Source organism: Heterodontus francisci, chromosome 1 (genome assembly GCF_036365525.1).
Source record: "Heterodontus francisci isolate sHetFra1 chromosome 1, sHetFra1.hap1, whole genome shotgun sequence".
Lineage (NCBI taxonomy): Eukaryota > Metazoa > Chordata > Chondrichthyes > Heterodontiformes > Heterodontidae > Heterodontus > Heterodontus francisci.
The window spans coordinates 198795517-198939695 of record NC_090371.1 but is presented as its reverse complement, the minus strand read 5'-3'; positions in this window follow the sequence as shown (position 1 = coordinate 198939695).

Sequence of the window (144179 nt, the reverse complement as noted above, 5' to 3'; positions counted from 1 at the left end):
GCACAACAGACAGATCAATGGGCTCAAAATTAAATTGAGATGATAGATTTTAAATTCAAACTAAGTCCACAAAGAGGTAAATTTCTCTCTGATAACAAAGTAGAAAAATGGATGTTGTTTCCATGTCAGGCTCCAATGACAGTATTCAAGGTCGGCTGCCACTTGGCAAGAACTCTTCGGATATTGTTAGAAGAACTTTGAGAGGCTCAGGAAACTGAATGAAACTATCATGTTTTATTCTTTCTCCCTCAGCAATTAGCCCTATGCTTTTGTTTTTCTTTAGCTTCTATTGGCTTTATAATCATTTAGATTTATGGTTTGCAATATGTGGCTTTTTTTTCCCAAAATGTGATTTTAGACAGGATCTCACTCGCCATCGACAGAACATAGAGCTGGATTGTCCTCTTTGAAGCAGAGAATTAGTAATGGCAAGACTTATGTCCACGCCTCATATTCTGCTCCAACCACAACCCATTTCTCTTGTTTGGGTTATTAGATGCACAGAGGGGCTCCCAGCGGGATTTCTGCCACCAAGAAGGAATCCATCAATGCCCAGTCACAAAACCTCAATAATGCTGCTCTGGGGCTGTTACTGCTCCACCATATTCCACATGGCAGTTATAGGAAGCAGCAGTAACTGGGACAGAGAGGAGAAAAATGGGAAGGGGAGGAGGGGTGGTCCTGAGTACCCCTCCCAACCTATCACTTGCATACAGCAGGCTGGGAAGGGCAGTAAGCGTGATTCCTAGTGAAAGCAGGGGGAGGGAAATTGAGTTTGGGCAGATAGGCAGCAGTAGGTCTTGTTCTCCATTGGTATTCTGCCCCATTTCAGGCAGCATTATGGGAAAGAATTCAGCCTGTAATCTCCCTTCGTTTTTCATGTAAATCCCAACAAGTGAATATCTGGGCACTGAGGAGCTTGGGTACCAATGAATAAAAATGACAATACTGCCACACTATCTGCTAACCACATTAGCAACTCTTGGTTAGCCTGAGTGAAAGATAGGGTTACAGATATGAGCAATCAGACAAAGTGGTGTAAAGAAGCTTGTAAGTGGCCCAGCGATGGCCCCATCTTTCCCTAGAACATAAAAGTCCACTACAAGAAATACTCCTTTGAACTCTGTCCTGGGACCTACTTCTTTGAGTGTAGTGATGGTGAAGAAAATATTCAATAATTGTTGAAGCACCATTACTTGGAAGTAAAACAGAAAGTGCTGGAAATACTCAATAGGTCAGGCAGCATCTGTGGAGAGAGAAGCAGAGTTAACGTTTCAGGTCTATGACTTTTTATCAGAACTGACAATGATTAGAAAAGAATTAGGTTTTAAGCAAGTGAAGGGGTCGGGCAGCAGGGTGTGGGGGGATAGTGGGGAAGAGATCAAAAGAGCAGGTGTGTGATAGGACAGACAGCAGGAGAAATTAAGTGACACAGATGTCCTGGGACAAAGGCAAAGAGCGTGGTGGTGAAAGACAACGCATTAGTTCAGAGAGAATGTTAATAGTGATATAATGAGCATTATTCTGTCTTAAACTTGTTTTTCATGTTTGTGCTTTTGGACAGAGCTGTTCATTATTCTGCCATTAACACTCTCTCTTGACTAATGCTTTGTCTTTTACTACAGCTGTTAGCACTCTCTTTGCCTTTGCTCCATGACATCTCTGTCATTTAATCTCTCCTGCCCTCTGCCCTATCATACACCTTCCCTTTTGTTCTTCTTCCCCCGGCCCTTTCATGCTCAAAGCCTAGTATATTTCTAACCTTTGCCAGTTCTGATGAAGGGTCACAGACCTGAAATGTTAACTCTGCTTCTCTCTCCACAGATGCTGCCTGACCTACTGAGTATTTCCAGCACTTTCTGTTTTTAATTCAGATTTCCAGCATCTGCAGTATTTTGCTTTTCGTACTACTTGCAAGTGTTAGTTAAACTGCTGAAAATCCCCAAAGTATGTTTAATAAATCTGCATGCACTTGCACTTTCTTCTGTTCTTCATTGGCACATTGGTATCATGAGTTATGGCTGTTTAGGGTAATCATAAAATCATAGACTCTTACAGCAGAATGAGACCACCCGACCTGGCGTGCCTGTGCTAGCTCTTTGAAAGAGTTATCTAATTAGTCACATTCTACTGCTCTTTCCCCACAGCCCTGCAAATATTTCCTTTTCAAGCGTATATCTCCAATCTAATGGCCGGGCAACTACCTTTGGTCGGGAAGAGAGTGGAATGCTAATGAGACCCGGTTGTTGAACACAGCTAAGCTTGTATGTAGCCACTGCCAGACAGGCACACCACTCACTTTGCCATGTTCCCAAACAAGCATTAATATTGACCCCCATATTTCAAACATTTAGCTTCCTCCTATGTAGCACTTTAAAGAAATTTGACTTCCATTTGCTCTCTGAGATTGGACAATTCGTTCAGGGGCTCTATACACAAAATACGTAAGAAATGTCCAAACTGAATAAATATAAATGGAAACTGGATGTGTTTGAATAGCTCCATAGGAGGGAGCTAAAAATTAGAAACAAGTTCTCAGGGTGTGGGCGTAGTTTGAGCTTCTGCAGGTATTTCTGCAGTCAAAAGGGTAATGTCAATGAATGCAGATGGGAGGCAGACAGTCTGACAGAAACATGCAAGTGCACGCCTCCCAGTCAGTATGACTGAAAGGATTGTGGTTTATTTTTGCTCTGAAATCCCAAGTAATTTATATATCAAGTCACATTTTCTGAGATCATCTAAATTGCTTTTGGCCAAGTTTTTTTTAAAGAGTAAGTTTATAGCTCTGAAAATTAAGTCTGAGCCTAACATAACTTGAGTTGAATTGAGTATTGTAAGAAAAGGAATGCATAGATGATATGAAGGCAAAGATGACATATTCTCATTCTTACACTTTGATTCATGATCATTTTGCTATTCCTGTCAGATTTGTTTGTGGTGCAATGTGAAACTGAGGAATATTAAAAATTAAATAGTGGTTGAACAGCAAATAACCAAGTTGCAAAATTCAAACAGCTGGTAATTAACCCACAGCATTAAGAAACAGTTCACAAGAATCTTCATTTGGAATTATGCCACTGATGCAATAATGCAATGTCATGCATTGATAAGACTGTCAGCAAAGACAAATTGTGTGAGGTCAAGAGGGCAAAGCAACTGGAAAGAGGCCACATACCTCACAGCACAGATTTTGGGTAGAATTTATAGACTTCAGAGTCGATAATTGAGGATATGGAACAGTGGCTGGACCCTTCTAGAGTGAAGCATGAACTTAGGGACAGTGGCGCAGTGGTTAGCACCACAGCCTCACAGCTCCAGGGACCCAGGTTCAATTCTGGGTACTCCCTGTGCGGAGTTTGCAAGTTCTCCCTGTGACCGCGTGGGTTTTCGCTGGGTGCTCCGGTTTCCTTCTGCCGCCAAAAACTTGCAGGTGATAGGTAAATTGGCCATTGTAAATTGCCCCTAGTGTAGGTAGGTGGTAGTGAATATGGGATTCCTATAGGGTTAGCATAAATGGGTGGTTGTTGGTCGGCACAGACTCGGTGGGCCGAAGGCCTGTTTCAGTGCTGTATCTCTAAATAATAAAATAAATAAATTAAATAAATACACTGGTCCACATGAATAATGGCCGATTGCACCAAATAGCTGTCGGTGCCTGTGAAACTATACTTCTGCATTAGCCCAAGTTTTCAGGACAGGAAGGTAGAAAACCGGGAAAAATAGAGAGGAGCTTTGGCTTCAGTAGGTTGTGCAGTATGAAGTTGGGTGGTCTGATATGTTGTATTAAAGACGACAGCAAGAACTTTAGAGTTTGGGAAAGAACTTGCATTTATATAATGTTGTATTACATCTTTTGTATGTCCCAAAAAGGTCCATATCTAATGAATTAATATTGACCTGCAGGTAATATGGAAACTAATTTATGCACAGCAAGGTCCCATTAACACAAATTGTGGAAACAATTTTTGGTGTTGTTGTTTGAGGGAGAAATGTTGGCTAGAACATTAAAAACACTCCTGATGCCCCTCAAATAACAGGCAGAAAGGGCCTCAAGCTGAAGTCTCATCCAAAAGACTACATCTCCCAAAAAGGAACACTGTCTCAGTCCTGCACCTAAATCTGGCCTGGATTATGTGATCAAGTCCCTGAGTGGGGCTTGAACAATGTTACAAAGGTAGTGGGAGTTGCAGTTATGAAGAGAAACTTGAGAATTTAGAGTTGAAAAGATTAAGGGGTGACCTGAAGGAGTGCGATCCGACAAAAGGGACCTTCACTGAAGATTCCTTGTAAACCTACAAATAGACAAAAACTGTATGCAAAGCTAGTGTGGGATGACTTTCACAATGCAATCATTCACCTGTCTCACTGTTCTTGTAAAACATTGAAAATGACTTCCATATTTTGAACATTGATGTAGCATTGACTTGTACATTAACAGGTAGAATTTCAGCAATGGTTCTCTAACATCCATCATAACCTTGATGGAAGATCAGCAGAAAACACAGGGTCCCAACTGTTTATGCTATTTCGCCAGGGTTTCCACTGAACATACATCAGGAAACACCCATGGAATCACTGGCAGATAACTTTAGCACTTTCACAAAAATGTGACGAAGCATAAATATTTCTTGTGGATATTCTTACTGTTTACAGGATACCGATGCTTCAGGCGGGATAGAGAGGGAGGTAAAAGGGGTGGAGGAGTTGCATTACTGGTCAAAGAGGATATCACAGCTGTGCTGAAGGAGGGCACTATGGAGGACTCGAGCTGTGAGGCAATATGGGCAGAAATCAGAAATAGGAAGGGTGCGGTAACAATGTTGGGGCTGTACTACAGGCCTCCCAACAGCGAGCGTGAGATAGAGGTACAAATATGTAAACAGATTATGGAAAGCTGTAGGAGCAACAGGGTGGCAGTGATAGGAGATTTTAATTTTCCCAACATTGACTGGGATTCACTTAATGTTAGAGGTCTAGATGGAGCAGAATTTGTAAGGTGCATCCAGGAGGGTTTTCTAGAGCAGTATGTAAATAGTCCAACTCGGGAAGGGGCCATACTGTACCTGGTGTTGGGAAATGAGCCGGGCCAGGTGGTTGACGTTTCAGTAGGGGACTACTTTGGGAATAGTGATCACAATTCCGTAAGTTTTAGAATACTCATGGACAAAGACGAGAGTGGTCCTAAAGGAAGGGTGCTAAATTGGGGGAAGGCCAACGATACCAAAATTCGGCAGGAGCTGGGGAATGTAGATTGGGAGCAGCTGTTTGAAGGTAAATCCACATTTGATATGTGGGAGGCTTTTAAAGAGAGGTTGATTAGCGTGCAGGAGAGACATGTTCCTGTGAAAATGAGGGGTAGAAATGGCAAGATTAGGGAACCATGGATGACAAGTGAAATTGTGAGACTAGCTAAGAGGAAAAAGGAAGCACACATAAGGTCTAGGCGGCTGAAGAAAGACGAAGCTTTGAAAGAATATTGGGATTGTAGGTGCAATCTGAAACGAGGAATTAAGAGGGCTAAAAGGGGTCATGAAATATCTTTAGCAAACAGGGTTAAGGAAAATCCCAAAGCCTTTTATTCATATATAAGGAGCAAGAGGGCAACTAGAGAAAGGATTGGCCCACTCAAGGACAAAGGAGGAAAGTTATGCGTGGAGTCAGAGAAAATGGGTGAGATTCTTAGCGAGTACTTTGCATCGGTATTCACCGAGGAGAGGGACATGACGGACGTTAAGGTTAGGGACAGATGTTTGATTACTCTAGGTCAAGTCGGCATAAGGAGGGAGGAAGTGTTGGGTGTTCTAAAAGGCATTAAGGTGGACAAGTCGCCAGGTCTGGATGGGATCTATCCCAGGTTACTGTGGGAAGCGAGAGAGGAAATAGTTGGGGCCTTAACAGATATCTTTGCAACATCCTTAAACACGGGTGAGATCCCGGAGGACTGGAGAATTGCTAATGTTGTCCCCTTGCTTAAGAAGGGTAGCGGGGAAAATCCAGGTAATTATAGACCGGTGAGCCTGACGTCAGTGGTAGGGAAGCTGCTGGAGAAGATACTGAGGGATAGGATCTATTCCCATCTGGAAGAAAATGGGCTTATCAGTGATAGGCAACATGGTTTTGTGCAGGGAAGGTCATGTCTTACCAACTTAATAGAATTCTTTGAGGAAGTGACAAAGTTGATTGATGAGGGAAGGGCTGTAGATGTCATATACATGGACTTCAGTAAGGCGTTTGATAAGGTTCCCCATGGTAGGCTGATGGAGAAAGTGAAGGCGCATGGGGTCCAAGGTGTACTAGCTAGATGGATAAAGAACTGGCTGGGCAACAGGAGACAGAGAGTAGCAGTAGAAGGGAGTTTCTCAAAATGGAGACGTGTGACCAGTGGTGTTCCACAGGGATCCGTGCTGGGACCACTGTTGTTTGTGATATACATAAATGATTTGGAGGAAAGTATAGGTGGTCTGATTATCAAGTTTGCAGACGACACTAAGATTGGTGGAGTAGCAGATACTGAAGGGGACTGTCAGAGAATACAGCAGAATATAGATAGACTGGAGAGTTGGGCAGAGAAATGGCAGATGGAGTTCAATCAGGGCAAATGCGAGGTGATGCATTTTGGAAGATCCAATTCAAGAGTGAACTATACAGTAAATGGAAAAGTCCTGGGGAAAATTGATGTACAGAGAGATTTGGGTGTTCAGGTCCATTGTTCCCTGAAGGTGGCAACGCAGGTCAATAGAGTGGTCAAGAAGGCATACGGCATGCTTTCCTTCATCGGACGGGGTATTGAGTACAAGAGTTGGCAGGTCATGTTACTGTTGTATAGGACTTTGGTTTGGCCACATTTGGAATACTGCGTGCAGTTCTGGTCGCCACATTACCAAAAGGATGTGGATGCTTTGGAGAGGGTGCAGAGGAGGTTCACCAGGATGTTGCCTGGTATGGAGGGCGCTAGCTATGAAGAGAGGTTGAGTAGATTAGGATTATTTTCATTAGAAAGACGGAGGTTGAGGGGGGACCTGATTGAGGTGTACAAAATCATGAGAGGTATAGACAGGGTGGATAGCAAGAAGCTTTTTCCCAGAGTGGGGGATTCAATTACAAGGGGACACGAGTTCAAAGTGAAAGGGGAAAAGTTTCGGGGGGATATGCATGGAAAGTTCTTTACACAGAGGGTGGTGGGTGCATGGAATGCATTACCAGCGGAGGTGGTAGACGCGGGCACGATAGCGTCTTTTAAGATGTATCTAGACAGATACATGAATGGGCAGGAAGTAAAGAGATACAGACCCTTAGAAAATAGGCGACAGGTTTAGATAGAGGATTTGGATCGGCGTAGGCTTGGACGGCCGAAGGGCCTGTTCCTGTGCTGTAATTTTCTTTGTTCTTTGTTCTTTTTAATGTAACATAGAACCAAAAATTTCTTTCCCACTGAGCAGAAAATGTTTTCTGTTTTAAAATACATTATTTGTAACAACCATTTCTTTCATCTCCCTCTTTTGTCCGATGAATTATGGCTTAATTTACATACTGAAGATGGATAGGAATTTAATTGTAACAATATTAATATATTATGAGTGAGATGACACCGTAGAAAAATTAAGGCACAGAAGGAGGCCATTCAGGCTATCGTGTCTGCGCCAGCCGAATATAAACTAGCCGCCCAATCTAATCCCACCTTCCAGCACCTGGTCTGTAGCCTTGCAGGTTACAGCACTTCAGGTGCATGTTCAGGTACCTTTTAAAAGAGTTGAGGGTTTCTGCCTCCACCATCATTCCTGACAGCGAATTCCAGACACCCTACACTCTGGATGAAAAAGTCCTCTCGAATCCTTCTACCAATGACCTTAAATTTGTGCCCCTGATAATTTGACCTCTCCGCTAGTGGAAACAGGTCCTTCGTCTCTACACTATGCTTCAGAATATGGAAGTTTAGGATGCATAAATGCATTCCAGAATCATTGGTTTATCCCAGATTTGATATGGTATGTTTTATTATAACATTCGAAAGTCAAATATTTTTCCACAATGATTTGCAGACTGTGTAGGTTTTCGAATCGACACTGAGTAGGTCAAATCGTCACATTACAGAAGGCTAAACAAGATCTTTACAAATACTGCTTAGATTAGATTTGCTTCCTGCTATTTGGCTAAATTCACAGACTTTATGATAGTACAGGAAAATAATTCTGCTTAGAAAACACAAGATATTGGGCTGAATTTTATGCCACCCCAGCGGGTCAGATGGTGGCGTGAGGGCAGATGGGGGTGGTGTAAAACTGAGCGGGAGGCTCCGGGAGGCCTTCCCGCCCCGCTCCCGCCTCCGGCCAACTTTACGGCGGTCGGTGGGCACGGGGTGGTGAGAATGGCCTGCCCGTTCGCCTTAGGCCAATCGAGGCCCTGAAGTGGTCACTTAACGGCCACTTCAGGGCATTTGCCCACCTCCACGAGTATTTTACCTATGGCAAGCGGGCATGCTGGGGACATGAAAGGCCGCCCGGCGATAGCTGCCAACCTTTCCACATGCCAAAGGGGTGCCATGGCAGTCAGGCACAGGGTGCCCGATTGAGGGCCGCCCCCACCTCCCAACCCACCCCCGGGACCCAAGACGCCTCTCCCTCCATCAAAAGACTACCCTTGCCTTGCCGCCATGACCAACCACTCCCCCGGCGAGGCCAGCCAACTTACCTGAGGTCCTGGCTCCGTGTCATCGGTTGGGTTGCAGTCCCAGCAGGGGCCACCGCTCCTGGTGGCCGGCAGCTCACTGAGGCGGGACCTCCTCCCTCAAGCGGGTAGAAGTCCTACCTCGGGACAAATAAAGCCCTGGGACCCATAAAATGTGGGTCGGATCCCCGGGCTAGGTGGAAGCAGGTTCACCACTGACTTTTATGTCAGTGGCAAAGTCCCATCTGCCTCTGGTAGAATCCAGCCCAAAGATTAGATCCAATGGAAAACCAGTCAAAACCAATTTTCCACCCAACTTGTCACTTGACAGAAGACAAATAGACAATAGCACCTGAAAAATTTAGTGGAATATAAAGGGAAAAAATGCATTCCTGACCTTCATTTCAGAGAATCATACAGCGTAGTAGGAGACTGTCGTGGAAACTGTCGTAAAATAAACAGACTTGGCATGGTGAGTACTCGCAACCTACTTTATTAACTTGTGCACAAGGAGACCAAACACAGTAGAGCTCACATTGAGACTCAGTGCGATGTTCTGAAGGATTTCAGTAAAACAATGGCAATTATACTATTCTGCAACCAATAATCTTACAACAATAGTTCAATCCTTAATTTGCATTCTAAAGCACCAATAATATTACAATTCAGTTTTTGCTCTCAACGAATAAGATACAGTAATTTTCAATCCTTCGTTTACATATCTATCTCACAATTGGCCTTGCAGCTGGTACAGCGCAATAACAGAAAGAGACATTATGCTTCAACAACACTCTTCTTATCTCATCACCCAGACATGACACATTCCTAAGGAACAGTTAGTGTGAGAAACATACTGACCAGGCAAACCCACACCCCTTGTCCAAGGATGGCTCACCTCAGGTTCCACAAGACCATTCAGTTATTTAATTAGTCCTGCTCCTCTGCTGTTTCCCCATAGTCATGAAAATTTTTCCGTTGATAAAGATACATTAGTTTGGTAAGTGCAAATTGCAAAGTAGTATTTGAATCTTTCTATCTCCTTATAAATAGTCACTAAAGGTCATACATAGGAAACCAGAATACCGACAAAATCTAACCAACAGTTTCAAAAAAGTTGACAGAGCCCTAAGAAAAGCTGATAGATCAAAAACAGCACTAAATGTAGACCTCATGACATGTGAAGATGCGGAGTTAGACTGAAAGTGCAGTGGGACATGGACTTGTCATATTTATAACTGCAGCATATCCAAAATGCCATCATATTTACTAGAGGACTATTGCATTCAGAACTTACCAAAAGGGAGACATGAGCTCTAAAGTTACAAGATTTATTTTGTAGGGGCATCTGGGGGCATCACAGAAAATTTTGAAAGTTGACATTTTATTTGGTGCATTTTCTGATGTTTTGGCATCAATGGTAATTCTGCCTTTCAAAGCAAAAATAATTCCTGCTGGAAGGTTTACAGATATTGATTTTCTGTTCTTTCTGTTTTCAGTATGAAATTCTATATTCACATAAAGGACATCTGATTTGGTATCAATGAAATGTTTACAACAATTTTTGAAAATTATCTGACACATTCCCATTCTGGTTCTTTTATATGAGATCTTAATTAGTGCATTTACTATTCATGTAATTTTAATGGTGATGTGCAAAAGATTCTTATTTTAATTAAACCTTGTATCTTCACAAAAAAAATTAAGTATTCTCTCTGTTTAAGCATTAAACATTTAGAATTTTGATAAATCAAATTGCGTTGGTGATGTTGAATGTTTTGAGAATTGGCAAGAAATGCAGCAATCATTACAAATTCTGACATGGTACAAATGATATCACAAGTTTACACTTGCTACTATATGGAATGCTTATCCAACTTTATAGATGTTATTGGGATTCCACTAACTAGCTCCCTGTTTGTGGCAGAGCCCATCGAAAGAAAATGTGCATGTGTTCTAAATATAAGGGGGTGGTTTCCACTTGTAGGATCCTGGAGTACATAAAAACATCTATGAGGATATTTTATGCCTCCACCCTTTGATTTTCTATTCATTAGATTGAATAGGTAGAAAATAAAGGGCTGGGTGGGTGCAATTTCCCATATGTGTTGCTGGCATGTGCTGAGAGCACTGAAATGGAAAACATTGGAAGAATGCCAATCTCAGCCCAAACTCTTATTATCTTCACTACTTTTTTCTTCCAGGTTCTTCCATCCTTCCCTCCTACCTCCCTCAATTTTAATTCCATTTCACAAAATTTGACACCAAGTCATATAAAGAGATGTTAAGACAAATGACCAAAAGCTTGGTCAAATGAGGTGGAAGATCCGCCATGCTCGTATTGAATGTCAGAGCAGGCTCGAAGTGTTAAATGGCCTCCTCTTCTATTCTTATGAGAGAGAGGCTGAAAGATTCAGGGAGATAATTCCAGAGTTTAGGGCATAGGCAGCTGAAAATACAGCCGCCAATGGACAAGCAATTAAAAAAGGGGATGAGCAAGAGACCAGAACAGGAGGATCGCAGAGCTCTCGCAGGTTTGTAGGACTGAAGGGGGTTAGAGTGATAGGGAGGGGTGAGGCAATGGAGAGATTTGGAAACAAGGATGAGAAGTTTAAAATGAGGCATTGCCAGACCAGGAGCCAATTTAGGTCAGCGAGCACAGGGTGAATGGCACGTGATGCGAGTTAGGATATGGGCGGCAGAGATTTTTAATTAATTCACGGGATGTGTGCATTGCTGGCAATGCTAGCATTTATTACTCATCCGTAACTGGCTTTTGAGAAGGCAGTGTAGAGTCGCCTTCTTGAATCACAGAAGTCCCTGTGGTAAAGATACTCCAACAGTGTTGCTTGGGAGGGAGTTCCAAGATTTTGACACAGCGACAATGAAGGAACAGAGATATATTTCCAAGTCAGGATGGTGTGTGACTTGGAGGGGAACTTGGAATTGGTGGTGTTCCCTTGCATATGCTGCACTTGTCCTCCTAGGTGGTAGAGGTTGTGGGGCTGGAAGGTGATGTTACAGAGGCCTGGGTGAGTTGCTGCAGTGCATCTTGTGGATGGTACACATTGCAGACATGGTGTGTTGGTAGTGGAGGGAATGAATGTTTCAGGTGGTGGATGGGCTGCTAATCAAATGGGCTGTTTCCCCGGATGGTGTTGAGCTTTTTTAAGTATTGTTGGAACTTCACCCATCCAGGCAAGTGGGGAGTATTCCATCACACTCCTGAATTGTACCTTGTAGATAGTAGACAGGCTTGTGGAATCAGGAGGTGAGTTACTTGCCACAGAATTCCCACCCTCTGACCTGTTGTTCTAGCCACTGTATTTATATAGCTGGTCCAGTTAAGTTTCTTGTCAATGGTTACCCCGCTGGGATGCTGATGGTGGGGGATTGAGTATTAGTTCTTTAAATGTAAGCCATTGCCTGTCTGCTGTCATACCTTTTAATGCAGTTTCCCAATCCAGCATAGCCAACTTGCCCTTCATACTTTCATAGTTTAAGATTTAAGACCCTAGTTTCTGATTGAACTACATCACTTTAAAACTTAATGTAAAATTCTATCATATTATGGTCACTCTTTCCTAAAGGCTCCTTTATAGCAACATTATTAATTAGCCCTTTTTCATTGCACAATACTATATCTAAAATAACCCATTCCCTAGTTGGTTCCTCAATGTGCTGCTCCAGAAAACCATCTTGTATACGTTCCAAATATTCATCCTTCACAACATTAGTACTAATTTGCTTTACCCGGTCTATATGTAGATTGAAATCCCCCCATGACTACTCTATTACCCTTGTTTACATGCACCTCTGATTTCCTAATTTATACTGTGATTTACATTACCACAGTTGTTTGGTGGCCTATAAATAACTCCCACCAATATTTTCTGCCCCTTGTTGTTTCTTAGCTCCACCCAAACTGATTCTACATCTTGATCTTTAGAACTAAGGTCATCTCTCACGGCAGCATTAATGCCCTCTTTAATTAACTGAGCTACTCCACCACCTTTTAAAAACTTTCTGTCCTTCCTTTATATTCAGGTGCCAGCTTTGGTTTCCTTGTAGCGATGTCTCTGTAATGGCTATCGGGCCATACATATGAATTTCTATTTGAGCTGACAATTCATCTGTTTTATAGCGAATGCTGTCAGCATTCAGATATAGAGCATTTAATTGAGTTTTTTTACTTTTTTTTTTAAACTCTGGCCTTATCTGCTGGCACACTCTTAAGTCTGCAATCACTGTCCTTTCCTGTCATGGTCGGTTTTTCATTACATTTATTGCTACCAAAATGCCTTGCTATTTCCCATTAATTTACTCAATCTTATCTTACATGATCCCTTCCCCCTTCTATTTAGTTTAAAGCCCTCTCTACATCCCGAGTTATACTCCTCCCTAGAACACTGGTCCCAGTATGGTTCGGGTGAAGTCCGTCCCAAAGGTACAGCCCCCCCCCCCCCCACTTTCCCCACTCCTGGCATCAGTGCCCCACGAATTGGATTCCACTTCTGCCACATCAGTCTTTGAGCCACACATTCATCTCTGTAATCTTATTTACCCTATGCCAATTTTCACATGGCTCAGTTAATAATCCAGAGATTTGGCTTTTTAATTCAGTGCCTAGCTCCTCATACTTCCTATGCAGAACCTCTTTCCTACTCTTCTTTGTCATTAGTACCTACATGGACCATGACAATTGGATCATACTCTGAGCAGATATCCCGAACCCTAGCACTGGGCAGGCAACACAAAATTCTGGATTCTTGCCCCATGACTATACTATCCCCTAATGCCACTCTGTTCCTTTTAACTCTCCCCACTTGAATGGCTTCCTATACCATGGTGCCATGGTCAGTTTGCTCATCTACACTACCGCCCTCACTCTTGTCCATACAAACTGCAAAAACCTTGAACTTGTTGCTCAATTGCAAGGGCTGAGGCTCCTCCACTCCCACCTTCTCGATTCCCTTACCTGCCTGACTCACAGTCACATCCTCCTGTCCCTGAACACTGATCAAATCAGATGATCCTATCCTAAGGGGTGTGACTGCCTTCTGTAACAAGGTGTCCAGTTAACTTTCTCTCTCCCTGATGTCTTCAGCTTGGCCTCCAGCTCATTAACTCTGAGGTGAAGCTCCTCAAGTTGCAGACACTTATTACAGATGTGGTTGCCATGAATTGCAATGGCCTCCAGGAGCTCCCAAATGCTGCAGCCACAACACATCACCTGTCCTGCCTTCTTTATTGTTGTTAATTAAATGTATTTTTCTTAATTAATTTATAGTTCACCTCTTCACCTAACACCCTTACTCGCCAAACTCCCGGCTTTGCACTCTGTGCACTCAAGCAGCACTCAGTGCAGACAAGCAGCATTCAGAGACCCCTGCATTTATACTCTCTGAAAAACATTGATGAGTCAGCTCTGCTAGAGCTCAGAAAGCAGTTTAGGCCAACCACCTAATTAACTAGTGACAGCAGTTCTCAGCTTGTATATCCCCGTTTAAGGCTGGAAGAAACTTGTCTCTTAACTTAAACAGTAATTTTTAGTTAATTTCTAAATGTAAATAAAAACTAGACTTTAGAGATAGATTAACCCTTAAGATCTTCTCACTCACAAAACTCCCAGCTTCACACTCTGCACTCAAACAGCACTCAGGGCACATCTGAGCTGTGATTTATTTTAGAGTTTAAATTTCTTTGCTGACAGTAATTCACAAAGGGGATCTATCCGCATGCAACAAGCATGCTCTTTCAGCCACTTCATGGCCACCGTGTCTCTGCTAATGCTTGTTCTGCTTTAATGGTAGCTGCTTCCCTTCCAGTGAAGGTGCCTCCATGGCACGCTGCTAGTCCTGCTGATGGTCAGGTGTTGTCACACTGTGAAGGTGGCCAGTGACCATCCCAATGTTGGAACCTGGCTGCCATCCCTAATTGGACGAGGCTCCTGGAGGTGGCTTCTTAATTGGCTGACTCCGGAAAGATTGCGTCCGACATCCTGCCACTGCCACTTTCACATTGCCGATCTGGAATTCATCCCGATGCCAGGATCAGCAAGTTAACGGCAAAGATCCGTCCCATAACTTGCTGTCAGATTCAGAGGAGTGATAATGAAGAATGCTGACAGTTTCACCATCATTACATTTGCAAAATTCTGGCCAGTATCTGTGCTCTCTCCTGTCAAACCAGGTAAATAAAAAATGTTTCCTATATTTGACTCACTTCAGTGCCAGCATAGGAGATTGTGGAACAATATCAATGCAAAAATATTATGCTGGATTATGATCATTAATTTGTTTTTTTACACAGTTTAACTGCATTCCTCATTTTGCATACGCCATTGAAATATCAGCCCTTGCCAATATCATTGTGCCCCAAAGCCAGCATGACATTGCAGCCATCAAAAACAACAGTTAAAAAATGTACTCCATACCTACAATGTGGTTTCGACCAGACTTGAGTCTGCTGTTGCCTGCAGTTCCAGGTGGCACAGCTGACACTATCACTTCACCTTCTGATTACTCACCACTGCACTAAATGTGATATTTATGTCTCTGCATATTTGTTCATGAATTAATGATAATTATCTCTTGATTAATTGTACTCCCTTTATAATTTACCTTGCAGATTCAAAGAAATACTATTGAAAGCCAGATGGTTTCCAACAGATCATCTAATTACCTCTATTATTATTGATGTTCTGGAGGATTACTCCCTAGTGCCAAGAATATATACCTGTTACAACTTAATCAATTTTCAGTAGAATGATGAAGAAAGAATTTGTATCTATATAGTGCCTTTCACGACGTCAGGATTTCCCAAAGTGCTTTATAACCAATGAAATACTTTTAAAGTGTAGTCACTGTTGTAATGTAGGAAATGTGGCAGCTAATCTGTGACAGAAAAGTCCTACAAACAGCAATTAGACAATGATCAGATAATCTGTTTTTAGTAACAGGGACAGGGGGCATTCTGAAGGGGGAGGGTGAACAGCCAGAGGTTGTGGTACCCATCGGTACCAATGACATAGGCAGGAAGAGTGATGAGGTCCTTCAGGGGGAGTTTAGGGAGTTAGGTGGTAAGTTAAAAAACAGGACCTCTAGGGTTGTAATCTCGGGATTACTCCCTGTGCCACGTGCCAGTGAGGCTAGAAATAGGAAGATAGTGCAGCTAAACACGTGGCTGAGCAGCTGGTGTAGAAGGGAGGGTTACAGATATCAGGACCATTGGGATCTCTTCAGGGACAGATGGGACCTGTACAAGAAGGATGGGTTGCATCTAAACTGGAAGGGCACTAATATCCTGGCTGCAAGGTTTGCTAGCATCACTCAGGAGGGTTTAAACTAGTGTGGCGGGGGGTGGGAACCAGAGCAGTAGGACAGCTAGTGAAATAAATGAGGAGGACATAGTAAATAAGGCCAGTAGGACTAAGAGGAAGAGCAGGCAGGGAGATGTTGCTGAGCACAGCGGGACTGGTGGTCTGAAGTGCATTTGTTTCAATGCGAGAAGTATAACAGGTAAGGCAGATGAACTTAGAGCTTGGATTAGTACTTGGAAATATGATGTTGTTGCTATGACAGAGACTTGGTTGAGGGAAGGGCAGGATTGGCAGCTAAATGTTCCAGGCTTTAGAAGCTTCAGGCGGGATAGAGGGGGATGTAAAAGGGGTGGGGGAGTTGCATTACTGGTTAAGGAGAATATCACAGCTGTACTGCGGGAGGACACCTCAGAGGAGTCATGCAGCGAGGCAATGTGGGTGGAGCTCAGGAATAGGAAGGGTGCAGTCACGATGTTGGGGGTTTACTACAGGCCTCCCAACAGCCAGCGGGAGGTGGAGGAGCAGATATGTAGACAGATTTTGGAAAGATGTAAAGGTAACAGGGTTGTGGTGGTGGGTGATTTTAACTTCCCCAATATTGACTGGGACTCACTTAATGCTAGGGGCTTGGATGGGGCAGAATTTGTGAGGAGCATCCAGGAGGGCTTCTTGAAACAGTATGTAGATAGTCCAACTAGGGATGGGGCCATTCTGGACCAGGTATTGGGGAATGAGCCCAGCCAGGTGGTCGAAGTTTCAGTGGGGGAGCATTTCGGGAGCAGTGACCATAATTCCATAAGTGTTAAGGTACTTGTGGATGAGGATAAGAGTAGTCCTCGGGTGAACGTGCTAAATTGGGGGAAGGCTAATTATAACAATATTAGGCAGGAACTGAAGAATTTAGATTGGGGGCGGCTGTTTGAGGGTAAATCAACATCTAACATGTGGGAGTCTTTCAAATGTCAGCTGATTAGAATCCAGGACCAGCATGTTCCTGTGAGGAAGAAAGACAAGTTTGGCAAGTTTCGGGAAGCTTGGATAACACGGGATATTGTGAGCCTAGTCAAAAAGAAAAAGGAAGCATTTGTAAGGGCTGGAAGGCTAGGAACAGATGAAGCACTTGAGGAATATAAAGACAGTAGGAAGGAACTTAAGCAAGGAGTGAGGAGGGCTAAAAGGGGTCATGAAAAACCATTGGCAAACAGGATTAAGGAAAATCCCAAGGCTTTTTATACATATATAAAGAGCGAGAGGGTAACCAGGGAAAGGGTTGGCCCACTCAAGGACAGAGGAGGGAATCTAAGTGTGAAGCCAGAGGAATTGGGCGAGGTGCTAAATGAGTACTTTGCATCAGTATTCACCAAGGTGAAGGACTTGGTGGATGATGAGCCGAGGGAAGGGAGTGCAGATAGTCTCAGTCATCTCTATCAAAAACGAGAAGATGTTGGGCGTCTTGCAAAGCATTAAGGTAGGTAAGTCCCCAGGGCCTGATAGGATCTACCCCAGAATACTGAGGGAGGCAAGGGAAGAAATTGTTGAGGCCTTGACAGAAATCTTTGCATCCTCATTGGCTGCAGGTGAGGTCCCAGAGGACTGGAGAATAGCCAATGTTGTGCCTTTGTTTAAGAAGGGTGGCGAGGATAATCCAGGAAATTATAGGCCGGTGAGCCTTATGTCAGTGGTAGGGAAACTATTGGAGAGGATTATTCGGGATAGGATTTACTCCCATTTGGAAAGAAACAAACTTATTAGCGAGAGACAGCATGGTTTTGTGAAGGGGAGGTCGTGTCTTACTAATTTGATTGAGTTTTTTGAGGAAGTGACGAAGATGATTGATGAAGGAAGGGCAGTGGATGTTATCTATATGGACTTTAGTAAAGCCTTTGACAAGGTCCCGCATGGCAGACTGGTACAAAAGGTGAAGTCACGCGGGATCAGAGGTGAGCTGGCAAGATGGATACAGAACTGGCTCGGTCATAGAAGACAGAGGGTATCAGTGGATGGGTGTTTTTCTGAATGGAGGGATGTGACTAGTGGTGTTCCGCAGGGATCAGTGCTGGGACCTTTCCTCTTTGTAGTATATATAAATGATTTGGAGGAAAATGTAGCTGGTCTGATTAGTAAGTTTGCAGACGACACAAAGGTTGGTGGAGTTGCGGACAGTGATGTGGATTGTCAGAGGATACAGCAGGATATAGATCGGTTGGAGACTTGGGCAGAGAAATGTCAGATGGAGTTTAATCCGGACAAATGTGAGGTAATGCATTTTGGAAGGTCTAATGCAGGTGGGAGGTATATAGTAAATGGCAGAACCCTGAGGAGTATTGACAGGCAGAGAGATCTGGGCGTACAGGTCCACAGGTCACTGAAAGTGGCAACGCAGGTGGGTAAGGTAGTCAAGAAGGCATACGGCATGCTTGCCTTCATCGGTCGGGGCATAGAGTATAAAAATTGGCAAGTCATGTTGCAGCTGTACAGAACCTTAGTTAGGCCACACTTAGAATATTGCGTGCAATGCTGGTCGCCACACTACCAGAAGGACATGGAGGCTTTGGAGAGGGTACAGGGGAGGTTTACCAGGATGTTGCCTGGTCTGGAGGGCATAAGCTATGAGGAGAGGTTGGAAAAACTCGGATTGTTTTCACTGGAACGACGGAGGTGGTGGGGTGACATGATAGAGGTTTACAAAGTTATGAGCGGCATGGACAGAGTGGATAGTCAGAAGCTTTTTCCCAGGGTGGAAGAGTCAGTTACTAGGGGACATAGGTTTAAGGTGAGAGGGACAAAGTTTAGAGGGGATGTGCGAGGCAAGTTTTTTTTACAGAGGGTGGTGAGTGCCTGGAACTTGCTGCCAGGGGAGGTGGTGGAAGCAGATACGATAGCGACGTTTAAGAGACATCTTGACAAATATATGAATAGGAAGGGAATAGAGGGATATAGGCCCCGGAAGTTCAGAAGGCGTTAGTTTAGGCAGGCATCAAGATCGGCGCAGGCTTGGAGGGCTGAATGGCCTGTTCCTGTGCTGTACTGTTCTTTGTTCTTTGAGGGATGTATATTGGCCAGCACACCAGCTGGAACTCCTCTGCTCTTCTTTGAAATTGTGCCATGGGATCTTTACTATCTTGATATCGTATATTAATGCAATACTAGCAGCGACCCATTGTCTCTCTAGATAAGGAGGCCAAAGACTAGCAGTGACCACAAATCATTTGCAGTCAAATTAGTATACTTAACCAATTCCATCATCTTATCCACCCTTCCCATGCCACCCAACCCATGCCATCCCTTCCCTCCCAGGCCATCCCCATCCCATGCCATTCCATCCTGCCTATGCCACCCTTCAGATGCCATCCCCTCCCTTCCTTGCCAGCTCCATTCATGCCATTTCATCCTTCCCATGCCATCCCATTATAATACTTATCTATTAGTAGTAGCTGATCAATCTGTTCAAGACAATATGTACATTAATCTATTAGAACTTTTCTGTATAACTGTGGCTAAAACTATTAATTAAATTTCAATTGTGCATCTCACTGGAGTTTGAACATAATTAATCACTATAAGAGATTCCTCTCATCGAAATCATGTCTTGTGTGGATCATTATTTGTAGGGGAGATTTGTATGGAGATCAATTGTACCACTATATGGTATATTACCCATTAGAATCAGCAACATTGGGGGCAATTTTCCCAGTGATTCAGAGGCATGTTTGGAGGCGGGGGGGCAGGTCAGGAAAATCATGGAGAAAGAGGTCATGCTGGTTCCCAAATTGTTCCTGCCTCCTCACGTTTTTCCTGGAGGTGGCTTCAGGATGATGATGGCAACCTGCCCAGCATAGGATCATAGGAAATAGGAGCAGGTGTAGGCCATTTGGCCCATCGAGTCTGCTCTACCATTCAAACAGATCATAGCTGATCATCTACCTTAACATCATTTTTCCCCACTATCCCCATATCCCTTGATGTTATTAGTATCCAGAAATCTATCAATTTCTTTCTTGAACATGCTCAATGATTGAGCTTCCACAGCCCTCAGGGGTAGAGAATTCCACAGATTCACCATCCTCTGAGTGAAGAAATTCCTCCTCATCTCAGTCTTTAAATGGCCTGCCCCTTATTCTGAGACTGTGTCCCCTGGTTAGCGTCATGCTGCACCCTCACTGTGTCTGCAGCTCGTCAGGTAACAGGAGATACATGCAGAGCAGGAGGTCATGACAAATAAATGAAATCTACCCCCTTAAAATGTAAATCAGCAAACCTGAGGTTCTCCACAGGCAGATGTTTTCTGTACATATGTTTGGATGTAGCTTTCCATTTGAATATATTCCTTACAGAATGCCAGCCTTCTTTCAGTTGTAGCACTGAATTAGAAGGTTGCATGTTTAAGTTGAATTTCAAGACCTGAGGACATATTCTAATCTAACATTTCAGTGTAGTACTTAGGGAAGTTCTCCCACTGTCCTGCCCAACATATATTCTTCGATTAACACCACCAAAAGCAGAATAGTCATTCATTTCATTGCTGTCTGTGGAACATTGTTATGCAAAAAATTGGCTGCTGTGTTTGCCTATAAAACAAAACTTCAAAAAAAATTAATTGGTGTAAATTGCTTTGAACATCCTGAGTACATGAAAGGCACTATATAATTTTTTTTTAAATTTATTGTACTGTATTCCTGTGTGCTGTCCTGTCAGGCATCCTGAAAGTCTTCCCAATCCAAGCATTCTCCAGTTGTTAGCAGGGAATCCTTCATGTTTGTGTTCTGCTGTTTAAGCCATTCATTAGTAAACGTGTTTTGCAGCCTTTGCTGTTACTTTAGGGAGGTGGTCATATATATTAGAGCCCTTTAGGAAACTATTATCCCATCCCCTTGGCTTTGTCAACACACGTAGCCTCACTCCTCCTATTGTGTCAATCACAGCTAAATGCATCTCTGATCACTTCCTTTTATTGCTCTCCAGCCACACCCCCCTTCCACCTCCCAATCCTACGTCCTTCTGTTTCCACCCCTGAAAAAACACTTTCCCAATTCATTTACAACTGTACTTTCAAAACCCCAAAGTCTAGCCTTTGGTTGTCTATTCACCACAATTTTGGGCAGCTACTGATCTGCTCAGCCACACCCTCATCTCTAGGGCCCTAGTCACTATTAAAACCATTATTCGCTCTGACTCTAGTTGTTCCCCTGGTATTGCCCTGCCCTCCCCTCCCCTCCCTTAAATCTAAAGGATCCAGACTGAGTGACAGTCAGTTAGTTAACCATTCATCACCAGATCTGCCTGGACCACATAAAGCACTCTTGGGCTATGCTCTTCTCTGCCAAACTGCTCACTATGCCAAGATCATCCTGGAATGCAAACAAAACCCCACCACGCTGCTTCCCAATCTGATTTTCTTTCCCAAATGCAAACCATTTTCTTAAACTTCTCTCCCCTGCCTTATCCACCCTCAACTCTCACAACGTGCGAGGAGCTCATGGGCTTCTTTGTCAGTAAGACTGAGACCATTAGATCAGCTGCCTCTGCCATTTCCTTCCCTTCCCCTAGCCCACCAGATCAAACTTCTCTAAGGCTCATGCCATAGCCCTGAATTTGCATTTTTATCTACATTCTCTCCTATCTCCCCGCATGCCCTCTCTGAGCTCAACTTGTCCATGAGACCGACTTCCTGTTCCATCAACCCTATTCCCAGTAAACTGCTGATCGCCCAACTCCTTTTCCTCGGCCCATATTAGTTGATATTGTTAGTAGCTCTTTCTTCTCTGATACTGCCCCCTCTCCTTCACCCCTCTCCTCGCTCTTGACCCCTCTATCCTTGCAAACTACTGCCTCCTCTCCAACCTCCCTCTACTCTCCAAATCCTTGAACATGCTGTCCCAAATCCATGCCATTCTTTCCAGAAACTCCATGTTTGAATCCCCCAAATCAGGTATTCCCCCACCACAGTATTGAAACAGCCCTTATCAAAGTCACAAATGATATCCTATGTGACTGTGACCATGGTAAACAATCTCTTCTTGTTTATTAACCTGTCTGCAACTTTTGACATAGTTGACCACACCATCCTCCTCCAATGCCTCGCCACTATCAACCAACTGGGTGGGACTGCACTCACCCAATTCCATTCTTATCTATTCACTCGTAGCCAGAGAATCAGCTGCAATGTTATCTCATCCTGCTCTTGCACCATTGCCTCTGGAGGCCCCCAAAGACCTATCTTTCCACCCCCACCCCCACCCCACCCCCCACCTTATTTCTAATCTACAGGCTGCCCCTCAGTGACATCATCTGAAAACACAACATCGGTTCCACAAGTTTGCTGACGATAAACAGCTCTAACTCACCACCACCTCTCACAACTCCTCCACTGTCTCTAAATTGTCAGACTGTTTGGCTGACATCCAGTATTGGAAAGCAGAAATTTCCTCCAACTAAATACTGGGAATATCAAATCTATGTCTTCAGTCTCTACCACAAACAACGTTCCCTAGCCACCGACTCCATTCCTCTCCCTGGTAATTGTTTGAGGCTGAGCCTAACTGTTGGCAACCTTTGTGTCATATTTGACCCCAAGGTAAGCGTTTGACCACGTATCCATATCATCACGAAGACCACCGAGTTCCACCTCTAACATTGCCTGACTCCGTCCCCATTAGCTATCTCTTGTTAAAACCCTTATCTAAGCCTTTGTCATCTCTAGACTTGACTACTCCATTGCATCCCATCTTCCACCCTCCATGAATTTAAAACCAAACAAAATTCTGATGCCCATATCCTAACTTGCACCAAGTCCTGTTCACCCATCACTCCGGTGTTCTCTGACCTACATAGGTTCCCAGTTAAACAATGCCTGGATTTTAACATTCTCATCATTGTTTTCAAATCCCTTCATCGTCTCGCCCCTCCCTATCTCTGCAATCTCCTCCAGTCCTGCAACCTCCAAGATATTTGCACATATCCAATTCTGGTCTTTTGTGCATCCCCGAGTTTAATCACTCCATCACTGGTGGCTGTTACTTCACCTCCAGATACCCTAACTCTGGAATTCCCTCCCTCTTTTACCAAACTTCTGGTCAACTGCCATAATACATATCTCTGTCAGATGTTACTTTTGCTTGTTGTTCCAGTCATCTTATTGTTATAATATGCATTCTGTTATGCATATTTTCATGCATTGTTTACTTAATATATCCATTGTCCATTTTGAAAAACTTAAGTTTTTTTATTATGCATAAGTTCATTCAGAGGAACTTTGCAACACTGATTAAATCAGCTCTGCGAAGTGCATTTACCCTTTGATGCCAAAATTAAACGGTAATGCTTGGAGCAGGTGTAAGGATTACATCATGTGGCCACCTTACAAATGTTCTCTCATGTATAAAGCTTTAATGCAACTTCTGCAATGTGAATAATCATGTGGAATAGCATTTAATATTTACAGGAAACTATTCCTGCCAGCTGGTAGCAATCAAGCAAGATACAGTTAACTAAAGTAAGATACAGTTTACTAACCAATCCAACAAGAGTCTACTAAAATAGGATACAATCTAACCAATTGTCCACCTCTTAGTAATAAATTTACCCTACATAATTTCCAACTTTGTTCTGTAATGCTAAGCAATCCTGAGGGTGAAGGTGATGTTTAAACTGAGATCATCAAAAGAATAAGAGAGAGTAACCAGTGCCAAGATTTTGACTGCAATGGGAAGGCAGATATACTGCATAGCAATACTACAGAGAATTAGTTGTCGGCTATGAAAGCAACAAGTAGAGAGCAGTAACGACACTTTCTCTGGAAGGAATATACCTGGCACCAGTACAGTTCATTGCGGTAATTTAAAAGATTTTCTGTGTGGCTTGTTCTGAAATCTTGTTAATGGTTAGGATGACGGTTTGCAGGCCTCACTTACGAAAAGAACAGTTCCTTGACATACATTTGTTACTTACATAAATATTGATTAGATTTTGCTTCAATTCCAACCCTTATCTTACATCTAAACACTTGCCATACTAATGTTAATCTTCATGTTGCACACCCTTGTGTTTAATTATATTTCCTTAGACCTTAAGTTTGTAAAATTTGACAGTGTCATTATGCTTCTATATGATATCCACACAAACACAAAAATGGCATTCTTACGTGAGGTGGATAAGCAACCATTGGTCAGGTTCCTCATATTTTATCAGATGTCACAAAGCTAGTACGGATGTGTTTAACGATAATGTGATCAGAACTCCACCTGATAGTCACTGGGTTCAAAAAGATGTTCTGTCCTGAATAGATTACTGTTCTCATAGGAATGGTTACACAGTTTCCTGAAACTATTGTCTCTATTTTGCCGTGTGTTCTCCCTAATTATTTATAGCATTAACCCCAGTTCCACCCATCCTAACAAGCTCTAAAGAAGCTCTTGCTCGCTAGAAGAATGATTGCCCCACAGCATGGGTCACTTGACCTGGAAGGCTGTTTTCCACGACAGTTTCCAACTTTATCTGGTTCTTTCTGTAATGTTCGTGTGTGCATCTTTAAGAGAGGTATGCTAATAAAGAAATAAAACCAAGGCTGCAATTTGTTGATCTTTTACTTTTTGCTTTCTTGATCAGAACTGGTTTAGTCCTAGTCACTCTGATTATCTGTTAGAGAAGACTTTAGTTCCCCAAAATAATATTCTGACAGGTTGCAAAAATCTCAGAAGAGTTTTAAAGTGGCTTTACCAATATGTTGAACATTGCACTTTCAATTAGAATCTTTCCTCTGTGGATATAATTCCCAAAGGAAATTCTGTCTGTACACTAGGTGGTACATTTATGCAGTGAACCAAAGACGAAGCAGCCATTTTAGTTTTTCATTCTGAATGACTCAATGGAGGCAATTTTGAGTTTAGTGATGGTGTAAAATGAGCAACTGAATTGATATCGGCCATTTTGCACTATTGGCTAGTCAAAATTACCCCAATCTCTCTCATCAAATGCTTTTGGATATAAAGTTACACTAGATTTATTTTTAAATTGTCCTATTCTCCTATGTAATCTGTGTTGATTATATTTTGAATTAATTACTCCACTTTTTCTATTGTTTACTTCTTGTTGAGAAATAGCACAGTGTAACATTTCACATGTAAATTAATTCGTACAAGAGCAAAGTATGCTGGAAATCTGAGCTAAAAACAGAAAATGCTGAAAATACTATGCAGGTCAAGCAGCATCTCTGGTGAGAGAAACAGAGTTAATGGGCAGAATTTTTGTTCCAGGGTCAGGACCCTGACTTTGGGTGAATTTCCCGATCCTGACCCCGTCAGACAGCCAAAGTGATTTTGGTAGGGATGGCCAATTAGTGGCCAGGGAGCATGCTCGCTGTCCAATTAAGGATGGTGGGTGGGCTCCCAAGACAGGAAGGCCAATAGGAGACCTTCCAGCAATGACATAGAGGCAGCCCCACCATCCAAGGGTTGAAACTGCCAAAGCATTTAACAGGGAGAGGGGGTGCCTCACAATGAGGGGCCCTCTGAAGATGGTAAAAAATTATCAATTTAAAAAGGCCACAGCTGCCCTCCACTGGACAGCCCGTAATTGCAGCTGTGACCCGATGGCTATGGTGGTGCAAGGATGGTCTCGAGGGGGATGGAGCAGCTCCCTACCCAGGTCTGCCACCGGGAGGCCGCCATCATCACCTAGCTGTGTTTTGGCCTCAGTGTGGGGGGGGGCTCACAAGCCGACTGGAAAATTCCAGTTGACATCTTATGAGTGTCACTAATAGGCCATTTAATTGACAAACAGCAGGTAGCCATCAACCCACACTACCCGTCCCCACCCCACTCCTCTTGCTACAAAAATGGCCCAGAGGTTGGAACATGCCAGCAACCCAGCATGGCACTCTCCGAGGCCAATTTTCCAGCCCTCTTGCCTGTAGTCCCACCTCTGACGTGAATCAAAAATTCTGCCTCACATTTCAAGTCAATGACCCTTTGTCAGAACTGTTCAGAAACTGTATCAGAAATGTTAACTCCGTTTTTCACTCTCCACAGATGCTGACCAACCTGCTGAGTATTTCCAGTATTTTCTACATTACTATGTATATGTCCAATTCGGGAGAAAATTCAGGAGAGAATCTTTTGCTTAGATTGGATCTCTCTATATGGAGCAAGGAGTTAAATCCCATGCTCCCCTTATAACTTTAAAATATATTAAGAAAGGCCCACCTTTACCTAAGGACATCCCAATGCACTTCACAACCAATGAAGTTCTTTTGAAATGTAGTCACTGTTTTAATATAGGAAATGCAGCAGCTAATTTGCGCGGAGCAAGGCCCCACAAACTGCAGTGAGATAAACAACCCGTTAATCTGTTTTATTGATGTTGTTTGGGGGATAATTATTGTCCAGGACACCAGACAAACTCTCTTGCTCTTCAAATAGTGCCGCATGATGTTTTATGTCCACTTCAGATAACTTTAGTTTGATCTCTTATCCAAAAGGCAGCACCTCTGGCAGTGTTGCATTCCCTCACTATTACATTAAAACATTACCCTTAATTATGTACTGTGAGTCTCCAGAATATGGCTTGAAGCCACAACCATCTGACTCTAAGGCAAGAGTGCTACCTTACACAAAGCCATTTAGATCCTGTTAGCAGCAAAATCCTACATCGTCACAAAAAAAACCTTAAATATCTGTAATGCTAGTTATACCACTGCCCAAGAGAACATATTGGAACTAATAGGACAAAGCTGGCAATGTGGGTAAAATTTGATTGACACCCCTTAGGTGTTACATTTGAGGTATTTCCCTGATCCCCTCGCTAGGGAAAGTAAATTGCACACTGCCATTGATTGGGAGAAGGGATAAATATGCTGACTTTAGTGCTTCTGTAAATTTAATAAGTTTTCGTGTAGCCCAGTTAATTGGCTTCCTACCAATTTTAATCAGATCACTCCAAAGGGAAGCAGCATTTGGAAGACTAATAGGACTTTCAACTAAAAAGCAATGTCTCACCGCAGCCACATTGCCAAACAAAACACTGGATTTGTTTGTATGGAAGGAGGAAGGCGCATATAGAAGTACAATTTAATATCAGATACTTTAGTTAGTTCTAACTCTTTCTGAAATCACCAAAATTATTCTGTCAAATAGCTATAGGTTGAAATGGAACAAAATATTTAAGGGCAAACCTAGAGAGAGAGAACAAACATTTAAAGATGTTGAATGCCAATTCAAAGTTGTGATTTCTGTTTCTTCCTTGCCCCACAGAAAAAAAGCAAGCAGAGATAATTACAATTCTACTTTATAATTACAAAACATAGCTGGATGGGGAGGACATAATTGACATAATCTAATTTAATTTAATCAAATAATGATCCAATTCAAAAAAAATTCCACTTCCAATTTGGCAGGTATTTAATTTTTTTTCCAATTATCATTAAGATGAATAAGAATTATTATTCTTATTATTCTCAGATACTTCAAGTGTCCCAGAAGGGACAATGGAATGAATTACTTGACAAAGGTAGCATTTCAGAGTTTTGCTAATTAACCTTATAACCTGAGAGTTTGCCAAATATATCAATCATTTGCAATAAACAAGATGAAGCTTGCCCAGGGTCTGTGTACAGACAATCCTTTATTATCTTGTGGAATTCATCAGCATTTCCTGTACCGTTGATGTTACTGTTTCCTTGACTACTCTCAGCCAGTACAAACATAAAGGACAATCTCTTCATCCCTCTTTTGTAAGTAAACTGGTAAAGAAATCATGGGGGTGAAATTGGGCTCTTTAGTGCTCGTTGATTAAGAGATACATGGCCTTCTAATTGGGGGGAAATGGCAGCCGAGATGCCTGTGCACACTTTCAATGGGAAGTGCAGTTGATGCCATCTTGGTGAAGGAGCCTGTGTGCCTAATGACTGCCAGCAACATGCAGAGCAGGCAGATTTTGATGTCAATCAGTATGCAAAGCTGATTTGAAGCCTACTCCGGCCTATGCCATCTTAACCTTGCACCGCCAAACACAATGTTAAATAGCTTGGAGAAACCCTCCCACCAGTGCTACATAAAAGGATAATGAAGTTGTTACAGCTACGTGGTGCCATGTGGGTGGTTCCCATTGTTTAACTCCCCACCTGACCACAGCGCGTGTTTTGTTGTTTGGGTTTAACCCCTTTGATGTTTTACTTTTCAAATAAACAGACAGACAGGTTTTCTTGCAGGTTTAAAAAAAATTTAATTGTTTATTGATTAATAGGCCTTATCCCGAAATTGTCGCAATTGCATCCACTCACGCATTTGCGCTCACACACACATACATTCACACATGAGACAGATAGAGAGGGAAAAAAACTAAAGTTATTTATAGTGGGGTGGGGGGGAAGTCGCAATAAACCTGATGAAGTCTCTTGGAAATCAAGTTCTCGATGGGTGCAGGCCTGAGATGATTATACATTTACCTCTTGATTGAAGGTTCAGTTAAAGACAGTGGGACACTACTGTCTAATGTAGATGTAGGATTGTACAGCAGGGCATATGCCTTCAGGTTTGCTGGAATACAAGCTACTAGATGTTGCTGCTCTCTCTCTGGCTTTCGTTCTTTTTTTTTTTTTGGAACAGATGTGTTACTTTTCACCTCCTGGTAGGAGATGTTCTCATCTCTTCCCCATAGTGATCGTACAATCGCCCAGGACGTGGCTGCTACACATTTATTTGTTTCAGAAGACGACATTCTATTCTGGAATGTTTTTAGGATGGGGTGCAATTGATACCTCTTAGCTTTGAAAATTTGTCCTTTGTCTTTGCCAGACCGTTTGCCATTTTGGACCATTGATCATTTTTTAAAAATAAATTTATTTTTTAAAAAGATGGTCAGTTTTTCATAACTCTTCAGGGTTTGTATTGTTGCACTTCCGGTGTACATGACAAAATTCTTACAGGTTAGTTGCTGTACTATTTCTTCTGGCTGTTGGTGCAATTTTGGAGTTTTCCTAGAATTGCCTAAAGTTTGACTGGTGCTGAAGTACTTTTTTGTTGATTTAAAAGTTTGTGCCTGGAAAGGCTTCCTCTTGAAATTGAGGATGACTGGGAGAATGAAGAAGGGCCATTCAGAGCAGAGCAAGCTGCTAGAAAATGGAGGAAGAGGAAAGGGAAAAGTGCTCTCAGCAGGGGGTCATATCCGCCCAGGGTCTTTAGGGAGCAATTAGCTCACCTCAACTTCATCAAGGACCAATGCATGAGATGTCTTTGCTTCACTAAAGAGGTTGTGACTTTAATCTGCCAACTGTTGCAGCCACCACTGCAGCCTCAAAGCAGGATAAGGACTGCGTTGCCTGTGGCTGATGAGGTGACCATGGTTCTCCGTGGATCGCCATCTTCATATGGTGGAGAGGCTTGTGCGTCCTGATGATCCCTTTAGCAACGCTGTCAGGAGCTCCCTGCTCCTGTTAGGACCTCCCATGGTGGCAAGGATGGGGGTCGGTGCCGGACAAAGTGCGTACGAACATACAAATAAGGAGCAGGAGTAGGCCACTCAGCCCCTCGAGCCTGCTCCACCATACAATAAGATCATGGCTGATCTGATTGTAACCTTGACTCCACATTCTCGCCTATCCCTGATAACCTTTCACCCCCTTGCTTATCAAAAATCTATCTACCTCTGCCTTAAAAATATTTAAAGATGCTGCTTCCACTGCCTTTTGAGGAAGAGAGTTCCAAAGACTCATGACCCTCTGAGAAAAAAAATGTCTTCCCATCTCTGTCTTAAATGGGTGACCCCTTATTTTTAAATAGTGACACCTCGTTCTAGATTGTCTCAGAAAGGGAAACATCCTTTCCACATCCAACTTGTCAAGACCCCTCAGGATCTTTTATGTTTCAATCAAGTCGCCTCTTACTCTTCTAAAGTTCAGCGGATACAAGCCTAGCCTGTCCAACCTTTCCTCATAAGACAACCCACCCATTCCAGGTAGTAGTCTAGTAAACCTTCTCTGAACAGCCTCCAACGTATTTACATCCTTCCTTAAATAAGGAGGCCAATACTGTACACAGTACTCCAGATTTGGTCTCACCAATGCCCTGTATAACTGAAGCATAATCTCTCTACTTTTGTATTCAATTCCCCTCGCAATAAATGATAACATTCTATTAGCTTTCCTATTACTTGCTGAACCTGCATAATAACCTTTTGCGATTCATGCACTAGGACACCCAGATCCCTCTGCATCTCAGAGCCCTGCAATCTCTCACCATTTAGATAATATGCTTCTTTTTTATTCTTCCTGCCAAAATGGACAATTTTGCATTTTCCCACATTGTAGTCTATTTGCCAGATCTTTGTCCACTCATTTAACCTATCTATATCACTTTGTAGCCTCCTTATGTCCCCTTCACAACATACTTTCCTACCTATCTTTGTGTCATCAGCAAATTTAGCAACCATACCTTTGGTCCCTTCATCCAAGTCATTTATATAAATTGCAAAAAATTGAGGCCCCAGCACTGATCCCTGTGGCATACCACTCGTTACATCTTGCCAACCATTTATGCATACTTTGTTTCCTGTTAGCTAATCTTCTATCCATGCTAATATGTTACCCCCTACACCATGAGCTTTTATTTTCTGCAATAACCTTTGATGTGGCACCTTATCAAATGTCTTCTGGAAATCTAAGTACAGTACATCCACCGGTTCCCCTTTATCCACAGCACATGTTACTTCTTCAAAGAACTCCAATCAATTAGTTAAACATGATTTCCCTTTCACAAAACCATGTTGACCCTGCCTGATCACCTTGAATTTTTCTAAGTGCCCTGCTATAACGTCTTTAATAATAGCTTCCAACATTTTTCTAAGACAGAGGTTAAGCTAACTGGCCTGTAGTTTCCTGCTTTCTGTCTCCTTCCCTTTTTTGAATAGAAGAGTTACATTTGCTTTTTTCCAATCTAATGGAGCCTTCCCTGAATCTAGGGAATTTTGGAAAATTAAAACTATCAACTATCTCACTAGCCACTTCTTTTAAGACCGCAGCCCCAACAATTTGCTCAGTAACAATTCCCTGCTGATTGTAATTTTCTTGAGTTCCTCCCTCCCTTCCATTTCCTGATTTACAACTAATACTGGGATGTTACTAGTATCCTCTGTAGTGAAGACTGATGCAAAATACCTATTCAATTCATCTGCCATCTCATTGTTTTCTATTGTTAATTCCCAGACTCACTTTCTATAGGACCAATGCTCATTTTGTTAACTCTTTTATTTTTAAATATCTATCTCTTACTATCTGTTTTTATATTTCAAGCTAGCTTTCTCTTGTACTCTAATTTATCCCTCCTTATCAATCTTTTAGTTATTCTTTATGTTTTTTATATTCTGTCCAAACTTCTGACATGCCAACCCATGCAGTCCAAAAAGTCATCAACGGCAGAACAGATGATAAAAGACTGTGCGTGTAACTGCCTGTAAAGGCGGAAGGCAGCTGCAGCGTGCAGGAGCTCCTGGTCATCATGGTTTGACACATCACCGAAATCTGACCACCAACCCATCAAGATCATTTGGACAATGACGGCACCACAAGGTCCCCACGTTAAACAAAGTCACGTGCATGCTTCTATCAGGATCCTTCTGCCAAGTCCTGTGGCGATGCGGAGTTGGTGACAGGGACAGCACTGTGAATCTGGGAGTCTCCAGTCAAGAATCTGCACACAGGTGACAGATGCATGAAGGTCATTGGGCACCTGTGTCCGAGCAGTCCTCTTCAGGATACCCTCTGCTCACTACAATGGGGAGGGGGCTAGAAATGGTACCCTAAAAATAGGATGTCCCACTTTCTCCTGGCTGGGGAACTGCACCCCGATCCCACGGGATCAAAGAAAGAAAATTCCTAATTTTGCAACTTGGAATGGTAGACACTCATGGACAACCTCAAGAGCAACCATCCAGAAAGAACAACTGCAAGCTTATCACGTGAGCTATCAAGACTCCAAATTGACATCCGATGAAGGGTCACTGACCCGAAACGTTAACTCTGCTTGTCTTTCCACAGATGCTGCCAGACCTGCTGAGTGATTCCAGCATTTCTTGTTTTTATTTCAGATTTCCAGCATCCGCAGTATTTTGCTTTTATCCAAATTGACATCGCTGCCCTCAGTGAGGCCTACCTTCCTGGGGAGCGGCAGCTGAAGGAATAAGCAAGGGAATACACCTTCTGCTCGAAAGGAAAGGCTGACAGCAACCTTTGTATCCACAGAGTTGGCTTTGCCATCCAGAAGAGGATTTTGGATGCACTGCCAGAACTCCCCAACTGCATAAATGGAAGACTCATGGCACTTCACTTACAGCTTAGCCAAAACCAATATGCCACTGTCATCTGCACTTATGTCTCGACCCTTAACTCTGATGACAGGTTAAGGAAAAGTTCTATTCTGACCTTGATGAAGTCCTCACTACCATCCCCAAAGAAAAGAAAAATCATCCTTCTGAGGGACTTTAATGCCAGGCTTGGCTGTGACTCTGAAGTCTAGAATGAAACCATTGGGGAAAAAAAAAAAAATCGGGTGACAAAAGCCAATGCAAATGGTGTCCTCCTGCTCACAAAGTGTACTCAGCATGGCCTCATTATAGCAAACACCCTCGTCCGTCAGAAGAATATAAAAGCACATGGAGGCATCCTAGATCAAAACACTGGCACCTCCTGGATTATGTCATTGTTTGGGTCAAAGATGTAAGTGATATTTGTATCACTTGATCCTTGCAGGGGACTGATGTCCATTGGACAGACCATTGACTTGTTTGATGTCCTAAGACGCAAAAGTCCAAGAGGAAGCAGATCAATGTCTCAGCCCTAAGTCGGACCAAAGAGAGGAATGCCAAGTGCAACTCACGGCCAATCTGGAAAATCTTCATGTATCCAACACAATCCCAGAACAGTGGGATCAAATAAAGTCAGCTGTACTATACTTATGTGCCCAGACCATTGGGTTTGGACATCGCCGTCACCAAGACTGATTCGACGAAAATGATGCTCAAATATGTGACCCCCTGGAACAAAAACAAGCAGTCTTCATTGCCTGGCAGAACAACTCAAGAAGGCAGCATTCCAACAGCTCAAGGCTGATGCCCAGAGACAAATCTGGAAGAGAAAGGACGTGTGGTGGGAAGAGAAAGTTCAAGAGATCTGACAGTATGCTGATCACAACATGCAAAGCTTTTTTGAAGGCAGCAGGGCCATCTAAACACGAGGTCAAGTGGACAAAACTCCCTTCGTTCATAGGATGGTGATTCTCTCCTTAAAAAGATAACAGTGCCATCCATAAACACTGAGAAGAACATTTTGAACTCCTCAACCTTGATTTTCCACAGTGGCAGCTGATAACCTCCAGGTTATCCCCCAGTGCCCTGTGGTACAATCCATTGGTGAACCACCATCGATGGGAGAACTGCAACAAGCAAACAATGAAAAGCAAAGTCTGTGGACCCAATGGTATTCCAGCTGAGGTCTTCAAAGCCAACGGATCTTTGCTCACATTAAGACTCCATGCACTCATCCTACGATTTGGGAGGAAAAAGAACGTCCCCCCCACCAACTTCAGGAATGTGACAATTGTACCTATCTTCAAAAAGGGAGATAAATCATGTTGTGGAAACTATTGAGGTATTTCCCTCTTGTCCATAGCAGGGAAAATCCTGACAGGCATTCTCCTGAATCACCTACTTCCTGTAGCTCAGGAAATCCTTCCAGAGACACAATGTGACTTTAGACCTTCCAGAGGAACCTCCAATGTGGTCTTTGTTGCCAGACAAATCCAAGAAAAATGTCAAGGACAATATCAGGAACTCTCCATTCCATTCATCAACCTGACCAAAGCATTTGACTCAGTAAATTGCGAGGCTCTATGGATTATGCTCCAAGTATTTGGATGTGCAAGAAACTTCATCATAATCCTGAAATTTCTTCATGATGACATGACTGCAACTATCTTGAGTGGGAGATCTGAAACAGACGCCTTCAAGCAAGGCTGTGTGATAGCCCACATACCATTTACAATCTACCTGGCAGTGGTTATTCACATCGTGAAAGATCAGTTGCCCTCTGGTGTATTAAATACCATCTAGATAGAAAACTCTTTAACCTTGGTTACCTCCATGCCAAAACTAAACTGACCACCATAGATACATATGAACTACAGTTTCCAGATAACTGCAGTGTCATTGCCCACTCTGCACGAGGTTTGCAAGCCACTCTTGATCTCTTTAATTCTGCATGCAAGAAACTTGGCCTGTTCTTGAATGTTGCTAAAACAAAACTCAAATATTAACCCACACCTGGTCAGCCAATATTCCACCTTCCATATATGTCAAAGGAGACACTCTGGAATATGTTGAGCACTTCTCATACCTTGGCAGCAACCTCTCTCAAAAGGCCACCATTGAATAGGAGATCCTCAGCTGCACTAGTTCCACCTTCTACAATCTACAGCAACAAGCGTTTGACAACAAAGACCTCCGAAGTCAACAAAACTCTGAGGGTGGAATCTTATGAGTGCCATGACGTTACTGATGGCAGGACCAGAAGTTGTCGTAACTTCTGCCGCAAATCCCGTTTCCCATGCGATTTTGTATTTAAATTAGCCATGTGGCGACGGGCATGGGGGACACATTTGATCATGCAGCAGGGGCGGCCTTTCATTGGTGAACCCACCATCACTGCCCAAGCACAATGATCACCACAGATATAAAGCATTCTGTGCTTATAGCCTCAAGGACCAGCAGCCTTCCTTTCATGCAAGTATCTTCTAACTTAAATTGAAGATTTTACTTAAATCAAAATGTTTTGCCTCCCTTATTTTGTGAAAGTCACCAACAACTTCACATCATTTATTTTACCTGCAGCAAAAGTGAATCAAATGACAGCCAGCAGGCAGCGTCCCGCCCCAAAATTCAGTGATGCCTCTCTGCAGGTTCTCCTCCAGGCCGTCAGGGAAAGATGGGAGTCAGAAGACCCTCCCGCCTCACCAAGGCAGCCTGGATGGAAGTAGCAGAAGAGGTCTCGAACCGTGGGGTAACTTGTAAACATGGGTGCAGTGCCGCAAGTGAATCAATGACTTGCTCAGATCAGTAAGGGTAAGTGATCCTAGCACAGAAACGCCATTGTTTTCTCCCATGACTTTGTCTTTAAGGCAGAGGGTACGCAAGGAATGCATGAGCAGCCTCGGTGCCATTTACTAAATGATGTGCCAAGATGAAGATTGACAGTGTTTATGTGATTGGATGTGTCATGCGAAAGCCAATGTAGAATGAGTGATATTGATGCATGTCTGCAATGGTTGTGATGCATCATTTACCATGTTATTAAATCTACACTGCTGCAGGATAAACAAAGCCACAACCAGCGTGAAATTCTATAACAGGAGGCGTCTGAGATCACGAGAGAGGAGGGAGGCAGGGTGAGCGGAGATGGCGAGGCAGGAGCCACAAGCCGTAAGGATGAAGTATCATCTCTACTCTTGCAGCCGTAAGTGGAAACTGAAGGAAACTGTGTGAACCCATGTGAAGCACATACTTAAAGTGCCTCTGTTTGTGTCTCTACCGCAAGTGCCCACACTCGAGTCACAGAACGCCACGTGGCCCGAGAATCCTCCTCTGAGGAGGAAGAAGATGTCAATGCCCCAGAGGATGCACCATCACTTGCTTCTTCTTCCACCTCCGCTAGCACAGATACATCCACATGGTCCGCATGGGCATTTAACATTAGCATCTGGGTCACAAGCTGGTGGTCATGACACAGACACATCCCAGCAGCTGAGGAAGCATGTGCCAGCCGGGTCACCTGACAATCAGGACTGCTGGGGCCAGGCCCCTGCTCAGCCCCACACTCATGATGATCCTCTTCTTGTTGCTACGAAAGGTCTGCTGGATGTGCAACAAAGCCATGTGGAAAATATGTGGGAGATGCCGGAGGTCATACATGGCTTTGCATGTGCCATAGCAGAGTCCATGCAAGCCATGATGTCTGTCATGTCCCAGGCACTTGAGGTTCCTAAGTTGAGAGTTTGGCAAGTTCCATGGCGAGTCTAGTTGACCACTTGAGCCATATGCGATCTGACCTGCACTCCATCGTTTTTGCCGTGGGCTCCATACAGCAGAGTCTAAGCGAGAGGGAGACGAGGAACCTGGACCTCCCTCCAGGTACTCCTTCCCCTCAGGGACACAGGTAGGTGCCATCATGCTCACAGATGGAAAAGCCACATGCCAGCTGCACCGGAGCCTTCCTCTCAGGACATGTTCAGGGTAAGCGGCATCTCGTCCTCCACCCCCAAGACATTGACCCCATTACCTCCAGCAGGCGAGCACACAGGGGTTACTCGAGCACCATTGCTGCAGACCCCAAGTAGGATGGAACCATTAAGGGCCAATTCCTCCAGAGTTCTGCAGACTGGCTCCACCTCAGCTGCTAATGTCAGGGTAGCACCTAGATGTAGTGGAAGGAAAAGGACATTGAAACAGTTTTGAGCATGACGGTGGCACGGGAAATGTACAAATTGTCGTGATTGAAAAGATTTATTAATACATTTTTGTTTCATGTAAAATTTGATCCACTCGTTAATGTTTTGCTTGGTTACAGATGGATACAAAGAAGCTTTTTGAAGCCTATGACAGGAATAGAATGATGTTTGCAAAGCATTTCAGGAAATGTCCAGTGTCCATATCTCAATGGAATTTGTGCCTTCAACCGCCAATGATGGCTATTTTCATTTTGATGATTATTAACTTTTTCCAATACTGTCATGCTTTACTTTTGTTTTCTACAGCCATCACTTAACGCTGCTTGCAGTTGGATGTAGTCGCATTCATCGTAGCCATAGATGATTTCAAATGCCAAACACATGAAAGTGCAGCAAAGCTTCATTACGAATGCAGCGATGAATAAGACCTCATGCAAAAGGGAATTTCTGTGGGGAATTGTTATGTTTCTACACCCAAAGTTCCTTGATGATGTGGCTTATTGTTGGCTGAAATGTGCATAAATTAAGTTTTCCCTGTTGTCTCTCCATGCCCCTCATATTGATGACAGCATCATTGTCATTGTTGTCCTCCTCCTCACCCTCTTCATAGTCATCCTCATCTGAGGAGGACTGGTGTTCCTCCTGTTCCTCCGTCTGCAGAACATTGCCGCGTCTAATTGCAAGGTTGTGCAAGGCACAGCAGACAATGATTATTCATGATACCCTCTGTGGTGTGTACTGAAGAGCCCCTCCAGACCAGCGGAATCGCATTTTCTGCATGCCAATGGTGTGTTCAATGATGGCTCTGATGGATGTGTGAGCAACATTGTACCTCTTCAGCAGCACTTTCAGGAAGATGCACTCGTATCATCAACCATGTAGAAAGGGGGTAACCCTCGTCACCCAGGATCCATATGTCCACTCGGCTGGTTCTTCGTAAACTGCTGGCAGCTGGGAGTTCCTTAAAATATAGGAGTTATGACAGCCCCCGGGAAACATGCATGATTTTCCTGTGTTCGCAAACCAGTTGCAGGATTAAAGAGTGGAAGCCTTTGTGATTGACAAAGACAGCTGGCTGGTCCCAGGGAACTCTAATGGCCACATGAGTACAGTCAATCACCCCTTGCACTCCAGGGAACCCAGCGATGGTGTCGAAGGCTGCGGACCTTGCTGCCTGGCTGTCCTCGTCTACAGGTTTGATTTGATTTAGAGATACAGCACTGAAACAGGCTCTTCGGCCCACCGAGTCCGTGCCGACCATTAACCACCCATTTATACTAATCCTACACTAATCCCATATTCCTACCACATCCTCACCTATCCTTATATTCCCCTACCACCTACCTATACTAGGGGCAATTTATAATGGCCAATTTACCTATCAACCTGCAAGTCTTTTTGGCTGTGGGAGGAAACCGGAGCACCCAGAGGAAACCCACGCAGACACAAGGAGAACTTGCAAACTCCACACAGGCAGTACCCAGAATTGAACCCGGATCGCTGGAGCTGTGAGGCTGCGGTGCTAACCACTGCGCCACTGTAAGTAGATGAAATCAGTGGCATGTTGATAAAGGGCACTGGTCACCTCTTTGATGCACTTGTGGGTCACAGGCTGCAAGGTGCCACATATGTCGCCCATGGATCCCTGGAAGGAGCTGCTGGAAAAAAATTGAGGGCAGCAGTAAACTAGAGGGCAACTGACATGGGCTTCCCACCAAAGCTGAGTGGCTGCAGATCTTGCTGCAGGAGCCTACAGATTTCTGTGACCAATTCACGTGACATCCTTAAGTGACTCTGGCATTGCCTCTAACATTTGTTGGTAATTTGTCCTTGTCCTGAGGATGCAATGATGTGCCAGTGCCTGCCTTTGATAAGGACATTCATGGATGTTATCATCGGAGCATCCTCACTTTCCAGTTCTGCCTGTTGCTGCTGTTCAGGCATCATGAGTTGAGGGAAAAGAGCCCCCTTTAGTCTCTCCCTTTGCACTTCTTCCCGTGGTACTCCACGAATTGGGTGTATGAGACCCATGTTGCTGCTGCTTTTCTGAACAGTAAATAAGAAGAGTGTGGCAATTCAGTCCTCTGTTGACACTGAGCTGAAACATCAAGGCAATGACCAGTTCTCTTACATCTGCCTTGAAATTGCAGCCACTGTCGTTTGCCTCCTCCCACTGTCCTCGAGTGTCCACTTGGTTTCCATTATCATTAGAGAAGGTGGTGCGCATGGAATTCAGGGCAAGTCTCCCCACCTTCCAACCTCCTCCTGCAACCTTCCAGCTTGAGCCCATTACCCTTGACCCACCCAATGTTACTGTTACCTTCCTTCCGTTACCATTGAATCTCTCCCCATTACCGTGCACAGTGTAATCATCGATGTATGCACATCATCCCTCCCCTGTTCCTACTCCCGTTATTATCGACGTGCCAACCCTTATCCTTGACCCTCCTCACACTGAACTGACCATTGTTGCTGAATCCCATTCCCCTCCATATGAAGCTGTCAAATACCCACCCATTAGTCTTGACCTTCTCCCTACAGAATTCATTTGCCCCAATTTACTGTGACCATTCCCCCTGCTAGCTAATACCCTCAATTTGCCCCACAGCTACCCAACATTGAAAGCATTCATCCTTCCTTTTAGCCCCTTGCCAAATATCTTCACACTGTACTGATCTAATCCACCCATCACCCCCACAGCCAACAAAATGCATCTTCACCATCAACAATTCAACAATCTGGACACTCCATTCCACCCTCCCCTGCTCCTCCATGCACCTAATTGGCCCACCCTTCCATCCCTGACTACACTCCCCTGCTTTTCCATGTAGCCCCCACCCATGCCTTCGCCACCATCCCCTTAGCTAATTCACCCTTGCTGATGCCGAGCCTGTAGGCAAACATCCATTCCACCACTGGATGAGTTAAAGAGAGAAGAGCACAGACCTGAGACTCAACTGCAAAAATCCGATTGTTGCACACGACCTTGAAACATTCGTGAACTGGGTGGCACGGGTTGCTCGCCGTTCACTTAATCTAGCACTTAGGACTAAATTGTAACTATGCGTAGGGTAATGAATAGTCATGTCATTTAAATGAATGCAAAGCTGCAATCCACCACTGCGCTGTGGGAATCCTGGAGCGCCACAAACACGCCGCCAACTTAATTCCTCTAAAATGTCCCACTGTCGGAAATCTAAAAAATACCTCCCGCCTAATTATATCACCCAGCATGCCAGCAAATACGCTGCAGTGGACAGCATTAAATTCCTCCCTTAGTGTACAGAGCAGTGATACCTGGACTGAGCATCAGTGACACATAAGAGCGCTAGAGAAATTACATTGGCAATGCCTCCACCGCATCCTCCAGATTCAATGGGGGGACTGCTGAACAAACACTAGTGTCCTTCTTGAAGCCAGATTTATAAGCATTCACGCAAAATTCTTGCAACATCAACTCCAATGTGTCCACATGGCTGAAAATCCTATCCCCCACCTGTTCTCATAACTTTCAAATGGCCAAAGTTCCAGGGGAGGACAAAGAAAACATTTCAAAGACTCTGAAATCTCTTTAAAGCACAGTTGCATTGACAGTAATGACTGGGAGAAGCTTGCTACTAATTGCTCAGAATGGTGACAACTTGTCCGCCAAGCTGCATCATGCTTAAAGTCCCAACGTCTTAATGATCAGGCAGAGCGGAGGCAGACAGGAAAGAAAAGGAAGCAAATCCCACTACCTCGTGGGGCATCTTGCCCCATGTGCCCAAAGATCTGCGGGTGGAAAATTGGCCTGCTCAGTCACATGAAGACCCGTGGCAGAAACTCGCGACCCTGAGTAGACGCTGTCCTCGAATTGAGGGACAGCCAATAATGATGATGGTTCTTAACTTGTGTGCATCTGGCTCCTTCCAGTCTGATGCTGGTGATATGAGCAACATCTCACAGTTTGCAGCATAAAGGTGGTCACTGAGGCTGTTTATACAGAGAGAGACAGCTTCATACCATTCCTTCTTGCTGGAGACAAGCAGGTAGAGTGAGCACAAGGGTTGGCAAAGATTGCAAGCTTCTCCATATTGTAGGTTGCCACTGATTGGACGCAAATTGGCTTGCACGTGCCACATGTTAACTCAACCATTTTTCATGACCTGAAAGGGATTCCACATTGACAACGAACAGCTGGTGTGCAACCACAGGCAGCTCATTGTGCAGGTGAATGCCCATTATCCTGGCAGCAGACATGATTCCTTCATTCTGCAGCAGTCCAATGTGCCAGCTGTATTTGATCCACTATGGCAACTGGGCAACAAGGGTTATCTGTTCATGACATGGCTCATGACTCATAGGACATAGGAACAGGAGTAGGCCATTCAGCCCATCAAGCCTGCTCCACCATTCAATTAGATCATGGCTGATCTATTACCCCAATACCATGGCAGCTGGTAGAATTTCAATTCAATTAATTAATAAAACAAATTTGGAATTGAAAGCTAGTCTCAGTAATGGTGCCGTGAAACTATAATTGATTGTCGTAAAAACCCATCTGGTTCACTAACGTCCTTTAGGGAAGGAAATTTGCTGTCCTTTCCTGCTCTGACCTACACATGCCTCCAGACCCACAGCAATATGTTTGACTCTTAACTGCCCTCTTAAAAGTGGCCTAGCAAGCCACTCAGTTGTCAAGGGCAATTAGGGATGGGCAACAAATGCTGGTCTTGCCAGCGACACCCACATCCCAATAAAAATTTTTAAAAATACTCTTAAATATTGCCTGTCTACTGTCAGATTTGTAAGTGTATTTTCCCAATCCACCACAGCCAACTTGCCTCTCAGTTTCCTTTGTTCAGATTCAAGACCCTAGTTTCAGAATAAACTATACCATTTTTCAAACATAATGTAAAATTCTATCATATTATGGTCATTATTTCCCAAAGGCTCCTTTACAGCAAGGCTGTTAATTAGCCCTTTCTCAGTACATAATACTAAATCAAAAATAGCTCGATCCCCAGTTGAATCTTCAACGTACAGCTCCAAAACCAATCTCATACACATTCCAGGAATTCATCTTCAACAGCATTAGTGCAGATTAGGCTTACCCAGTCTATATGTAAATTGTAGTTGCCTATTATTACTGTATTGCCCATGTTACATGCACCACTAATTTCCCGATTTATACTGTGCCCAACATTACCACTACAGTTTGGTGGCCTATAAACAACTCCCACCAATGTTTGCTGCCCCTTGATGTTTCTTAGCTCCACTCAAATTGATTCTACTTCTTGATCCTTTGATCTAAGATCCTCTCTCACTAATGTACTGATCTCATCCCTTATTAAGAGCCTACCCCACCTCCGTTTCCTTTTTGTCTATCCTTCCTAAATGACTAATATCCTTGAACATTCAGTTCCCAGTCTTGTTCACCCACGTCTCTGTAATGGCAATTAAATCATACCCATTTACCTCTATTTGTGCCTTCAAATCATCTACCTTATTGCAAATGCTGTGTGCATTGAGTTAGAGTGCCCTTATCTTTGTCTTTTTAATATTATTCCGCATTCTGATCCTTTTTGATGCTTGCCTTTGCTTGTCTGTCTTCTAATTTCGCTTACTACTTTTGTATTTCCTGTTACCAGTTTTGCTTCCCTCCAATCGACCCTTCCTGCTGCATTCAGATTATCAATTCCCTTATTGTACCTTGCTCTCTTGTCTTTTCCTCTCTCTCTGAATTATCACATCTTCCCTCACTTGATCCCTCACCCCAATATTTAGTTTAAAGTCCTCTCTACCATCCTAGTTATATAACTCACCAGAACACTGATCCCAGTACGTTTCAGGTGAAGACCACCCCAACAGTACAGCTCCCACTTTACCCTGTACTGGTACTAGTGTCCCATGAATCGAAACCCATTTCTCCTACAACAATGTTTGAGCCACACATTTAACTCTTTAATCTTATTTACCCTACTCCAATTTGCTCGTGGCTCAGGTAATAATCCAGAGATTATTACCTTTGAGAATCTGCTTTTTAATTTAGCCCCTAACTGCTCATACTCTCTAGGCTGAACCTCTCATTGGTACCCACATGGACCACAATAACAGGATCCTCCTCCTCCCACTGCAAGTTTCTCTCCAACCCTGAGCAGTTGTCCCAAATTCTGATACTGGGTGGGCAACACAGCCTTCTGGACTCTTGCTCTTGGCTGCAGAGAACTGTGTCTATCCCCCTGACTATATTGTCCCCTAAACCACTACATTCCTATTAACTCTCCCCCCACAACACCACCCCCCCCCCCCCCCCCCGCCCGCTTGAATGGCTTCCTGTACCATGGTGCCATGGTCAGTTTGTTCATCCAGCCTGTAGCTGTCACCCTCATCCATACAAGCTGAAAGAACCTCAAACCTGTTGGACAATTGCAAGGGCTGAGGCTCCTTTACTTCTTCCTTCTGGATCCCCTTACCTGCCTCACACACAGTCACACCCTTCTGTTCCTGACCACTGAGCAAATCAGAAGACGCTATCCTGTGGGATGTGGTAGCCTTCTGGAACAAAGTGTCCAGTAACTTTCCCCCTCCCTGATGCATCACGGAGTCTGTAACTCAGCCTTCAGCTCATCCACTCTGATGTGATGCTGCTCAAGCCGCAGACACTTACTTAAGAGGTTGCAATGGATCACTCTAATGTCCACCAGCTCCCATGTACTGCAGCTGCAACACATCACCTGCCCTGCTATCTTTATTTGTATTTTAATTAACTATTTGATCAATTATTTAATTAATTAGTTAATTATTTTAAAATAATTTTAAATATTTTTTTAATTAATGCATCTAGTCACCAATCACTCATGCTACTAATTTAAACCTTAGTAATACAAATAAATCTTACGCTTATAAGGGTTATTGAAGGTTATTTTTAAAAGAAAGTTTGACATTTTTCTATTTTCCCAACTATTTACACACAAACTCTAACAGCAGCTACTCACCAACCAATCAGCTTACGGCTTTCCTGTGATGACACTTAGATTTTTTTTCACTCTTCAAACCCAGCACGTGCAGATTTCCAGCCATAGCCACAGCCTGTGTTTTTGCTCTCCCAGTAAGTGTAGGCCCCAAGCCTTGGGCTGGATTTATATTCGCCCTCTTCGGTGTGTTTCCTTCCAGGTCCACTGCCTCTCCGCTCTCCCAAGTAAATATAGGCCCAGAGCCTTGGTCTCGATTTATAATCTCCCTCTCCGGTGCATTTCTCCGCAGGCCGCTGCATCTACCCTCTCCCAGGTAAGTGTAGGCCTCGAGCCTCGGTCCCGATTTATCCCTCGTGCGTTTCCTCGCAGGTCTGCTGCCTCTCTGCTCTCCCAGGTTTCAGTCCAGATCCCAAGCACATGTGCACAGCCGACAAGAACAGTCATGATGTCACAAGGAAGATTATAGAGCCCATTAGGGCGGCACAGTGGCCTCACAGCTCCAGCGACCCAGGTTTGGTTCTGGGTACTGCCTGTGTGGAGTTTGCAAGTTCTCCCTGTGACCACGTGGGTTTCCTCCCATATGCCAAAGACTTGCAGGTTGATAGGTAAATTGGCCATTGTAAAAAATTGCCCCTAGTGTAGGTAGGTGGTAGGAGAATTGAAGAAAGGTGGGGATGAGCGGGAAAAATGGGGTTAATATAGGATTAGTATAAATGGGTGGCTGATGGTCAGCATGGACTCAGTGGGCTGAAGGGCCTGTTTCAGTGCTGTATCTCTCTATGTCTCTATGACTATTTGAGTGATCAAGCAATGCTTCTGTTGCCTGGACCACTCTGGAGGAACCCGACAGTGCTCAGCTGAGCGGGTATCAAGATTTCCAGTTACATGCTGCACAACTTGGCCATTAGGAGGGAACTGCCCTTGCCACCATCTATCAGGCAAGAAGCTGAACAGCAAGAGCATTGGGGAAGTGGAAGGAGAGGCTAAAATGTGGACACCCCCTTTCTGCCCAGGCTCTGTGTGATCAAATAATTAATGATTAATAACAACAACTTCAGCCTTAAGCAGCAATCTCAATTCACCACACTCCTTACCTTTCCTCCATCACACACCATCACATTGTCCTGTTTCCGACAACAAAAATAAAAGCCATAGAAAATGCACATTGTATTCCAAATTTATAAATTAAATCATAACATAATGCATACAAAATTAAACTAATCATCCCTGTGTCCCTAAGTGCCTGTTTTCAAGTGCCTTTGTCTCTTTGTAATCCGACAAGGTGTTTGGCAGCAGCATGGCTGGTGGTAGGCTGCTGACCTCAAACTAACTTGGAGGACGATCTCAAGGATTTCTGGGCCTAAAAGGCCCAGATTCAGACTGTACCATCTCAGCCTGGGATGTAGCAGGCAGGGCTGGTTGGCTGACATGCATCAGTGAAGGCACGAGTGGAGTGACAGGGTGGGAACAGGAATGCTGTCATCCTGAGAAAGGATGGCAGGTTCGTGCTCCATGGAGCTACTGCCACTCTCCCAAGGCAGTGCCTCAGCAACCTTAATAATTTGTTGGAGAACAAATCAATGGATAAGTATGAGATCCTGGAAGCCCTTTTGAATAGTAGTATCCAGACCCATTATGACAGCAGTCTGAGCTTGCAAGGCAGCATTCAAAGCTTTTATGGAAGGTGTTTGCACTGCATAGCTGTACAGTGGCCATCAAATGTGTATCATGGTGGGTTCCATGAGTGTGTTGATGGAGGTGACCACCTATTCCATGTTGGAAAGGATGGGCACCAAGATCTGCACAAAGCCCTGTGCCAAGATGATGCTGGACTCCTCCATGATCGCTGACATTGAGTGAAGGTTTTCTGTCAGGCTATCCAGTGCACCAAGCATTTGCTTATGTACATCCATCGGGCTTCTTCTGGAAATTGGCCCATTGACGTCCTCAACTGAGTACTTTGCAGCAAAACTTGTGCGTCACCTTGCATTCAGGTGAGCTGGTACTTATGCTATCCTTTCCCCTCACCCTGGTTCCTGCACACTTGTGCCTGGTGTCTCACTATGTGCAGATCCCTCCTCTACATTGGTCTTTAATCTAAGCACACTATCAGTGTCTGAGCTGGTGGCCACGGGTGTAATATCAAGTGACAGCGTCTTTTTATCATCACTATCTTTTTATCTCTTCCTCCACTGACTGGGAAGACTCCTTGAAAATGTGCAAGGGAGAAGAGAAAGCAAGAGTGACAGGGTGGATGTGGAAAGGATGTTTCCTCTTGTGGGTGAGTCCAGAACTAGGGGGCACTGTTTTAAAATTAGGGCTCACCCTTTTAGGACAGAGATGAGAAGAAATGTTTTCTCTCAGAGGGTTGTGCGATTTTGGAACTCTCTGCTTCAGAAGGTGGTGGACGCGGGGTCATTGAGTATTTTAAAGGCAGAGGTAGATAGATTATTGGGGGTAGATGGGAGTGTAGAATTCAAAACACAAACAGATCAGATTTGGGAAGATGTGGTAAATCAAAGTACAGAGACAAAGCAAGAGAGTAAGATATTAATACAGGAAATGATAAACACACTGACAAGGGACAGAGTACAAATCTGAGAGTAAATCAGCAGATAAGGAGAGAGGTTATAAAAATAATAAAAAGGACAAAACTAAAGGTTCTGTATCTGAATGCACATAGCATTTGAAACAAAACAGACGAACTGATAGCACAAATAGAAAGAAGTATGATCTGATAGCCATTACAGAGACATGGCTGCAGGATGACATGGATTGGGACCTGAATATTGAAGGGTACATGACATTTAGGAAGGACAAGAAGGTGGAGGGATGGCTCTATTAATTAATTAATTAATGATGATATTACCATAATAAAGTGGGATGACCTAAGTTCAGGAAACCAGGATGTCGAAGTCGTTTGGGTAGAGATGAGAAATGATAACGGCAAGAAGTCACTTGTAGGAGTGGTGTACAGGCCCCCTAACAGTAACCACATGGTAGGACGGGGTATAAAAGAAAGAAATAATGGGAGCTTGTCAGAAAGGTAGAGTGATAATCTTGGGGGATTTTAATCGACATATAGACTGGAAAAATCAGATGGGCAAAGGTAGCCTAGATGAGGAGTTCTAGAATGTTTTCAGGATAGTTTCTTATTACAGCACATTCTGCACTGAACCAGAGAGCAGGCTATACTAGACCTGGTATTGTGCAGCAAGATAGGATTAGTTAATGATCTCATAGTGAAAGTGCCCCTCGGCAGCAGCAATCATAAAAATGATTGAATTTTACATTCAATTTGAGGGAGAGAAGAGTGGGTCCAAGACAAGTATTTTAAACTTAAATAAGGGTAATTATGAGGGCATGAAAGCTAGCTACAGTGAACTGGCAAAGTAGGTTAAGGGATAGGTCAATAGAGATGCAGTGGCAGACATTTAAGAGGATATCTCAGAATACACAGAATAGATACACTCCAACAAGAAAGAAAAATTCCAAGGGGAGGACCCACCATCCATGGTTAATTTAAAAAGTTAAAGATAGTATGAAAAGTAACAAAAAAGCATATAATTGCGCAAATTATTTTGACGTATCAAACATGTCCCTTCCGCTGTTCACAACAGGCAAGGTACAGGCCATACCCAACCAACCTGTGCTTGCAAAACTCAAAGCACAGTGTCCAACATTAGATGTGATTCTGCAATTGGCCAACATTTGCTAAATAATCCGCAGTGTGCGAAGAATTACGCTGACAACCAATTTAAGATTGTCTGTAGGAATCGCAGTGTGGCACATTTGTGCGTACTGGAAGCTGCATATATTATTACACAGGGCTTTTCAGACAGAAAGAACATGTACACACATTGTGCCGGTTTCAGCTGAAGAAAATAAGTGACAGCCATTCCCTGGTTCATTACTCAGGGTAATGCCTTGACCAATCAGAGTCAAGCTGCCTGGTTTAAATTTCAAACAAAGCTTGGCAGTTAACTGTCAGTCACCGTAAACTGGCGCATTCTCCATGGCAATGCCTCTACCAATCAATCAGAGTTCACTTGCCAACCATTCAGCACTCTCTACTCAAAGAACAGGACAGCACAGGAACAGGCCATTTGGCCCTCCAAGCCTGCGCCGATCTTGATGTCTGCCGAAACTAAAACCTTCTGCACTTCCGGGGACCGTATCCCTCTATTCCCATCCTATTCATGTATTTGTCAAGATGCCTCTTAAACATCATTATCGTACCTGCTTCCACCATCTCCCCCGGCAGCAAGTTCCAGGCACTCACCACCCTCTGTGCAAAGAATTTGCCTCGCACATCACCTCTAAACTTTACCCCTCTCACCTCAAACCTATGCCCCCAAGTTACTGACTCTTCCACCCTGGGAAAAAGCTTCTGACTATCCACTCTGTCCATGCCGCTCATAACTTTGTAAACCTCTATCATGTCACCCCTCCACCTCCGTCGTTCCAGTGAAAACAATCAGAGTTTATCCAACCTCTCCTCACAGCTTATGCCCTCCAGACCAGGCAACATCCTGGTAAACCTCTTCTGTACCCTCTCCAAAGCCTCCACGTCCTTCTGGTAGTGTGGCGACCAGAATTGCACGCAATATTCTAAGTGTGGCCTAACTAAAGTTCTGTACAGCTGCAGCATGACTTGCCAATTTTTATACTCTATGCCCGACCGATGAAGGCAAGCATGCCGTATGCCTTCTTGACTACCTTATCCACCTGCGTTGCCACTTTCAGTGACCTGTGGACCTGTACACCCAGATCTCTCTGCCTGTCAATACTCCTAAGGGTTCTGCCATTTACTGTATACTTCCCACTGCATTAGATCTTCCAAAATGCATTACCTTACATTTGTCCGGATTAAACTCCATCTGCCATTTCTCTGACCAATCTATATCCTGCTGTATCCTCTGACAATCCTCATCACTATCCGCAACTCCACCAACCTTTGTGTCGTCCGCAAACTTACTAATCAGACCAGCTACATTTTCCTCCAAATCATTTATATATACTACAAACAGCAAAGGTCCTAGCACTGATCCCTGCGGAACACCACTAGTCACATCCCTCCATTCAGAAAAGCACCCTTCCACTGCTACTCTCTGTCTATGACAGAGCCAGTTCTGTATCCATCTTGCCAGCTCACCTCTGATCCCGTGTGACTTCACTTTTTGTACCAGTCTGCCATGAGGGACCTTGTCAAAGCTTGACTGAAGTCCATATAGATAACATCCACTGCCCTTCCTTCATCAATCATCTTTGTCACTTCCTCAAAAAACTCAATCAAATTAGTAAGACACGACCTCCCCTTCACAAAACCATGCTGCCTCTCACTAATAAGTTTGTTTGTTTCCAAATGGGAGTAAATCCTGTCCCGAAGAATCCTCTCCAATAATTTCCCTACCACTGATGTAAGGCTCACCGGCCTATAATTTCCTGGATTATCCTTGCTACCCTTCTTAAACAAAGGAACATTGGCTATTCTCCAGTCCTCTGGGACCTTTCCTGTAGCCAATGAGGATGCAAAGATTTCTGTCAAGACCGCAGCAATTTCTTCCCTTGCCTCCCTTAGTATTCTGGGGTAGATCGCATCAGGCCCTGGGGACTTATCTCCCTTAATGCTTTGCAAGACACCCAACACCTCCTTTTTGATAATGAGATGACTGAGACTATCTACACTCCCTCCCCTAGGCTCATCATCCACCAAGTCCTTCTCTTTGGTGAATACTGATGCAAAGTACTCATTTAGTACCTCGCCCATTTCCTCTGGCTCCACACATAGATTCCCATCTCTGTCCTTGAGCGGGCCAACCCTTTCCCTGGTTACCCTCTTGCTCATTATATATGTATAAAAAGCCTTGGGATTATCCTTAATCCTGTTTGCCAATGACTTTTCATGACCCCTTTTAGCCCTCCTGACTCCTTGCTCAAGTTCCTTTCTACTGTCTTTATATTCCTCAAGGGATTCGTCTGTTCCTAGCCTTCCAGCCCTTACGAATGCTTCCTTTTTCTTTTTGACTAGGCTCACAATATCCCGTGTTATCAACTGACATTTGAAAGACTCCCACATGTCAGATGTTGATTTACCCTCAAACAGCCGCCCCCAATCTAAATTCTTCAGTTCCTGCCTAATATTATTATAATTAGCCTTCCCCCAATTTCACACCTTCACCCGAGGGCTACTCTTATCCTTATCCACAAGTACCTTAAAACTTATGGAATTATGGTCATTGTTCCCGAAATGCTCCCCCACTGAAATTTCGACCACCTGGACAGGCTCATTCCCCAATACCAGGTCCAGTACGGCCCCATCCCTAGTTGGACTATCTACATATTGTTTCAAGAAGCCCTCCTGGATGCTCCTTACAAATTCTGCCCCATCCAAGCCCCTAGCACTAAGTGAGTCCCAGTCAATATAGGGGAAGTTAAAATCACCCACCACTACAACCCTGTTACCTTTACATCTTTCCAAATTCTGTCTACATATCTGCTCCTCTACCTCCCGCTGGCTGTTGGGAGGCCTGTAGAAAACCCCCAACATAGTGACTGCACCCTTCCTATTCCCGAGCTCCACCCATATTGCCTCGCTGCACGACCCTTCCGAGGTGTCCTCCCACATTACAGCTGTGATATTCTCCTTAACAAGTAATGCATCTCCCCCACCCCTTTTACATTCCCCTCTATCCCGCCTGAAGCTTCTAAAGCCTGGAACATTTAGCTGCCAATCTTGTCCTTCCCTCAACCAAGTCTCTGTAATAGCAAAAACATCATAGTTCCAAGTACTAACCAAGCTCTAAGTTCATCTGCCTTACCTGTTATACTTCTCGCATTGAAACAAATGCACTTCAGACCACCAGTCCCACTGTGCTCCGCAACATCTCCCTGCCTGCTCTTCCCCTTAGTTTTACTGGCCTTATTTACTAATTCCCCCTCATTTATTTCACTTGCTGTCCTACTGCTCTGGTTCCCACCCCCTTGCCACACTAGTTTAAACCCTCCCAAGTGACGCTAGCAAACCTCACAGCCAGGATATTTATGCCCCTCCAGTTTAGATGCAACCCGTCCTTCTTGTACAGGTCCCATCTGTCCCTGAAGAGATCCCAATGGTCCAGATATCTGAAACCCCACCAGCTGTTCAGCCACGTGTTTAGCTGCACTATCTTCCTATTTCTAGCCTCACTGGCATGTGGCACAGGGAGTAATCCCAAGATTACAACCCTAGAGATCCTGTCTTTTAACTTTCTACCTAATTCCCTAAACTCCCCCTGCAGGACCTCGTCACTCTTCCTGCCTATGTCATTGATACCGATGTGTACCACAATGTCTGGCTCCCACTTCAGAATGCCCCCTGTCCATTCAGAGACATCCTTGACCCTGGCACCAGGGAGGCAACATACCATCCTGGAGTCTCTCTCACGTCCACAGAGGCACCTATCTGTGCCCCTGACTATAGAGTCCCCTATAACTATTGCTCTTCTGCGCTTTGTCCCTCCCTGCCGAATAACAGTTCCAGCCATGGTGCCACTGCTCTGGCTGCTGCTGTTTTCCCCTGATAGGCCATCCAGAATCCAAAACAGTATACTTGTTAGAGAGGGGGATAGCCACAGGGGATTCCTGCACTGACTGCCTGCCCCTTATAGCAGTCACCCATCTATCTGCCTGCACCTTGGGTGTAACCACTTCTCTAAAACTCCTGTCTATGATGCTTTCTGCCACCCGCATGCTCCTAAGTGCATCCAGTTGCCGCTCCAACCAATCCATGCGGTCTGTGAGGAGCTGCAACTGGGTACACTTCCTGCAGATGTCGTCATCCAGAACGCTGGAAGCATCACAGAACTCCCACATCTCACAGGTGAAGCACTTCACCCCTCTAACTGTCATTTCTGGCACTAATTAATAAATTAATTTAAAATAAATAAATACTTATTAAATCCTTACTAAATTGTTATAACTATATGGTCCCTAGTGCTAGATTCCTACTATAAATATTAAATGATAACTAAATACAGTAATCTCCTCCCTCAGGTTTAGTTACAATACTTATTAATTAGTTAATTAGGGTTTTAATCAATTTTATCAATGTTTTATTTTCAAATTCAGTAAAAAAAAATTCCCTACCAGCCAATCATGTCACAGCTTTCCTGTGACATCACTTTCAGTTTTTTTTAACCAGAGGTAAGTTTTTTATGCTTACCAGTCCGGAACTCCGCCCTCCAAGTCTTCTCCAGGTCAGTTGTGCTCTTTGGAAGCTCTGGGTTCCCCTCAGGTAGGAAACTTCCTCCTTACCGAACTTTCTCACTCCCTCCTTACCGAACTTCCACTATAGCACTCTATTACAACCCAAATCAGCACTGTCAGATGGCTCACTTTTATACTGACTGACTCTAGCCCCCTGAAAACTGGTTTAAACCAATTCTCTAATTAACAAGGTGCAGCTGCAAGCAGAGCCTGAGTGAACCCTGTTTAAAGCTGGTCTAAAACTCACCTTCTCCAACCCGAACAGCAACTGTTAAATTGATCTGCTAAATAAAAGACAGATTAGATTTAAGATAAAATTAACCCTTAATTATCCTCACTTACCAAACTTCCACTGTCGCACTCTATTGCAACCCAAGTCAGCACTCCAATGCTAACAAAGTCAGCACTGTAAGATGGCTCACTTTTATACTGACTCACTCTAGCCCCCTGAAAACTGGTTTAAACCTCATGCAGTATAAGTTGTTGTTTTCCCTTACATTAGTTATTTTTGCGTATTGTCCTGATGAGTGCGAGATGAAAAGCCTCGACAACATGTCTCTATTTTCAGCAATTAGCAAATATTTCTTATTTATTGAGAAAGTATTGTCAATTGACTGTTGACATTTTTCTGGCATTGAAATCAGATTAAACAAATTATGTATACAGCCAGTGGGCTGAATTAGATGGAGAATTTAGAAAAAATTGTGACAACATTGCTTTAGGCACATTTTTGGGGCTGAAATGGGTGTGCACAACCGAGGCCAGCCTGAAATTCGTTATCAAATAGTCCTCATCACACCATAACTTGTACTGACTACTGTTTGGTACTTTATTACTTTTTCACCAACGATACCTCTTCTGAAGCTGTGGTCTTCTAAATGAAGTACGGAGCAATGCCTCTGGTATCTTGGCCAAGTGGCCACTATACATTTGTGAGCCTGAAATTCTCCTCATCTGAGATCCAGATACACACACTTCCAACAAGTCACTAGACAGTTGTCAGAAGTTTCAAACTTATGTGTTCCCCCATCTAACCCAGGGATGTTGAGACCAATTGTAGCTTCCCTATCGTCATTCCTGCTAGGATCAGCTAACTCACACAGACGAGGGATTCAAAGTCGGACCTTCCTGATCTATGAGGAAAGAAAAGAAAGACTTGCATTTATATAGCACTTTTCACCACCTCAGGACTTCCCAAAGCGTTTTACAGCCAATGACATACTTTTGAAGTGTTGTCACTGTTGTAATGTAGGAAATATATGGCGCAGTTCCTCACCGGGTAAACTCCCTGAACTATCGATAAAGTCAGCTAAAAGATGCATTTTTGTGGGCCAGTGCTACAGTCTACCAACATGGATTTAAAGTACATTATTGCATAATACACCCAGATTTCTTTTGCTTGTGCTCTCTATAGTTATAATTTTGATATTTACTGGTAACTGAAAGTCAGTTCACTAACCCCTCCCCCACCCGCCACTGTGGCCTGAATTAGAAGGCAAAAGAGGGCTGACAGGACAAGCAAAATTAAAGGGCTAATTTTAACCTGTCAAGATGGGTACCTTTCTGTGCGGGCAGTAGATTAAAACACCTGAAACTATCAGCGTGTCAGGAAGTCAGCAAGAACCTGCCGACTTCTGCCTTTAACCTGAGTGCATTTTTCAATGCATGGGAAACTCCCATGGGGTGGGGGATCGTATAGTTAAATATGTGAAAAGATCATTAACTGCTGTTATAATCCAGAATTCTGACTTTAACTCTGTGTGCACGGGTCTCCTGGGCTTTGTGCAACTCGCAGGGGAAAAAACGATGAAAGGACAATGGGAATTAACAAGGCTGAGAAACTGACAGGCAAGAAAGGCTTTAAATACTGAGATGTGTCACCTGCTTCCTTGCCTAAGTGAAAGGCTTTTGTTCACAGGACTTGATCTGAGAGTGTGCTTTCACTGCTTTGGAGGTGATATCCAACACTTTGGAGGTCATTTCTAATACCTTGGAGGTCATTTCTAATACCTTGGAGGTCATTTCTAATACCTTGGAGGTCATTTCTAATACCTTGGAGTTTTTTGCCTTTGATCTGCACTTCCCAGCTGTCAGCCTTCACAGCAGCATGGGAGCTGTTTATGCAGTTTTATCTTGGACCGCTGATGAAGAACAAGAAGAGCAGCAGCAGGAGCATCACCAACAGCAGCAGGAGCATAACCAGCAGGAGCAGCAGCAACTTCCTCTTCAACCACCTGCTGCCCCATTGGACAGAGGATTTGAGCACTGCTAACTCAGGGTACACAGACAGAGGATAAACTTCCTGGGTACAATTGAGCAACAGTGTTTCAGGAGACTCAGACTTTCCCGTCAGGTTGTCACTGACATTTGCAACCTCCAGGAAGAAGATTTCCTCCCATGTGGACCAGGTGGGCGTCCATTGCCAGTGGTGGTAAAGGCCTTAATTTCTTCGCCTTCAGTTCCTTTCAGTGATCTGCTGGTGATGTTGGTAGAATCTCACAATCTGCTGTCCACAAGAACATCCCACAGGTGATGGAAGCCTTATTCTCCAGAGTCGGCATTCAAGATGATAGAGGTTTGTTGCCTCTCGCACAACATTGTACTACAATGAGGAATGGAACTCCGGTAGGAGGAAAGTAGTGAGCGCTTTGCATCTTCGGTAGAGAAGGAGGAGGTAGAGGAGGTGTAACAGGAGGAACAGGAGGCTGAGGAGGAGGAGCCTGATGTGGCAAGGGCACCTGTTGCTGCCTATGTAGCAGCCAGGGATGCCCGGGACAGACTGATACAGGCATGCTTCATTTAATCTGAAGCAGTGCAGCCATCTGGAAGACCAATTCTGAACCCTCTCTGTCCCCAGCTCCCAGCACAAAGCAGTCCCACAGCAACAATTCATCCCTCTCACAGACACCCATTGCTCATCTTTTACTCTCGTCATACCATTCTTCACAAGGCAGAAGGCTGCTTGGCAGGTAGCAGGCAAAAATGGGGAGGATGGGACAATGGAGTTTTGAAATAAATAAACTTTATGGCTCATAAACATTAAACAGAAATGTGACAATGTAACACAATGTTAAATACCCAAGTAATACTCTTGTGCAGCTACAAATCCTTTCTTTTTTTTTCTAATACTTCTACCTGGTACAACCCCTGTGACTTTGGCAGCACTAGAGGCAGGCTGCTCAGATCCCTTCTCTGACTGCCCAGATGCTTTTGGCCATCGTCCTCTGGGTTTTTGAGCCCATGCGGGCCCCGAAAGAATGCCTCATCTGCAACTGTGCATGGGGCAGACTCAGCCATTGGGACAGTAGATAGCATGCGGGGCTCTGATTGGGTGTGGTGGGGGCAAGGAATCAGGAGTGGAAGCACTTTGAGCCGATTCCCCACTTACATGTGCCCTTTCTCCATCTTTCCTCTCCTGGTCCACCTGCACTTCCCTGCTTGCCGAGAGTTGGAGAGCACTTTGCTGCACCACAGTGAGGCATCGAATGGCCTGAGCAAGGTTTTTCTCAGTCTAGCTTAAAGTGCCAGTCTGAATGTCCAGGCTATTTATGAGGGCCAGCATGCACTCAGTTGCCTGCCACACCTGATGCTTCATGCAGGTATCTGCTCTTCCCAGACAGGTGGACATCAATGCAAAGGCCTGAGACATCATGACACTCATGCTAGAGATGGACTGCTCCAATCTCTCTCCAATGGTGCACAGTGCCTTTTGAAAGGCTAACAGACCATCGCACATTTTCTGCTGTTGCTTCAAATTAGTCCTCTTCATGATGACCCCCAAAGCTCAGCACCTGTGTCCAGCTGAGCAGATGTTGGAGGGTGTTGCGCCCTTTGATGGGGACTCTCTACTGCTGTCTCTGTCTCCACCACCTGATCCTGCTCCCTTGTGAGATATGCTTCAACATGTGACAACCCAACTACCTGTATTGCTGGTCCCACAAGGTGTGTATATCTGAGCTGGTGAAGTGTGCACGAGTCATGTGATTGTGCATCCGCAGAGTGAGTGACCTCCGCTGAGGAGTCACCATATTTCTCTGGCACCGCTTCCTGAGGGACGTTTGTAGGGCCTGTGCAGAATGAAAGACATAAATTTCAGGATTTTGAGCAACTTTATTACTGTTGTATCAGTGTCTGTTTTAGCACCACAGTGCATTCCCTGCAAGTCAACTACTGAATAACCCAGATCATTTCCTAAACCTCCCAATTGCTGGGTAAACCAAACACTGATTTGAAGAGCTTATCCTGTCTGAATTCTACATAAACCCTCCGGGTTGAGATAATGGCAGATCCATTTATTGATATTATTCTGGCTGGGAAAAGTCTTTCTTTAATAATTGTCATATAGGAAAAAAGATTAAGGGTGATTCCATGATCCAGCCCTCCCAGCATGGAGAGACATCGCCTACAGTGGTTGCAGTCCATTAGCATTGCAGGATCATTAAAGCACTCTAATATACAATCTTTTTAAAAAATTTACAAATTGGAAGTCAAGTCTACTGGATACTTACCCCCACCACCCTCCCACCTTGTTTGAGTCCAATCAGTATATAAACTTATTGCCATGCCCAGCTCCAGACTCTCTCTCCATACTTCAGGCACAGAAAAGATATAGAGGGCTTTGATAGAGTAAATGAGGAGAAACTGTTTCCACTGGTGGAGGGGTTGATAACCAGAGAACATAAATTTAAGAAATGGGCTAAAGACCCAGGGTAGAGATGAGAATTTATATTACGTAGTAAGTTATTTGAAAGGGTGGCGGAAGCAATTTCAATGGTGACTCACAAAAGGCAATTGATATATACTTGAAATAGCATCAACAACAATTTATATTTATATAGTGCCTTTAACATAATAAAATAGCCCTAGGTGCTGCGCAGGAGTATTATAAAACAAAATATGACATCAAGCCTCATAAGGAGATTAGGTCAGATGACCAAAGGCTTGGTCAAAGAGGTAGATTTTAAGGCGCGTCTTAAAGGAGGAAAGAGAGGCAGAGAGGCAGAGAAGTTTAGGGAGGGAATTCCAGAGCTTAGAGCCTAGGCAACTGAAAGCACGGTCACCAATGATAGAGAGATTAGAATCAGGGATGCTCAAGAGGCCAGAATTAGAGCAGCACAGATATCTCGGAGGATTATGGGGCTGGAGGAATGAGGATCCCTCCTCCTTGGAGGTGACCGGCTGACCCCCTGCACGTCCTTTGGGAATAGCGAGCACAAACATTTAAGTGTTAAGGATTTCACATCGCCTCATCCCAAACATGCCTGATGTGGAGCTCCATGTGCCCAAAGGTGGACACATGAGCACTCTGCCTCATATGTGGGCCAGATGCAACCTTGTGCCCCTGCACTCGTTCACTCACTCTCCTGTGATGGCACTCGATTTTGCCATCAGCAATCGCTTGGCTGCCCTGAGACCCAGCCAGTTGCATGGCCTCCTCCACTACCAGAGTCAGGATACGCAGGTCAGGGAGGCCTCTCCCAGTCTTGGCCATCTTTTTATTGTTGTGTGCTTGTTTTTCCTGCAAGCAGAAGAAAGAAGACTGTTAGTTTCTCCACGAATACTAACACAACACTAGCACACAGATGCAGCCATGCATCTAACAGAATCTGCTCTGCCTAATCCCTTGGCCACTGGCTGGGTGGACACTCCCTCTCCACCTAGCGCACCCTCTTGCATTGCCACATGCAAGTCCAAAAGAGGAAAGCAGTATGGAGAATTAGCCTTGGCAGAACGAAGGAGGTCATTGACCCGTTTGTGGCACTGAACCCATGTTCAGAAGGGTTGCTGTCCTCCTCTGCAATCTTTGTCTAGTCTTGCTTGGTCAGGCAGGCCAGTCTCTTTTTCCCGTCCCTTGGGAAGAAGACTGCCCACCTTGCCCTTGCAGCCTGGAGATGAATCTGCAGGGAGGCATCGCTAAACTATGGGGTCACCCAGTGTCATCCCTCTGCCATGGTTGCAGCAACCTCCTGGCCTGCTTCTTCGGGGTCTTCTGCATTGCTGGACAGGTGAAGGGTTTTTTTTATTCTTTCATGGAATGTGGGCGTCGCTGGCAAGGCCAGCATTTGTTGCCCATTCCTAATTGCCCTTGACAACTGAGTGGCTTGCTAGGCCACATCAGAGGGCAGTTCAGAGTCAAGCACATTGCTGAGGGTCTGGAGTCATATGTAAGCCAGACTAGATAAAGACAGCAGATTTCCTTCTCTGAAAGACATTCGTGAACCAGATGGGTTTTTACGACAATCGATGAAAGTTTCATGGCACCATTACTGAAACTAGCTTTCAATTCCAGATTTTTATTAATTAATTGAGTTTATTAATTAATTGAATTTAACTTCCACCAGCTGCCATGGTGGAATTTGAACCAGTGCCCCAAAGGTATTAGCCTGAGCCTCTGGATTACAAGTCCAGTAACATTACCACTATGCCTCCCCTTCTGCAATGCTGGTCTGGCAAGCGTTTCAATACATGCAAGGCTCTTTGAGTCAGCTGGTACCACCAATGGCACCTTGTTACCCACCTCCGATCATAATTTGCACAGGCCCTACACCTCCCTTCAGTTAACTGGCTGGCCATCATGTGATCATGGTCTGATCCGAGTGCCGCTGCCGGGACCTGCGACCTCTGAAAAAAATTCCGGCCTTTAGTCCACAGAATGAAAACAGCATGATGGTATCAAAATCCACATAGAATATATCATTCAAAACCTTTAATAGCTTCCTCCTTCTGTGCTGTACTATTCTATGACTTCATGTAAGGAACCTAATACTGTTTGAAGATACAGTCAGCTGTGACCCCTTTGTCTGATGCTGTGTGATGTTTGTCAAAAAGCATTTTTGTTTATTAACCTTCCCATGGCTTTTGGAATTCATCAAATGTAGGTCACATCTTGAAGACTACTATATTCCGTAATTTTCTTAATATTTTTCCAATGACTCTTATCATTGGCTCAAATTTGTAACATGTATAAAATTGTTCCCAAAATATTTGCTGCATTTTTCCTTTTTATTTTAACAACAGGCTCATAATGGTCACATTACCTCACCTACTATTTCGAAATCAATGGTTCAATTAAATAAATATTCTGAATTACATATCTTATAATTCTCTATAATATTTTGCATATACCTAAAATTAACCTAATTGATCTCCAATCCCTGGGGTTGTGCTTATGGAAATTTTGAACACTGAAGTTATAATTTAACTTATTTGTCTTTCTTCTGGTATCACTCTGATTTCTGAAGCAGTATTAAAGTTCTTAGCCAAAGCTCTTTCTTCGGTCCCTTCCGTGTTTGTAGATACATGCCAGCTACGTTCCCTGCCTGGAGTATCTTTCTTGCTGTTAAGAAGGCTTGCTATATTCTAAAGCTCTGCCATATACCTATATACCCATGCATGGAAAAGACTTGTGACTAGCGCATGTCTGTCACAATTCACACTATGCTCTTCAAAGTATCAAAAAGAAAGTCAGTGAATTTCTGCTCTTTTTCTTTTATCTTGCTAACTTGATGTATCCTTCAGGATAAAACTAGGAATTTACAGGCAGCCAAGACCATACATAAACTCCCTCAGATATTAGCCTCAAGTTGATCTGAGGATGTGCCTATTTGCATCACTTCCTCTCAGGTAGTATGTGAATCGTGAACTTAAAGGGAGAAGCCAGGTTAGGTACAGGTCTATCTTAGCAGTTAGATATCAACACCATGCTTCAGACCTCAGGTTATCCATGAGCCACAGGAGATTATCTAAAATATGTGGATAGATTAAAAAAAAGTAAAGAAATAAAAACATTGATAAGGTTTGAAGTGTTTTATGTTTATCACTTAAATGGAAAAATTCTTTCTTTGGCAAAGCATGACTTGAGAATTATTCCCTTGTCATCAACATAAATGCCTGGAATTTCTGTTAAGGTTCTTTGGCCAAAGGTTGGTGGAACCCATGGAGGAACAACGTAAATGGCTCAAACTGACTGTTTACAATGTTTCTCTGTGGGCTTCACTGATTTCCCATTGAAGTCATCGCAGAAGATCAGAGAAACTCGCAGAAATTCAAGGCCAAACTCTTTTATATTTATTCACATGCTAGGTTACCAGGGCTTAAAATGCCATCCAATAAATAATCAGAAACCACAGTCGCCTGGCAGGTTGGAACTGCAATGCAATATGTAATGGGATAGCAGACTAAGCGTGTGCACTTGTGATTATCCACATGGGGGTTTAATTTACCCTGCAAATTAGAGCTAGTACACATGATAATTATGCATTAAGGAGAAACAATTTTGTGATTAATATTAAATTAGTGGGCATTAGCTTTTGTCCATGGTGGCCGAAGAAGAATTTTCTAGATTTCTTTTCCCTAATTAACCTTAACTTTTTAATCGCTTCCAGGAGATTATATGTCCCCTGGTGGGAAGGTACTGTCTAATTATAATACATAAAGCATCACGGTTGTATGGGACAGAATGGATGAACCAGTCTTTTCCTATCCATATGCTTTTATGTTTATTCTCCTGGGAGAAAATGCATATCATTTCAATCTTGGGAGGTGGCACAAAATGGGTGATACTGAATCGGCAACTTGTTTCGCATCAATTTTATTTTCCATTGACTTCTTTCCTTTGCCCGATTTGCACTACCACCCAAGATAAATCTATACCCCATTATATCTAATGCATCTTAGTGCTGAGGCCAGTTGTTAACCCCTTTATGAGTTGAAATTGCTCGATGTTAAAGGCACTATAAAAATGCAAGTTGTTGTTGTTGGTGATATTTGTTATGAATACATATGAAATTTCTCGGTGAGCTATTTTAACACATTTGCAAGGTTACTAAATGGGAAACAAATGTGGTAAAATAATGCCCACATCATTAAGGGCATTTCATTCATTACAAATAGCTATGAGAATAATTTTATCCTTACTAACCAGTAATTAATGAGGAAAGCAAGAGGCTGATGACCCATCTTTGGAGCCTCTAGATTCCAGCAGAAAAGGATCTGCAATAATGTTTATTAACAAGAAAGAAATATAATGGAGCAGATCACCGACCTCCTGAAACAACATTTCCAGTGCCTGGAGTAGACTGATAGTCCTTGCCATGTGAACTGGGCTTACTGCATGCTGCATGACATCATCAGTGGAGATTATACACTCTGGCAGGGAACCTCACCCACTGAGGACGTATATTACAGATTTGGGCATTTGCTAGCCATGATTTTCTGACAATTTAATGTCTGCAAAATTGTGAGCAGGGCATGCCCAAATGTACGATATGCACTCTCAGCAGAAGAAGCCTGTTGCTGGGAGCACAAACTTTGGGAAATTAGTCCTATGCCTTTTACCAAAAATCAGCTTTAACATGGTAAATTTCCAGAAGAAATTGAGGGATAATATGAACCCACTGCAGTACACAAGTTGGGGCTTGAAGTTGCATAGGTACAATGAGCACTGAACACCTTTTAGCAGTTCATGCTCGGGTTGTTTGAGATATAATTTTGTAGCGTGAAGCCAAGACTACACAACATTGTGTGTATTGCCACATCTAGTAGGATAAAATGTGAAATACCGAACTGGAAACAGAAAAACAGTTTAAGTACTTAGTGCAGTCTTTCTTTGCATAAGGATAGTTAGCCAGCAACCTTTTCAGCTGTTTGTAGGTATGTTTGACTCAATAGGTTGGATTTTGGTAGTCCATCACAGGCGGGAGCACAGGCAGGTGGGCCCGGAATTTCCCGGTGTCAGCCGGCATGCCCGTTTGCCGGCATCTTCCTGCTTTTAGGCCATTTTTAAGGAGGCAAGTCAGGTGGGCAGATGGATACCCACCCACGAGCAGCAGGTAGCTTGTTAACATAATTAAAAAGCCTATTAAGGCTAATGATCAGAGGCCGACTGGAATTTTCCAGTCTGCCTGCGGGACCCATGGTGTCCGAAGCCTAGCAGATGCCTGGATGCGGCCTCCCAGCAACAGATTGGGGGGCCAGCACACCAGGATCAATTTGAGGTTCCCCCTCCTGCAGCTGCCACACTGAGGCGCCCTCTTTCTCCCATTCCTGCATCAGCAAGCTGTAGCTCCTTCAGTGCTGGAGGGCCTCTTATTAGTCGCCCAGTGTTGGGAGACCACCTGCCATCCTTAATTGGACAGTGAGTGCACTCTCTGGCCATTAATTGGCCATTCCTTTGAAAGTCATGTCAGGTGACTAATTACAACGTGGTGCGAGGTCAGGACCGGGGTTGACATCAAAATGAAAATTTAGAGCAATAGCTCTGAGATATTTTCATTATCTCTTTTGTTCTCTATTTACAGCAATGTATTGGTTAAATTGACATTAAGGTGGTGGCGTGGTGGTATTGTCACTGAACTAGAAACCCAGCGACCCAGGGTATTGCTCTGGGGGCATGGGTTCCAATCCCACCACAGGAGAAGGTGGAATTTGAATTCAATTAATAAAAATCTGGAATTTAAAGCTAGTCAAATGATGGCCATGAAACCATTGTCGATTATTGTAAAAACCCATCTAATATCTAATTCCCTTGAGGGAAGGAAATCTGCTGGTCTTGCCGACATATGACTCCAGACCCACAACAATGTGGTTGCCTCTTACATGCCCTCTAAAATGGCCTAGCAAGCCACTCAGTTATATTTAACCACCACAAAGTCAATAAAAAAAAGAATGAAACCAGCATTGACCTAGGCACCGGAAACGACAACGGCAAACCCAGCCCTGTCAACCCTGCAAAGTCTTCCTTACTAACATCTGGGGCCTTGTGCCAAAGTTGGGAGAGCTGTCCCACAGACTAGTCAAGCAACAGTCTGACATAGTCATACTCATGGAATCATACCGGACAGACAATGTTCCAGACACTGCCGTCACCATCCCTGGGTATGTCCTGTCCCACCAGTAGGACAGACCCACCAGAGGTGGCGGCAGTGGTAAACAGTCGGGAGGAGTTGCCCTGGGAGTCCTTAACATCGACTCCGGACCCCATGAAGTCTCATGGCATCAGGTCAAACATGAACAAGGAAACCTCCTGCTGATTATCACCTACCGCCCTTCCTCAGTTGATGACTCAGTAGTCCTCCACATTGAACAGCACCTGGGGGAAGCACTGAGGATGGCAAGGGCGCAGAATGTACGCTGGGTGGAGGACTTCAATGACCAGCACCAAGAGTGGCTCGATAGCACCACTACTGACCGAGCTGGCCGAGTCCTAAAGCACATAGCTGCTAGACTGGGTATGTGGCAGGTGGTGAGGGAACCAACAAGAGGGGAAAGCATGCTTGACCTCGTCCTCACCAATCTGCCTGTTGCAGATGCATCTGTCCATGACAGTATTGGTAGGAGTGACCACCGCACAGTCCTTGTGGAGACAAAGCCTTGCCTTCACATTGAGGATACCGTCCATCGTGTTGTGTGGCACTACCACTGTGCTAAATGGGATAGATTTCAAACAGATCTAACAATTCAAAACTGGACATCCATGAGGCTATGTGGGCCATCAGCAGAAGCAGAATTGTACTCAACCACAATCTGTAACCTCATGGCCCAGCATATCCCCCACTCTACCATTACCATCAAGCCAGGAGACCAGCCCTGGTTCAAAGAAGAGTGCAGGAGGGCATGCCAGGAGCAGCACCAAGCGTAACTCAAAATGAGGTGTCAACCTGGTGAAGTTACAACCCAGGACTACTTGCATGCCAAACTGCGTAAGCAGCATGCGATAGAGCTAAGCAATCCGACAACCAACGGATCAGATCTAAACTCTGCAGTCCTGCCACATCCAGCTGTGAATGGTGGTGGATGATTAAACAACTAACTGGAGGAGGTGGCTCCACAAATATCCCCATCCTCAATGATGGGGGAGCCCAGCACATCAGTGTGAAAGATAAGGCTGAAGCATTTGCAACAAACTTCAGCCAGAAGTGCCAAGTTGATGATCCATCTCAGCCTCCTCCTGAAGTCCCCAACATCACAGATGCCAGACTTCAGCCAATTCGATTCACTCCACGTGATATCAAGAAACGACTGCAGGCACTGGATACTGCAAAGGCTATGGGCCCTGGCAATATTCCAGCAATAGTACTGAAGACCTGTGCTCCAGAACTTGCTACGCCCCTAGCCAAGCTGTTCCAGTACAGCTACAACACTGGCATCTACCCGGCAATGTGGAAAATTGCCCAGCTATGTCCTGTGCACAAAAAGCAGGACAAATCCAACCCGGCCAATTACCGCCCCATCAGTCCACTCTCATTCATCAGTAAAGTGATGGAAGGTGTCATCAACAGCGCCATCAAGCGGCATTTGTTTAGCAGTAACCTGCTCAGTGACACTCAGTTCGGGTTCCGCCAGGGCCACTCAGCTCCTGACCTCATTACAGCCTTGGTTCAAACATGGACAAAAGAGCTGAACTCAAGCTGAACTGCGTGCAGTTCTGGTCACCGCATTATAGGAAGGATGTGGAAGCTTTGGAAAGGGTGCAGAGGAGATTTACTAGGATGTTGCCTGGTATGGAGGGAAGGTCTTACGAGGAAAGGCTGAGGGACTTGAGGTTGTTTTCGTTGGAGAGAAGGAGGAGTAGAGGTGACTTAATAGAAACATGTAAGATAATCAGAGGGTTAGATAGGGTGGATAGTGAGAGTCTTTTTCCTCGGATGGTGATGGCAAACACGAGGGGACATAGCTTTAAGTTGAGGGGTGATAGATATAGGACAGATGTCAGAGGTAGTTTCTTTACTCAGAGAGTAGTAGGGGTGTGGAACGCCCTGCCTGCAACAGTAGTAGACTCGCCAACTTTAAGGGCATTTAAGTGGTCATTGGATAGACATATGGATGAAAATGGAATAGTGTAGGTCAGATGGTTTCACAGGTCGGCGCAACATCGAGGGCCGAAGGGCCTGTACTGCGCTGTAATGTTCTATGATTCTATGATTCTATGAGGTGACGTGACAGTGACTGCCCCTGACACCAAGGCAGCATTTGGCAGAGTATGGCATCAAGGAGCCCTAGCAAAACTGAAGTCAATGAGAATCAGGGGGAAAACTCTCTGTTGGTTGGAGTCATACCTAGCGCAAAGAAAGATGGTTGTGGTTGTTGGAGGTCAATCATCTCAGCTCCAGGGCTTCACTGCAGGGGTTCCTCAGGGTAGTGTCCTAGGCCAGACCATCTTCAGCTGCTTCATCAATGACCTTCCTTGAGGTCAGAAGTGGGGATGTTCGCTGATGATTGCACAATGTTCTGCACCATTCGTGACTCCTCAGACACTAAAGCAGTCTGTGTAGAAATGCAGCAAGACCTGGACAATATCCAGGCTTGGGCTGATAAGTGGCAAGTAACATTCGCGCCACACAAGTGCCAGGCAATGACCATCTCGAACAAAAGAAAATCTAACCATCTCCCCTTGATGTTCAATGGCATTACCATCACTGAATCCCCCACTATCAACATCCTAGGGGCTACCATTGACCAGAAACTGAACTGGAGTAGCCATACAAATACCGTGGCTACAAGCGCAGGTCAGAAGCTAGGAATCCTGCCGCGGGTAACTCACCTCCTGACTCCCCAAAGCCTGTCCACCATCTACAAGGCACAAGTCAGGAATGTGATGGAATACTCTCCACTTACCTGGATGGTGCAGCTCCAACCAACACTCAAGAACCTCCACACCATCCAGGACAAAGCAGACTGCTTGATTGGCACCCCGTCTACAAACATTCACTCCCTCCACCACCGACACACAGTGGCAGCATTGTGTACCATCTACAAGATGCACTGCAGCAACACACCGAGGCTCCTTAGAGAGCACCTTCTAAACCCGCGACTTCTACCAACTAGAAGGACAAGGGCAACAAATGCATGGGAACACCACCACCTGCAAGTTCCCTCCAAGTCACACACCATCCTGACGTAGAACTATATCACCGTTCCTTCACTGTCGCTGGGTCAAAATCCTGGAACTCCCTTCCTTACGGCACTGTGGGTGTACCTACCTAACATGGACTGCAGCGGTTCATGAAGGCGGCTCACCACTACCTTCTCAAGGGCAATTAGGGATGTGCAATAAATGCTGGCCTAGCCAGCGATGCCCACATCCCATGAATGAATTTTTTAAAATTCAGACATATATGGCTGATCTTGAATCCTCCTTGGATAGGGATTTTCACAAATAATTGGATAATTGTCAATAAAACTAGTGTAGCAATGCAACAGAATTACCAGTGATAGCCATAAAAAGGAGTGGAAGATGACTGATTGCTATCCTTTTTGCTTACCTTGACACTTCTCTGTAAGTCAGATATTTTCCTCTGCATGTGCTTTCGTCTGGGGCAAATTCTGTAGATGATATTGGCCTTGTTTCTGATTGTCTCCCACAGCTGCTGGATGCTCTGTTTAGTTGCAAGTTACTCTTCCAATTTCCTCATTCCTCCATAGTGTTCACAATGATCTGACCAGTAACGTAGGCCATTTGAGAGATTACTTCCTCCATCAGTTCTCCAATTTGTATGCTGTGCAGCCAGATTGGCACACAGTGGGTAATCTTTCAACTATCTTCTGGTCATGGGAGAGGTTCCCTATTACCAGGAAAAGATGCTTACTGAGTAAACATACATCTTTTAATCATTGATTAATAGGCTGATTCGGCACCATTATTTAATTTTTTTCCGGTTACTCAATGTTGCATCAGTTGTAATGCATCTTAGCTCCAAGAATGCATATGTTTAATAGAAATACAGGAGAAAAAAAATCTTATTCATGTGCAGTCAGCTGGACTCCCAGGTGATTGTAGGGGGAGGTAATGAATAGAAAAAATAATTTGATTTATTAAACAATATGCTGAATTAAGGATCCAATTAAGAAAAGGTCCAGTAAGTGCCCTAAGAGAAATGTGACTGAACAGGGCATTATTTTATGTTGGATCATCTATTTGGTAATTGACTCCAATAGAAAACTGGATTTACAATCACTTTCCTCCGGTGAAAGGGGAAAACTTGGCAAGCTAGTCACCCTCCTAACAGGGAGTTGCTCTCCCACATCTCTTAATTATAAGCTATGTGACACCTTCAATGAAACACTGCAGGCAGTTAATGCTTCCTGTAGGAAGGGAAACTTGTGTGCATGCCATGAAATTATGTGATGATTTGGGGGTTGTAGGGGTATTGGTGAGTTGGGGTTGTGGGTGCGGGGTTGGAAGGTGGTGGGTGAGGAGAAAAGGATGAACACATCCCACATAACATTTCTGTTTTCAATATTTTTGATGAATAAATCGTGCTTCCAACATGTGCCATAAATTATTGTTAAAATAATGGTGAAGCAAATGGCTTTGCTGTTTTTTATGTGCAAACAATACAGCAACTTCAGGTGAGGGAAAATGCGTGATTAAAGGCAGAAATCCAAAAGTTGCTATCTAAATTGTTCAACTGTTAGCTTCCCAAAAATGGCATCTTGCTTTCTGAATCACCATGAAATGTACTGAATGTGTGAAGATGCTGTATTTGCATGGTAGATACAAACTAAACTTGCCACAGAAAGTTAGGTCATGTCCATTCCAGTCTAAATATCCCTTTAAATATATGATAAGTGTTAATTACTGCCCGTCAATCTCGCTGGCACTGAAAATTAGCTATTACAAGCCTGGAGTTTCATTCCTTCAGATCTTAAATTGTTGGAGATTTTAAAAATGTGTAATATAATTTTTGCATTTACTTCTCTTTTCTGTCTCTTATTTTCTCTCTTTTTTAATCCAATCTTTCTTTCTCTCTCTATTTCTCTTTCTGTACCTGATCTGACATTGAATTCACCCATTCTAATTTACACTTCCTTCCCAGTCCTTGTGCTGTTCATCTCTCAGTCCTTCACTGTGATTGGTTACTTGCTTGCTCTGTTCACTCAGGCTCCAGGTTTCTCTCACTGCAATGTTATCAGCTCACACTTTCAGTAACTTACTATGCAAAAAAAAATTTTAATATCTAAACAAGCATGGGCAAATCTAATTCAAGACATATGTCATTAGATTCCCGCCTACAGCAAATTATGGCCCAATGTTTGAAAATGTATTTCATTTGAACAAAAATCTTAACTATTATAATATGTTAACAACAAAAAATATCTAATTGGTGTCATTAAGGATATATATTGAAATATATATAGATGTACGACAGAGAGGCAATAAAATTAATTACCTGACACAGGAAATGAGTCTGTCAAATGTAAAGAAGTATTGATACTTTAAAAATCCTACCTAGTCCACAGGAATTCACACAGCACTTTTAAAACATTGGCCTATAAATTTCACGCACAAAATGGGCACCTAACATCCAATACGGCAAACAGGGCGCAGCACAGGCATATGTGCCCATATTGGATCAGGCTGCTCCGTAGCCCCAGGGCACATGCCAGAAACATTTAAATCAGTGATTAAAATATTCAAATAAGTGTGCTACGCTTGTTGAAGGAACCCTTTGTGATATTGGGTTGCCCCATGGCCAGACTCACTCTGTGATAAACTCGCTTAGAAACTCATGGTCCAAATAAGCAGAAAGGACCCTTCAACAGTGCTAGTTAAAGGGCTCATCCACTACACACAGATTAATTCCTGCATTGCCATTGAGGCTGCTGATGAACTTTTGGGCATAGTTTGGCCCATTTTCTGACCTGATTTCTGATTGCTGATAACAAATTCCTGCTGGTGTTGGAATATTTTTGGCTACCTTCTAAATAGTTTGACTGCCGCAGGGAAATAGTGTTGTAGTAGTAATGTCACTGAACTAGTAATCTTAATGAATCAATAGTGGCTTGCACATCTAGTGCCACTAGTCATCCAGAAGCCTAGGCCAATGCCCTGAGGACACAGTTTCAAATCCCACCATGGCAGCTAGTGGAATTTAAATACAATTAATTAATTTTAAAAAATCTGGAACTAAAAGCAAGTCTCAGTAATAGTGCTGTGAAGCTATCATTGATTGTTTTAAAAAACCATCTGGTTCACTCATGTTCTTTAGGGAAGGAAATCTGCTGTCCTTACCTGGTCTGGCATATATGTGACTCCAGACCCACAGAAATGTGGTTGACTCTGAACTGCCCTCTGAAATGGCGTAGCAACCCACTCAGTTGTCAAGGGCAATTAGGAATGGGCAACAAATGCTGGCCTTGCCAGTGATGCCCACATCCCATGAAAGAATAAAAGAAAAGCCATGGGTGGTCTAATATGTCTGCCTTTTAGACTAGAGGAGGAGGAACAACAACAAGGAAGACAAGAGAGAGCAGAAGCAGCTTGCAGGAGGAGGGGACTCTGCAGGAGTCTTCAGGGAACACTACCTTTACTTTATTTTCTTGAAAGCACAATGTCTCAGGCACCTCCATCTCAGAAAGAAGGCTGTCACTGAGCTATGTCATCTATTACAGCCATAATTCGAGACTTGAAATCAGCATCTAATCCTCTGCAGGAGAACTAGTTTGTAAAGCTTATCATCTGGCCCATTATCGGAAAAGAATATTTCCCTTCTGCTTTCCACTGCCCGTATTAGGGCCTCCAATACGATATCACAAAATCTGGTTGCCCTGTCAGTCCTTCTTGTAGCCAATTCTTTCTACGGAAGTATTCTTTCCTATCTACAGCCAGAGATCCTCCCTTTAAAGAGAGGCTGGCTGCCTTTAAATGATATCAATGAATCTGATTTCTCACTCTCCCCTCATCCAAACAGGAGTCCTGCCAATGGTAGCACCAGGGGTCAGCAACATGTCCGTGGTAAAAGATTTTGGTGTCCGTGACTGGTAATTTCAGGGATGAGAAATTTCCCATTGATTTCTTCTTCCAAACCAGTCCGACTTTTAAAAAAAAATCACAGCTGTGACTTTCACAGCTGACAGGTGCTGGAGCAGAAACAGCAGGCTGAATTTTACCAACCCTCTGACGTTGGGGGTCATGGTGGGGGAGCCTGGAAAATTCTTCCGGGAGAGGCCTGCCAAGATCCTTGATGCCAGGAAGGCCCTGCTGCATTTTACCAGCAGCGGCGAGGCCTCGGTGCAGCTCCCCTGCCACCAAGCAGCAGGGCCTTCATTTTAATATGCAAATAATATTACAATTAAAGAATAATTAACTACCTGGTAGTGACGGTCGTCCCACGCCGATATTCCAGCCGCTGACCGGAACTCTTGTGCCTTCGGAACTTAATTCGGAGTTGCGAGGCGTGACACTGGTGGGGAGGGGGGAGGAGTGAAAATTTCAGAGCGGAGTGGGGGTGGGGAGCAGGAAAACTGCTCCGATTGGGTGTGGGGATGGTGGGAAGGGGTTGAGGGTCAAAGTTGCTGAAGTTGGTGGTGAAAGGTCGTCATTTAAAAAATTGGATTTCTGGGGGGGATGGGTTATTTTATTCATTGAGAACTCAGTGGGGAATTGGGAGGGTGGATTGAAAGTATCACTGAAAGTTTCTTTATTATTTCAGGGCGGCAGCACCTTTAAAAATTTAAATCTAGCCAAGGGCTTGAAGCCTTTAAAAAATGGCGCTGTTGCAGTTACGCTAGATGCCGTTGCCGGGGACAGAGCAGCCGGCCCCTCTACATCATCAGGGGCGGCCACTCCGCCCCCTCCATTTAAATGAGCCCCCGTGAAAAATATTGCAGGGGCTCAGCAATGGTGCATCTATGTGGGAAGACCGCCGAGATCGGAGCATGCTGCCGCAATTTGATGTGCGCTCATAAATTCAACCCAGTGCTTCCAATTTGGACAAGGTCAAGCTTTTCTGATGGGTACCAATTTTTAAAAAGCCCACCAAAAAGCCCAAACTTGTCCGAATTGGAAGCACTGTTTCTGTTCAAGCACCTGTCAGTGTGAAAGTGACGGCTGCAATTTTTTAAAAACTGATCAATCACAAAACTGCTCGACTGAGGATTCCCAGGCTCTGCAACTGTCAGAGAGGGAAAGACAGACAGAGGGACACAGGGATAGAGAGCGGGACAGAGAGAGAGAGAGGGACAGAGAGAGACAGAGGGATAAAGAGAGAGGGGACAGGGAGAGAGAGGGACAGGGCAGGAGAAAGAGAGAGAGAAGGACAGGAAAAGGGAGAGCCGATGGGGGAGAGAGGACGGGGTAGAGAAAGGGACAGGGAGATGGGGGGGGACAGGGAGGGAGAGCGGGAGGGGACAGGGAGGGAGAGCGGGAGAGGACAGGGAGGGAGAGCGGGAGAGGACAGGGAGGGAGAGCGGGAGAGGACAGGGAGGGAGAGCGGGAGAGAGAGAGAGGGGGAACAGGGAGAGAAAGAGGGGACAGAGGGAGTAGAGGGAACAGTGAGAGAGAGGGGATGAAGGAGAGAGAGAGATGTGAGGCTAGGAGAAAGGGGGGATAGGGAGAGAGAGGGACAGGAAGCAAGAGAGGAGGGAGAGAGAGGAGGGAGAGAGAGGAGAGAGAGAGAGAGAGAGAGAGAGAGAGGAGAGAGAGAGAGAGAGAGAGAGAGAGGAGAGAGAGAGAGAGAGAGAGAGAGAGAGAGAGAGAGAGAGAGAGAGAGAGAGAGGAGAGAGAGAGGAGAGAGAGAGAGAGAGAGGAGAGAGAGAGAGAGAGAGAGAGAGGAGAGAGAGAGAGAGAGGAGAGAGAGAGAGAGAGGAGAGAGAGAGAGGAGAGAGAGGAGAGAGAGAGAGAGAGGAGAGAGAGAGAGAGAGGAGAGAGAGAGAGAGAGAGGAGAGAGAGAGGAGAGAGAGAGAGAGAGAGGAGAGAGAGAGAGAGAGGAGAGAGGAGAGAGAGAGGAGAGAGAGAGAGAGAGGAGAGAGAGAGAGAGAGGAGAGAGGAGAGAGGAGAGAGGAGAGAGAGAGAGAGAGAGAGAGAGAGAGAGAGAGAGAGAGAGAGAGAGAGAGAGAGATGTGAGGCTAGGGAGAAAGGGGGGATAGGGAGAGAGAGAGGGACAGGAAGCAAGAGAGGAGGGAGAGAGAGAGAGAAGGGGGACAGGAAGTGAGAGAGGAGGGCAGGGAGTGGGACACAGTGAGAGAGAGAGAGAGAGAGAGAGAGAGGCAGAGAGGGGGTGGGACAGGGAGAGAGAGAGAGGGAACAGGGCGGGAGGGAGAGAGAGAGAGAGAGAGAGAGGGGACGGGGAGAGAGGGAGATGTGAGGCTAGGGAGAGAGGGGATAGGGAGAGAGAGAGAGAGAGGGGCAGTGAGAGGAGAAGGAGGGACAGGGACTGGGAGAGAGAGATGTGAGACAGAGAAACAGAGAGGGGAGACAAGGAGGGAGAGAGAGGGGGACATGGAGAGATAGAGGGGGACAGGGAGTGAGGGGGGAACAGAGAAAGGGGGCAGAGAGGGCAAAGGGAGTTGGGGAAGAGAGAGAGAAGGCTGAAAGAGAGGGGCAGAGAGAGAGAGAGGCAGAGAGGGAGAGATGGGGGCAGAGAGAGGGGGAGGTTCCAGGGGGAGGTTCCCCACTAGAGTGGGGAACACAGAGAGGGAGGGGGAGAGAGAGACAGAGAGAGAGAGAGAGAGAGAGAGAGAGAAAGAAAAAGAGACACATACAGACACAGAGAGATAGAGGTGGGAAAGAGCGCGATCAAGATCACTCCTAACAGATGGGCATCTATCCGGAATACTTCACATCGCTACAAGTGTGCGGCCAAATATTGACTACTTGTGCAAGCAAATATTTTCAGGTATCTCACTAAATCAGTGTCCAACATCGTGAAGAAAAAGGAAGTCAATTAATTAGTCCTCTCATTTAAAGCTGACAAATATGCACATTTTTCATCATTTTGATTAATAGTAAGATAGATTTTTAAAGCCTTTATCTTTCTGAAATTGTCTCACCGGCCCCCTATGTAAGACAAAAATTGTATTGTGGGCCTCACGCGAAAAGGTTGGACACCCCTGCTTCAAGCCTTTAACCTTGTGTTTTAAAATAACCTAGCAGCTACCTAGCAGCTAAGTATGTCAAAGATCAGTAACTGTAATATGCATCATTTACGATCCAGTTTGAGGGCAGATAACCTGAGTGGCCAATGTCATTTGAAAGTTGTCTGCATTATATAATTACATTATGTTAAAAGTGCACCTTTGCTAACAGGTAGAGATTTGGCTTGGACATAAATTGGTTAGTCTGGAGTACAATCTTACAGATAGTGACTAAACATTTCGTAACTGAATAATACATGAAGTAACAACTGCTCAACTTTTTGCAGAAAAGCTTTTTGTTAATAATTATCTTGTCAGAGCTGAATCGGAATCAACAGTGATTGACTGAGATGTAGAAATAAGTGAATTTAAGAAAATTGCTTTATTGAAAGAATTGAAGGACGTTCTTTATTTGTAATTGTGTTTATCTAATTTTGTCACTAGCTTTGGTGAGCAAATCACATTTTGTCCATGAGAGATGCTGTTGTTTCTTTATTTTAGAATCCAGGACCTAGTTTAACGGCCTGTCAAGATGAATAAACTAGTCTTGGCTCACTACCATTAATCTCTCTGTCCTTTCCTGTCCCACTCTGCTTTTACATGCCTCTTGTGAAGTACTATCTGCTTCACCCTATAAAATTCTCCTGATTTGGAGATCACTGCCCTTTTGTTGGCTGCCCTGCCTTCAGACACATTTTACAAGCAGATGGAGAATTTGCACAAACATTGACCATCACGAGTTAAGTTGTCTTGTGACAACAGCAGTGTGAGAAATGGTCCATCTTCCTATTGCTGATTTTTCTACTGCCTCACCTCAATAACCACAATAACAATCCTCTCCTTGAGTTTCATGGTTTATTGGATGAATTTGCACTCCTGACACAGTGTGAATTCACAGAGGTCATCCGACAAGGTCCATCTACCACCCTGTGACATGATATAGCTAGCTCTATTCAGCCAACATTGGCATTGCATACTATTTTGCTCGTTAGCTCGCTAATACAGTTGTGCTGCTTTCCATTGATGTTTGTATGCTTAGCTACTTTATTTTCAGGGTGAAATGTGTTTTGATGGCATTAGATTGGGCATACACTTTATATACAGCTTAATTACCACCCATGTCCGTGACTGAGTCAATAATTTTGTGAAATGTCCATGGTGTAACATGTCGGTGCCAATCCCTGGGTAGCACTAGCTGCATGTCTGCATCATCACAATGAGGTTGGAGCACCAATTTCACTTGTGAGCAGGGACCAGGAAAACAGGCGTGTGCATTGTGATCCCTGTCCACTGCGCGTCCATTTTCCAGAGTGATTACGTTTTTAGACCAAAACTTGGATGACATAATGGGGAGTCTAACTATTTGATGTGGACTTGAGCAATATTTCATATGATGTTTGACCTATTCAACAATGGAGTATTCACATCACTGTAAATGTCAGCTTAGAATGTCACTCAATAAATATTTTAACATGTATCACTGACCTTTAACTGCACAGTGCCAAAAGTACAATTACTGCCAGTCGATTCTGGGATAAATTACAGAGCATAGTACAAAAACCTAGCTTTGTTGTCTGCATTGGATAGCATTTTCTATTGTAAGTGGAGTTTAAAAAAAAAGTTTAGTTTGAACAGTAAAGCAAATTGACTTAAAATAAATTGCTTCAGAGTTCATTATCACATACAATGAAACAAAATTGGCAATCGAGTTGGAACGGATTGCTCACACGTATTAAATGCATTAATTCATGTGATTTTGATCAACTTTTCTTAAACACCAATGTAACATTGCCTGCCAACAGTCTGTGCAACAGACTTCCTTTTTGATTACAATTGTTCCCACATGTATAATAAAGCAACTAATGCTGGCATGTGTAATGACAGTAGTGGTAAAATATTTCCCTTTGGATTAAATGTGAATCTAGTTTTTCATTCGCGTCCATATATACACATATATATATATAGAAAACATATATGTTACCAAATATTTGATACAACATAACATAATGTCCCATTCAGTTACAGTTCTCTCACATTACTTTCCAGGTCTTTAGTTAATTGGGTCCATGTTAATCCAACAGAGTGTGTAATTAATCTACATTTTTAGAAAGATTTTAGGACACCAATTATTTCCCCTCTCAACAGAAACATTAGTTATTGTAAACTAGTTTGAAACTTTGACTGAAACATGTTACCTGGTTAATAATACATATTTTTCCATGTACATATTTGCAATGTTGCTCCTTTAAGGTGCCCAACCATTGCCTCAGTCTTGGGTGGCAAGTCGTGGTTAAATGTGTTTGAATTATTGGACATGAATGACAAATTTGTTGGTAAATACTTTGCCTGGGAGTGTGGTCCAAAGGCAGGAGATGATGTGTGTCTAGCTTTGTTGTTGGGATTATGTGCAATCTTGTTATATTAATACAGAATGCTGAACACAATTACAGCAACTCTTGTGCTTCTGGCACAAATATGGATGTGTGGCTTAACTATTAATCACCTCTGTGTTACTGCTTCAATCATAACTTTATGGTAGACTGCCAGCCCAGCCACACAACGCAAAGCTGGGCGATGAAGGATGCTGGCATGGAGTAGATCGTTCATATCCAGCCCAATGATCTTAATTGGCTTTGGATTTTCCTAAGTAGACTACAATAATCTATCACAGAGCAGATAAAAACTTTATAGAGAACTATTGTTGATTGTGACAAGTGGGGTTGAACTTTAAATGCCTACTTTTTCATCACCTTTCCCAGCTTAATTAAGTAAGACAAAATCCATTCAACTTTAACAATCAACAACCTGATGTTCAGATTTCTGGGTAGAAATGACTATTTTTCCCTGGATTTGATTTCCAAGGAGAAGATAGTATTTAAGAGAAAAATATTTTATTTGTGATTCGTGATCTGCACATGCCTGTTGACCTGCAGCCTGGACCTGCCAAAAAAGAGGAATATTAATTTTGTCACATGAACATTAATTTTAAGCTGTTACTGGAATGAAGAAAGAACTGGTTAAAAAACCCACAATGAATTCTTGGCTGGAGAGACATTTTTGCATATTGACAGTACTTGGAAAGGACAATCCCTGCTCCAATTGAATCCACAATGAACTTTTGATTACCAGACGTTGAAGGTGGAGGAGCCCGCATTCCAGGTTAACTGCTAAGATGGCCGAATATACAAACAGACGTGGACAGACTAGTTTAGTCAGATGACTAACTGGCTGTTGCAGAGTTTTGAACTGAAAGTCTTATATTGGAGAAAAGAGTGTTTGGGGACAGAAAGCTGTTTGCTCCTGAACTGAAAAGACCTCTCGTGGTTGACTTGCTGCAGCCTCTCCTGTCTGCCCACATCTCTCACCCACTTCGGAATACATTCAAGACATATGAACCCTGAGAGAGAAAAGAATCCTACAGTGAACAAGGTTTAAGAAGAATACTGGGCCCCAATGAAAAGCAAGAACTATCTACAAGCACGGACTACAGCGAGCTCGAAGCATTAGTAACAAAAAACCCTCTTCAGAGATTGGCTCAAACCTCTCCACTATTTTTCTTTTGCTCTTTTCGGTCTCTATTTGCATGTGCATATCGTGTGTGCATGCTAGCTTGGGGCGTGGTGTATATCCATAGGCGTTAACTGAATTAGAGTTTAAGTTTTAATAAATTTCACTTTTCTTCTTTGAACCTAAGAAAGCCTGTTTGTGCTCATTTCTATGCCTTATAATTGGAAAGTGGTGAACAAGGATTCATCAAGGGGGAGCTCAAAACACAGTGTGTTTAAAAATAAAACCCTGTTGCAGTAAGACCAGGTGAAGGCTGAAAGGGACGCCTAGACACCTTTCTCACCTGGTTGTAACAGGTAGAATGAACATTTCATGCTGCCTTCTCATTAGAGTGATTGCAACATTTAGCTGGGAGGTACGAGTGTTGTTGACTGGCTGAACGATCAGCGGGGGGGGGGCCCAGCAGCGTTTGTGGCTAGCATATATTCTAGCCAGCCTGGAGCTCTTAAAGGTAGCCTGCCCCTCTTAAAGGGGAGCTACACTCATTTGAAGGACGCTGCTGCTGACTGCCTATACTGCAATTGGCTGGACGTAGGAGCAAAACAAATGGGCCACCAGGGACGAGACAGGGCTTCCAGGTTCACTGATTTTGTTCTGCAGGCCTTATAAACAGAAACATTATGGCACAGAAGGAGGCTATTCAACCCATTGTAATCTGTGCTGGTTGAGACAGAGCTATGCAGCCTAATTCCTCTTTCCAGCTCTTGGTTCATAGCCCTGTAGGTTACGGCACTTCAAGTACATATCCAAGTATTTTTTTTAAATGAACCACTGTGAATTGTTCATGTTTTATGAGGCTGCACAAAAGTGGGAATTGAGAATCTTGATTTACAAGTGTGAATTTATCAAGGATTTGCACTCTGGACCTTAGATTAAAAGCCGGATGCGCTACCAAAAGAGCTATCTGGATTCAGTGATTGAGGCTGCTAAGAGGAGAAAGTCCATGTTTCTGCCACAGACCAGATGTCCTCAAGACCCACCCTCTGAAGCGAATGGGAGCAGGGGACCAGAGAGGTCAACTGTCAGAGTTTAGTACTGAGGACCTGGTAGCATTGCTGCAAGAAGTTCAATGACGTCACATGGGTGATCAAGGTCAGTGAGTGCATCTCCAAATGGCATGTCATTTGTATTGCACCACACACCTCTCACACTGCTCAATGCACCAGAACCCCATCTGTCTGTCAGCAGTCACTAGCACTCAGAACTCATCCTAACATTCAGATACTCCACCTCACCCAAATTCCAATGATGCAAGTCTCACACCCACCTCTCGCAGCCTTCATATACCTCCAGCTATTCAGCTATGACAGCCACATCACCCAAAACCAGTGTTACATAATCACTGACTTTCTTGTCTCTTATCTTGCAGGATAAGGTCACACACAATTTCAGGGAGCACAGCAGAACCAATGGGAGACAAGCACGCTGCATCTCCTGAGCCCTATGGAGGAGATGGTTCTCTGCATTGTGGTTCTGGCTGCGACAGAGCCTGTTGCATCTGTCATCACTGAGAACATGAAGGATGATGGTATGTTCCTGCCTTCTTAATTCCCACTTCACCTTCATCCTGCTATCTGGTGTGAAATGCAAGCTGCAGATGGTGTGACCATGGACCTCTTGCTTTCCACCCCACCCCACTTCCTCAACTCTTTCAGACACACAAGAACTACCACCTGCACAGCCACAGCAGCCTCAGGATTAGGAGCAAGAGCAACACCATACCAGTGATAAAGTAGTACCATCACTTCATCTGACAGCAGCCACCAGCTCAGATACTGGCACTGCTTGCTCTTTAAAGGGTAGTATAAGTTGGGATCTGCACGTGGTGAGTCACCAGGCACTAGTGGGCTGAAGCTAGGTCAAGGAGAAAGGATAATTCATGTGCCAGCTCACTGCAGGGTGAAGTCGCAGACATCACTTCTGCTACAAGTGATTCAGATGAGGACACCAATGGAGTGGCATACAGGAGAATGCTGATGGTCATGCACACTGAGATGCTTGGTGCTTGTCTGGCCTGCTAGACAGCCATCGGTCACTGACTAGGAGCATGGAGGAGCCTACTCCAACTTGTCACAGGGCATTGTGAGGAGCTTGGAGCCCATCCTTTCCACCATTGAAGAGATGGGAAGCTCCATGACAACACTTGCAGACCCAGGTGCAATGCATCATCTGGTGGCCAATGTCTCAGCTTCCATTGCTACACTGGCAGAAGCCATCCAACATCTCAGTGCTGCAGTGGAAGCTCAGTCTGAGATTATGAGATCCTTGCTTGTTGCCATGCAAGCTCAGGCTGCTGCCATCATGGTTGCAGATGTCACTGCTCAAAGGGGCATGCAGGCTTTCGCAGCAGACGAGCAATCTGTGCTCTATCAGATTACTAGGACTGATAAACCACTGTCCGAGGGAGAGGCAGTGGCATTGTGCAGCACAAACCTGCTGTTTTCTCTCAGGATGACCACATTTGTCTTCCCACCACAACCACTCCACCAGTACCAGTCAGCCCAGAATTCTGCCGTCCTTACTGAGGTGGTGCAGTCCAAACCCAGTCCAGAGCTGCTCGCGTCATCCTGCAAGGTCATCTGCAGTCTCCCCCAGTGAAAGTCAGCAGCCTTCCACCAGCCATGCTGCAGCCACTGGGATAGCACTGCATAGGAGTACTAGGCCAGGCAAAGGGACCTGCAAGACAGGGACTAAGATATTTCACAAGGGTGAATAGTCCATTTTTGCTTGTATAATTGCATATGTTGTTGGAGAAAGATGTTAAGGAAAGATTTCTGTTGGTGGCTTTTAATGCAGGATTTTGACCAAGGGGACGCTATGATGGGATGTCGCAGATGGATAGAAAGGTGGGGAACTGTGGAGCCATGGTGATTAAGGGATGATGTCCTCAGGGAAGCAGAATCCGAGCAGGCACATTTGGCCAGCCAGAGTGAAGGGGTCCCAGATGCCTCCTCCCTGCCTCCCCCACTTCTTCCTTATCCTCCTCCTTCTGAGTTGGTCTAGATGCCTGGTGCTAATGTCTGCACCCTCATTATAGCTAGGTTATGAAGGACACAGGAGTCCACCACAAGCTTGGAGACATGCTTGGGAGAATAACATAGGACTGAGTGATCCAAGGAGCAGAACCATTGCTTACGAATGCCTGAAGGTCAGCTCCACAATGTTTCTGTGGTAGTGTGGCTTTCATTGTAGGCCCATTGTCCTTGCATAGTCAGGTGACAGAATGTGGGTCATCAGGGGCTATCCCTTGTCTCTGCACAGCCAGCCTCTGCTTCTTTGTGTTTTTATTTTATTCATTCATAGGATGTGGGCATCGCTGGCTAGGACAGCATTTATTGCCCATTCCCAATTGCCCTTGAGAAGGTGGTGGTGAGCTGCCTTCTTGAACCACTGCTGTCCATGTGGGGTAGGTACACCCACAGTGCTGTTAGGAAGGGAGTCCCAGGATTTGGACCCAGCGACTGTGAAGGAACGGCGATATAGTTCCAGGTCAGGATGGTGTGTGGCTTGGAGGCGAACCTGCAGGTGATGGCATTCCCATGAAACTGCTGCCCTTGGTTTGGAAGGCGCTGTCTAAGAAGCCTTGGTGAGTTGCTGCAGTGCATCTTGTAGATGGTACACACTGCTGCCACTGTGCATCGCTGGAGGAGGGAGCGAATGTTTGTGGATGGGATGCCAATCAAGCAGGCTGCTTTGTCCTGGATGGTGTCGAGCTTCTTCAGTGTTGTTGCAGCTGCACCCATCCATGTAAGTGGAGAGTATTCCATCATACTCCTGACTTGTTCCTTGTAGCCAGTGAACAGGCTTTGGGGAGTCAGGAGGTGAGTAACTCGCCGCAGAGTTCCCATCCTCTGACCTGCTTTTGTCACCACAGTACTTATATAGCTGGTCCTGTTCAGTTTCCTGTCAATGGTAACCCCCCAGGATGTTGACAGTGGGGATTCAGCGATGGTAATGCCATTAAATGTCAAGGGGAAGTGGTTAAATTCTCTCTTGATGAGATGGTCATTGCCTGGCACTTAAGTGGCAAGTAACATTTACTCCACACATCAGCCCAAGCCTGGATATTGTCCAGGTCTATCTACATTTCTACACGACTGCTTCAGTATCTGAGGAGTCTCAAAAGGTGCAGAACATTGTGCAATCATCAGCGAACATCCCCACTTCAGACCTTATGATTGAAGGAAGGTCATTGATGAATTAGCTGCAGATGGTTGGGCCTAGGGCACTACCCTGAGGAACTCCTGCATTGATGTCCTGGAGCTGAGATGATTGACCTCCAACAACCACAACCATCTTCCTTTGCGCTAGGTATGACTCCAACCAGTGGAGAGTTTTCCCCCTGATTCCCATTGACTCCAGCTTTGCTAGGGCTCCTTGATGCCATACTTGGTTAAATGTTGCCTTGATGTCAAGGGCAGTCACTGTCACCTCACCTCTTGAGTTCAGTTCTTTTGTCCATGTTTGAACCAAGGCTGTAATGAGGTCAGGAGTTCAGTGGCCCTGGCAGAACCCAGACTGAGCATCAGTGAGCAGGTTATTGCTGAGCAAGTGCTGCTTGATAGCACTGTTCATGACACCTTCCATCACTTTACTGATGATCGAGAGTAGACCACTGGGGCAATCATTGACCAGGTTGGATTTGTCCGGCTTTTTGTGTACAGGACATACCTGGGCAACTTTCCATATTGCAGGTAGATGACAGTGTTGTGGTTCTACTGGAACAGCTTGGCCACGGGTGATGCAAGTTCTGGAACACAGGTTTTCAGTATTATTTCCGGAATGTTGTCAGGGTCTTTGCAGTATCCAATGCCTTCAGTTGTTTCTTGATATCAGGTGAAGTGAATTGAATCGGCTGAAGACTGGTATCTGTGATGTTGGGGACATCACGACGACGACAAGATGGATCATCCACTCGGCACTTCTGGCTGAAGATTGTTAAAAATGCTTCAGCCTTATCTTTCGCACTGATGTGCTGGGCTTCCCCTATCATTGAGGATGGGGATATTTGTGGAGCCGCCTCTTCCTGTTAGTTGTTTAATTGTCCACCACCATTCATGACTGGATGTGGCAGGACTGCAGAGTTGGTTATCGGATCGCTTAGCTCTGTCTATCGCATGCTGCTTACACTGTTTGGCACGCAAGTAGTCCTGGGTTGTAACTTCACCAGGTTGACACCTCATTTTGAGGTATGCCTGGTGCTGCTTCTGGCATGCCCTCCTGAACTCTTCATTGAACCAGGGTTGATCCCCTGGCTTGATGGTAATGGTAGAATTGGGTATATGCCGGACCATGAGGTTACAGATTGTGGTTGAATACAATTCCGCTGCTGCTGATGGCCCACAGTGCCTCATGGATGCCCAGTTATGAATTGCTAGATCGGTTCGAAATCTATCCCATTTAGCACAGTGGTGGTGCCACACAACACAATGCAGGGTATCCTTAATGTGAAGACGGGACTTTGGCTCCACAAGGACTGTGCGGTGGTCACTCCTACCAATACTGTCGTGGACTGATACATCTGTGACAGGCAGATTGGTGAGGACAAGGTCAAGTAGGTTTTTCCCTCTTGTTGGTTCCCTCACCACCTGCCGCAGACCCAGTCTAGCAGCTATGTCCTTTAGGATTCAGCCAGCTTGGGCAGTAATGGTGTCACTGAGCCACTCTTGGTGATGGACACTGAAGTCCCCCACCCAGAGTACATTCTGTGCCCTTGCCACCTTCGGTGTTTCCCCCACGTGTTGTTCAATATGGAGCTGAGGGAGGGCTGCAGGTGGTAATCAGCAAGAGGTTTCCTTGTCCATGTTTGACCTGATGCCATGAGACTTCACGGGGTCCGGAGTCAATGTTGAGGACTCCCAGGACAACTCCCTCCTGACTGTATACCATTGTGCCACCACCTCTGCTGGGTCTGTCCTGCCAGTGGCAGAGGACATACCCAGGGATGGCAGTGGTGGTGCCTGGGTCATTGTCTGTTAGATATAATTCTTTGAGTATGACTATGTCAGGCTGTTGCTTGACTAGTCTGTGGGTCATCTCTCCCAACTTTGGCACAAGCCCCCACATGTTAGTAAGGTGGACTTTGCAGTGTCGACAGGGCTGTGTTTGCCGTTGTAGTTTCTGGTGCCGGGTGGTCCTTCCGGTTTCATTCCTTATTGACTTTGTTGTGGTTTGATACAACTGAGTGATTTGTTAGGCCATTTGAGAGGGAATTTAAGAGTCAACCACATTGTTGTGGGTCTGGAGTCACATGTAGGCCAGGTAAGGATAGCAGATTTCCTTCCCTAAAGAACATTAGTGAACCAATGGTTTTTTATGACAATGGTTTCATGGCCATCATTAAACTAGTTTTTAATTCCAGATTTATTAATTGAATTCAAATTCCACCTTCTGCAATGGTGGGCTTTGAACCCATGTCACCAAAGCAATACCCTGGTTCTCTGGGTTACTAGTCCAGTGACAATACCACTACACCATCACTTCCCCTTGGGATGGCTCAAAGATGGTGGCAATGGCAGACAGCCTCAAGCTGAAGGCATCCTGACTGCCACCAGGCATGGACTCACACCAACAGCACATTTATGGAATGGCCAGACTGAGTAAGGACTGCAGATTTCCCTCCCTAAAGGGCATTAGTGAACCAGATGGGTTTTTATAGCAATCCAGTGGTTACATAGTTATCATTACTGAGACTAGCTTTTTATTCCAGATTTATTTAATTAATTGAATTTAAATTTCCTTCACTTGCCATGGTGGGATTTGAACTCATGGCTCTTGAGTATTAATGTAAATGGAATAGGGTAGGTCAGATGATCGGCGCAACATCGAGGGCCGAAGGGCCTGTACTGCGCTGTAATATTCTAATATTACTCTAGGCCTCTGGATTACTAGCCCAGTCACATTACCACTATGCTACCATTCCCTTTAAATAGAGTGAGTGGGAAGTGGGCTTGTGGGGGTCCCTCATGCAGGTGAACGCATGTTCAGCTGTGAGTGATTAGCACAGACATTCTATGGTCCTGCATGGTCTAAGTTTCAAAAATGTGTGTCAAATCAACTGGAACAGTTGTTTGACATCACAGTCTGCCCACCTCGAAAGCTTCTGCTGTATGCACGGTACGCCTGTGCTGGTGCCATTCCCAGCATGCGATGCCGGGTGGGCTGTGCCAGAAGTGGCTGCAAACACTGCACGCATCAATTTCTGACATTGCGACTTAGATGCTTACAACTTTATTTTTCACTTTTTTCTCCCCGGTTACTATGTTTTCCATTGATTCTTTCTAAATATTCAACTTTTCCTCCACTGCTTTTTGCTCTTTCTCTTGTTAGCTCTGCTAGTTTTGTTAATTTTGCTCCATGATTTGATTAACTTCTTGACCCTTAGATCTGTTGTACTCAACAGCAGTGCCAATGATATCACTGAGAAGCAAAAGTTGAAACTGAGGAGCACCGAGACATCTCATCTACACAATGGGTCCAAACACATTGCAAATGATAGCCTAAGCCAACAACGGAAGTTCCAGAAAGGTGACAGAATTGCATGGTTGAGGCTGTTTAAAGAGGTTAGGTTGAAGGTAGAAGAATTCCTGAATTCTGTTACCTGAATTATTCACTGGCCTTATATGGTATTGCAATATTTTGCCTGGGTTCTATTGGAGAAGAATTCTATTTCATTATGTCACAAAATTTTGCAATTTAGGCATAAGACTTGGGAGACTGGGGGAACAGTCACACAGGCTCTGGTAACCTATTAGTAAGTAAGGTCACCATTATTCACTGGCAACAATCAAATCACTTAACAAAGAGACCTGTCATATCAGAACTAAAATGTCAAAAGATTTGTCAGTAACTAATAGAGTGAATATTCAAAATAAATGAGGAGCAACTTCATCGGCCTTTCAGACCTTCCTATACACAAGCTGAACAGCACATGTATTTCAGTTTTCTTTAAAGTCTTTGCACCAGTTTGTTTTCAAAACCATATAAAAGCTGCTGAAAAACTTTGCATTCAAAGTAGCTGCCACATCAGGCAAAGGAATGGACAGTATGGGCCATATTTATCAGGGAGTAGGGCTTATCAAGCTACTGGATTCTTAAAGAGCCTTCAAATAGCACGAGGGTGAAATTTGACTTTGATGGTAGCAGGAAATGGGCAATAGTGAATTGGCAACCTGTTTTACACTCCACCCCACTGATAATTAAAATCAAGTGGGCTGTAAAGTGAGCTGATGATTAAAATCACTTGTTTTGTGCTACTGCCAGAGTCAAGGTTCACCCTCAATGTCTGGTTTTATAACCTGAAACACCTCGTGTAATTAAAAATTACAAACTGTACTTGACACAGAAAAGAGTGTTGAAAGTAATCTAAAAGCAACAGTGTGGCACTATCAGGCATGGCATAACATCCATAGTTTAGACATAATGTAGGTAGGTGTGATTGCCATAATCTGGTCCGTATGGATTTACACAGAACTGGGTCAACCATGAAAGTACACCGAATTAAAGGATATCACACAAGGATTTCCTGAACTTATTATGATTAACAGAATGCCATAAATCCATGAGGTAGGTAGTTTAATTCACTGAATTTAAATTAACCATTTACTTTGTCAAGGACTGCACAAAGATTGACGTCAGAAATTTTGTCCAAAAGAATTACAGAATCCATATGAAGCACCTTGTCGCATAAATGAATAATTCAGGTCTCCTTTATGAATGGAATAAGCATAGTACTGAACAATCTCATTATCATAGAATCATACAACATAGATGGAACACATTCAGCCGATTGTGCCTTTGATGGTTCTTTAAAAGAGCTTTCCAATTAGTCCCACTCCCCTGCTCTTTCCTCAGAGCCCTGCATTTTTACCTTTCCAAGTATATATCCAGTTCTGTTTTGAAAGTTGTGATTGAATGTGCTTCTATCAGCCCTCCACGCAGTGCAGATCCAGATTGTAACAACTTGTTGCATGAAAAAAACCTCTTCCTTTCTTTCTAGTTCTTTTGATGATTATCTGAAGATATATAACATACGTACAATATACTTATGTGGTATCATTAACAAGAAGCAAGAAACTGCTACAAACATTTGGGTCCAGTACTGTATCATATGGGGTAGCTTGTAGAAATCCCAGAATGCTTAGGGGCAGTGTCATCAGAATGGTTGCACTTGCTGATTGGTCGCTCAAACCAATTAAGAGCAGTAATGCAGTACATGTGTGTATGTTCACATGATGCAAGTCTATGGCCATTTGCAACTGTGTGCTATTTGTTAGGAATTAGCCTTGAAAGTGGAAAGGTTTATTAGACATTTATTTTACTTGGGTGCTTTTGTTGTTAACTGTTTAAAGGGGAACAGAAGTGTACAGACAGAAATTTCCATTCAAAGTATTCCTCAAAGTTTTCTTGAAAATAAATAGCCACAAATATATAACATGCCTTATTAGACTGATTGGCCTTGTGAGTTCTCCTGCCTTGAATACACCGGTATTATAGTAATGGGTGCAGAGTAGTTGTTTCAATGGGAGTCAGAAATTCAGATAAACCCAGGAGATAATTTTGATCTGCCCAATCTCAGGAGAACGGGGCACTCTGCAGACTTGGTCAAAGGAGAGTTTTTTTTGCAGCGTCAGGCGTCAGTGAGTTATTTTCTTGCACAGCTGACATTCCAGAATACTTAGTGGTAGTCATGGTGAGGGAGTTGCCATAGCTACAGCTGGTTCTCATTGATGCTGTGAGCAAGCGCAGCTGTTTGATTTATTTTTAAACTGTTGGTGCCTCACGGAAAAGTAGTTCTGGTCAGGTTGTTGTCTCACATGCACGGAATAAATTCTGTATTCCACATATGGGAGACATCTATGACATGTTCCTCCAGGCCACCTAAGTTGTATAAAAATAAGGGAACAGTTGATCACTAGTATATGGTAGTACTTGTCAGAATACACTGCTGACCATGATATAGCCTGCATATTCTGTCTGCAACTATCTCTCCCCATTACAAGGTCACTATTATCAAACCAAACTGTCATTTAAAACAGTAACTTTAATGCTGTACCTAAGCTTAGAATAAACCACTTGAGATATAGGAGATGAAATTCAACTTCAGCGGAGTGCAAATTGGGCAGGAGCATTTTGGCCACTCGTAATTCATCTCATTGGATTTTTCCTCTTTATTGACTGCTGGGTTTGTGCCCTGCTGAAATTGAATTTCACCTGCATTGAGTCAGATGTGAAACTTGGTGTATAATTACACATTTGTAACAGCTGTAAACATTCCATCCAGAAATTCTGGAGAGACTGGGATTGCTCTCCTTACAGCAGAGATGGTTAAGAGGAAATTTAGTAGAGATGCTCAAAATTATTTGGGGTTTTGATGAAGTAGTTAGGGAAAAATTGGACGGAATCTTCCTGGCCCCATGACAGTGGCTTTGGAGGTGGTGGTGGTGGAGGGGAGATATTGGAAAATTGGAACAAAGCACATCAGGATTTTCCCGGAGGCAGGCTCCCAATGGCAGCGGCTGCCCAGTCGTCTGTGGCAGATAGCCAAACAAAGTACTTAAAATGGCAATTAGCCCTTAATTACGCAATGAAATTTTATGGAAGGCTCATGGGCCCACGCTGTGTCACGAGCCTGGCAACGCATCAGAGGTAGCCTCACAACAGGAAGTCAGAGGAATATTGGATGCAGCTATCCAGGTCGCGGGCCACAAATGGTCCCAAGGCCTGAAAATGTTTCGAGTGGAGAAAATGCTGGCCATTATTTCCACTGGTAAAAGGGTTGCTAACCAAAGGAAACACATTTACAATAATTGGCAGAAAATTCAGTTGGGAGATCACAAGAAATGTTTTAATGCAGTGAGCTAAGCGATCCCACAACCAACGGATCAGATCCAAGCTCTGCAATCCTGCCACATCCAGTCGTGAATGGTGGTGGACAATTAAACAACTAACAGGAGGAGGAGGCTCCATAAATATTCCCAACCTCACTGATGGGGGAGCCCAGCACATCAGTGCAAAAGATAAGGCTGAAGCATTTGCATCCATCTTCAGCCAGAAGTGCCGAATGGATGATCCATCTCGGCCTCCTGTGGTCCCCACGATCATAGATGCCAGTCTTCAGCCAATCCGATTCACTTCATGTGATATCAAGGAACAGCTGAAGGCACTGGATACTGCAAAGTCTATGGACCCTGACAGTATTCGGCAATAATGCTGAAGACTTGTGTTCCAGAACTAGCTGTGCTCCTAGCCAAGCTGTTCCAGTACAGCTACAACACTACCCGGCAATGTGGAAAATTGCCCAGGTACGTCCTGTACACAAAAAGCAGGACAAGTCCAACCCAGCCAGTTACCACCCCATCACTCTACTCTCGATCATCAGCAAAGTGATGGAAGGGGTCGTGAACAGTGCTATCAAGCGGCACTTGCTCAGCAATACCCTGCTCAGTGACGCTCAGTTTAGGTTCTGCCAGGGCGACTCAACTCCTGACCTCATTACAGCTTTTGTCCAAACATGGACTAAAGAGCTGATCTCCAGAGGTGAGGTGAGAGTGACTGCACTTGACATCAAGGCAGCATTTGACCGAGTATGGCAACAAGGAGCCCTAGCAAAACTGGAGTTAATGGGAATCGGGGGGGAAACTCTCCAATGGTTGGAATCGTACCTAGCACAGAGGAAGATGGTTGTGGTTGTTGGAGGTCAATCATCTCAGTCCCAGGACATTACTGCAGGAGTTCCTCAGGGTAGTGTCCTAGGTACAACCATCTTCAGCTGCTTCATCAATGACCTTCCCTGCATCATAAGGTCAGAGTGGGAATGTTTGCTGATGATTGCACAATATTCAGCACCATTCGCGACTCCTCAGATACTGAAGCAGCCTGTGTCCTGATGCAGCAAGACCTGGACAACATACGGGCTTGGGCTGATAAGTGGCAAGTAACATTCGTGCTACACAAGTGTCAGGCAATGATCATCTCAAACAAAAGAAAATCTAACCATCTCCCCTTGATGTTCAATGGCATTACCATTGCTGAATCTCCCACTATCAATATCCTGGGGGTCACCATTGACCAGAAACTGAACTGGACCAGCCACATAAATACTGTGGCTAAAAGACCAGGTCAGAGGCTGGGAATTCTGCGCCGAGTAACTCACCTCCTGACTCCCCAATGTCTGTCCACCATCTGCAAGGCACAGGTCAGGAGTGTGATGGAATACTCTCCACTTGCCCAGATGGGTGCAGCTCCAAGCAACACTCAAGAAGCTCGACACCATCCAGGACAAAGCCGCCCAATTGATTGGCACCCCATCCACCATCTTCAACATTCACTCCCTTCACCACCAAAGCACAGTGGCAGCAGTGTGTACCATCTACAAGATGCACTGCAGAACTCACCAAGGCTCCTTTGACAGCACCTTCCAAACCCACAACTTCTACCATCTTGAAGGACAAGGGCAGCAGACGCATGGAAACATCACCACCTGCAAGTTCTCCTCCAAGCCGCATACCATGCTGACTTGGAACTATATCGCCGTTCCTTCATTGTTGCTGGGTCAACAGCCTGGAACTCCCTTCCTAACAGCATTGTGGATGTACCTACACCCAAGGACTGCAGCAGTTCAAGAAGGCAGCTCACCACCACCTTCTCAAGGGCAATTAGGAATGGCCAATAAATGCTGGCATAGCCATCGACGTCCACAGTTATGATGATCTGGAATGCACTGCCTGAAAGGCTGGTGGAAGCAGATTCAATCGTAATTTTCAAAAGGGAATTGGATATATACTTGAAAAGGAAAACATTTGCAAGGCTATGAGGAAAGAGCAAGGGAGGAGGATTAATTTGATAACCCTTTCAAAGAGCTGGTCTAGGCACAATGGGCCCAATGCCCTCCTTATGATTCAATGAAATACCTGAAAAGGGGAGTATTTATTGGTTTTAAAAGTAGAAAATTATGCAAGATTTTTAAAAATGTATTTTGCATTTTGAGTAAAAATATGTTTACAAGATTATACAGTCACATGGCCCAAAAATTCATGTTATTTGTGCTTCAGTTACACTGGTACAAGTGGGATGGGGGATCAACTTCTGCAGCAATTTGAGGTGCCAGCAGTTCCTGAAGGAACAGCAGGTAAGTGGTTTGTGTTGTAATTTGCGATTTCTGCTCAATTTTTGTCAGAATTTCTACTTCATTGATTTTTTTTTCATTAAAGGATGCTTTGTGCTTTCTCTAGACTTCACCATGGCTTCTACTTTATACTAGTAAGGAAGGCCTCAGATAACTGGTAGTAGAAAGAGTCAAGCCCAGAATTTTCAAGATGTTGATCTACAGATCCTTCAGAGGATGAACCATCTTTTGGGCTCACTGGGCAGGAGACCACCCCTCTGTAGACTGTGCAGGTGACAGTGATGCCAAGTCACATCTCTAACCGCCCCACCCCAAGGACAGCAGACCAGTTCCACATGACGTTTAATGACCTGATGAGGGCAACAGAGGTCAAAGAATTTCCCACCTTCCCCTTTTTATACTTTGGCACCAAGGGACCCTGTTGACTGATCACCCTTACTTCTTCAATGGGATGATGAATCTTCATTCACAACGCACAGTGGTTCAATTGTTTTCTAGCTCTTCCAGCTGCAGCCAAAGGGTTGAATTTAGTATGGCCATTTGGAGTGGGAATGGCAACTTGGGGGAGATGGACCATCACATCAGAAGCATCCGCCCAGAAATCCGGTGTTGTGATGTCAGTTCTGGATTTAGTCAGTGTTGGGAAAGCATCAAGGCGCATTGTCGTCCCAATGCGACAGGAATGTATTTGAAATTGCCGAACACTTCTAATACATTTGCATCTTATTCATCGCAATTCAACTGGGGGGCTGGGGATTAAGTGGACGGCAGGCGGCCCTCATGTCCCTACGAATTCCCAACAGTTAGCAGCTGGCGAACTGAGGCGAGCCTCCGTGCTGTGACGGATAGACAGCTATGTCAAGCACTGTAGAGGGGAAGAAGCAGGGTACAGAGCCCATTGTCGGCCTGCAGTGCTGTGCACTCTGCAAGAGGGGGGTCGGGATCTCATGTATTCTGCAAGGGGAGGGTGGGAGTTATGATCTAGAGTGGGATTACTGGCTGAGCGGGGTCTCGGGTGGGAGTGCTGGCTGAGCAGGGTCTCGGGTGGGGGTGTTGGCTGAGCAGGGTCTCGGGTGGGAGTGCTGGCTGAGCAGGGTCTCGGGTGGGAGTGCTGGCTGAGCAGGGTCTCGGGTGGGAGTGCTGACTGAGCAGGATCTAGGGTGGGAGCGTTGGCTGAGCAGGGTCTCGGGTGGGAGTGTTGGCTGAGCAGGGTCTCTGGTGGGAGTGTCGGCTGAGCAGAGTCTCGGGTGGGAATGCCGGCTGAGCAGGGTCTAGGGTGGGAGTGTTGGCTGAGCAGGGTCTCGGGTGGGAGTGTCGGCTGAGCAGGGTCTCGGGTGGGAATGCTGGCTGAGCAGGGTCTCGGGTGGGAGTGTTGACTGAGCAGGGTCTCGGGTGGGAGTTTTGGCTGAGCAAGGCCTCGGGTGGGAGTGTCAGCTGAGCAGGTTCTTGGGTGGGAATGTCGGCTGAGCAGGGTCTCGGATGGGAGTGTCGGCTGAGCAGGGTCCAGGATGGGAGTGTCGGCTGAGCAGGGTCTCGGGTGGGAGTGTCGGCTGAGCAGGGTCTCGGGTGGGAGTGTCGGCTGAGCAGGGTCTAGGATGGGAATGTCGGCTGAGCATGGTCTCGGGTGGGAGTGCCATGCTCCAGCTTTCTGAAGATTGGGAGTTGGAATGTCGGAAGGTAAGTAAAGGGAACATTGTGGTGGTCGGGTCGGGTCTGGGCGGGTCGGGCTCGGATCGGGTCAGGCGCGGGGGGAAAATGGAGGGACTCGGGCCAGGTTGGACTTGGGTCCGATGTGGTTTTGTCGGGTTTGGGTCGGGGTTTTTTTGTGACTTGAGCAGGCCTTTACTCTGCCTACACTGGCATCCACTAAGGGGGAAGTGTGAAGTCAGCAGCTTACAATCCATGCATGATAGAATAATCACTTTTACACAATGGCTTGAACAAAATAACTTTTTGTGATGCAGCACATATTAAATTTCAAACGCCTGTGAACCTCCAAGTGTGTCTGGTGCTTTTCATTATATGTTTGTGAGTGTTTCTACGAGGTATGAACCCAGCACTAGAAGCTGGGCTGGAGGCAGGCCGCTGATTAGGCTACCCCTTGGCCTGTAATGACTTCAGCGGCCGTCCTCTAGTTGCCTGAGATCTAGAAGGTCCCGGCTGCCTGAGGGTTTTCTGCACAGGTGCAGGATACTCCTCAGGCATTATTGGAGCTGGGCTCACTGGCAGAGGGACGGAGGAGCCACTGTCCACATTCGGAGCACCCTGAGGGGAGCCCCCAGCTGTGGAGGTCAGCCTCTCCTCCTCTCTTTCAAGGCTCAGTTGAACCTCCCTGCTCACCAGAGAAGGACGAGGAGCTGGAGAAGACTCCAGGTGCCTCGTCCTTCTCTTGCCTTGCCGCTGCAGCTTTGAGCTCATGGCCAAGGCGATGGTGTGCAGGTATGCACGCATTTATGTGATCTGGCTCACCATGAAGGTCGCCAAGCTTTCAATGGAGGAAGCCAAGCACGCATGCCTGAGACATGGCAGCACTCATGGCATGGATGGATTCCTCCATTGTCTGTTCATGGCCTCTGGCATCTCTACCAGATGTTGTCTTACCTCTCTCTGCAACTCCAGCGTGCCCTGTGCTATCGATACCAGAGGCTCGTCATCAGCCTGGGGCTCGGCATGGGCTAGGCTTCCCACAGTCCTCCGACTGTCAGAGGCCTCGGCTGTCTCAGCCTCAGCCAGTTGCTTGGGTGACTGTGTGGTGCTCTCGCCAGCTTGTGGCCCTGATTCTACAGCCAAGCTATCATCCACTGGAGGTGAAAGTAGCCGTGCTGATGGAGGTGCAGGAGAGTCATGAGATGGTGCATCCTCTGAGTGCTCCTCCTCCTCAGAGGTGAATGTTCCATGTTGTTGTATTAGGAGTGTTGCAGGGCATTCTAGAGAAAGGCTCAGGTAAAGGTTAACTCAGAACTGTTTATTGTTTACATTATACTGTGTACACATTCCTCAAGCCACCTGAGCTAGCGTCCCCTGTGCTGCTCCTTCTTCTTCTCCAGCCTATCTCATGTGACTGTTACATCATCGCTCATACAGTGGGAGGGGTCTATCTCACTGTCTTCTGTACTAACATTCTTATACGGGGAGGTGGTGGCGTAGTGGTAATGTCACTGGACTAGTAATCCAGAAACCCAGGCTAATGCTCTAGGGACATGGGTTCGAATCTCATGTCAGATGCATAAATTCATAAATTTGGAATTAAAAAGCTAGTCTAATGGTGACCATGAAATCATGGTCACTTGCTGTAAAAAACCATCTGTTTCACCAATGTCCTTTAGGGAAAGAAATCTGCTGTCCTTACCTGGTCTGGTCTACATGTGACTCCACAGCAATGTGGTTGACTCTTAAATGGCATAAAAAGCCATTCAGTTCAAGGACAATTAGGATGGGTAATAAATGCTGACCTAGCCAGTGATGCCCACATCCCACGAACAAATAAAAAAAAACTACAGTGGACATCTGTCACCCTTCTGGTTGAATCTCCTGTGGATGCTGACCTGCATGAGAGAACACAAACATGTGTGGGTTAGGCTGTGCAGATCTCGTCATGCCAACCATACATGATGTGGGTCTCCAGAAGTGAGATATATGTCGATGGAAGCCAATCCTCACTCTCTTGCGTGAAGAGTTCAGTCTCTCCATCTAGTGGCTGCCCTCGGTCCCTGCCAGTTCTACTGCCTCTTCCTCTGCAGTGGAGAGATGCCCTAGATCTGGCATGCCTCCACCAGTCCAGGCTTTCTCCCTCCTGTTATGGGCCCCCTTGCCTTTACAAGTGGAAAGAGGGAAATAGTAATACTTTGCAGAGAGATCAACATGACAGTTCTGCTAGTGTCAGCAGCTGTCCTCTACTGGAGTATCCTATATACCATCTGCTCTCAGGGAAGTTAATGGGGTGGGTTGTGAAAGAAGGTGGCCACTGGCCGAGATGCAGCCATGCATCTGGCAGGATGCGTAATGCCTAATTCCCTCTGTCAGTGCCGTTGTCGTGCCTCCCTGCCCATGTCCTGCTCCCTTCCTCCATAGCCACCGGCAATCACTAAAAAGGAGAGGGATGTGGAGCACACACCTTGGAAGATTGCAGGAGGTCGTTGACCCTCTTGTGGCACTGCACCCATTTTCAAGGGCTGATCCCACAGCTGCTCACCTCCTCAGCTATCTCCATCCAGGCTTACTTGGTCAGGCTGGGGGACCTCTTCTTGCTATTGCTGCGGAAGAGGACCTCCCGCCCTTCCTTTGCAGCCTGGAGGAGAATCTGGAGGGAGACATCATTAAACCATGGGGCCACCCTGTGCCTTGCTTCGGCCATCCTGCAGGATCTGCCTCGGGGATGTGGGGGTGGGTGGGGGGGGAGGGGGTGTCCAGAATCACTGCAATACGGGTTGCAGTTTTAATGAGCTGCAGGCCTTTAAAAATGGTGCCAAAAATTGCTCCCCAGTCATCTGACGCTGAATTCGGTGTCTCGCATCCCAGCCCCGCCACGTGATTGGACGGGGCCCGTGTCTCCATTATGCAAAGTGGCCACCCACTGCGTGATTGTGGTGGGCCAGCTGCCCACGTGACTAGCAAGAATGGCACACACTTCTGGGTCCACTGCCGGGACCATGGAGGGCTCACTAAATTCAGCCCAACATTTGTAAGTTCCCCTCACCAGCCCATCTTCCATGCAAACCCTTCAACCTCTCAAGTTATAGGGTCCTTCGTGTACATGCTCTCCATATTACATGAGCTATCTGCTGCCACCTGAGATTTCCTTCAGATGCCATCACCTACTGCTGTTGATGCAGTTCCAGGACAAGCTGACATATAATGCCTGGGAGAGGCAGGCCAATATTCAGGGCATCCCGAGACATAAGGGTGCAGACAAACTACAAGTATATCAAACTTCAGAGAAGGAAAGCAGTTTTAAGAGACAGTAATGGTAAGATCGGTGTGTCTGCTTCAGTTGAGTGGATGCTAAGCAGTATCTGTCCATGCTGGAGCACTTTAAAGAACCAAGCTGCCATAAAACTCCATCTGTCGATATTTCGTCCCCCTCTGTGGGAGCTGCACACCCATACTTGTTCTCTTGTTTCACAGGTTCCGCACAGCAAGGGATTCAAGGAAGAGGAGGATGGAGGAAATATTGCTGGTAATGTTGATGATTGGGATGATTACAATGAAGAGGTAGAAGGAAATCCTTGCTTATTATGAAATTCTAGCACCCCTACTTCTTTACCTTGATTACACCATCTTCATCACCGGCCTTATATATTCCAACACCAGCTCAGACTCTTTCCTCTAAGGGAATTTAGATGGTAGAGATGAGAATATTGCATAGGGTGACTCACTGAGCATGAGGAAGATGGAGAAGCAGGGACTGGATGAGGATTCAGCTATCATCCAAGGCTGGAAATAGTGGACTAAGATCTCAGGGGTCCTACTATGAAAAGAAGGATGTCCAATGAAAATCACATTTATGTGCAGACATTCGTATTGTTCTCCCAGGATATGAGCAAATGATAGGGGTTTTGATTTGGTCTACTGACCTCATGTGCGGCAACATCGGGGAACAATTTCTAGCTGCATCACAGATCCTGAAAGCCCGGAGGTAGAATATCTCCCTTAACCAGAGCTCAAGGCCCAAAGAGACGGGGACACGACCGAGTGTTGCAGACTGGCACATTCCAAGGTCCAAGACTACGTGCTGAGGGCGCACTAATGCTTGGGACAGCCGCTGCAAAGGCTCAATGGGGAAAGACCACCATAGTGAACTGAGGGGCTGGACCCATGGGAAACCCCTCGGACTGTATACACCAAATATGGGTTTGCTGTAAAATGTACATGATATAAAATAGAATGGAAGGGTTGTGAGGCAACTCACTCCTATATTGAAGAAAACTGATTTCCTTTGCACTTTATGGAATGTCAACTTGGTGCTGTTTTGAACGGTTTTGTAATGTATTTTTTACGGATTTTTATGAATAAATTATATTTTTGGAAAAAAAAATTAGGTGGGCGTAGTTTATAGGCCCCCTAACAGTAGTTATACCATTGGACAAAGCATTAAATAAGAGATGATTGGAGCTTGTAACAAAGACAAAGGGTTGGATTTTACGGTGGGCGGGGGGAGCCATCCACCAACCGAAAAGTCGGTGGCGAGCCCCCCTCCGCTGGGCCTGGGGATCCAGACCAGATTTTATGATCCCCAGGCCCTTAACTGGTCTTGGTTGGGACTTCCACTTCATTGAGGCAGGAAGTCCTGCCTATTGGAGTTGCTGGTCAATCAGCAGGCCAGCAGCTGTTAGTCCCAGCAGCGTCACCAGGAGCAATGGCCACTGCTAGGACTACAACCCAACTCAAGAATGAAGATGACGGGGAGCACCGGAAAACTGGTACATTTTTGGGGCCTCACCAGGGGCAATCGGCAGGGCCCCAGTGAGGCAAGGGGGGTCGGTGAGGGGGGCGGGGGGTGTTTGTTGGATGATGGGAGCAGTTGGTGCTTCGGGGTGGCCCTCCATCGGGCACAAGGTGCCCAACCAGAAGGGACCTCCGCCCCCACCCCCCAAGGCCATCAGAAGGCCGCCTACATTTATTATGGCTTTTCTGTGGCCTCGGCCGCTCACCTGCCAAACGCAAAATCCCCCGGTGGCGGGCAGAAGCCCTTAAGTAGTAGTTAATTGACCACTTAAGGGCTTTGATTGACCCAGGGCAGGCAAGCTGTTTTTCGCCACCACCACCCTGCGTAAATTGGCGATGGAGGCGGGAGCAGGTAGGGAAGGGCCCTTCGAGCCTCCCACTCCGTTTTACATCCCCAACCCACCACCAGCCCACTCTTTTGGGGGGCGTAAACTTCCGGCCAATGTAATAATTGTGGGGAACTTTAATCTTCATCTAGACTGGGACAATGAAATTGGCAGGAGTGGTCTAGAATATGAGTTTGTAGAATGTTTTCGGGACCATTTCTTGGAGCAATACCTTGTGGAGCAATGTCATAGTAAAAGATCCATTGGGAAACAGTGAGCATAATACCATTGAATTCCATGTTAAGTTTGAAAGTGACATGCTCCAATCACAAACAAGAATCTTCAACTTAAACAAAGCCAATTACGTAGGCATGAGGGGAGAACTGGCAAAGGTGGATTGGGTGAATAGACTAAAATGGATGGCGATAAATGAACAATGGGTAACCTTTAAAGAAACAATTCAAAATGTTCAACAAAAATACCTTCCTTTAAAAAACAAAAACTCAGCCAGAAAGACCCATCCGTGTCTCACTCAGGAAGTTAAGGATAGTCTTAGATTAAAAGAAAAGGCTTACAATGTTGCAAAAAAGAGTAGCAAGTCTGAGGATTGGTAGTGTTTTACAAACCAGCAAAGGGCCAGCAAAAAGTTGATAAAAAAGGAAAAAAATAGAATGAGTGTAAACTAGCCAGTCATGTAAAAACCGATTGTAAGAGCTTTTATAGGTATATCAAAAGGAAGAGAGTAGCTAAAGTAAATGTTCGTCCCTTGGAAGCAGAGACAGAAGAAATTATCACGGGGAATGAGGAAATGGCAGAAGCATTAAACAAATATTTTGTGTCTGTCTTCACAGTAGAAGACACAAGTTCCATACCAGAAATAGACAGTAACCTAGGGGCTAAAAGGAGTGAAGAAATTAAGGAAATTCATATCAGCAGGGAAAAAGTATTGGAGAAACTTAAGGGGCTAAAATCTGACAAATTGCCAGGATTTGATGGCCTACATCCTAGGGTTCTAAAATAAGATAGCTGCAGATATAGTGGATGCGCTAGCTATGATTTTCCAAAATTCCTTAGATTCGGGAATGGTCCCATCAGATTGGAAGTTGGCAAATGTTACACCACTTTTCAAGAAAGGAGGGAGAGAGAAAATAGGGAATTACAAGCCAGTTAGCCTAACATCAGTCATTGGAAAATGCTGGTATCTATTATTAAGGAAGTTTTAACAATGCACTTGGAAAAGCACAGTATGATTAGAACAAGTCAACATGGTTTTACTAAAGGGAAATCCTGTTTGACAAATTTATTTGAGTTTTTGAGGATGCAACTTGTCTGGTAGATAAAGGGGAACCAACATATGCAGTATACCTGGATTTTCAAAAGGTATTCAATAAGGTGCCACACAAAAGGTTAATAGGCAAGATAAGGCTCATGGAGTTGGGGGTAATATATTAGCATGGATAGATGATTGGTTAACAGACAGAAAGCAACAAGTGGGCACAAACGAGACATTTTTAAGTTGGCAGGCAGTAAATAGTGGAGGATCAGTGCTGGGGCCTCAGCTATTAACAATCTATACCGATGACTTTGATGAAGAGACAGAGAGTAATGTATCTAAGTTTGCTGATGCTACAAATGTAGGTGGAAAGGTAAGCTGTTGGGAGGACACAGAGAGGCTTCAAAGAGATATAGATAGTTTAAGTGAGTGGGCAACAAGATGGCAGATTGAGTATAATGTAGGGAAGTGTTAAGTTATGCACTTTGGTTGTACGAATAGAAAAGAAGAATATTTTTTAAAAGGTGTGCAACTTGTAAGTGTCAATGTTCAAAGAGACTTGGGTGTGCTTGTACAAGGAACGCAGAAAGTTAACATGCAGGTACAACAAGCAATTAGGAAGACAAATAGCATGTTAGCCTTTATTGCAAGGGGATTGGAGTACAGGAATAAGGAAGTATTGCTACATTTGTACAGGGTTTTGGTGAGACCACATCTGGAATGCTGTGTGCAGCGAAGGTTCACTAGATTGATCCCTGGGATGAGGGGGTTGTCCTATGATGAGAAACTAAGTAAATTGGGCCTGTATGCTCTGGAGTTTAGAAGAATGAGCGGTGATCTCATTGAAACATACAAGATTCTAAAGCGGCTGGATAGGGTAGACACAGAGATTATTTCCACTGGTCAGGGAGTCTAAAACATGGGAGCACAGTCTCAGGTTAAGGGGCCGATCATTTAGGACTGAAATGAGGAGAAATTACTTCACTCAAAGGGTTGTGAATCTTTGGAATTCTCTACCCCAGAGGGTTGTGGATGCTCCATCGCTGAATACATTTAAGGCTGGAGCAGCCAGATTTTTAGTCTCTCAGGGAATCAAGGGATATGGCGAGCGGGCGGGCGGGAAATTGGAGTTGAGGCTTAAGGTCAGCCATGATCGTTTTGAATGGCGTAGCAGGCTCAATGGGCCATATGGTCCTACTCCTGCTCCTATTTCTTGTGTTCTAGTGGAGATTGCCTCTATTGTCAACACATGAGATCTATGTTCCTGAATCACAGATGTTTTAATGACTGGGTGCCCGAGATGTTGGTCCTTAATTTATACAGCTGAGGGAAGTAATTTCTGTCCCATCTAGGAAGAGATACCTAGATCTTCATCATTCCCAAATTCTCCAGTTCACTGGTGTTCCATAATTTACCCAGTGACATCCTCTCTGTCTCAGTAATACCCTGTTCATCTGTGAGTGCATCTGGGTTGGTGTTTGAGCAAATAAGGTATCAACACAGAGTGGGTGAAGCAGGTGGAGGAAGTTAGAGGCTGTTCATTAAATGATTCTTTCCATAACTATAGGAGGTTTCCAAAGTCATCAGAGTATCTACAGACAGTAATTGCTCCATTGCATTAGCGATCTGAACCTGACAACTCTCCTCGAAAAATCTCCAGGGGTTAATTTCATGACCACCCACCTTTGGAGACTGCCTCCTCTTCTGGAGCATAACTCTCTGGGTGCCAGGAAGCCTTTGTCTTCTGGCACTTATTTCTGCCAGTATTATCTCCATTGTATCTTATGAGAATCTTGGAGCCTTAGTCACTGCAGATCCCCCAGATTGTGTTTTTCTTTCTACTATTCCTTTACTACCTTTAGGCAACTCCGGCAAACTCTCTCTCTTTCTCTTTCTCCCCTGCACTCTGTCTCTCTCTCTTTGTCTGTCTCTGTCTCTTTTTCTCACTTCCATATCACCTGTTGTGCTTCTGGTAGTCCAGCTGCTGTAGCCTGCTAACCTGCTACAGCTAACCTCAATTTCTCTCCCTCCTAGCAGTGAAGACCATGTATGGATCTAGACTAATACCTGGGCAGGTTGTCTTATGAGGAAAAGTTGGACAGGCTAGGCTTGTATCCGCTGGAGTTTAGAAGAGTAAGAGGCAACTTGATTGAAACATATAAGATTCTGAGGGGCCTTGATGGGGTGGATGTGGAAAGGATGTTCCCCCTTGTTGGAGAATCTAGAACTAGGGGTCACTGTTTAATAATAAGGGGTCGCCCATTTAAGACAGAGATGAGGAGAAATTTTTTCTCTCAGAGGATCGTGAGTAATTGGAACTCTCTTTCTCAAAAGGTGGTGAAAGCAGTCTTTGAATATTTTTAAGGCAGGGATAGATAGATTCTTGATGAACAAGGGGGTGAAAGGTTATTGGCGGTAGGTGGGAATGTGGAGCTGAGGTTACAATCAGATTAGTCATGATCTTGTTGAATGGCGGAGCAGGCCTGAGGGGCCGAGTGGCCTATTCCTGCTCCGAATTCGTATGTCTGCATGTTCGTATGATCAGGATTCTCACTCCAGTCTTGTCCTTCATACACTATGACACCACCACCTCACCACATCACCACCAACAACAACACCACCCCCCCCCACCCCCGACCCTGTTAGATTGCGTCATGTGGCACAACAGTAGAATAGGCCTGAAAACTTAAAAACTGGAGACTCATGAGGCAATCTGGACCATCATCAGCACCAGAATTGTATTCCACCACAATCTGTAACCTCATGGTCTGGCATAGCCTCAATCCTCCATCACCAATAAGCCAGATGGCCAACCCTGGTTCAGTGTGAACTACAGAAGAGTATGGTGGTAGCAGCATCAGGTGCACTTGTAGAAGAGGTGCCAGCCTGATGAAATTATGACTCAGGACTACAGAGCAAAGCAATCCCACAACCAAAGGATCACTTCAAAGCTCTGCAGCCCTGCCGCATCCTATCATTAGTGGTGGTGAACAATTAAGCAAATAACAGGGACGAGGAGGTTCGATGAACATTTCCATCCTCACATGAGCACAAAAGGCAAGGCTGAAGCATTTGGAACAATCTTCAGCTAGAAGCACTGCTGTATGTTTGTTTGTTATACTGCCACCTTAGTTAGTCTAGATTAGAGAGATTCTTTAGTCTGGAGTGATTAGAACATTAACCTTTATTACATTATAACTATGTACAACTTCTCACTAGTCTGTGTGATGCCTCCAAAGCCATGCTGCATCTATCTTCAAGTCTCTCTCACATGTGATCTCTTACATCATCATGGTAGGAGGTATTCTTTACAATCTCCCAAGATTAACCCTTTCAGACCCTTATACTACAAGCACCATGTGGATGATTCTTCTTGGTCTCATCCTGAGGTCCTCAACATTAACGCTGGTCTTCAGCCAATCCAATTCATTCCAAGTGAAGCTTCACACCATTCAGGACAAAGTAATGCACTTGATTGACACATCATCCACTAGATTAAACATTCATTCCCAGCACCACAGGCATATTCTGGCTGCAGTGTTTACGAGCTAAAGGATTTACTGTAGCAACTCGCAAAGGCTACTTCAGCAGCACCTCCAAATCCCACAACCTCCACCTAGAAGGTCTAGGGCAGTAGCTGCATGGCAACACCTCTCCAACTCAGGCACCATCCTTACTTGGACATATATTGATATTCCTCCATCATCAAAATCCTGGATTCCCTTCCAAACAGAAATGGGGTGCATGGTCAACACATGGATTGCAGAGGTTCAAGTAGAACACCCACCAACGTCTTCACAAGGGATACTAGCAGGGATAGGTAACAACCTGTGGAATCATGGACATTTGACAAAATTATTGACTCAGACACGGTCTTAGGGGCAATTAATTTGTATATAAAGTATGTAACCAACCTACTGCCATCAAAACATAGACCAATTTAAAACACTTTTCTCCTGATTTAGTGAGATACCTGGCATTGTTTTTTCTTGCACAAGTCGCCAATGTCTGCCTACACACTTGATGTAGCAATGCGGAGAATTTTGATGGATGTCCATCTGTTAGGAGTGATCTTGATCTCTTTCTCTCCCTTCTCTCTCCCTCTCCCCTCTTGGTGTCCATCTATCTCCCCTCTGTGTCTCTCCCCTCTCTGTGTCCCTCTATCTCCCCTCTCTCTCCCCACTGTGTCCCTCTCTCTCCTCCCCTTCTGTGTGTCTCTCCCCTCTCTGTGTCCCTCTATCTCCCCTCTCTCTCCCCACTGTGTCCCTCTCTCTCCTCCCCTTCTGTGTGTCTCTCCCCTCTCTGTGTCCCTCTATCTCCCCTCTCTCTCCCCACTGTGTCCCTCTCTCTCCCCTCTCTCTCTTCCCCTTCTGTGTGTCTCTCTCCCGCTTCTGTGTCCCCCCATATCTAACTCTCTCCTCTCTCTCTGCCTACCTCTCTCCCCCCCCCTCTGTGTCCCTATCTCTCTCCCCCCCCAGCTCCCCAGGCCGGTGCTTGTTTAAAGGGCTGCCTGACTGTCAGTGTGCTCTCTCCACGCCACACCTCCTGCTGTGTATTGGCCCATTTCCTGCTCCCCCTTGGCCTCTCTCTCCCTCTTCCCTGCAGCAGCCATTCCTGCTCACTCCCTGAAACGTGCAAAAACAGCAGGGGCAGCCGATCCCAGCGCGTCCGTGGCGTGAATGGTCAATCAGTGCTCACCCTGCCCGGGGAGCCCGCTGTCAGTCACAGCCACTGAGCAATCACACACATGTCCGTCGCCCGACAGATGTTGGTCCCGCCTACCCCCTCTGCCTGATGTACACTTCAAAAGGAGAGCCCTCAATCAAAGCCGAGGCATGGGCAGCATACTGCTAGTTACAGAGGATTGGCGGGACGATTGAAAATTCAGCGAGCTGGATTCTGGTCCACGGACCGTATATTGGATAACTCACTTTTAAAATTACCTAGCCGCTAGGTTATTTTAAAACACAAGTTTAAAGGCTTGGAGCAAGACATTTAAAATGACCACAAAACTTTCACTATGGACATTGGTGTCTGTGTACGGACACGTTGCCGACACCTGGGTATTAGGAATGGGCAATAAATGGTAGCTTTGCTGGTATTGCCCACATCTCGAGAATGAAAATAATAATTGGAGTGTGCTGCTTGATATTTTCGCAATGCTCTCAAGAAAATCCAGTCCCGAGAATCAATTGAATTCCACCGCAAGTGCCACAAGTTTAAACTTATGTATTTCATAAAGAACATTGTATTACTAGTGTTCAAGTACTCTCGCTATATTACTTTATGAGACATAATAATTCACCTGTGTTTGATGCTTACAAATTATGCGGTTTTCACCATTGCAAAATAAATAAAACACACATCAACTGGCGCAATATCTCAACATTTGTAATGTAGTGCACATGCCCTCATTAATAAAGAACTGAAAACAAATTCAGAAAGAATAACATTACAATAACTAACCACTGAGATGTGGTAAAGTGGAACAAAACCACAAATTAAATAAACGACAGTATTTACAATGTAATAGTGTTGAAGTAGCAACAGTCTGAATGGAATATTTTGTTCAGTTTGACATGTAACAGGAAACAACTTGGCAAAGAGAATCAACTTTGTAACGAGAATGAAAGCACAACACAAATATGCATGCCGAGAAACTGAGCATGTACGCTATCTTTACTTTCAAATAATCTTTGCACTAGTGAAAGTTTGTGATTGGAAGTACATGTTGACACAAATGATTAAGGTCAGAGCTCTTTCAATCGACAGGAAAGTGACATATAAATAATGATCTGTGATGGACTTGTCATACAGTAGTTAAATAAAATCCTCTAGTACCAGTTTCCTCAGAGTCGTGTTTCACTTTTCCGGCTTCTGTATAGTACCTTTCCTTGATGAATATCTATGTGTTGATCTAGTGCCACGAGGGCTAGTTACATCCTCCATTCTGCTGAACAGAAAGCAGGCAGACTCCCTATATGAGTTAATGTGTTAACAGAAGCAATCTAACAGATGGAAAAACAGAAAAATAATTAAATGTTAAATGTATGCCAATGTAACAACTAGAGTTAGGAAGAAATTAATTGAAAAATTGCAAAGATAGTATTATTTTATGTTTACATTATATGCTGTACATGTATATAAAATGAATCCATAAATTCTATCACAAGACAACAACAGTGAGATGCCGCACCAATTGCCAGAGCATTGTAGAAATTTAAACATGAAGAATAGCAGGCGATTTAGGAGTTGGAAAGATGCTCGTGCCAATGCCTTCCACTAAAGAGAAATAATTTTAAAAACACTTTTACGATGAATGTGACACTGGTAAACTCTTGTTTGATTTTTTTAAAATCACATATTTTGGTGGTTTGTTTGTTATTCCTACTTGCAGTATTTGCATATAATGCTTGAAGATGTACTGCAATGGGAAAAAGGCATAATGAAGCATGTAAAAGAAGCACTTTTGTTGCAGATTTCTATTTGCTGCGATCAACCAGTGTTTAGTTCCCATCTGGGTATAGATTTTAACGCAAGCAGCATTTCAGCTGTCATTTGACTGCTGTTCTTGCTGCACTGTCTTTGGACAGATGAGTAGGTTTTGGCCACCAGCTGAGTCTCGTTTCACCGATGACATTCTCATGACATGTTCTTTATCTCACAGTAGGTTTTGGACTAATCTATTGGAGTGAGTCCTGATTGACTCTGAACAGTGATCTGGGATCACATGTTATCAGTTAAACCTCTGCCGCTCTGTTTCCTCTCATTGTGTCCTCTGAGTGACCATTTCCTGTTAATGTCCTCAAGCAGAGAACAAATGGTGAAGATCGGAGTTGACTTCTATGTTAACATTTATGTGGTTCAACCCTGTATATTGAAACGCTGAATTAAAATGTTTTTGAAATGAGAAAAATATGAAAGAATACTTAGTACTTTTTTTTTGTGGAAACACATTTCTGTTCAAACTGTAACTCAATTTTATTTGGATTGAAGTGTTTCCTTAGGTGAATTCACAGTTAAGGAAATACAATAAATACCTTACAAAGCTACTATACTTCAAACAGAAGAGGAAATAAGAAAATGTAGGAAAAAACCTGACAACCAGTTCTTTTTTTCTTTGGCCTCCTTGTCTCGAGAGACAATGGGTAAGTGCCTGTAGGTGGTCAGTGGATTGTGAAGTAGCGCCTGGAGTGGCTATAAAGGCCAATTCTAGAGTGACAGACTCTTCCACAGGTGCTACAGATAAAATTGGTTGTCGGGGCTGTAACACAGTTGGCTCTCCCCTTGCGCTTCTGTCTTTTTTCCTGCCAACTGCTAAGTCTCTTCGACTTGCCACACTTTAGCCCCGCCTTTATGGCTGCCCGCCAGCTCTGGCGATCGTTGGCAACTGACTCCCACGACTTGTGATCAATGTCACAGGACTTCATGTCGCATTTGCAGGCGTCTTTAAAGCGGAGACATGGACGGTCGTTGGGTCTGATACCAGTGTCGAGCTCGCTGTACAAAGTGTCCTTGGGGATCCTGCCATCTTCCATGCGGCTCACATAGCCAAGCCATCTCAAGCGCCGCTGGCTCAGTAGGGTGTATATGCTGGGGATGTTGGCTGCCTCGAGGACTTGGAGATACGGTCCTGCCACCTGATGCCAAGGATTCTCCGGAGGCAGCGAAGATGGAATGAATTGAGACGTCGCTCTTGGCTGACATACGTTGTCCAGGCCTCGCTGCCGTAGAGCAAGGTACTGAGGACACCGGCTTGATACACTCGGACTTTTGTGTTCCATGTCAGTGCGCCATTTTCCCACACTCTCTTAGCCAGTCTGGACATAGCAGTGGAAGCCTTTCCCACGCGCTTGTTGATTTCTGCATCGAGAGACAGGTTACTGGTGATAGTTGAGCCTAGGTAGGTGAACTCTTGAACCACTTCCAGAGCGTGGTCGCCGATATTGATGGAGCATTTCTGATGTCCTGTCCCATGATGTTCGTTTTCTTGAGGCTGATGGTTAGGCCAAATTCGTTGCAGGCAGCCGCAATCCTGTCGATGAGTCTCTGCAGATACTCTTCAGTGTGAGATGTCAATGCAGCATCGTCAGCAAAGCGGAAAAGCCCCTGGGAAGGACGACATTACCCCTGAAATAATCAAGAGTGCCAAGCCTGCTATACTTTCAGCACTGTACGAATTGCTTTGCCTGTGCTGTGACGAGGGAGCAGTACCTCAGGACATGCGCGATGCCAATATCATCACCCTCTATAAGAACAAGGGTGACCACGGTGACTGCAACAACTACCGTGGAATTTCCCTGCTCAGCAAATTGGGGAAAGTCTTCGCTTGAGTCGCTTTAAACAGGTTCCAGAAGCTGGCTGAGCGTGTCTACCCTGACGCACAGTGTGGCTTTCGAGCACAGAAATCCACCATTGACATGCTGTTCTCCCTTCACCAGCTACAGGAGAAATGCTGTGAACAACTGATGCCCCTCTACAGTGCTTTCATTGATCTCACCAAAGCCTTTGACCTCGTCAGCAGTCGTGGTCTCTTCAGACTACTAGAAAAGATTGGATGTCCACCAAAGCTACTAAGTATCATCACCTCATTCCATGACAATATGAAAGGCACAATTCAGCATAGCGGCACCTCATCAGACCCCTTTCCTATCATGAGTGGCGTGAAACAGGGCTGTGTTCTCGCACCTACACTGTTTGGGATCTTCTTCTCCCTGCTGCTCTCACATGTGTTCAAGTCTTCAGAAGAAGGAATTTTCCTCCACACAAGATCAGATGGCAGGTTGTTTAATCTTGCCCGTCTAAGAGCGAAGACCAAAGTACGGAAAGTCCTCATCAGGGAACTCCTCTTTGCTGATGATGCTGCATTAACATCTGACAACCAGTAAAGGCGGCACAGTGGCGCAGTGGTTAGCACCGCAGCCTCACAGCTCCAGCGACCCGGGTTGAGGGGCTGAGGGACTTGAGGTTGTTTTCGTTGGAGAGAAGGAGGAGGAGGTGACTTAATACAGACATATAAGATAATCAGAGGGTTAGATAGGGTGGATAGTGAGAGTCTTTTTCCTCGGATGGTGATGGCAAACATGAGGGGACATAGCTTTAAGTTGAGGGGTGATAGATATAGGACAGATGTTAGAGGTAGTTTCTTTACTCAGAGAGTAGTAGGGGCGTGGAACGCCCTGCCTGCAGCAGTAGTAGACTCTCCAACTTTAAGGGCATTTAAGTGGTCATTGGATAGACATATGGATGAAAATGGAATAGTGTAGGTCAGATGGTTTCACAGGTCGGCGCAACATCGCGGGCCGAAGGGCCTGTACTGCACTGTAATGTTCTAATTCTAATTCTAATTCTAATTCTAATGCTGCCAGACCTCCTGAGTGGTTCCAGCATTTCTTGTTTTTATTTCATGAAAAGATTATCTGGTCATTATCACATTCCTCTTTGTGGGACCTTGCTAGATGCAAATTGGCTTTTGAGTTTCCTACATTACAACAGTGCTATGCTTCAGAAGTATTTCATTGACTGCAAACTCTATTAGATCGTCCTGAGGTCATGGAAGGTGCCATATCAACTGCAAGACTTTATTTCCTAGTTTGTTTTATATCTCAATAATTACATTGTTTTACTGCAGTTTTCATGGCTCTTCTACCAAGATTATGGTGGATGAGTGGGAGAATCTTGGCAGAAATTCCACCCTATAAATCTGTGTATCAGGTTCCAAGTAGAACCCACAAACCTCAGATGCTGTCACCTGTTAAAGGCCCTCTTCTGCGAAACAAAAGTTGCTAAGAATTCCATGAAAGGATATTTTGCAAAGAAAACAGAAGGTTGTCGCATAGTTGTTGTTCGGCATAGTAAAAAAGAATTAAAAGTATGTTGCTAGCTAAAATCCAAAAACATTGAACAGATTGAATACTTTCATATTATCAGTTCTATTTAGGCATAATGATAATCATCTATCATTTACTCATTGGTAACTTTGCATGTTTCTCTTTTATGAACTTTTCTAATACCTGAGACCTCCATTTTACTTTTTTTCTATGCTCCATTTCCACTAAGATACTAAATAAATTTGGGCTTGCGTTACTCTTTTATGCAGCTATTTACACAAATACACCCAACCTATAACCTCCTTGGAGATCTATGGGAAAATTGACAGTGATTCTTGCTGCCCTTCGTGTGCAGCAGGTGAGAAGCACTGAGATACATATTCATTTTCACCACCTGGCGATAATCTGGCAGAGTGGATCGCCTACCCTTTTATAGAATCTGTCTGATTTTCATTCCATCGATTGCAATGAAATGAAACTCAGACAGGTGCAAAAAATGCGAATGATCCCCTCTTCCAGAATGCCAGCTCTGCGGTGAGGATGAAAATTTACTGCACTGGGTTGACATTCTGTGTGGCATCTCCCATGACTATTGAAGTCTTTGCTTAATAGATCTTTGCCCTACAGCGGCTATTTTGCCATTTCCTCACATTGTCCACAATTATCAACAGGGCCTCATAAATGAAGTGGGCTTTTTTGCAACATCATTCTATTCATGATCTCTGCATTTCCCCTATGAATGCTCAAATTTCCACATTCCACAGCTGGACAGATTTTCAATGAGTTGTCTCTACTGGTTTAGCATCTATTTGATTAGCTGACGAGTGATGTTGCAGCATTATTTCAGTTATGATTCCTCAGTTAGCAGTCATCTCATATCATGGAAAGAGAACTGAATTAAATCGTGTTCCTGTGAGTAAGCTATATGGGCTAGCACCTGAAACTCTGCTGTATGTATACCATTAAGACATCCTAAAACCTGAAGTTTGAAATTTCTTTAAATCCAGGTTTAAATTTAAATCACCGAGACACAGATAATTAATTCTCATTAATGCACTCAGTGTGCTGAGAGGAAATTCACACCTTGATGGGGATTGAAATAACTATACACAATAATCAGCTGCCTTTGAGCAAAGCTAGAGAAAGAAAAGGATTTGAGGCGTTTATTGGCCCTTTCATTCAAAATATTGGGTGTGAAGGAGTGTGAAGCTATCAAGAAGGGGGAGTTGAAATTCTATCTGTAATATGATGCTACTTTGGCAGACCTGCGATGTATACTGAACTGAGTGAATATGGTTACTCAGCTGCATGCACAGAGCTCCACAAACTGAATGAGCAGCTTTTAATGTGACAGTATGAAGGAGAGCGTCATCTTTCTCATAACAGTAAACTGAAAAATGGATTGTTTAAATCTGCATTAAGTGCAGTGGATCATCCACTTTCAAAATGCACTGAAGGAGTGTGAGACTATCAAAAAAAGGTGAGTTCATACTTGCTGCTTTAATGAGTCCACATGTCAGTCCACTAATCCGACTCCTGAGTTGTTCTATCACCCTTCCAATAGTACGTAACCAAATTTCTTTGCATTAACACAATAGTGGCAGTATAAGATTTTTATTTATTTATTTAGAGATACAGCACTGAAACAGGCCCTTCGGCCCACCAAGTCTGTGCTGACCATCAACCACCCATTTATACTAATCCTACATTAATCCCATTTTCCTACCACATCCCCACCTTCCCTCAATTCCCCTACCACCTACCTACACTAGGGGCAATTTATAATGGCCAATTTACCTATTAACCTGCAGGTCTTTGGCTGTGGGAGGAAACCAGAGCACCCGGCAGAAACCCACACAGTCACAGGGAGAACTTGCAAACTCTGCACAGGCAGTACCCAGAATTGAACCCCGGTCGCTGGAGCTGTGAGGCTGCGGTGCTAACCACTGCGCGACTGTTAACAGGATGTGGGCACGCTGGCCAGGCCAGCATTTACTGCTCATCTATGATTGCTCTTGAGAAGGTGGTGGTGAGCTACCTTCTTGAACCGCTGCAGTCCATGTGGGGTAGGTACACCCACAGTGCTGTTAGGATGGGTGTTCCAGGATTTTGACCCAGCAACAGCGAAGGAATGGCGATACAGTTCCAAGTCAGGATGGTGTTGGCTTGGAGGAGAACTTGCAGGTGGTGATGTTCCCATGCATCTGCAGCTCTTGTCCTTCTAGGTGGTAGAGGTCATAGGTTTGGAAGGTGCTGTGGAAGGAGCCTTGGTGCATTGCTGCAATGCATCTTGTAGATGGTACCCACTGCTGCCACAGCATTTGTTGCCCATCCATAACTGCCCTTGATAACTGAATGGCTTGCTAGGCCATTTCAGAGGGTGGTTAAGAGTCATTGTTTTGGGCCTGGAGTCACATGTAGGCCAGGCCAGGTAAGGACAGCAGATTTCCTTCCTTAAAGGACATTAATGAACCAGATGGGTTTTTACAACAATCAATTATAGTTTCATGACACCTTTACTGAGACTAGCTTACAATTCCAGATTTTTTAAATTAATTAATTCACCCCATTTTAAAGTCATACATTCTGTTCTTTATTTAGTATTTTGACTTTATACTATTATAGTTGTTCTGCCATGGTGTTGTTCTTGGGACAGAAAAGGTCAATGTGCAGTGTTCAGGTTAAACAAGGTTAGAGGTTGTGGGATAATTGAACGAAAGAGTAAGATTGCTAGAGGATCCTTTTGATTCCCCCATGACATTGCCTACAGTAAATCGGAGACTATGGTCGTTCTCTTACCAGTCCCTGTTGTTTTCATATTGCTATGTTTCTCTCTGTCCCTCTGCTTCTGCTTCTGTCTCACTCTTTCAGCTCGCTTCTATCTCTCTAACTCTTTTTCTCTTCTCTCTGTGTCCGCTTCTATTTAACTGTCATTTTTCTTTTTTTGGATGGGAGGTAGTGAGGTGATATGATGTGATGTAGTAAGGAAATTAGCCCTAACAGCTTCAGACTGCATTTTGGATGGGGATTGCAGAGAAAATGCATCTTTCAGTGGCTCCCTTTCCATCCCCTCCACCAATTATTCACACATCCCCACACCCATTGCTCTGATTACATCCCTTAATCCTTCACCTTCCAACGATCTCCTCCTTACCCTATAATCCCCTCACTGCCAGCACTATCCCTCCTTTGAACTAACTACTGAACCACCTTTCCACCTTTCTCCATTGCCACTCACTTGCCCTTAAATCTCCCATCAACTGCAGCCAATCTCAGTTGCTTCCTCCAAAGTGGGGGAAAGGCCAGAGGCTCCCTAAACTGACCTATTTCTTTACTTTCCTCACACTTCCTAACTGTTCTCCTCAAATAGTCTTTATCTTCATTTCAAAATTCAACTTACTTGATTTTTTTTTAAAAAGAAACCAAATTAGAATGAAACAAGACATAGGCCAGGATTTTCCCTCCGAGGGTGGGAAACAAGAAGTTGCGACTTTTTCTGGGTTCCAAATATGCCCCAGGGTGGTGGGGGGGGAACAGTCACAGGCCCCATTTTCATGGGGAGCAACCAATTAATGGCCAGAGGACAGGCTCACCATCCAGTTAACGGCTGTGGATGGGCTCTCGAAGCTGAAGGGCCAGAGGCACAAAGCTTGAAAGGAGCAGCAGGCTGCAACAGAGGGTAAGTAAGGGAGACGGCACTTGAAAATGGAGGCGCCCTCACTCCAACTTTTTTAAACAAATTAAAAACTGAACTTTGCAGCTAGGCCACCACTGTGAGGCAGGGTGGGGGGTTGGGGAGGTAGGGAGCCCCTCCACAGGGCAGCCTGCAACTGCTCCTCCATCCAGGCAGGTAGAGAGAGCCTCTAAGCCTGTCTAGAGTGCTGGCCTCCCGGTCTGCCACTGGGCGGCCACCTCCAGACTGGCCCCCGCTTCCTGCGGGGACCTGGAGGCCAAGTGGAAAATCCCAGTTGGCCGCCTTTAATTGGCCTCAATGTCGGCTACCCACCACGTGTGGGCAGGTAGCTCTGCCACCGCCCCCTGTCCCCCACACCACCCCCCCATCTCGCCTCTGCAAAAATGGCCCAGGGCCGGGATGGAGCTGGAGAAGTGGCACGCAGGCCAGCTGGGCTATTTTTGTTGCTGCTCACTTCCGAACCCGGCCCCAGTGGGGGCTGAAAATCCATCCACAGTCTGTGTAATTTCTGCTTTATTTGTGCCTCTTGCATTGTCTGTCAATCCTTGTGTCCCATAGGTGTTAGCAATTACAACTTATGATCATAAAATTCCATGGGAGATTCTCCTGGTCTCCGGAAGGAGTTACAACAGGTGACCAGGAGAAGACTCATGAAATTTCAGGGCCTCTGTCTTACAGTTGTACCATTTATTTTTTCTAATTGTCAACAAAGCTCAACTAAAATAATTAATACTAAATAACAGAAAATGCTAGATATACTTAGCACGTCAGGCAGCATCTTGGAGAGAGAAACAGAGTTAATGGGCTCAATTTTAATGTAAAGGCACGGATCTCGGAGGTGGCACTGGAAGCAGGTGCCATCGCCACACAAGCAAAATGCGGCCGGCCAACCGTGATCACACAGCAGCCGGCCAATTAAGAAAGGGGAGGCATAGGGCCTGATGTATTCAATGACCAGAGGTGGGGAACAAGGTGCTGATAGTACTGTCATCTGACGTAATGGTAAGGGCTGGCACCACATTTAAAAGGCTTCCAGCCCTGCTTTCCCTGTGCCCTGGTTTTAAAAAAAGAGTACCTTCCTGAGTTCCCCCTGTTGCCCTGGACCCCTTCTGCTGCTTCTGCTCCCTGATAGGCAAGGAGTGGAACGTGGGCCTGCAGCAACCATGGCCCCACAGTTTAGCAATGCCTTCCTTCAAGTTCTCCTCTAGGCTGCAAGGTAAAGGTGGGAGGTCCTCTTCCCCAGGGAAGGGAGGAAGAGAAGTCCTGCCCGCCTGACCAAGCAAGCCTGGATGGAGATCACAGAGGAGGTCAGCAGCCCTGGGGTCACCCCCAGGACATGGATCCAATGCAGGAAGCGGGTCAATGACCTCATCTGGGCTGCTAAGGTGAGAATTCCAAACACTTTGCACTCTTCAGGCATTGCATGTGACAGAGTGAGAGGGAGAGTTTGGTGAAAAGGGAGTGACTACCCAGTCACATACATTGGGGAAGGGCAGCAGGACATGTTGCCTGAGGCTTGGCTGCATCTCAGTGAGAGGTGCACGTGAGCCATTGTATAAACCCACACAGACCCTCGAGAGGGGCCGCATGCAGGAGGCACTGGATTATCACCATCAGAGGTCTTGGGCTTGTCCACACTGGGAGACTAACTTTGTTCAGCATTGTGTCTGCTGGAGAAGGCAGCCCACAGTCGGAAAGAGCGTGCCAAGACCGGCGGTGGAGTGCCTTATCTTCTTGCCTTAAACCGATGGAGGAGGAGGCCATGGAACTGGCAGGGCAGCAAGGTGGCTGCTCCATTGCTGATGGCGAGACAGGGGTGCCTACCCAAAAGAGTGAGTGAGCATCTCCTGGGGCAGAAAGATACATCTGTACAAATGAGCCATGCAGCTCATCTGTTCACCACTGCATAATATGGAGCAGCACAGCAGGAGGGGTTGGAATGTCACAATGTGCAGACATTAACCTTTCAATAACTGTTTTCTCATGCAGGTCAAGATGAATGACAGGAGTAAAGAACTGGAGATTGAGGAACAGCCCAGCTCTGAGGAGGAAGAGGAGAAGGAACCTCAGAGGGTGCACCGACACATCATTCCCCTGCACCCTCTATCAGTGCAGATACTTTTACGCTGGTGGGGGGGGTATCCGTTTGCAGTTAGATTCGGGCACACAAAATGGTGAGTACATCACAGACATGCCCGAGCAATTGACGGAGGCTAAGACAGCCGAGGTTATTGATAGTTGGAGGACTGTGGGAGGCCAGGCCCATGCTGAGCCCTAGGTTGATAACGAGCACAAAAGGCAAGGCTGAAGCATTTGGAAGCACTGTTGTGTGTTTGTTTGGTACTCTGCCACCTTAGTTGGTCCAGCTTAGAGAGATTCTTTTGTCTGGAGTAATTAGAACACTAACCTTTATTACATTATAACTATGTACAAGTTCTCACTGGTGTCGATGGCAACATGGGAAATGCTGCAGGTGCAATGAAAAGTAAGGTAACATCTGGCAGAGATGCCAGAGACTATGCATACCCAACTGCGGATGATGGAGGAGTCCATCCAGGCCTTGGGTGCTGTACTGTTTGACAGGTGTGCGCTGGCTTCCTCCATTGAGAAATTGGCAACTCTCATGGAGAGCCAGGTCCAGCAGACCAATCAGTAGCTGCTGGAGATATGTGCAGATCTGCACTCCATCGCTTTGTCCATTAGCTCCCTGCAGCAATGGCAAGGCGAGAGGGGGACGAGGCACCTGGAGTCTCCACCAGGTCCACGTCCTTCTCAGGTTATCTGGGAGGTACAAGGGGAGAGGAGTGGCTGTCTGCCACATCTGGGGGTGCCTCTCAGGGTGCTCCTGGTTTGGACAGTAGCACCAAAACCCCTCTGCCAATAACGGCAGTACCTCCATCATCCCCGACGATGTGCAAGAGGTCCTCAATGTACAGAGCCTGCCAGGGCTCAGGCAGCCAGAGGACGGCTGCCAAGACCATCCCAAGCCAGGGGCAGCAAGGTCAGCAGCCTGCCTCCACCTTAGCTGACAGCGCAGGAGGAGCACCACCTAGGAGACCTGGAAAAGATTTAAGAAGAGCACACAGATGCACTTCGGGGTTCACAGGTGAATGTACATGCCCGATGCATAGGGTTGCATTTAGTGTCACACAGAATAAAGAAATTATGTCACTTTACTACATCTCTCTCCTATTGTTGATGCCCTTTGGGTCTTCATTTAAACCATTCATCCCAAGGGGCTAAAAGCAAGGGACAATGTTCCAAGCGCTCAAAGCCTCAGCCTTGCCACTGTGTGATACGCACCTGGGTTCAGCAATGCAGAAGGAAGGAGTCGCCAACAGGGCTGCTTAAAGACTTTATTTCTGCTGTTCCAGAAGGTGGTATGAGTCATAGGAAATGCGAATGTATATGGGCATCCCATGCCTCCCTTGCGTGTATCTCATGGTGCCTTTCCTGCTGTGCCTGGGACCCTTCATCTGGCACAGCCTGGGCCACATCCTCATGGGAGGTGGCATCGTTTTCCATGATATACTCGCTGGTCAACGCCTCCACCTCTGTAGTGCCAGGTTGTGCCATGCACAGCAGACCACTACGATGCAAGAGACCCTTGCCGGGGCATACTGAAGGGCTGCACCAGATTGATCTAGGCACCTGAATTTCATTTTGAGCAGACTAGTGGACTGCTCGATGGATGCTCGGGTTGATCTGCGGCAGGAGTTCTATCCTCTGCATCCGTGCGTGGGCTCCTCACAAGCATGAGTAGCCATGTCCTCAGTGGGTAGCCCTTGTCTCCCTGAAGGAGACTCTAGGAGCCTCGTCCCCCTCTTGCCTTGCCGCTGCTGTAACTCACCAATGCTCCTTTGGCAGCATCTTCCAAACCCGCAACCTCTACCACCTAGAAGAACAAGGGCAGCAGATGCATGGGAACGCCACCACCTTCAAGTTCCCCTCCAAGCCACACACCATCCTGACTTGGAACTATATTACTGTTCCTTCACTGTGGCTGGGTCAAAATCCTGGAACTCCCTTCCTAATAGCACCGTTGGTGTCCCTATATCCCAAAGACTGCAGTGGTTCAAGAAGGCAGCTCGCCACCACCTTCTCAAGGGCAATTAGGGATGGGCGATAAATGCTGGCCTAGCCAACAATGCCTACATCCCATGAAGGAGGTGGCATTTGCCGACAACACAACCACTAGATAGCGCAGTACTGGCACATGTGCAAATGCAGCCTCATCGACTGAAACGTCACTGTCTGTGACATCTCAGGCAGCTGCCAGTAATAAAGATGGCACTGCTCAATTTGTCACAAATAAAAATTAAACCCAAATCCCCTAAATGGCTGCAATCACCGCTTACATCCCACCCCCAACAGTACCCCGCTCCCTCCTGCCATCGCGCTCCTCTTCGCCACTCCCTCCTGCACCTGTCTGCTCCCCACTGCCTCCCCTCAGCCGCTCGCTTCCAGCCTCGCCGCTTCCCCCCTCTCGGCCACTCACTCCCCGCATTGCCCCATCACTCCTCTGCCGCTCGCTCCACCCTTGGCGGCACGTTCTCCTCTATCTCTCTGGGTGGCGTAGCTCGGAGCGATTGGCTGAGGTGGAGAAGTGGCGAGCAAGCAGTTGAAGTGGCGCAGCGGGGAGTGAGAGCCAAGAGGAGGAAGTGGCGAGGCCAGGAGAGAATAGCCGAGAGGGGGAAGTGACGAGGCGGGGAGCGAGCTGCTGAGAGGGAGAAGCGGTGAGGCAGGGAGTGAACAGCCGAGAGGGGGGAGCGGCGAGGCCAGGAGGGAGCGGCCGAAGCGAGCGGCTGAAGCATGGTACTGTTGGGGGGGATGCAGCCATTGAGGGGTGAGGCAATGCTTGGAAGTCATTATGTCTGGCATCATTGCGTGGTGACGTCAGTGCGCGCATGCACAGATTCATATTGGCAAGCTGGCAAATGTTTGGATGCACTGATGATGTTGACAATCACTCTGCATTGTCAGGAGACACTCCGATAAAAAAATAGATGCGCGGGGGGACAGAAAAGATCTGGCACCTGGAACTACTGAAGTATGTCAGCATCGTGGCTGCTTCCTGGGAATCATGTACACACCTTTAGGATCCGTTTGCAATGGTTACAAACCAGTTGCAGATTGAGCAAGTGGAAACCTTTCCTGTCGATGAAGGCCGCTGCCTGGTCTGTGGAAGCCTTGATGGCCACACGTTGCAATCAATCACACCCTGAACCCGGGGGAATCCAGCGATGGCCCCGAACCCTATAGCCCTCTCAGCTTGACTGTTTGGATCGGTGCGGAATTGTATATAGTCACCAGCCCTCCTGAACAGGACACTGATGCCCTCCATGATGCATCAATGTGCCACAGACTGTGAGATTCCACACATATCTCCAATGGATCTGGTGGCTTAGGGGTTCAGTGCCATTGACATTGGGTGTCCACCAAGTACCACGGTGCTGAGCTCATCCTGCATCATGGGCACACAGATCAGTGACAGCTTCCCTGGGCAGGCGGAGTCTTCAGCGACACTGTTGCTCAGACATCTGCAGGTAGTTGTGCCTCGGCCGGTAGACCCTCTCTGGAGGGTAGCTTCTTCTGTGCACAGGAGGCTGTTGCCTTTTCCCTCTGCATTCTTCTGTGGCTTTCCATTCCCAAGGCTGGCCCTCCTGTGGGCTCCCAAGCTGCTGTGGAGCCCCTGCTGATGCCTGCACATCCCTCCCTCTATGCTACTGCTCCTCCTCAATGAGGGCCTTGAAACCAGGGTGAATGAAGCCTATGACATGTTGTCTCTCCCTGAGTGCAAGGCCTTCACAGTAAAGGCATCTCCCACTTTCTGTCACTTGGCCCCCAATTGATGTGGCACTGCCCCTATGGCACCCTGGTGTGGCACCCCCGCAGAGCTGGCACCTTGGCCCCCTTGGTACTGTACATTGTACAATCATCAGCGAACATCCCCACTTCTGATCTTATGATTGTTGGAAGGTCATTGATGGAGCAGCTGAAGATGGTTGGTCCTCGGACACTACCCTGAGGAACTCCTGCAGGGATGTCCCGGAGCTGAGATGATTGACTTCCAACAACCACAACCATCTTCCTTTGTGCTAGGTATGACTCCAAACAGTGGAGAGTTTTCCCCTTGATTCCCATTGACCTCAGTTTTGCTCTGGCTCCTTGATGCCATACTTGGTCAAATGCTGCCTTGATGTCAAGGGCAGTCATTCTCACCTCACCTCTTGAGTTTCGTTCTTTTGTCCATGTTTGAACTAAGGCTGTAATGAGGTCAGGAGCTGAGTGGCCCTGGCGGAACCCAAACTGAGCGTCACTGAGCAGGTTATTTCTAAGCAAGTGCCGCTTGATAGCACTCTCGATGACACCTTCCATCACTTTATTGATGATTGAAAGTAAACTGATGGGGCGGTAATTGGCCGGGTTTGGATTTGTCCTGCTTTTTGTGTACAGGACATACCTGGGCAATTTTCCACATTGCAGGGTAGATGCCAGTGTTGTAGCTGCACTAGAACAGCTTGACTAGAGGCGCAGCAAGTTCTGGAGCACAGGTCTTCAGTACTATTGCTGGAATGTTGTCAGGGCCCATAGCCTTAACTAGGCGAGGCTCTGAATCCTTGTGGTTCCCAAATGCCATTTGTTAAATCGGACCCAGAAAATTAAATTGCTGTCTATTTTGCTCTTACGTAACTTAATTGCCTTCCCACTATGTGGATGTGCAAAGTGCACCCTCCATGTCAGTCTTCAACAGTAAAATACAGAAGGACGTCAAGACATCAGACTTCTAGTCGAACATCTTCCGGCTCTATCTTATGCCCACGCCAACCCCCCACCCTCACCCCACCCCATGTCTGTTCCCGTCTCCACTGGTCCCTTAAAATTCCAGCTAATGTTTCAGACCTGAAATGTTAACTGTTTCTCTTTCCACAGATACTGCCTGACCTTAGTATTTCCAGTATTTGCAGTATTTATTTCAGATTTCCGAATCTGCAGTATTGTCATAGAGTAAAATAATTAGTTGGTTTCAAAATTAGTGGGTTTTTCCTTGAAAACTGAACTAACGTGAACATGAAGAAAGGTATGCACCCACTCTCTCCCTTTTTCTCTCACCCGACTCACTCTGACCCCAGCCTCTCTCTCCTTAAGCTTAATAATGTTCTAAAATTTATAAAGCACAAAACACAAGCTGTAGCAGGTGTATAATCAATTAGATACAATTATTTTTCTCACTCTCTCACACACACTGAAAGGCACACAGTGTGGTACATTTCCAACTTGCTGCCCAGATATAAAACAGACATTGAAATGAAAATTGGGTGTTTTTTATCAAGTTCTGTAACACTAGTTTTAAGCTTGGGTGGCAAGTTGAAAATCTATCCCTAGTCTCTGTGCTTTCAAATAAATATTCAGTATAAACTTTAATTGAGCAAAGCTTTTGGAATTTGCCCATAGCTCGCTGCAATTCTTATGATGAGGCCCGAGGACAAATCCAGGATGTTCCACAGGCCTCTCTATTCTGGCAGGTCGTTGTTGCATGCCACCAGAATCGTGCCTGGTTTTGGGTACATTCAATTTCTTCCCTTAACATTTAGGCAAACAACAGACTAAATCACAACTTAATTATGTTCAGATGTCTGCTGATACTCGACTGTGATCATGTTTTCAGGTGCCTGCACTTTAGCAATCTCTTTGCTTTTCAAACAATAATAGCTTGCATTCATTTAGTGTTTTAAAAGTGACTCCTAAGGTAGTTCACAGCCGTGTGATCAAAAATGGACCTGAGACAAAGAAAGAGATATTAGGAGGGAGTGACCAAAAGCTTGGGCAAAGAGGTGTGTTTTAACAAGGCCCATAAAGGAGAGGGAGGGGTGAGGCAGACGGGTTTATGGAGGGAGTTCCAGACCATGGGGTCTAGTCAGCTTGATGGTGGAGGTTTACAAATGGCCAGAGTCAGAAGAACAGAAAGTTTGGGGTGAGGGGTTGTACGGCTGGAGGAAAATAGGGAATGGCAAAGACATGAAAGGACTTAAACATGAGGCTGAACATTTTACATTTGAGGCATTGGGGGACTGAGTACCAATGCAACTCTGCAAGGATGGGGATGATGGGTGAGTGGGACTTGGTGCATGGTAGGATACGGGCTGGAGGGTTTTGGGTTAACTGAAGTTTACAAAGGGTAAAGAATAGGAGGTTGGCCAGCAGAGCATTTGAATAGTCCAGTCTGGAGATGACAAAGACAGGGGTGAGGGTTTTGGCAGCAGATACTTTCACACTACAAATAATGTCATTTGGAGTGATACAAGAGGGTTGTGTAGCTGTTGGTAGTGAGGGGGGGGGGCAAGGTATTGGTGATATTTTCTTATGTTTAATAACCAACTCATTTATCTCTTTGCACTGTGTGATCTTAAATGGTGCGTGTGCAGCATCAATTCAGCATTTGCTTGGGCGCTGAGACCTGCACTTACCTTGGTCAACTTGGCTGATTATTTCACTAACTTTTACACAGACAGGGAAGGGTAACTCCAAGAATTCTGATGGGGCAGACTATAGGCATTCTATCATCTCCTTTTAGAAGAGATGGTGCCTTTTCTGTGTGCCTGGATAAATCAGGACCCCTGAAATATAGCACAGCCAGAAACACTGCAGCTTGCGCGTAAATCCATACATCGTATGCAAGAAAGGCTTCCTGCTTCCAGAACCTGTAGGCAATGCTGATGGAGATGAAAGGAAGGTCCTCCCTCCTAACTGCATGAGGAGGATGGACAGGAAGAACAGGACGTGCAGCAAAACAGCCAGAATAAACAGGAAACAACTTATAGCCCTATGCTTCCAGTGAATAAAAGTTAATACCCCAAATAAAGTCATTACACACCTGCCTGCTCTCCTTCCTCACAAAGTGGCACAGTGGCGCAGTGGTTAGCACCGCAGCCTCACAGCTCCAGCGATCCGGGTTCAATTCTGGGTACTGCCTGTGTGGAGTTTGCAAGTTCTCCCTGTGTCTGCGTGGGTTTCCTCCGGGTGCTCTGGTTTCCTCCCACATGCCAAAGACTTGCAGGTTTGATAGGTAAATTGGCCATTATAAATTGCCCCTAGTATAGGTAGGTGGTAGGGAAGTATAGGGACAGGTGGGAATGTGGTAGGAATATGGAATTAGTGTAGGATTAGTATAAAATGGGTGGTTGATGGTCGGCACAGACTTGGTGGGCTGAAGGGCCTGTTTCAGTGCTGTATCTCTCTAAACTAAAAGTTCTTTATGTCAAGGACTTCTATATCCTTCATAGATGGAAGACTACATTTCCCTGCCATTATCCAGGTCACAAAAATCAATAGGAATGCAAAGAAAAGAACTCTGAACTCCTTGTGGTCAAACAGCGGTTAACTTGTATGGAAACATTTAGCAAAAGGTACCAACAAGAATATTCGCTATCCAATATAGCATTTTAACAGCACTGCTCAATATTAAATTTTGACAGGGACATGAACCAGGTGGCAGCAGATGGGCTACTGGTTACATGTCCTTGCCTGATTTTCCTTCCCATCAAAGTCAATGAAACGGAAAATCAGGTGGGATGCACAACGGACGGCCAAACTGCTACCGCCGTTTTGCACTCCTGCTGAAATTGTAAATTTTACCCCATGTCTTCTTTTTGTGCCAGCTAACTTACTTGCTTGTGCTCCTAATGAGGTGCTCCCTGAGCAAGATGAGGTTGAGCAATGGGTGACTGGGAAAATTCCCCTGGGGCCTTGGAGACTTTGAGGGGACACTCGGCTTAGTGAGCCGGATGACCGAGAGGGACCTGCTTCTGGCAGCCTTTATCTTATAGTGATAACCTGTCAGGCCCATGTCGAGGGGGCCTTAATAAAGCAGGCATCGTGCCAATCTCTGGAGAGACAGCAATATCTCTGCCCATTCATTGCAGTCTACCGTTGCTGCAAATTTGCTCAAAGGTGCGACTGATTGGTGTAGTCACAGACCAAATAATCTTGGAATTCCTGTGCAAATGTCCTGATAAAAACCTCCATTGCAAGACTACTGGTTGCCACTCCAGAAGCCAACAATGTATTTTAAATAAAAGCAAAATACTGTGGATGCTGGAAATCTGAAACAAAAACAAGAAATGCTGGAAATACTCAGCAGGTCTGGCAGCATCTGTGGAGAGAGAAGCAGAGTTAACGTTTCGGGTCAGAGACCCTTCTTCAGAAATGTATTTTAAATCACTACCAAGTATCTGGATGCCGTGAAAAGCTCCCAGACTGTCATTGTTAGCAGGGTTTTCTGCACATTGAGAAACTTCCTGCAATGTGCTGCAAGATCAGATAGTGGACACCGCCCACTTAACCATCATCTCAACCATATGCATGGAAATGCTGTCCACTGCTTCCACATAAGATCTGTGCTCTCTAATCATCACTCTTTTGAAGACTAAGCCCCTGATCATTAAGTCACTGGGCTGCTCAGCCAAAGGCAGTCATTTCTCCCTCCTCCATGGTGGAACAATATTCTGCCCCTCTTTCACAACAACAATCACAATAACTTGCATTTCTATAGCGCCTTCAACATACTAAAATGTCCCAAGGTCCTTCAAAAAAGTGTTATCAGACATAATTTGACACAGACCCACATGAGGGGATATTAGGCCAGATGACCAAAGCTTGCTCAAAGAGGTAGGTTTTAAGGAGCATCTTAAAAGAGAAAAGAGAGGTAGAGAGGAGGGAAGTGGCGAGTTTAAGGGAGGAAATTCTAGACCTTTAGGGCCTTGGCAGGTGAAGGCATGGCCAGTAGTGGTGCAATTAAAATCGGAATGCTCAAGAGGTCAGAATAGGCAGAGTGTAGAGATCTGTGGTGGGGTGGGGGTGGATTACACAGAGATAAGGAGGGGCGAGACCATGGAGGGATTTGTAAACAAGAGTGATCATTTTAAAATCAAGTAGTTAATTAACAAGGATGCAATGTAGATCAGTGAGCACAGGGGAGATAGGTGAGCAGGACTTAGTGCCAGTTGGGATACAGACAGCCTTTGATCCCTCCATTCTGCCCCAACTCCAACTTCCCTTTCTCTCCAAAATCCTTGAATATGTTGTCATCTCCCAAATCAGTGCCCAACTTTCTTGGAACTTCATGTTTGAAAACTCCAAATCAGGTTTCCATCCCTGCCACAGAACCAAAATGTCTCCTACCAAAGTCACAAATGACATCCCTCTCCACGGCAACCGTCTGAGGCTCAAGTCTGGACTTGAGAGTGGAGATGGGGGCTTTACCAGAGGAAACTACAAGGGTGAGAGATTGTAATGGTTTGAGTGGGGACAAGGCATCAAAGATGGTGGAGAGGGTGTGATTTAGCAAATCAGTAGCTGCAGAAATGTCATACTGAATTGTAGGCTAAAGGCTAGATCGTTGGAAATTTGAAAGTGCAGTGTTAAGAGACTAGAGAGAGTGTTTTTTCCAGGAGTGGACACAGAAAAAAATGGAGTTGGAAGGAGGAAGGGGAGTATGTGTAGAGAACGATATGAGCAAGTAATCAGAGATTGCCTCATTAATGTTAGTTACAATGAATTTCTGTTACGACAAAGTGAAGAAGGGGTCTCAGGCACCCCCTTGCCCCCTTCCTGGTTTGGCCGCAACAGGGTTTATCATTTAAAACACAGTGTTTTTAGTTTACCACCTCAGTGGTAAGCAGCTCATTGCTCTCTAATTGTAATTGCAAATGAACCAATCAGACAGGTTTTCTTAAGTTTAAACAAGAAAGGTGTAAGTTTATTAGTCTTATCACTCTAACTCAGTTAAAACTACCAAAATATGCGACGCAACCACGCTCGCATGCACACAAGAGAAACATACATATAAATAGATACAGAGAGGGAGAAAGAATTGGGGGGGGGGGGGTGGTGTTGAAGTAGAATTGGCAACAAATGGAATACAGTTCTGTCTTTTATCTTTGATGTAACGTCCTTGGTTGAAGTTGCGGTCTTGGAGTTCTTGCTGGGACCCAATGCATAATTTCAAGTTTCTGGTACCAGAAGGCTGTGGGTCCCTGGGACTTTGCTTGAGAGAGAGACAGAGAGAGGGAGACCTTCCTACTTGGTTCCCAACTTGCAGTTCCCTTTCTGTGTGGCACAATTCAAAAAAGTCCCCAGTCTGGCCAGCAGGTAAGTCATGTGACCATCTCTTACTTTGAAACAGCATCTTCTGGGAGGATTGTTGGATTTCAAAGCTCTCCAGTCACACTCGGTGGGGGGTGGAGTTCTGGCTCTTACACAGACAAAGAATGTTGATTATGACCATTGCCCATACCAATCTTGTTAATTGAATCAGTGAGCACTCCCATTATCTCTCTATTCCACTGTCTCTCAGAATGCAAATGTGCAACCATGTTTTCAGCTGTTCAACACTGTGGTCTTTTTTTAAAAAACAATTTATGTGCAATGTCCAGTAAAAAAGGTTCAAGTAGTGTTCCATATGATGAAACTAATATACTTCCATTTGGCAGGTGTGATTTCCGTCACAGAGAGTAGAAAGGCCATGTGAGTTGACAAGATCAGGGGGGAGTGGCTGTGAATATGGGTACAAGAGTTTATATGGAGGGAGAGACTTAGGGAGGAAAGGGGAGCAGTAAACTCAGAGGAGAGAGAGCAAGAAGAGTTGAGATGGAGCTTGAAATCACTGAGAATGAGAAGTTGCTTGGTGCAGAGGCTGAGGAAGGAAAGCAGAGAACATACCTCAATGAAAAACTTAGTGTGACACTTGGGGAGGGGGCACAGTACAGAACAAGAATTTTAAAAGAGTGGGGTAAGGGGTGGAACAAGTGAGATGCTCAAAGGAAGAGAACTTGCCAGAGGAGTAGGGAGACAGACCAAGGTGTGATTTAGAGATAAGGTCTGCACCACTACCACCTCAGTTTGATGTGTAGAAAGTATAGCCAGGCAGGAAGATACATTAAGGAGAAAGATGTTGCCATCCCTCAACCACATCTCCATCAAGGCCATGATGCCAATGCAATCATCCACAATAAGCTCATAGATGGTGAGGTCCTTATTCACAAGTGGGTCTTTGTTCTGGAGGGAGATGCAGAGAACGCAGTGATAGCTGATCCATTAGCAGAGTCCAAAGGGTCAAAGCTGGAGTGATGAGTGGGACGAAAAGGAGGTTGGCAAGATTAGTAGGCACTGAGGGCGGAAAGGTCAGGGCTACGTTCGAGGATGCCAAGAGAGACACACAGAGAGAAGCTGAAGAATAATTTAAGAGGGAGTTAAGCCTGGGATGGCAGCTGGAGATGACTACTGAAGAATAGGAGTTTGTGAAGGCAGAGTACCGAAGGTGGAGAAAAAAAGTCCTCACGCTTATTACTGCTCAGTCACTCACCCAGTGAAAACTCTTATGACTTACTACTTCCTACCAAGTGTGTGTCTCTGTACTGGCGCTTGTGCAGATAAGATGCCATGATGTGGCAGCAGATCAGAATCTGGAAGTGCTCAGTTGGCCCTCAGAGTGGCAGGGTTCTTCCTGCAAAGCAACTCCAATTATATGAGGCAGAGAGAGCTTGTTTAGCTATGTAAACAATGACAGTCCCCCTTGAAGAAATAAGGGCTAACTGTAAGGGCATTACAATACTTTGAGGAAACAAGTAAGTCTGACACTATCCACGTCTAACCTTCTCTTGCCATCTCATCTCCAATCTTGCCAATCTTGCCATCTCTCACATCCTCTCCTGTCTGTCTGCTAATGATTTCCAGTGGCTCCTGTTCATGCAGACTCAGCATTTTCAGAAGTGCTGCCCCCTACCCTGGTTGCATACATATCTTTGGTACTGGTTATTGGTGAGTGTTCCCTTTAGAAGAAGGCAAGAGAATGTTACAGGCATTTGAGTCACACAGAGACTTCCCCATTTGAGCGCATGCACCCATGATGATTGGAGTTGGACATGCATTGCCCCTTTAAATAAAGTGCTTTTGAAGGCTAGCAGGAAATGTAAGTTGACAGAGTGGTTTTCAAAACAGATGATCCTTGGGTGTTTTGAAAGGTTTCCCTTTGTAGAAAAGAGTTTCCCTGACTCCCAGATGCTGAGAGAGAAAAAGTATGAAAACTAAGGAGGTGAGGAGGGATTGTGAGAGATGGATTGACAAAAGTACTTTGACTTAGTTTAATTCTCCTTCGGAGCTGAGTGAATGTCTTACTGCACCTTAGGGAAGCGGAGGTTGCAATAAAAGTTTCTGCCACCTCGCTCCATATAAATTTAATGACCCTCTTATAGGGCTTTCTGCTCTCTGTGTCCAGGATCTCTTACTTCAGTCAGCAACACTTTCACAGTTGTATCTGAAAAATCTGGGAGCTATTGCTCCTGATTACCTCTTCCCCATCCCCCCAGGTTACTGCTCCATGAGGAGTTATCTGACACTTTCTACTGCTGGAATATGGATGACTATCTTTAACTAGCTGCAGTCTTTTATAGGTTGCACCAGTACACTATTTCCCTCCTTGCTAGTGTCAATAAGCCAATGAGGAGAAATATTACCTTCCCTGCATTGATAATGATTACCCAGAGGGAAAAACTGGTGGTTTAATGGTTCAGGCAAGAGGACAGGCAGTAGTGTTGCTAACCTGCCAATCTGGAAAATCCAGCCCCAGCTGTCACACATCAAATGTCGCACTGTGACATTTTTTAAAAATTCTTTCACGGGATGTGGGACGGATGTTGTTTATAAAACCGATATAAATGATATTTCAGAGTTATAAGGGTGCAAATAATATGCAAGCTTAAAAACTGAATGTGGCACTAGTAGCTACAAAAGGAACAGATCCAAACAAAACAATCACCTATGTTAAAGAGTACAAAATATATCTGGAATGCTGAAAGTAATGGTATCAAAAATATTTCAAATATCAGGGTGAAATAGTGGAAGTAAGTTTCTCACAACATTTTCTTCTTTCAACACCTGTAGTATCATGGGACTTTTAATATCCAAGTAAGAAAGCAGAAAGAACCTTGGTTAATATCTCATTTGAAGAATAATACTTCTGATAGTGTATCATTACCCTGGCATTCCACTGGAGTATCTGCTTAAATTATACGGTTAAGTCTAGGAATGTGATCTGAGCCTTCTGACTCGGAGGCAAAGTAATTAACCTTTGAGACAAGGTGACACAAATCATATACAAATGAATGAATGAAAGAACTGAATTTATATATCTACAGGACACGAGTACCAACACTAGCAGATGTCCTGTGACATTTCTTAAAAATAGCATGGAATATGGTGCAAGTTGTAATATTTATCTTTTAACTTGACTTGTCATTTTTAGTTTCTAAACAAGAAAATCTGGGTATTTGTAGAGATTGAAAACTACTGAGGGCATTTTGTTAAATTCAGTCTTTGGTCAATGGTTGACTTACTTTATTAAAATTGTTTTGTATCTGCAAGAAAGAGTGCCAGGCAATGACTATCCTCAAAAGGTGAGAATCCAACCATCTCCCCTTGACATTCAATGGCAGTACCATTGCTGAGTCCCCCACTATTAACATCCTGGAGGTAACCATTGACCAGAAATTTATCTGGACTAGCCATATAAATACTGTGGCTACCAGAGCAGGTCAGAGGCTGGGACTTCTGCAGTGACTAACTCACCTCCTGACTCCCCAAATCCTGTTCACCATCTACAAGGCACAAGTCAGGAGTGTGATGGAATACTCTCCACTTGCCCGGATGAGTGCAGCTCCAACAACACTCAAGAAGCTCGACACTATTCAGGACAAAACAGACCACTTGATTGGTACCCCATTCACCACCTTCAACGTTCACTCCCTCCACCACTTTCAACATTCACTCCCTCCACCACCGACACACAGTGGCAGCAGTGTGTACCTTATACAAGATTCACTGCAGCAACTCGCCAAGGCTCCTTCGACCTACAACCTCTACCACCTAGAAGGACATGGGAACACTACCACCTGCAAGTTCCCCTCCAAGTCACGTACCATCCTGACTTGGAACTATATCACCGTTCCTTCACTGTTGCTGAGTCAAAATCCTGGAACTCCCTTTCCCCAAGGACTGCAGCAGTTCAAGAAGGCAGCTCACCGCCACCTTCTCAAGGGCAATTAGGGATGGAGAACAAATGCTGGCCTAGCCAGCGATGTCCACATTCCACAAACAAATAAAAAAAACCTTATCGAATGCCTTTTGGAACTCCATGTAATTTACATCTACTGGTTCGCCTTTATCTACCTTACTAGTCACATCCTCAAAAAACTAATAAATTTGGCAAACAGAATTTCCCTTTCGTAAAACCATGTTGATTTGTTCTAATCATGCTATGCTTTTCTAAGTGTATTGTTAATACCTCCTTAATAATAGATTCCAGCATTTTCCTGATGGCTGATGTCAGGCTAACTGGCCTGTAGTTCCTGGTTTTCTCTTTCCCTCCTTTCTTGAATAGCGGTGTTACATTTGATAACTTCCTATCTGCTAGGACGGTTCCAGAATCTAGGGAATTTTGGAAAACCATAACCAGCACATCCACTATCTCTGCAGCTATCTCTTTTAGAACCCTAGGATGTAAGCCATCTGGTCCTGGGGATTTGTTGGATTTTACTCCTTCGAGTTTCTCCAGTACTTTTACTCTGCTGATATTACCTTAATTAGCTCACCCTTATTGGCCCCTGGGTTACCCTCTACTTTTGATATGTAACCTGTGTCTTCTTCGACTGTGAAGACAGACACAGAATATTTGTTCAATTTCTCTGCCATTTCCTCATTCCCCATGATAATTTCTCCTGTCTCTGCTTCTAAGGGACCAACATTTACTTAGCTGCTCCCTATTTATATTCTTGTAAAAGCTCTTACAATCTGTTTTTATATTCCATGCTAGTTTACTCTGATAGTCTATTTTTTTTCTTTTTAACAATTTTTTGGTGGCCCTTTGATGGTTTCTAAAACACTCCCAATCTTAGATTTATTACAATTGTTTGCAACATTATAAGCCTTTTCTTTTAATCTAATACTATCCTTAACCTTAATGAGCCACAGATGGATCTTTCTCACTGAGTTTTTGTTTTTCAATGGAATGTATTTTTGTCAAACCCTTTGAATTGTTTCTTTAAATGTTTCTCACTGTTTATTTACTGCCACAAATTTTAGTCTACTTACCCAATCAACCTTAGCCAGCTCTCCCCTCAAACCTACCTAATTGGCTTTGTTTAAGTTTAAGATTCTTGTTTGTGATTGGAATATGTTGTTTTCAAGCTTAATGCAGAATTCAATTGTATTATGATCACTATTTGCCAATAGATCTTTTACTATGATATTATTTATTAACCCTGTCTTAATGCACAATACTAGATCTAAAATAGCTGTATACCTCGTTGCTTCCACAACATATTGCTCCAGGAATTTATCACAAAAGCATTCTACAAGCTTACCTTCCAGACCATCTTTGCCAATTTGATTGGTCCAGTCTATAAGAAGATTAAAGTCCCCCACAAATATTACATTGCCTTTGTTACAAGCTCCAACAATTTGTTTAATGCTCTGTCCAACAGTATAACTACTGTTAGTGGACCTATAAACTACTCCCATCAGCATTTTCTGACCCTTCCTATTCCTAATCTCTCCCCAAATTCATTCTACTTCCTGATTTTATGAGCCAAGATCCTTTCTCACTAATGTCCTTATGTCATCCTTTATTATCAGGGCTAGACCTCCTCCTTTTCTATTCTGCCTGTCTTTTCAAAATATTGTGTACCCTGGAATAATTATTTCCGAACCTTGGTCACTTTGTAACCATGTCTCTGTAATGGTGATTAGATCTAAACCATTTTTCTCTATTTATGCCACTAGTTCATCTATCTTATTACAGATACTCTGCGCATTCAGATAAAGTGACTTCAATTTTTTTTTACTACTATTCCCTGCATGGACCTTACTCTCTGATGCACGATTACTGCTAAAATCTCTTTCCCTTCCTGTCCCGCACAGCTTGTCTTTACCTCCATCGATATACTTTTCTATTGCCTCAACTTTTATCTTTGGATTTCTAAATCTCCCTTCACCCGAACTCTCCTTCCCCTCTGTTAGTTTGAAACCATATTTCCCAACTCTGACCAAATTTGCTGGTGCATTCTTAGGTTTGTACACTCTGTCCCTACCAGTATCATTTCCCTGCTCTATTGCCTTGTCCTTTCTCTTTAATTTTCCAAATCACCCCTCACGTGAACCCTCCACCCTCACTATTTAAAGCACTCTCTACAGCTCTAGTTATACGACTTGCCAGGACACTGGTCCCAGCGTGGTTCGGGTGAAGGCTGTCCCAACAGTCATCTGTTACTGGAGGCAGCAAAAAGGTATCAAAATCAGCACCTCCTTCCCCCTCTACACCGAATTTCCAAATTAGCACTCGTTCCTCATCTCCGCTCTGTGCAGTCGTAAAATCTGCCTGCTTTTATCGAGGGCTGGTGACTCTCACCCAAGTTACAACTGCCAGGTCAGCTTCCTGTTACATTAATTAACCCTATTCAGGCAACCACTTTCAATTGATTGACAAATAACTGCCATTGCCAGGCAGCTTTCTGTTAAACTAAGCTTTTTAACAAGCTTGCAGTTCTAAAATTCGAAGTCAGAGTCTGACTGCTCATCTAAATGATAGCTTGAGAAAAACTTGCCAGAGATATCCCACCTGCAGGAAGTTCCCAAGTTAGCACTCGTTCCTCGTCACACTCAGTCCTCATCGCCTCCACTCTGTACTTTAAGGATGAGAGAACATAAGAAATAGGAACAGGAGTAGGCCATTCAGCCCTTCGAGCCACTCTGCCATTCAACGAGATCATGGCTGATCTTCTACTTCAACACCATTTTCCTGCACTATCCCCGTATCCCTTGATGTTTTTAATATGTAGAAATCTATCGACTTCAGTCTTGAACATACTCAATGACTGAGACTCCACAGCCCTCAGGGGCAGAGAATTCCAAAGATTCACCACCCTCTGAGTGAAGAAATTCCTCCTCATCCCAGTCCTAAATGGCCTGTTACATGGATAGACTGGAGAAGATGGGGTTGTCTCTTTAGAACAGAGAAAGCTAAGAGGACATCTGATGGAGTTGTTTAAAATCATGATTGTTTAGCTGGAGTAAATAAAGAGAAAGGCGACGAAATTGGGCTCTGTGGTGCCGCTAGTGCTGGTGCTACAGAAGCCCTGAAGACATAACTGCCAAACCGCCTACTTTTGGCATGTCCCTTGCAGCGCCCCATGCTGGAGAGGGCACTAGCGCATAAGTGCCTGCAGCGGTAGTGAGAGGAGAGGTCTGATAGTGATATCTGGTGTTCCAGTTGATTTGACGCATGCTGCTGAAACTTTGCCCATGCAGGTCCAATGAACACCTGTGCTAAACACACACAGCTGATCGTATGTTCAGGTGCATGAGCGATACCCACCCCCCCTCAATCCGCCCTCCCACCCACCCCCCCCGCCACCCAGCCCCCCACCACCACCCACTAGTGTTATTTAAAGGTCCAGCAATCAAACTTGCAGGTGAGGTGCTTTTGACTTACCTCTGCTATAGCAAAGTTTGTGGAAATACCTTGGCTTGTTTTTGGAGGTTTGTTGGTGAGCTTGTGTGCCCATTCAGGGAGGAAAGAGGATTTTGTCTTCTGTAGTCTGCAAGAGGTATGGGGGCTGTCATTGCAGTGCCTCTGAGTCTGCAACAATAGAGCAGAAACCTCAGAGAGGGATGTTCTGCGGAGGGAGGAGGAAGAAGGCTCTTCATAGAAGGCCCTGCCCATCACGGGCTTTCTGAAAGCACTTCTCATTCTTCCATTTGAGTCAGGAGCAATGCCTGAGGCGACTCAGGATCAGCAAGGAGGTGGTTACAGAACTGTGCTACCTCCTTCTACCTGACCTGGAATCTCACACCAGGGTGAGGACAACACTGCCAATAGCCGTAAAAGTCACAGTTGCATTAAACGTCTATGTAACCAAATCTTTCCTGGAGGGAGCAGGTGATGTATCCAACATTTCCCAGTACATCCACCATCCGAGCGGTGATGGAGGTCCTATATGCCAAAAGAGGTGATTACATTATGTTCTCCCTAAGGAGGAAGAAGCTGGATGAGTGTGCACGTGGATTTGCCAGAATAACGAGATGTCCGATGGTGCATGTGGCTCTGCTGGTTGCCCATGCCAATGGGGAGAGGCATAGGTACTGCAAGGGTTACCATTCCATCAATGTGCCATTGGTGTCTGATTTTCAACAGGACATCATGTGGGTGAATGTCTGCTATCCTGGCAGCGGCCACGACACCTTCATTCTGAGGTAGTCTGCTGTTCCCACTGTCTTTGCGCTAGAGGCTGGCTACTCGGGGACAAAGACAACCCCCTTTACATGTAGCGGATGAGCCCTACCTCCCCCCCCCCCCCCAACCCCCACCCCATCCCACCACCTGAGCATGTGTGTGCAGAATGAAGGCCATGAAGCCACCAGGAACATCATGGAGCAGACCATCAGCATGCTGAAGGAACGTTTCCGATGCCTGAATGCTCAGGGGAGTCCTCCAGTATGCGTTGGAATGTGTCTCCAAATTCATGGCGGTTTGCTGCATCCTCCATAGCATCACCATCATGAGGGCGCAGCCATTGCCTCCGGGAATCTGGAGGCCACCTTGAGAGGTGGAGGAAGAAAAGGAGAAGAGGAGGCAGGGAGGAGAGATCCAAGATCCCTTCACTCCAGCTAGGCTGTTTGAGAGCACATGCTCTGACTCTGTTGCCCATTGGACAAGCAAAGTGGATAAAGGGGAACCTGTAGATGTGGTGTACTTGGATTTCCAAAAGGCCTTTGATAAGGTGCCACATCAAAGATTATTACATAAAATAAGAGCTCACGTGTACGGGGTAACATATTAGCATGGATAGAGGATTGTCTAGCTAACAGGTAACAGAAGCTAGGTGTAAATGGGTCATTTTCTGGTTGGCAAGATCAAACAAGTGGTGTGCCACAGGGATCAGTGTTGGGGCCTTAACTTTTTACAATTTATAGAAATGACTTGGATGAAGGGACCAAATGTATGGTTGCTAAATTTGCTGATGACACAAAGGAGAGTAAGTTGTGAGGAGGGTATAAGGAGTCTGCAAAGAGAATTGGATAGGTTAAGTGAGTAGGCAAAAATTTGGCAGATGGAGTATAATGTGGGAAAATGTTCACTTTGGTAGGAAGCATAGAAATGCAGTCTATTATTTAATTAGATAGAGATTGCAGAACTCTGTGGTACAGAGGGATTTGGGTGTCCTGGTACATGAATCACAAAAAGTTAGTATGCAGTATAGCAAGTAAATAGGAAGGCAAATGGAATGTTGTTGTTTATTGCAAGGGGAATAGAATATAAAAGTAGGGCTATTTTGCTACAGTTGTACAGGGCATTGGTGAGACGACATCTAGAGTATTGTGTACAGTTTGGTCTCCTTACTTAAGAAAGGATATAATTGCATTAGAGGCAGTTCAGAGAAGGTTCACTTGACTCATTCCTGGGATAAAGGGGTTATCTATGACGAAAGGTTGAGCAGATTGGGCCTGTATTCATTGGAGTTTAGAAGAATGAGAGGTAATCTTATTGAAACATATAAGATATTGAGGGACTTGACAGGGTGGATGCCATGAGAATGTTTCCCCTTGAGGGAGAGACTAGAACCAGGGTTTAAAAATTAGGGATCTCCCATTTAAGATGGAGATGTGGAGAAATATTTTCTCTCAGAGGGTTGTTAGTCTGTGAAATTCTCTTCCCCAGAGAAGAGTGGAGACTGGGTTATTGAATATTTTTAAGGCTGAGTTCGAAAGATTCCGGATTGACAAGGGAGTCAAAGGGTATCGGGGGTAGACTGGAAAGTGGAGTTGAGGCCACAATCAGATCTGCCATGATCTTATCAAATGGCAGAGCAGGCTCGAATAGCCTACTCCTGCTCCTAATTCGTATGTTCATATGTATGTACTACGCTCTTTACCACCATGGCTCCGACTCCCCACCTCACCATCCAACTGGGATGTCCCATTACAGCATCCCCTTGGCAATATCCGACCATAAAAGTCACCAAGAATAACCTTTCCATTGGCCGGAATTTTACGCCGCCCCAGCGGGTTGGATGGTGGCGTGGGGGCAGCGTAAAATTGAGCGGCAGGCTCCGGGAGGCCTACCCACCCTGCTTCCGCCTCCGGACAAGTTTACAGCGTCGGGCGTGGGGTGGGAAACTGCCCGTCTGCCCGAGACCAATCAAAGCCCTTAAGTGGCCACTTAACGGCCACTTAAGGGCCCTTGCCCGCCTCCACAGATATTTTATCCGTGGCAAGTGGGTGTGTTGGGGATGTGAAAGGCTGCCCAGTGACAGCTGCTGGCCTTTCCACGCCCTGGTGGGGGGGGGGCATGGCAGTTGGGCACAGGTTGCCCAATTGAGGGCTGCCCCCACCTCCCAACCCACCCCTGGGACCCAAGACGCCTCCCTCCCCCCAGACGACTACTCCAGCCTCACCAGGGAAGGACCGATCCCCCTGGTGAGGCATGCCCCGATTTACCTTCCCTCCTCGATCCATGGCATCGGCTGGGCATTAGTCCCAGCAGTGTCCACCACTCCCGATGGCACTGCTGGGACTAACAGCTGCCGGCCCACTGATTTGCCGGCAGCTCACTGAGGCAGGACCTCCTCCCTCAAGCGGGTGGAAGTCCCGCCTCGGGACAATTAAAGCCTGGGGACACGTAAAATATGGGACAGATCCCCGGGCTAGGCGGAAGCAGGTTCACCATTAACTTTCATGTCAGAGTCCGGCTCCTGTCCATCCATTGTCAAATTCCGGCCATAACATCAGAAATCAACTAATCACCCTTGTGCACTGTCTTAATGCCTGTCTTTTGGGTGTCTTTGCCTGCCTCAGTCCTACTATGCTGTGTTACCCCAGTGGCTGCAGCACGACTGGTGGAAGGCTACTGACTTTCACTTGGGGAGACTACAGGTGCCTTGCAGGGCATCCTGGAGCAGCTCTGGGCCTTGAGACCCAGCTTTGGACTGCATGACCTCAGCATGGGTGGCAGCAGTCTGGTCTGGGCTGGCTGGCTGACAGGCAACAGCAAGGGCACTGATGGAGTGGCAGTGGTGGGAGCACAAATGCTGTCCTCTTGAGAGAGGACAGCAGGTTCATTCTCGACAGAGTCAGTGGCACTCCCCCAGGATGGTGGCTCAGCAGTCCTAGTAATCTGCTGGAGGACAGATTGCTGTACTGCTGTGAGAGCCTGCATTCCACTTTGAGCACTGAGATGCACAACCATGATGTCAGAAGTCTGAGCCTTCATGGCAGCAAGCATGGATCTCATCACTGATTTTCCACTGCAGCACTGAGACATTGGGCAGCTTCTACCTGTATTGCTATGACAGTGGCCACCAGACACTGCACCAGGGCTGGATCCACTGTCATGGAGTGGGCCACCACTTTCACACTGGAAATGATGGACTCCAATCTATGCGCAATGCCTTCTGTCACATTGGAGCTGAACCCTTCCACACACCTTGACAATGATAACAGGCTGTCTAGCAGACCTGCCAATGCACCAACCATCTCAGTATGCACGCTCATCAGCGTTCTACTGTATGCTGCTCCATTGAAGTCCTGATCGGAGCCCCAGGTGGTATAACTTGTCTGTGATCTTGCCCTCCAGTGAGCTGTCCTTGAACTATCCTTTCCCCTGACCTGCCTGCAACCCAATTGTGCCCAGTGACTCACCACTCTATACTAGTCTCTATAGTTTGCACTGTGCTAGTATCTGAGCTGCTGGCTGTGAGTGTAAGATCAATTGACAGAGCTTCTTAAACCGTGGTGTGGTGTTGCACTCTTTTTTCCTCCTGAGGCTACTGTGGCTGGCAGGCAGCAATTTTTGGGACTCTGAAAGTATAAAAAAGAGAGGGAAGTTTGGGGGGGGTGGCGGCAGTCTGGGTTCTAAAGCAAGAGGCTCGTGGTCACACCATCTGCAGCTTGCGCATCATGCAAGATAGCAGGATGAGGGTGAGGTGAGAATTAAGAAAGGGCATCAGACAGGAACATGCTCTCATCCTGAATGCTTTTGGTGACTCTGGCTGCCACAGGCTCTGTTGCGGCTGGCCCCACGATGTGCAGCACCATCTCCTCCTTTAGGCCCACGGGATGCAGGCACCAGTTCGGCATTGTATCCTTCTATTGTGGATTGTCAGTGGTTGTGTAGTACTGGTTTGGGTGATGTGCTTGTCATCGTTGAATAGCAGGAGGCACGTGGAGGGAGCAAGAGGTGGGTGTGAGGCTGACAGCACTAGAAGGAGTGTGAAGGTGAGGTGGAGGCGTGAGTCCTGAGTGCCTGAGACTGTTGATGGATGAGTGATGCTAGTGTGGTGTATTAAAGCAGCGTGAGAGGTTGGTGGTGCCATGGGTATGGCCTGTCCTTGAATGTTGTCAAAACTCATATCAACCCACACCTGTTCAGCCAAATATTCCACCTCCCACTCTGAGGGGGGAAGGGTGGACAGCCAGCAGTAGTGGTCCACATTGGTACCAATGACATAGTTAGGAAGAGGGACGTGGACCTGCAGAAAGAGTTCAGTGAGCTAGGTAAGAAATTAGCAAGCAGGACCTCAAAAGTAGTAATCTCTGGATTACCCCCAGTACCATGCGCAAGTGAGTATAGAAATAGAAGGATAGTGCAGATGAATGTGTGGCTGGAAAAATGGTGCAGGAGGGAGGGCTTTAGATTCATGGGACATTGGGACCAGTTCTGGAGAATGTGGAACCTGTACATGCCAGACAGGTTGCACCTGAACACAGCTGGGACAAATTTCCTTCAGGGCAATTTGCTAGTGCTATTGGGGGAGGATTTAAACTAACTTGGCAGGGAATGGGAAGCAGGAGGAAATATCAGAGAGGAAAACCAAGGTGCACGGAATGCTGGGAGAGACAGATAGCACCAGAGTAGAAAATAGTAAGTTATTAGGTGGGGTCAGAGTAAGGGAGAAAGTAATAAAGTCTAAATCAGGGTTAATGTGCATGTATATGAATGCACTGAGGATTGTGAATAAAATTGGTGAGTTACAGGCGCAGATTGACATGTGGAAATATGATAAAAGCAAAATACTGCGGATGCTGGAAATCTGAAATAAAAACAAGAAATGCTGGAACCACTCAGCAGGTCTGGCAGCATCTGTGGAAAGAGAAGCAGAATTAACATTTTGGGTCAGTGACCCGTCTTCGGAACTGACAAATATTAGAAATGTCACAGGTTATAAGCAAGTGAGGTGGGAGTGGGGCAAGAGATAATAAAGGAGGTGTAGATTGGACAAGGCCACATAGCTGACCAAAAGGTCATGGAGCAAAGGCAAAAAATATGTTAATGGTGTGTTGAAAGACAAAGCATTAGTACAGATAAGGTGTTAATGGACTGAAGATTGGACAGCAGCAAGTGCAAACATGAAAAAAAACAGTGGCTAAGCAAACTGAACAAACTAAGATGAAATGACATAAATGCCCAAAACAAAAGATTGTCAAAAATGTAAAAAAGAAAAAAAGAAAAAATAACTAAAAATGAAAGTAAAATGGGGGGCTGTCATGCTCTGAAATTATTGAACTCAATGTTCATTCCGGCAGGCTGTAGTGTGCCTAATCGGTAGATGAGATGCTGTTCCTCGAGCTTGCGTTGATGTTCACTGGAACACTGCAACAATCCCAGGACAGAGATGTGAGCATGAGAGCAGGGGGGAGTGTTGAAATGGCAAGCAACCGAAAGCTCAGGGTTCTGCTTGCGGACTGAGCGGAGGTGTTCCGCAAAGCGGTCACCCAGTCTGCGCTTGGTCTCCCCAGTGTAGAGGAGACCACATTGTGAGCAGCGAATACAGTATACTACATTAAAAGAAGTACAAGCAAATCGCTGCTTCACCTGAAAGGAGTATTTGGGGCCTGGGATAGTGAGGAGAGAGGAGGTAAATGGGCAGGTATTACACCTCCTGCGATTGCAGGGGAAGGTGCCATGGGACGGGGACGAGGTGGTGGGGATAATGGAGGAGTGGACCATGGTGTCGCGGAGGGAAAGATCCCTTCGGAATGCTGACAAGGGAAGGGAGGGGAAGATGCGTTTGGTAGTGGCATCATGCTGGAGGTGGCGGAAATGGCGGAGGATGATCCTTTGGATATGGAGGCTGATGGGGTGGAAAGTGAGGACAAGAGGAACCCAGTCACGGTTCTGGGAGGGAGGGGAAGGGTTGAGGGCAGAGGAGCGGGAAATGGGCCGGACACGGTTGAGGGCCCTGTCAACAACAGTGGGGGGGGAATCCTCGGTTGAGGTAAAAGGAGGTCATATCAGAAGCACCGTCATGGAAGGTAGCATCATCAGAGCAGATGCATCGGAGACGGAGAAACTGGGAGAATGGAATGGAGTCCTTACAGGAGGTAGGGTGTGAAGAAAGTGTAGTCGAGGTAGCTGTGGGAGTCGGTGGGCTTATAATGGATATTAGTAGACAACCTATCCCCAGAGATGGAGACAGAGAAGTCGAGGAAGGGAAGGGAAGTGTCAGAGATGGACCATGTAATGGTGAGAGAAGGGTGGAAATTGGAAGCAAAGTTGATAAAGTTTTCCAGTTCGGGGCGGGAGCAGGAAACGGCACAGATACAGTCATCAATGTACCAGAAAAAGAGTTGGGGGAGGGGGCCTGAGTAGGACTGGAACAAAGAATGCTCGACATATCCCACAAAAAGACAGGCATAACTAGGACCCATGCGGGTACCCATAGCGACACCTTTTACTTGAAGGAAGTGCGTGGAGTTGAAGGAGAAGTTGTTCAATGTGAGAACAAGTTCAGCCAGACGGAGGAGGGTGGTGGTGGATGGGGACTGGTTGGGCCTCTGTTCCAGGAAGAAGCGGAGAGCCCTCAAACCATCCTGGTTGCGGAAATATGATGTTGTGGCTATAACAGAGACCTGGCTCAAAGAAGGGCAAGACTGGGTATTGAATATTCCTGGATACAAGATGCTCAGGGAAGTTAGGAAAGGGAAAAAAGGGGAGGGGTGGTGGTATTGATTAAAGAGAGCATTGCAATGCTGGGGCAAAAGGAAGTCCCAGAGGAGTCTTACTTAACTTTGAGGAAGCAAGGATCAGACAGGGCTCTAGAGGGTTACAAGGTAGCCAGGAAGGAACTGAAGAATAGACTTAGGAGAGCTAGAAGGGGACATGAAAAAGTCTTGGCGGGTAGGATTAAGGAAAATCCCAAGGCGTTCGACACTTATGTGAGGAACAAGAGGATGGCCAGAGTGAGGGTAGGGCCGATCAGGGATAGTGGAGGGAACTTGTGCCTGGAGTCGGAGGAGGTAGGGGAGGTCCTAAATGAATACTTTGCTTCAGTATTCACTAGTGAGAGGGACCTGGTCGTTTGTGAGGACAGCGTGAAACAGACTGATATGCTCGAACAGGTTGATGTTATGAGGGAGGATGTGCTGGAAATTTTGAAAGACATGAGGACAGATAAGTCCCCGGGGCCAGACGGGATATACCCAAGGATATTACGGGAAGCGAGGGAAGAGATTGCCGCGCCTTTAGCGATGATCTTTGCGTCCTCACTGTCCACTGGAGTAGTACCAGATGATTGGAGGGTGGCAAATGTTATTCCCTTGTTCAAGAAAGGGAATAGGGATAACCCTGGGAATTATAGACCAGTCAGTCTTACGTCGGTAGTGGGCAAATTATTGGAGAGGATTCTGAGAGACAGGATTTATGATTATTTGGAAAAGCATAATTTGATTAAAGACAGTCAGCATGGCTTTGTGAGGGGCAGGTCATGCCTCACAAGCCTTATTGAATTCTTTGAAGATGTGACAAAACACGTTGATGAAGGAAGAGCAGTGGATGTGGTGTATATGGATTTTAGCAAGGCATTTGATAAGGTTCCCCATGGTAGGCTCATTCAGAAAGTAAGGAGGCATGGGATACAGGAAAGTTGGCTGTCTGGATACAGAATTGGCTGGCCCATAGAAGACAGAGGGTGGTAGTAGATGGATTCAGCCTGGAGCTCGGTGACCAGTGTTGTTCCGCAGGGATCTGTTCTGGGACCTCTGCTCTTTGTGATTATTATAAATGACTTGGATGAGAAAGTGGAAGGCTGGGTTAGCAAGTTTGCCGATGACACGAAGGTTGCTGGAGTTGTGGATAGTTTGGAAGGCTGTTGTAGGTTGCAACGGGACATTGACAGGATGCAGAGCTGGGCTGAGAAGTGGCAGATGGAATTCAACCTGGAAAAGTGTGAAGTGATTCATTTTGGAAGGTTGAATTTGAATGCAGAATACAGGCTTAAAGACAGGATTCTTGGTAGTGTGGAGGAACAGAGGGATCTTGGGGTCCATGTCCATAGATCGCTCAAAGTTGCCACCCAAGTTGATAGGGTTGTTAAGAAAGCGTATGGTGTGTTGGCTTTCATTAACAGGGGGATTGAGTTTAAGAGCCGCGAGGTTATGCTGCAGCTCTATAAAGCCCTGGTTAGACCACACTTGGAATATTGTGTTCAGTTCTGGTCGCCTCATTTTTGGAAGGATGTGGAAGCTTTAGAGAGGGTGCAGAGGAGATTTACCAGGATGCTGCCTGGACTGGAGGGCATGTCTTACGAAGAAAGGTTGAGGGTGCTCGGGCTTTTCTCATTGGAGCGAAGAAGGATGAGAGGTGACTGGATAGAGGGGTACAAGATGATGAGAGGCATAGATAGAGTGGATAGCCTGAGCCTTTTTCCCAGGGTGGAAAGGGCTATCACCAGGGGGCATAATTTTAAGGTGATTGGAGGAAGGTTTCAGGGAGATGTCAGAGGTAGGTTCTTTACACAGAGAGTGGTGGGTGCGTGGAATGCACTGCCAGCGATGGTAGTAGAAGCAGATACATTCGGGACATTTAAGCGACTCTTGGATAGGTACATGGATGATAGTAGTATGAAGGGTATGTAGGTAGTTTGATCCTAGAGTAGGTTAAAGGTTCGGCACAACATTGTGGGCCGAAGGACCTGTACTGTGCTGTACTGTTCTATGTTCTATATGAGTCAAGGACAGAATCAATTTGTCTAGAGCTAAGGAACAAAAAAAGTGCAGTTACATTGCTCGGTGTTGTCTATTGGCCACCAACCAGTGGGAAGAACATGGAGGAACAAATTAGCAAAGAAATTACGGAGAGGTGCAAAAATGATATGGTAGTTATAATGAGGGATTTTAATTATCCAAACATAGACCGTAGTAGTGTAAAGGGCTGTGAGGGGCAGAGTTCCTAGAATGTGATCAGGAAAATTTTCTGCAACAGTATGTTTCTAGTCCAACGAGAAAGGAGGCACTGCTAGACCTGGTTCTTGGGAATGAGGTGGGCCAAGTGGATCGGGGGTCAGTAGGAGATCATTTAGGGGACAGTGATCATTGTATCTTAAGGTTTAGGCTGACGATGGAAAAGGACAAAAAACAATCCAGAGTAAGAATAATTAACTGGGGGAAAGCCAACTTCAATGGGGTAAGAACAGAGCTGGGAAAAATAAATTGGAGTCAAAGGTTGGCAGGAAAATCGATAGCTGAACAATGGGCTACCTTCAAAGAAGAGATAGTTTGGGCAGAGTCAAGATATGGTTCCTTGGAGGGGAAAGGTAGTGTAAACAAATCCAGTGCTCCCTGGATGACAAAAGAGGCAGAGCTTAAGATAAAGAAAAAAAGTGTGCATATGGCTGATGCCAGGTAGAAAATGCTACTGAGAACCAGGTGAATATAGAAAGTCCAGAGAGGGAATGAAAAGGCAAATAAGAGAAGCAAAGAGAGAGCATGAAAAGAGACTGGCAGCAGACATTAAAGGGAATCCCAAAGTTTTCTATCGACATATAAATAGTAAAAGGGTGGTAAAAGAAAGAGTTGGGCCGATTAGGGACCATAAAGGGGATTTACACACGGAGGCAGAGGGCAAAGCTGAGGTATTAAATGAATACTTTGCATCTGTCTTTACCAAGAAAGAAGATGCAACCCAGGCAATGGTGAAAGAGGAGGTAATTCAGACACTAGAAGGGTTTAAAATTGATAAGGAGGACGTATTAGATATGCTGTCCATACTTAAAGTGGATAAAACACCAGGACCAGATGAGATGCATCCAAGGATACTGAGGGAAGTGAGGGTGAAAATCACAGAGGCACTGGGCATAATTTTTCAGTCTTCCTTAGACTCGGAGGTGGTGCCAGTGGACTGGAGAATTGCAAATGTTGCACCCTTGTTCAAAAAAGGTTGTCGAGATACGCTCAGCAACTACAGGCCAGCCAGTTTAACTTCGGTGGTGGGGAAACTTCCAGAAAGAATAATTCAGGACAAAATTAATAGTCACATGGACAAATGCGGGTTAATTAAAGAAAGCCAGCATGGATTTCTTAAGGGAAAATCATGTTTAACTAACCTGCTGGAGTTTTTTGAGGAGGTAACAGAGAGGGTTGATGAAGGCAATGCTGTTGATATGATGCACATGGACTTTCAAAAGGCGTTTAATACAGTGCCACACAACAGACTTGTGAGCAAAGTTATGGCTCATGGGATAAAAAGGATGGTAGCATCATGGATACGGAATTGGCTGAGTGACAGGAAACAAAGAGTAGTGGTTAATGAATGCTTTTCGGGTTGGAGGAAGGTTTGTAGTAGAGTTCCCCAGGGGTCAGTGTTGGGAACCTTGCTTTTCCTGATATATATTAATGACCTAGACCTTGGTGTACAGGGCACAATTTCAAAGTTTGTGGATGATACAAAATTTGGAAGCATTGTAAACTGTGAGGAGGATAGTGTAGAACTGCAAAAGGACATAAACAAGTTGGTGGACTGGGCAGATAGGTGGCAGATGAAGTTCAATGCAGAGAAATGTGAAGTGATTCATTGTGGTGAACATAGAGAGACAATACAGAATAAATGGTACAATTCTAAAGGGGGTGCAGGAGCAGAGGGATCTGGGTGTATATGTGCATAAGTCATTGAAGGTGGTGGGACAGGTTGAGAGAGCGGTTGATAAAGCATACAGTATCCTGGGTTTTATTAATAGGGGCATAGAGTACAAGAGCAAGGAAGTTATGTTGAACTTGTATAAGACACTAGTTTGGCCTCAGCTGGAGTATTGCATCTAGTTCTGGGCGGCACACTTTAGGAAAGAAGTGAGGGCATTGAGAGAGTACAGAAAAGTTTCACGAGAATGGTTTTAGGGATGAGGAACTTCGGTTATGAAGATAGATTGAAGAAGTTAGGACTGTTTTCCTTGGAGAAGAGAAGGTTGAGAGGTGATTTGATATAGGTATTCAAAATCATGAGGGGTCTGGACAGAGTAGATAGGCAGAAACTGTTCCCACTTGTGAAAGGATCGAGAATGAGAGGGCACAGATTTAAAGTAATTGGTAAGAGAAGTAAAAGTGACATGAGGAAAATTTTTTTCATGCAGTGAATGGTTAAGGTCTGGAATGTACTGCCTGAGCATGTGGTGGAGGCAGGTTCAACTGAAGCATTCAAAATGGAATTGGATTGTTATATGAAAAGGAAGAATATGCAGGGTTACAGTGAGAAGGCAAGGGAATGGCACTAAATGAATTGCTCTTTCAGAGAGTTGGTGCAGACACAATGGGCCGAGTGGCCTCCTTCTGCACTGTAACAATTTTGTGATTCTATGATTCTGAGATATGTTGAAGGAGAGACTTTGGAATATGCTGAGCATGTCCCATACCTTGGCAGCCACCTTTCTCAAAAGGCCACCATTAATGAGGAGATCCAACACTGGATCAGCTGTGCCAGTTCAGTCCTCTACAAACTACGGCAGCGAGTGTTTGACAACAAAGACTTCCATAACTCAACAAAAGCCCTAGTATACAGAACAGTTGTCATCACCACACTCCTGCACTGCAGTGAGACCTGGACTGTGTATCAGTGACACATAAGAGGGCTAGAGAAATTCCATCAGCAATGCCTCTGCCGCATTCTTCAGATTCAATGGGAGGACTGTCGAACAAATGCGTGTGTCCTTCTTGAAGCCAGCTCCATAAGCAGTCAAGCAAAACACCTGCAAAACCAACTTCAATGGACTGGACACTGTGTCCGGATGGCTGAAAACTGTCTCCCCTGCCAAGTCCTGTTTTCTCAACTCTCAAATGGCCAGTGTTCCGGCGGGGGGGACAAAGAAAACGCTTCAAAGCCACTCTGAAGCTCTCTTTGAAGTGCGGCAGCATTGACATTGAGGACTGAGGGGAGCTTGCTACCAATCGTTCAAAATGGTGACAACTTGTCCATCAAGCTGCATCATGCTTTGAATCCAAACACCTTAATGATGAGGCAGAGAGGCGGCAGAGAAGGAAAGAAAAGGACGCAAATCCTGCACTCCGGATCCCACTGCCTCGTGGGACATCCTGTCCCATGTGCCTAAAGATCTGCGGGTTGAGAATCGGCCTGTTCAGACACATGAAGCAACATGGTAGCAACTCGTATCCCTGAGTAGATATCATCCTCGAATCAAGGGACAGTCAATGATGACGACAGAATGTGCAGGCTTCACATAAGACTCTTAATACAATATAAAAAAATATAATGGGCCAAATCTTGCTGCAGTGGGCTTCTTGCCATGTGCACCGTTAGTTAGACATTTTCTTACACAATGCAGCTTGAAAGAAAAACTGTGCAATAATTTGCTTGAAGTGTGAGCTGAAATAGGGCATCTGGGACCGTAGTGAACCACAAAAACCACAGTCTATTTCTTAATCAATGAGATTTAAGGATTGAGAAAGGAAGAACAGAGGAATGACAGAGAAGGAGGTTGAAATAGAATTAAATAAGGTACAGACAGAGAAATAAAGAGAACGAATGCAAGATTGGATTAAAAGAGATTTTAAAATCTCTAATAAAATTAACTACATGCAGGAGTGTTACTCAAAACTTTAAATTATTCCCTTTACGGACAGGAGAGATTGGTATTGCATTAACAAAAACAACTGGCATTTATATAGCACCTTTGATGTCGTAAAATGTCCTAAGGCACTTCACAGGAGTGCTACCAAACAAAATTTGACACCAAGCTACTAAGGAGATATTAGGGCAAATGACTGAAAGCTTGGTCAAAGAGGCAGTTTTTAAGGAGTGTCTTAAAGGAGAACTGAGACGGATAGAGAGGTGGAGAAGTTTAGGGAGGAGGTTTAGGGGCTAGGCAGCTGAAATCATGACCATCAATGGCAGAGTGATTAAAACTTCAGCCCATTATGTGTCATCAACACATCACTTTTCTCCAGCAAGATTTGGCCCAGTATGTCACAAGAAATTGTTTAGCAGCTCTAGTTCCATATATGAACCATTACTATTGACAAACTGCATTTCACATTTCTATTCAGTATCAAGTTTGTAGCTAAGTTTT